The sequence below is a fragment of the Anas platyrhynchos genome, chromosome 1 (assembly GCF_047663525.1).
Source record: "Anas platyrhynchos isolate ZD024472 breed Pekin duck chromosome 1, IASCAAS_PekinDuck_T2T, whole genome shotgun sequence".
Classification (NCBI taxonomy): Eukaryota; Metazoa; Chordata; class Aves; order Anseriformes; family Anatidae; genus Anas; species Anas platyrhynchos.
The window spans coordinates 143,835,429-143,951,842 of record NC_092587.1 but is presented as its reverse complement, the minus strand read 5'-3'; the positions used below and the strand labels follow the sequence as shown (position 1 = coordinate 143,951,842).

Here is a 116,414-nt window from a genome sequence, read left to right as displayed (position 1 = left end):
AAATATTAAGTAACAAAATACTCTGATTGTTAAGAATTTTGGAAACAGAAAAAAAGATGAAACTCTCAGAAGCCTGGGATAAAACACATAAAAAGGAATGGAAAGAGATACAGAAGATGCAACCAGTTTTGGTTTACTTTAAAGAAATGTAGGTTTTATTAATTTCCTGTCTCAGCTGCCAAAACATCTAGCTTCAGATTATAACTGTAAAGTGATTATTTGTGAACTCATTAAGTAATGTGATTAGCACGGTTCTTAAGCAGAGGTGCTGCTTTACACACAGTGATAGAGCAGCCCATTTTGCCATGCATTCCTTGGTTTGGGTATTTGAGGAGACACATAGAAAACAATTCCTGTTTCAAGCTGCGGAAGAGACCTCATTCCCATGGTGGATGAAAAAAAAAAAATCCTGCTTGATGCATTAACTTTGAAGAGTAGCTGCAGACAAGAAGAGACTCAAAGAGGAGGCAAAATGCTCTTACAGGAGAGCAAAGGCTAACAAAGCATTCCAAAGTATTGATTTGTTGTCCTTAATTATAATAATTTCACAATTGACTGAGAGATTTCGCTGTCTGTGGCTGTATCTAAGTTGATTTTGAAGGCATTTTCTGGTGACAGTGTGTGGATGTTACACCTTCAGCTTTGCCTTCATGTGTTTGCATGCTACACTTGAAAATGGCTAACTTTTTACCAGTCTTCCACTAAATGTGATTTGATTATACAGAAATTATTCTCAATTCTCGTTTGTATTCTTGATCTGTTCGTAAGGGTCTACAGCACAAAAACTATTCAGTTTACACAGCTTGGGAACATTTGCCTACTAAATAACAAGCAATGGGTAGCTCTTGTTTGTATGATTCTTCAAAAACCTGTGAGGCATTATAGGAATGCTAGGCACCGTTATTATTTCAGAATGAGTCGATGTAATTAAACTTGTGGCAGAAGGCACAGCAGTCCACTTTTACTATTACATTTTCTCCCAATGTCTAAATGATCATTCAGTTATGCTTTCATTATTTGAGCTATTTACATTTAGAGTCAAAAAACAAAGGTGTTCTTGGATATTTGAACTGAATAATATTAACACTCAATGGAGGGAAGGCTGGGAGCTGTCAATTCTGTCCTTTTTTTTTTTTCCCGGTTTTGGATTTAAATAATGTGGTGGATTGGATTTGGATTTAAATATTGTGGTTACCAAACTGACTTTAGGCCATGGGAAAATTTCTGCAGAATGGACAAGTTTGAAGATGGGATCTTCTGTCTGTTCCTTTGGCTGGAGATAAGATTTTTGATTTAGTTCCGTCTATATGTACATTCCCTTCCATCGTATAAGCCTTGCAATAGCTCTGTACATGGGAAGAGTAAGTTCTCTGTTGTCTGTCAAAAGAGAGATTATACAGAATCAGTGGCTGAAAATCCTTATTGAAACCAGGGCAGGACCACTGCCTGCAAAGTACATAGGCTGTGATTATACCCGTCTTGGCAATACATGGGTATAGTCCTGACAGCCTACCCAGCATCATTCTGGAGCATGTATTTGAGATCCTCCTTATGAAACAGTCATAGAAAATCCATCTAGGCGTACTCTGGATTTTTTTTCAGTGCCAACTTAAATGACCACTGGAGGAGGACATGTTCTTTACATTTTTCTTTACATTTTTCTTGACATGATCTTAACACTGAAAACAAATCTGTGCTTGCTTTGTGTTTAACAACAACACTGAAGGAAAGAAAGAAGGAAGGAAAAAGAGGAAGAAAAGAAGGACATCCATATACCTCCGTAGTGTCCTAACAGGTATGTTTACCATGTCATGTTGGCCTCAGGTCAGAAAACTGTGTGCCTAACGGCACAGCTGAATAGTAGCAGATGTTTAGGCAACCCTACATCAGCCCTGCCTTATCTTCCCCAACAGTCCTGGCTGGATGTCCTGCCCCTTCCGTTGCACCTTGCCAATGCATTCAACATGTCTTCATGAAAAAACAACCCTGAAATGAAAAAAAATCCAAAGAATTTTGACCATAAAAATGACAGATCAATCTTTAAACTCCACACATTCTGCACGATATTGTGGTTTTGATTCAATAAACTTGTGAATTAGCATGGTACTTCCTCCAAGAATATACTGTGCCCTCTGCCAGCTTTGGTACACCAGCCTATCAAACCACCATGGTTTTGATGCAATTTTTATCACATTCTGTGTAGACTGGGTATTTTAAAGATGTGGATGTTGGCAAGCCAGATATTGTCTTCTGTGCAGTTTTCCCTGCACGTCCAGCCCTCCTGATAAAGCACCACATCTCCAATGTGGTTATATGACACCCATTCATTTTACATGGGTTTCAAGATGCATTTTGGACTTTTATAAAATTAAAACTTCAGCTTCTAACTACACCTTTTTATTATTTTTTAAGCTGAAAAAAAAAAAAAGCTTCAAACATTTATGAGATTAACTTCAGTGCAGTAAATTATGCATAAATTATGCAAGCAGTTTTTAATCTTGGTAGAAATCAGCTTGATGGTATCAAAAGCTGAAGAGGAATATTATTCTAGACCCTAATAACTTTTTCAGGTCACAAGGACAGTGACACCTGTTAGGCCTTTGCCCTGTCTAGGAATCAGTTACAGTTCTGTAAACTGATAAAAAAAAAAAAAAAAAAAAAAAAAAAAATTCTATTTCTTCTCTTTTCTTCATGGATCATAAATTTCATTAAATTGCCTTCACTTTAGACACTTGTATTTTTCTTAAAAATGGAAAGATACTTCTGTCAGTGATGAATTCATTTAGCCCATTCATCAAGATATTTTTCCAGCTCATTGGCTTCTTTGTGTTATTCCTTTACACTAATACTTCCCACTAACTCGCATGTAAAATTAACAGGATGTTGGAGGATATCTGGCAAAGTGCCTTCTTGGGATACTTAGCAAGACTACCAATATACTGCAGCAGCAGGGTGAAGGCGCTTCAGTCGGCAAAGCTGGATGTCGTGCCGTCACAGCAAGACCACTTCAACAGCAGTGGCCAGGTATGGCATCAAAGTTATTCCTCCATTATGATTTTTCTTGTCACAACTGGGAGAAGGTAGATTACTCCATCGCTGTCCTACCAGTAACGAAGTGCCAGTCCAGATGCTCTACAGAATTCCACAGCAGGGAATAGGAAGAGATTGCCATGGTTAATCTACATATTTCCAGTTATTTTTTTAGAGTTTAGAATTAGTTGTTTAATCTTCTTGTGCTGCAGTTGTTTTTAAAGGCCCAGAATAAAGTTGCCAGTAACTTGAAGTTGATATCCTGATTTCTCGGATTTGCAGGCCCTCACATTTCAGTTGGGGATGCTTAATATTTCCAGTTTTCATCAGGGTTTCTCCGCTAGTCAGTGTGCAGCAGCCAGCCAAGGAAGCTGGCTTGCCCAGAGCCCTGCTTTTCCTGGAGGCCCATCCTGTGTGTACCTGGCCAAGGCTGCAGAGCACAGCAGCTCTGCTCGTGTTCACGAAGCAGTGGAGGTGCCCTGGTGGTAAGTTCCCATGTGTGGCAAGAAAAAACTTCACCAGAAGGGCTGGGTGCTGCTGTTCTGAATGGTTAAATTATTAGAGCTTTCCTCAAACTTCAGCCAGCACGAGCAGCCCACAGAAACTGCTACTGCACTGAAAATTAATCGATGCATCATCAAATTAACAAGCCATCTGCAGCTAAATTATGAATTGGAAGAATACTATGGACTACAAAATCTTTCATTTCTGTATCATGCTTTTGACCTAACAAATGTGGTTTTTTTTTTGAAAGGAGAATTAACTTTTATTTTCTTTCATGTGGTTCAGGAATAACTTTGACTTCTATTTGTAAAAGTTGGGAAGAATAATGATTAATTACCATGCACAAGAGAAAACACGTGCTCTTTCAATCAGCATTGACTTATTTAAATCAAAGAGGGAAAACAGCAACCAACAATGCTGCCAAAATAAATGTTTAATGGAGCACAAGGCTGTAATTTTCTCTATAATGAGGCGTACCATCTCTAGGAACAAAACGGGTACCATCTCTGCAGATAGGCATGTACTTAGAAACATAAAGACGCAATACACAGAGAAGTCTTCGCTCTTTCGAGCTACAGACAATACAGGCAGGGAATAACTCAATAGACTGTATTAATATTCAAACAAGCAGCTGTCAACACTTCAGCCCAGAACAAGCTGAAGCTCCTTACATAGCTTTTACTACCGTAATAGTTGGGTTCACTGGCAGTAGATTGGAAAACACGCAATACTAATGAACCCTCCTGCTTCTCCTGGCCCACCATTTAATCCTTCCTAAAGTGAAAAACATTTACTACGTATGCAATACCACGCTCCCAAGAGGCTTCAGGTTCAAAAGAGATATTTCAATTTTGTTTCTTAGCAACATCCATCCAATAAAAGTGAGACGCTATACAAACTGTAATGTTTGTGTTGTTTTAATCTATAATGCAGTGCTTTGCCATTGCTAAGGAGGTGTGCCACTACAGCAGCTTTACAATGTCTCCTATAATTAGACATATGCATTTTTGCATTCCTATGCTAGATTACCTGCTGCAGAATATTGTTTTGAAGACACTGTAATATTTTCGTGAATAAAGGACCAGTTCTGTTCTGATAAGGGCACACTTGCCAGGATTACAATGTGGCCCGTTACATAGGAAGAGATCTTTTGATGTTCAATTCATGGGCAGCTTTTGGGCATCTTGCAAGGACTTAATTCCTAGGATGAGTATCTGCCAGCCTCCAATCCAGGGCTAAAAGGATTTGTACAGTACTTACTTCTTGGAGGGATAGCAGGCAGCATTTTCTGAGCCCCTCATTGACTGACTTGATGTGACCAAAAACAGTTTTGTGTTTTCTTGACTTTAATGTCAAGCTGAGGAAGAGGAGGAGCCAGACAGGTCCCCAAAAGCACCTAGAGAAACATGCCCTACAGAGTAACTTGCAAAATTTCACTCACCACAGCTATGGCTCTTTCCCTCGGTCATTTGGCATAATTACTTTCGCAATACCTACAAAGAGGAGTAGGAGAGATGTGGTATTTATCTTCTTCCTCTCTTTTTATCCTTCTCCTATGTATGTTTGTCTTTAAAATTCAGAAATTGCTCATCTCTAGAAAAACTCTGCAGTACTTGTGTTCTCTAAGTGCCTGGTAATAACAGCTCCAGAGCACGAATGCTGCATTTTCAATAGACAAGTGTTAGAAAGGTGGAAATGACAACATCTACTATATAAAGATGTGCTGCCTTGTTATTTAATGCAGCACCAGAGAGAGAAGGAAATGGGATATATGGTGCCACATCTTCCAGCAGGTTGGGTACCTGAGACTGCAGGATCTCCAGTTCACACTACAACTTACCTTACCAAGGAACCTTCTGATCCCAGTCCTCTCTGTGTTGATTTTATACTTCATTTTTCCTGTGTTAGGCACTTCGACAGATGAACTGGTATTTTCCAGCAACGTGGGCTGAAAAAGCAGTCTGAAACATTCAAGGAAAACTGATTTGAGGGGAGGCACATAAGTCTCTAGCACCACAGATGTAATTTCTGAGTTATTTAACATTGAAGAAAGCTGAAGAAAACACTACCACACAGCAACACCAGGTGGAACTAGGAGAAGAGGGAAGAAGGCAAGAAAAGGAAGATCCTCCTTAGTTTGCCAAGTTTTCTGAAGAAATACCTTTTCCAAGCGCAGTCTTGGCAGAAAATGACTTATTTACTTATATTTCACTAATTATCAGCTTCTCTGGATTCATACAAAATTAACGGGCTGATTGGCTCTTTAAAGCAAAGAAGCAAACAATCTATTCAGAAATAATCACTATGATAACTCAACCTAATATGATAACCCAGCTCGACACCTCCCTTTTCAGGCAAAAAGCTAGTGGCAAGGCGTAAACGTTCCTCATGCTGTGCTCTAATTACCTTATATTTTAGAAAAGCTGAACACTTTGTAGCTTTTGCTGAGGTCAACTGAAACTGGTGGCTGCTGCCTGCCTTTGTGAAGGAGGTTATACATGTCAACAAGCCCTGTCAAAATAGCAGAGGAAATGAATCACATGGTGAAAGGCCACAGTTTCTCTCTCGGAAATAGTTAATTCAGCTGCCTAACATGAAAGAAGAAGGTTTTTCACCTAGTAGATACCATTGCAATGCAAGTCCCCGTGGATCAATAGTTACCCCCTAATTTGCACTTAAGCCCGGAATAGGAAATCACCCTCAGCCATAGCGAGATGCTGCCTACGCATTTTGCAGAGGGCAAGAAGCCAAAGACAATGCTGAAGGGAAGTTTCAGAGCAGCCCCCGCTTCTTGCCTCATAGAGAGACATCAGAGGAGGAGGTGCTTGGTGGTGGCAGCTCCAAACCTTCTCCCTCCTCAGTAAATAGGAGTGCTGTGCATCCACCTGTATGGAGAGAAATCCTATGAGGAAGTACTTCAGATCTGGTAGCGTTAGCTTTGGCTTCTATGGGAAACACACCTGCCAGATCCTGAGAGCTGTGGGATTCAGCAGAGGGCGACGAAATCTGCCACTGCTGTTCAAGTCTCCTTGTGCTTATTTTCATAAACTTATATGAGTTTTAATAACCATTTAGGTATCACTGTTAACCTTCAAGCGACTCCCCATGTTAAAGTACTAAGATTTCTTGCATTATGCTGATGAAAACATTAAGATGCAAAACTTTAAAGTTCTGTTTCTGTTTAATCAGAAATATTGAATGAAAAAATTATGTATAAAATGTATTGTCCGTAACACAGTAATAAGTCAAGTGTTCTGTGCCCACAACTCAAGGTGATTTTCTTACACATCATATTTACATGGAGGCATTCAAAATTTCTGGGTAGAGCAGAGTGATCACTGGCCCTGGAGATTTTGTGTGTGTGTATCCCCTTCACAAATCAGCATTCACTCCTCATACACTTCTCTGGGATTTACCTTCCTCATGAGCATTACAATCAGAGCACTTATTTGCTAGTTCGCTTACAGAAAGAAAACACAAAAAGGTCTTGAATGCAATCAAAGCACATTTTCTTTGATTTGCAGAAATATTCACTATGCACACAGCTATTTACCAAAAAGAAAAAAAAAAAAAAAAAGTGTTTCTTTCAACCATGTTAATTTTTCCTATTTTTATTTCCCACTGAGAAATCAGATTGTAATAGTTTATAACTGGAAGGCCAGTCAACATTGCCTTACCCCTTCCGTAATAATTCACCCTTGTGCAAAAAAACATTAATGGGGAGCAGCAGAGCAGCATTTATACCTCATTTGCAGACCATATATTATACTGACCTGAGTGCTGTGGATTAGGTTTTCCACCCCATAATTTAAAACTGAACATAATCAATAAAATTACGGACTCTGTAACATTGCAGACCACATTTGCATGTTGTTGGTGCTACTGTGTGTTGTAAAAACCTGCACAAGCAGGAAATGGTGGTGTAAGAAGTCAATAGATGTGAGAGAGGATCTTCTTTCCCTCAGCAAAAGCATAACATAAACTGCTTGCTCCAAAATTCAGGCTGGGAACTCACCTCTACTGCATGAATGTAGAATGTGATAGGAGTGTTTATAGCCTAACAGTGATTTACAATAAGCACGCAAGTAGCAGCAATTAATAAATATGACTAGAAAATGATATGTTCTGGTCAGAAGTCAGGTTGCTGTTCAGGAGCAACACCATCCCGTGATTTTTTTACCAAGGCACACAACCAAAATGTGCAAAGGCAATGTAACGTGGACCTCTGTGGCAGTGGGGCTGTACTGGCTTAATTGATTTATAATGAGTCAAGCTGCCTGTTTATGCAAATGGAACAGCCAAGTCCTGTGATATTAACATCGTGTGCCAAACTGCTAAAAATATTTCTGACAAAATGAGCTGGGAAAAGTGATAAAGCTTTACTGCTTCCTGCTTTTACTTTCAGTGTGTTCACAAATATTAATAATATGCTAAAATGCAGCACTTGGGGTATAAAGGTGTCCCCCCAGCTTCGTAACAGACAGGAGAAGGACAGTTTCCCATCAAAGACTGTGACTCTTCAAGATGTGCTGCCCAGATACATGTATCTGAAGATGCAGATGATCTCCAGGTGTATGAGGGAAGATGCAGAAGGGGCAACCACATCCTTCACCACTGCAGAGGCAGGATGCTGGAGGCAGTGGGCAAAACAGATCCCAGGAGCTGCTGGCTTTTGAAGAACTGACAAAAAGGAGACGTTTCAAGCAAATTTGATGTTTCAGCTATTCCAGCCTTGTTTGTGCTCACACAGAGATCAGTAGACATCTCTAAAGTGTTGGCTGGGCACACCAGCAAGGCATTTTCCCAGCTGTGGAGAAGCACTGAATAGCAGCATGTACTGATGCATCAGTATCTTGAAAATACCTGAGACACAAACCTGTGCTGTCAGCTGCTGTCTGTGGGGTCAGGTCCCTTTTGGTGGACTCAGGCAAAGCAGCCTCCACATATCTTGGGGTAAAAAAAAAAGGTACGAACAGTTGAACTCTTTCCTGGCAAAAGAAAAATGAGGCCTAGTACCTCCAGGCGGATTATATGAGAAGTGAGGCTCAGTTTGGCTTTTTCTATTTTTTTTTACAGATTGATGAAGGAAGCATCTCCGCTTCCACAGGAACATAAAGTAGTGCTTTTGCTTTTAAACCACCTTGTGTGGTAAAAATGCAACAGAGAAAAGTTTCTGAGAAGAATGGATGCCAAGAAAAAGCAAAGAGAGCTGAGGCCAGTGGTGATTCAATCTGCTTTGGCTAAATGAACAGCTTAAGCATCACTGCCTAACGCTCTTTCCGAGGCATATCCCTGCCAAAGATGCCGTGGACACCTATGGTAGTGCAACCAGTTCCCATAATAAGGGGAGAGAGGGATATTTTGCAACATGTACTCAGCAACTTGAATAAATGCCTAGCTATGGAGGAGAAGGTCCAAAGCTCGGTGTGCGTGCCCGGTGCTGGCAGAAGCAGCTGCCTGGCTCCCGGACAGGCCTCCCTCACAACACGTTTGTGCCTGCTGACAGCTCATTCTCCATCACCCTCCTAAGCATCCAACCCTTCAGACTAGCTGTGTGCCCTCCTCTGCCACCACCCTACAGGGTGAGACCCCAAAGGCATGCTCCAACTGCCATGGCTGCCCTATGGCTTCATCTTCTCCATGCACACCAACCCACAGGTTGTCTGGAGAAACCATCTGCAAGGAGAAACTGATAGAACAGAGGTCCCTCCACCCAGGTATATCTACAGAGCCTCGTGAAGAGATTTGAGTACCAGTGGCTGGCAGAAAAGCGCTTTATCAGTGCTTATCTCTGTGTTTTCATAATATCTAATGAAGCGGCACATGAAGATAACAATGTAATAGACCTCCTGAAAAAGACATTATATATTCACCCTGTGTTTTTTTTTTCTTTTAACAGAATGAGTTGCATTGTGCCTCAGAAAACAAGTAGGAGGCTTTTGCAGGCTTGCAAGAGCCGTCTGTGGCTTGCTGAAAGGAGCTCTCAGAGATCAACCAGGCTTTAGGGTAAACCACACTGTAGAAAAAGAGAAGTGAACCTTTTGAAAACTTTGCATAAAAAGGAACTGCTGTCACAGGGAGAGACCGAAGGAGCTTTATTGTCTGACTCCTCAAAGAAACACTTGCCAAGATTTTTAAAAGGCAAACAGGAGAGCAGCATCTGGCGGGGTGGAGATGAGCCCAACCCAGCCCAGGTGGGATCTCTTTCCACAGCCCAAATGAAAAAGGCAGGGACATGGTTAGAGACAACACTTTGTCAAAAGCAGTTTTTCATTTGTAAGCCTCGATACAAAGAGTGGGGTGGATGGGGATGCATAAGTCCAGCGGCACCACATCCCAGTACAATGCCCAGGGTGAAAAACTAGTGCAAAAACAGCAGGAGACTCAGCTATTCCATGTCTTAGGTGCACCTGGGCTGCAGGGGCTGGTGGCCCAGAGGAAGGGGAAATGAGTGCATTCGTCAGCACACCACAAGACTCTAAGCAGACAGCCCCAACCCTTCCCTGCTGGCACTCCCCATGTGGTGAGGACTCAAGGGCTCAAAGTCTGCTTTCAGGCTAAGTTAGGTTAATACCTCCCAGGCATGAAATAAGTACAGGTCATCCCACCTCAAAATGCACTAGGTTACCTCCCAGGGCCTACTTTGGTCTTGTTTTCTGTGGCTTCTGGGTTAATACACAGCTAAATAATGGAATAGTAGAATTTGGCTAACGTAGTTTTTAGCATCCACAGTTCTGTGGAGACCACAAGGGAAATAGATGGACGTTTTACAAAGGAGTATTTTCTAGAGAAATACTAAGGAAACACTAAGGAAACTGAAGAACAGGCAGTGCAACAAGCAACTATTGGATGAAAAACAAGAGCACACCTGAATTTGACAAAGTCATCTCCAAGACCCACATCTTAGGGCTAGACCAATGGATGCACACTGAAAAGGCTGTGGGAGGAGCTGATCACCTGTAAGAATATCCCCAGACTGTCAAAACTACTGTCAGGAAGCCTGATGGCTGGACATGTTCCTCTCAATTTTCTGAGCTGCAAGGTGGGTTTGTGAAGAGGGACTGAGCCTGGCTTGAGGAACATCTCTAATTCATTGAGGAGGCTCAAAGGGATAGAAAAAAATATGGTTTTGTGAGTTTAAGTGTGTTTTCTCCAAAGTCCAGTAACATCTTAGACAATTTCTATCTGTGTAATGTTGTCACTTAAGGTTCACCAATGTCTCTTGTCCTGTTGCATAAAAGCACAACTGTATTTTGACAGGGAATTATGGCTTTTGTGGAAACAAGATAAATAAATGCCAGTTGTCAGAGAGAAGATTGTCTTTTCCACATTTGAAAATTGTGGGGACAAAAAGAGTTCACAGCACCAGCAAATGCTACTTGCTTAGAGCATCGTTTTGAGTCAGAGGAGTTACATTCCAGAGGTACCCTTTCTGGGAAAAGAGCCTGTCTCTAATAGACGGTATGGTGCTGGTGAAAACAGTGAGGCTGAGCACAGGCCTTTTCCCTTGGGTAGCAACCTGGCAGCACTGAGTCAGAGTGACATTTTTTACAGGCTCTCAGACAAAATTTATGGAAATTGCTCTGGAAATTACAAATCCCCAAACTGACAGTGCCCAAAGCACCTGGGATATGGACACAGCCTATTCCTGAAGACCAGTTGAGGCTTTCTTACAATGCCAGCAAATCAGTATTTCGTGTCAGCAGTGTGTGCTTTCTGAAGTAGCTGAACACCACCACACGAACAAGCAGATGGAAAAGGGAACCAAATTAATTGGGAGCCCAGCACCCTGTGCTAATATTAGTTCTTGATCTACACCCCTGACTCCAAGAATGTATTCATCCACTGGTCCCTCACATTTATGCAGGTGAAGGCAGTAGAGCATAGGGCTGGAAGGGAATTTCTGGGTTACGTACATTGATACAGGATTTGTTCAAAGGGGCCTTTCCCATGCCCTCCACACACAAATGTCCCTCTATAAACATGAGACCTGTAGGAAAAGACCAATCACAATGCCTCTAATGCTGCATAAGAAAAAAAAGGGGGGGAGGGGGGGAGGAGAAACTGTCATCAATACAGCACAAGTTGTTGATTACTGCTAGTCTGGACCCCAAACCTACATGGGGGCAGGTTAGGTGTGCACACCTGGGGCACATCTTCATGCTTGGCCTTCTCCAAGGAATCCCATTCACACAGTCCATGGGGTGTACAATGATCAGTGACTATCAGGACGATGACTTCAAACCAGTGTTCCTGATCTGGGTTAAAATGCTGATGTAGATGTACCTACAAACAACCTTCTTGGGGGCATCATGCAGTCAAGAGCACCAGACTTGGCCCTCTTTCCCACCTTCAAAAATAAAAATTCATGCCAAATTATACATTAAAGTGTTAAAAAGGACTTCCTCTTTGTCCCTTACTTGTGATCAGTGGACACCCACAACGGAATAATATTAGATAAAAGCATGGTGCAAAGAAGCAGCAGAATAGCATCAGCTCCTCTTTCAGGTGTCAGCACATCAGAGACCTCTTCTGCCTCCAGTAAACCTCACTTTCTTTTTGCACTTCTTGCTGTGAAAAGTGGCTAGGAGGGATGCGGAGTTCTTTGATGAAGAACAAACCTGAGAGCTCAGAGTAGTTCAAAAAAGCTCTCGCTGCTCGTGAGAGCCAAGCCTTGACAAGCCCCTTTCCTTCCAGACTCAGAGGATTCCTTCAGACGTTGAATTTCAGGAAAACGAGCTTGTGCAGGTCTCCTTCACTTTATTTTTAGAGAAGAGAAATAGGCCAAGCATCTTTCAGATGTGCTCAGAGAGCCTGTCACTTACGGAGACATCAGCCTCACGAAGGGGACGTGCTTTAGGCTGAGGGAACTCACACCCAGCCATAACAGATTGGAACATGGAAATGGGAATGCCCTCTCCTCTCCAAGCCTTTATGAAAAACATAAAATGCTGTCACACTTTGTGTGATACATACAATAGAAAATAATGAACCTTACTGACTCCTTTTAAGTAGGAGTCAGTGCTCAGATTATTCCTGATATATATATACATACACTTTTATATATATATATATACACATCTCCCACAACATCTACAGATAGATGTGTGTGTATATATATATATGTGTGTGTGCTGCAATGGAATTACATGACATCTAGAAGTGCAGACAGAAAAGTTTGCTGCTGATGAAGGGTTGTTGAGTTTGCATGAGACCTGTGTTTCTCAGGAGACTCCAGATTGACAAGTGTTGAAGGAACTAACATTTAAGAAAGAAAAAGGACATTTTCCCCCAAAATTCAAAATGAACACATATGCACAGTTTTTAGTGCTGTTCTTACCTCCAGTATGAGAAAACTTACTTTATCCATTCATTAAATCAGAATCCATTTATCACTACAACTGACTGAAGTGATCCTAATGATAAATGGCTTGTTACACAAAAACTGACGGAGGGAGAATTAGTGACATTAAGAATATTTCACAATTTAAATTAGAATGTCTTCTTTCTTGTAAAGTTATTTCTTTCAGTAATTCATTCTGACTTTAGTATCTCCTGAACTAGAGTTAATAATATTAATACAATTTTAACTATTCAAATTATGGTCTGTCTTTTTTCTATAGCTGGGTATTTCATTTAGTAAATTAACATCCACACAAAAAGATTATTTAATTTAACAAGAAATCTTTCCATGGTTGGATGAGGTAATAAAAAAGCCTAATTCTTGAAAGTTACTGATAAGCATAAAATCTTGATGAAAGGTATGCCATTTATAAGAATCTGGAAATCTCTGAACTTTCTTGTTCAAACACCTGCCACTTTCCTTTTCATACCTACTTGTTACTCTAAATCCCTAGAATTCATAAAGAACAGAAGAACCGTAGCATCACCTGAAGAATGTAGAATTTGTACATCTGGTTTTCTATTTTATCATTCACATGCTCACTTAGACCAAATTAATAAACATATTGACCTCTTTGGGGGAAAAAAAAATAAAATGGCTACAAAGGGCTTGGATTTATGGGTGACAATGGGAGATGATGCAGATTTATTTAAGAGAACTAATTGTACCTCATTATGTGTAATGAATGCCTTTCCAATTAATATTGTAAGAACAGAAATTGGCAGCTAAAAAAATCCAATCACACAAGGAGCTTGCTTCTGAATGGAAAGGTCCCTCGTGTCTGGCTACTGCCATGCAGGCAAAGCACCTTCCCAAGGCCAGACCTAACAAATCCTTACTGAGGTTACCCTTAGCAAATTATATTGCTATCTATCTCTCTGTATCTGATATATAATGCTAGCTTTACAGGAAATGTAATGAGACTTGTAATGGACTTTATCTGCCTTTTAATAACACTGTACTAGGGAGAAAATCATTATGAAAGGCAAAATCGTTATTATAACTGGTTTAACACAGGCAGGAGCTGAACGGCAGTTATGTAGGTAATGCAGCTATTTATTAAAGGAAAAAAAAAAAAAAAAAAAAAAAAAGTTAACCTGGAGAAAAAGATTTACTTTCAGGGCATACTCCTACAGATTTTTTTTTTCATCCTGTACTGAATCTACTAAAGTCAAGCTCTAAATGATTTACAGACATACATGTAGGTTTTTAGCTAGTATTTTAGTCAACCATCACAAAACCAAGCTAAATGCTACTAAGGAACATGACTTGTGTGTTTCCACAGCCACCTCTCATACTAAAATAAAAAAAAATAATGGTGATGAGCCCATTTCCCTTTCAAAGGAGTCACTGGGAAGGAATCAGAAGCAAGTGCCAAGCCTGTGGTTGAGGCCCAAATCTTGCCTTTCAGCAAGGCCAGACTTGTGATGTGTCCCAGGTGGTCCATGGATGCATCCAGTCCTGCTGCCACTGGTGAACTTTGCAATGGCAGCTGAGTATTCCCTCCTTGGGGCCATGAAAGATGTTTGGAAGAGCTACAAACCTACTTTGCACCTTATTACTGAAGGAAGTAGCATGGTAACGCTGCTTTCTCCTGCCTTCAGTTAATAAGGGTCATGGCCTGAAGGATGAATTTCGGAGCTCTAGACCAAGGTTTGGCTTTCTTACAGCTCAGAGCATTGGAATTGGCATAGCAGTTTCAGCTTATCTCTGAGCTGATGGAACCAGTTTTCACAAAAATGCAATCCAGAAAACTTGAGAAATGCAACATTACATAGGCTGTGGTATTTTGTTTCTTATGCTGTCCGGTTGAATAAAACAGCTGGAGGGACATTAAAAATGTCCTAAACAGTAGGGAAAGAAGCTGTATCTGAACACCAGCCACAATTCATATCCATGTATTACCTTTTGTGCATGGAAGCGTCTAGGCAACAGTCTGGGACATAGAGCTGTAGTGGGTTTATGTGGCAAGGTTTTGGTAGCAGGGGGCCATAGGGGTGGCTTCTGCGAGCAGAATATAGAAGCTGCCCCATGTTAGGTAAGGACCCCACTACCCCACTGCTGGCCAGAGCCAAGCCAAGAAGTGATGTTTGCGCCTCTGTGAGAGCAGATTTAAGAAAGGGGAAAAAAAAAAAAAAAAAAAAAAAAAAAAAAAAGTGCTACTACACAGCATCTGGGAGAGAGAGAAAAGCAGCCCTGCAGCCCCCCAGGGTCAGTGCAGCAGGAGGGCAGGAGGTGCTCCAGGCAAGCAGCAGCAGTTCCCCTGCAGCCTGTGGGGAGGCCCCCGGTGGAGCAGGCTGTCCCCCTGCAGCCCATGGGTCCCACATGGAGCAGATCTCCACGCTGCAGCCCCTCCATGGGTGGAGGAGCCCCCGGTGGAGCAGGTGGATGTGGCCTGGAGGAGGCTGCGGCCCATGGAGAGCCCCTGCAGGAGCAGGCCCCGGACCGCAGCTGCAGCCCATGGAGAGGAGCCCACGCAGGAGCAGGGGGTCTGGGGGGAGCTGCCGCCCACCAGTGGGGGACTCATGCTGGAGCAGTTTGCTCCCGGGGGATGGATGGACCCCGTGGTATGGAGCTGTGTGGGAGCAGTGAGTGACCATGAAGGAGTGGCAGAGACGAAGCGCTATAGACTGACCACAACCCCCATTCCTCGTTCCTCTGCACCGCTCAGGGGGAGGAGGTGGAAGAGGGTGGATGGGGGGGAAGGCGTTTTTTGTTTCTTTCCTTTGTTCCTCACTTCTCTAGCTTGTTAGGAATAGGCAATAAATCTTACAATCTCCCTATGCTGAGTCTGTTTTGCCTGTCATGATAATTGTTGAGTGCTCTCCCCACCCTTATCTCAACCCTTGAGCCCTTTTCATCATATTTTCTCCCCATTCCTCTTTGAGGAAGGGGAGTGAGAGAGCGGTTGTGGTGGAGCCCAGCCGCCTACCTGAGTAAAACCACCACAACAGCTCATTTCATGTGAGAGAGGGCAGCTCTTGATCCCACATCTCGGCCCATTTTGCACACGCTTTGCATGGCGTGAAAGAGCACCAAACTTCCAGAAGTCATCCAGTGCAGGTGTCACAGAATTGTCACTGTTCAACATAATGCAACACATTACCCTGCACTGCAATCCTATTTAACCATATTAATACTCTTTATGCCACATGAATGCATTATTCTTTATCTTTTTTCATTCCTAAATCCACTACATTTTCAGGTCTACATCTTAACAAAACTCAGACTCAAAGTGCACAAAATGCATATTTTATACCACCAGAATCTATAGCCTGTATAAAATATTAACCAGACAATTAAAAAAAAAAAAAAAAGCCATGCTACTCAACACTGGTATCCAAAATGTCAAATTCTCTTGATTTGTATTTGTTAAAGGGCCCAGCAAATTAAAATAAGCTACAGAGTTATAATTACCGCTCTACTGATATGACAGTAGAGAGAACTGGTTTACAAATAATTATTTCACTTGAGTTTGAAGATTGATTGTGCAACATTCATCAATGATTTATTTATTTGAAGGTCTTTATCAGTCATTTTAGCACTAGAGGCAAAGCCAGTTATCCTGTGGGCAAACTTCAGTCTGAGACTCACTGAAGTATTTATGGAATGAGATATTTGCTTCATCTCTAAAGCAGGCAAAAATGTGAGCTCCACAGTGTGGAAAACCAGCAGATCCACTAAGTACCTGATTTCATCAAGTGCACTGAACATCCATTTAAGCCATATGTATAGGCATAGTGTTTAAGGTTGTACTTACAGTTGCTACATTCACAGCATTCTTATGTATATCGCAAACTGTTCAGGGTGAGAATGAATGGATGATACGGTTTCTTATAAAAATATTTACCATTATAACGACATACCATGTGCATTTGGGACCTGTATTTACTGCATTTGCTATAAACCTGCCATGCGTTTTCTGATTTTATTTGCTAGTTACTGCTTTCTGCTCTGGCCTAGGCATACCCGTGCTTTGCTCAGAGCACCACAAAAACAGTCTGTGTTCTCAGGAGGCTTATAGGGAAATTTTGTCTCAAACACAAAGGTGACAAATGCATCCATGCTTTGCATTTTAACAGCAAAAAAAGGGGAGGGAAAGGCTAAAGAGGAGAAGACCAGAAGTGCCCTAAAGTGCAAAGACAGGATTCTTTTATTGTGATTTTTTTTTTTTTTTTCCAATTTCATAATTGTAGTTCTATATCAAGTAGAAAATTTGCATAAGGTGGCAGAATTTAGTATTATTATTTGTCTTGACAGTTCCAGAAAAAATGAAAAAACTCTGAAAGGCAGCAAGAGGAGAACTCTCTTGGTTCACCTAAGCATGGCTGTAAATGATTTTAAGCAGATCCAGTCTTAAAGGTTTCATTAAACAGTTCTGTTACTGTTTTCGAGAGAGGAGAGATAAGGGAGCAAACTCACTTGCAACCAGTTAGCTCCTGAGCACTTACGGGATTTCATGAGGCTGTCAGACATTGATTTGACACAGGCAGGTACAAAATAAACTCTGTGGAATGACTGCACCAGGATACAACAGTGTAAATCGAGGCCTAGTACTCTACTGTATTAAGGGACTCTGTTCCTTGTACTTTACTCTCTACAGGTCTGTCGTGTTAGATACCAAAAGTAAATTGATTTTTGCAGAGATACCTGCAAGTAAATAGCATGCGCTCTGCTAGGAAATTCCACATCCCTGGAGGTGGCAATATCCCTTAAGGAAAATTTCACACAGAGGAAAATAGGGGGAGGTTGTGCCTTTGAAAAATTCCACCACACAGGTGACTGATAATGAGTAACATACATTTTCTTCTCACCCTACTGAGACAATTTCTTCCTATCAAGAAAAGACATTTTATAAATACACTGAGACTCTTTATTTTAAATACAGCTGTAAGGAAAAATCCAGCATAGCTGGAGACAGAAGGAAAGATGGGATCTGCCACAGCTTCCCACAGAAAGCTATCTAAGCTGATGTCCCAGCAGGGGAAACATTGTGTACTTAATGCACATTCTCTCACTGTCTATTATTGAAAGCCATTATTAGCCCCAAGAGAGAAAGTGGTTTGGCTGCATCTTTCACAGTGGAGTAACTCCAGCCTAGTGGATTCTTGAAGCAGGCTCTCTAAAAAGTGTATCATAACTTCCCCTTGATTTCTTTGTGTCTCTACTCATTAACAAAATACATGACTAAATATCCTAGGATGAAGGACGAGAGAGCTGAAACAACAACCACTCGCAGAACAACACCAAATTCAAACACCATTTTTTGGAGTTGGCACAGATGTGTCTTTAGGTAGTGGCCAAAACTGAAGGTATATTACAGACTGTCCTCAGACCTTTGAGTTGTCCAAGTGTTGTAGATACCTCAAAAGTTAATACATGGAGATGGACCTCCTTGGGTAAGCCATGCCAGGAGAGCGTTGTCCTCACTGTGGAAATCAGATTCATCTTCCCATCAACCTACCCCACCCAGCTGGGCATTGCACAGCGAAGATGACCATCAACATCCCCCTGCTGGAATATTACAGACAGAACAGAGGCATGGAGAGTGGAGTCCAGCTGGGGACAGGTGATAGGATACTGTAGGGCAGTGAGCAGTAGAGCCTGAATGCTGAAATGAAGGGTGTGGTGGTGCAAGGCTCTTGCATACAACATGTAAGATAGTAGAAGACTTCCCAAGCCCATCCTGCACAAAACATAGCCACTATCTGGTCTCTGATGGATGCTGGGAAAATGTTAGCATAAGCAAAGGGCTCTAAGCCAAGGAAGACTGATAACGCTTCTCTCTAGTCTCCCCACCTTCATAATTAAAAGGAGAAATGAAAAAAGGATTTAGATTGTATTGAAAGAAAAAGGCACCAGAGAGCAGATTCAATTTTTGAGCCATCACTGAAATTCTCTAAAATTCAATTACAGTGATGTAGATCTGACATAGGATGTATTATTATAGTACCCCAGAGAAGGTCAATAAAGTGTATTGTAAGGTCTCCACTAGATTTCATCAGGACTATAATATAGATAAGTCTCATTATTTCACATGTTTTGCAGCTGCTCTAACTTAATTTTCAGGGGTGCCATCATACAATTATCAAAGATGATTAAATTTTATGCCCCCAGATCTTGCAGGTTATGTCTACAGGGAAAGAGTTCAAACCTATTATATAATAGCAAAGATATAATTAGACTCTGGGGAGTGAATAAATAAATCATGCTAAGCTAAAAAGGGCAACATATCTACCAACAGACCAGCATATTTATGGCTGAAGTTAATGTCGTATGATGAAAAGACCAATTTAAAGAACTGCGGATTTGCGGGTATTCTACAGAACTTTGACTTTTAACCACTTGCCAATAAAATATCTCTGTTCCTGTAGGTACAAAATCTATCCACACTGACTGATGTTTTCGTCTTCTCTACAAATACTGATGGGTCATAGTGGCTTAATATTGCATGTGTGGGCCAGATTTTGCCTCCAGCACTCATTGCGGAATTGCAAGTGTACAAGATTTATGTCTATTTAACTTCACATTATATTCACAAGAAAAAAAAAAGAAAAAGAAAAAAAAAAAGATGAAAAAAAAAAAGACATGGCTAGTGGGGCTATATTATCTAACCACAGGTGAAGACTGCCATCTGACACGGCCCAGGTATCTGGGGCGTACGAATGAGACTTGTGAGAGATCTGTTCCCTTGTGTAATAGCAGCTGAAGGGGGTTAGGACAGGGGAATGATGGTATCTAAAGTGGCTGTAGATGTCATTATATTTTAGCACATTAATTTTTCCTGAGGGCATATTGGCTGTAGAGTTTGATCTACTGCCTGTCAAAAGACCCAGGTGTTTTAGTCACTGGGGTAGGTCCTGAGACAATGTTAATTATCAGCCTGTGTGGGGCAGGGGTTTAAGCTAGGACCGTCCATTTATCAGTCTGTAGCTTTTGTGTGGTAAGTGAATATATTTAATATTGCTGACCGTGTTAACCTCGCCTTGAATAAATGTGACAGGAGTAGCAGCCAAGAGGTGATGAGGACATCGAGGAACATGCAAGACCAACCCATCAACGGGTGAAGGGAAATGTGGATGATGTCTTACCACCCAGGAGCACATTTACTGCTGGGCTGTAGGGTCTGTGGCCCAGCCCCAGGTTGTGGGAGCCCATGCATGACTATGCAGCCAGACCCAGGTCCATTGCAGCCCTGATCAGACTTGTTTTCACCAAACAGACAGTCCCTGGACAACCCTCTGCCAGTTCATGATTTGCACGGAGTAGCTGTGTGTGCTACATTTGTGGCCTTAGGTGATAGGACAGTGTTTAGAGCACTGGGGAGATTTCAAGAAGCCTTTCAGAAAATGCAGCTTTTGTGATGAAGTGTACATTTATTTGTGGACTTAACGGGAGTACAGCTGGTGCTGTTAGGATGGGGTGTTTCTGAGAAAACAACTAATTAATCATTGCTAGTTATACCCAGCCTGGGCCTGCACTGAGGCCTGCACTGGGCCTGCACTGGGCCTGCACTGGGATTCCCAGGGTGACCTCAGTTCTCCCTCCCCAATACTGTCTGCAGTCATTGCCCTAATGACACCTCACCTCTGCAGAGCCTTTGCACTGCTCCCTGAATCTCCCCAGTCCCTTATCACCTCCCATGTCAGTGAGAACCTCCAGCCCTCCAAATCCCATCTCACCCAGTCTCCATCTCATCTTAACTCCCATTCCCAGTTCCCAGTACAAGTTTCCCATTCCCCTCCTCCTCCGTCTCCAACATCCCTTTACTAGTGTTTTCTTCTAATCTACTTTTGTACGCCCACCACTTACTCCTTGCTCACTCTGGATTCAAATAATCCTTTTTCTTGGCTTCCTCAGCACCAGCAAGACTGTTGAAATTGCCAGGTGTGGTCCTTCAGAGCTGGAGCACTCTTATTTTGTACCTGGAGAAGAGAATTTGAAGTGTGGTGCCCTAGAGGGGTTGGAAATGCCTACTTTAGTCTAAAGCAAGAAGTAGGAAAATGTGCAGGGAGACTCAAAAGCCCAAGATCAATGAAGGTTTCTAAGATTTTTTAGTAAATGAAGAGCCTGGGAGAGATTTCTAAATGTATTGAAAAGAACAGTAATATTAGACGTATTCCTAGAATGGCTTTCCATCAAGAACCTCAAAATATGCCAGTCCTTAACTAAATTGCTACAGCACAGAAAGCAGAGGCTCCGTCAGACCAACAGAAGAGAAGCTACAGAGCTAGGTACTGAACGCAGAGGTCTGATTTCAGGGGATACTCTGAAGGACTAGCTCAGAAGAATTATGGTACAACATTTAATGTTCTTACTAATGTGAAAGAAGCATAGAAAATTGCCTGCAGTGCTTACCTGGGTATCTATTTCATGCTCTCTCAGTGTGAAAATAGTTTGTGGATATGTTTAAACTACATGTTGTATTTGTGCATGCAAATCACTTTTTGTAGACGTAGGCAGAAGCCTGCTCAGATGTTGTATGTGCAGTTTAAGAAGCAGCTTTGAGCAGTTGGCCCTGTATTTGCCCGAAGGAAAGAAATCTAGTACATTAAGACTGCATTCTTCTGTGCCCAGCCTTAGCAGTTCATAAAGCATGTTAGGTCACTGACTTTGCTAAGCATTCAAATTAACTTTTCTTAACAATTACAGTAATTAAGTCTCTGCTAAATTACAAATTAAGATCATCTGGATGTATTTTGAAGCAAAGGTGGGATTAGCAAGGGGGAAGGAACAAAAAGGTTACCGAGTCTTCAATTACTCATAGTTTTGCAGACGAGACTGTGTGTTTTTTTTTTGCAGACCTGGCTGTACCGTTGCTGTGGGTGTGTAGCATGAGGCATCTCTGCAGTATGTCTTGGCCACCACCCCTGTTCCTGCTGCTCTCCCTCTTCTGTGCGTAGCCTCTTCAGCTCGGTTAGGTGCACTGAAGTGCTGGGGTGAATTTACCAGGGCTTAAGTCTCTTGTATCTCTGTTATTTGATGACTGAGATAGCCCTTTGCCCCTCTGTCTTTCTGAGCACCCGGCTGCCTGGTGAGCATCTCTTGCTCCAGATGTCAGAGCCAGGCTACAGACCAGTATATAAAATGTTACGATAAAGGGGAAGTTTAGGCTTAAATACAAGCTTGATCCTCAAGTAAATATGGCAGTATAGGTACAGCCATTTGGAAAACACTTTTATTCATCCAGCAACTACCATAACAGAATCCAGATACTCTGAACCTCTAGACTACACCTCCATCATATATGGCCAGCAAACAATTAATTTGTACTGGTGGTTTTTTTTGGTTAATAGAATAAACCAGCTGGATGGTATTGCAACAAGAAGTTGATGAATGCAGGGGCATTCCAAAAAGAGTGGGTGGAAAGAGAGAAACGAGTGTATTGTAGCCAAGGGATTTCATTTCTGAGCAAGATTAACAGAACAGCTTTCTACCTTTGGAGGATTTGAAAACAACAAGTGGGATAGAATTCCAAGAGAAGCCGTGGGTGCCCCATCCCTGGAGGTGCTCAAGGCCAGGCTGGATGGGGCTTTGGGCAACCTGGTCTGGTGGGAGGTGTCCCTGCCCATGGCAGGGGGTTGGAACTGGGTGGGCTTTAAGGTCTCTTCCAACCAAACCTTTCTGTGATTCTAGGATTCTGTGATTCTGTGAAAGTAAATCAGCCAGCATGAATACAGTGACTGGCACAAGTGAGATCTATAGGTCCAGCATATGTTACCATGCACCAGATATGACCTTGTGACCTCCCCATTCTCTTTTCCCACATTTAACAAGTATATGAATGTGTTTTCCAAGTCAGATCAAGACAGAAATGAAGGTCCAGAGTAGCTCACATGTCTTTCTCTTTAGGCACAAGGTATTAAGAAATCTGTGCAGGCTGCCTACACAGAGATGTTCTCCACTGTCCTTTAACAATAGCTACTTCAGCAGTAGTATGTTGAGTTCATTTACATTCTCACTAATGTTAAGGAGCAGACTTGCCCAGAACAATCAAGACCTTGGGCCAGAGAAAGAATAGAAAAATACATGAGTTTAAAACAAAATCTTTCACTGCTGCCAACACCTCAATCCAGTTTTCTCTGTCTCCACCCTTTTGTGGAGAAGAAGAAAAAAAAAAAAAAAAAAAAAAAAAAGATTAAAGCCTTTAACCAGCAAGCAGTAAAAATGCTTGGAAGAGCTCTTGGTGTAAGCCCCCAGTTTAATACATACCATATTTTGAACACTGTTGTTAGATGTGCTGCAAAGGGAAACAAACACACATGACTCTCACACACCTACATACACCTTGTATGTATCCTGAGGATATTTTCTCAGGAATTAGCATTGTAAAAATCTTGGAAAAAGCTTTGGATTCCTATTGCAAGAGAATCCCAAGCAGTTTGTGTGCTATGTTGTGAGACCTAAGAGCAACCTGGAGAGGTAATGAACTGTTTCAGGACAAACAGAACTGAGATCTGCCTCCGAGCTGGTACACGGCCTTACAGCTCACCATAAAAATGGAAACAAGAAGAGTATTTAGAGACAAGACTGCCAGAGAGTAGCATTGCTCACATGCAGATGATGGAACCACCTGGGCCTCCTGACTGCATGGTAGCCTTAAATCATCTGAACTCATACAAAAGTATTATTACAAGGCTGGAATTGTTCTTTTTAACCAGCTGACAGTTTGAATTTATTATGTATTTGAAGGGTTAGTAATATAGCACAGTCATACATTACAGGTGATATAACACCGTATTCAAATATTAATCAAATCTGCAATCCGTCTACATTCATGAAGCCAAATAATCTGCCAAGGAAGAAATTATAAACAAAATGGAAATTCATTGCAATATCTTTGAAAAATGTGCTACAAGCCAAAATATACTGATATTTGGAAAAGCGTCCTGAATACTTCCTCTTAATACAACCTTCCTAGATTAAAGATGTATTACATGTATGAAGAGTAATGAAGGTGTAATTGATTTTCAGGGATGTGAATTTTAACTCCATCATTCTGAAGAAAGGGCATGAACACTAGCTGGGAAGTGAATGCAATGTGATTTTCTATCAGACCTAGACATTTGTTTTGCCAGGCTTATGACCTAAGCCTCTTTGTGTTGTGTTGTGTTGTTGTGTTTTTTTTTTCCTACCATTTAAGTGACAAATTGCCATATCATTGTGGTCAGTTTTACCCATAATTTTATGATCTAAATTTCAATTAGACTTTGGGTTTGAACCAATAGCTCAAATCACCACCAATTTAGAAACCTCAGTTTAAAAGACATGTAATAGGCCAAAGCTCTTCATTGCCTTGTTTTTACTATTTTATTAAGTAAAACTCAAGTACTGATTGAAAACTCAATACTTGAAAACTCAAGTATATATTTATCATATATTCAAAAATGCTGAGCATCCAAATTATAGAAAATGGTTTTAGAATGGTTCCAGTTACCCCTTTGAGCAATTCCTCAAAGGCAGATTGCTCCAGTGTTTATTCAATGCTTACTCCAAGCTGAGAGGCTCCAGGTTGATTCTAATTGCAAGCTGCTTACAGGCTCAGTGCATGCTTGAAATATCTACAAGTAAATCTCACAGGTTAATTCACTTTTTAAGTGGCTAAATGACCTTAGTATGCTATACCTATTTGAAGTGATAAATGTTTACTAATGACTTCCCTTCACATAATTCCCCTTAAGTATAACAGTGAAAGGCACACTTCATTACACTGGTGAGTACTGTTCTTGGCTGGTGGCAGGATTTGCTGTGGTCAGTTCAAGTTTCAGATAACTTCTGAGGGTTGCAGTCTGATCCATCAAAAGTGGAGGCTACCAGACAGGTCAGTTCATCATTTAGGCATCTCCAATGCTTACTACTTCTTGGCTTTGTGTCTTGATGTTGTAAATAATTGTGATAAAAAAAAAATGTTTTATTTGTGCTACTTGAAAACAACAGATAATCATAGAATCATAGAATGGATTGGGTTGGAAGGGACCTTAGCAATCATCTAATTCTAACCCCCCTGCCATGGGCAGGGACAATTTCCACTACACCAGGTTGACCAAAGACCCATCCAGCCTGGCCTTGAACACCTCCAGGGATGGGGCATCCACAGCTTCTCTGGGCAACCTGTGCCAGTGCCTCACCACCCTCACAGTAAAGAATTTCTTCTTCATATCTAATCTAAATCTACCTTCTTCCAGTTTAAAACCACTCCCCCTTGTCCTATCATTACAAAATTACTTATAAAAAAAAAAAAATTATAAAAAGTCCCTCCTCATTTTTCCTGTAGGCCCTCTGTAGGCACTGTAAGGCTGCTATAAGGTCTCCCCAGAGCCTTCTCTTCTCCAAGCTGTACAAGCCCCACTCTCTCAGCCCTTCATCGTAGGAGAGGTGCTCTAGCCCTCTGATCACCCTCATGTAGTCCTTCTTGTTTCGGGTGTACCAGAGCTGAATGCAGCACTCCAAGTGGGGTCTCACGAGAGTAAAGTAGAGGGGAAGAATCACCTCTCGCAACCTGCTGGCCATGCTTCTTTTGATGCAGCCCAGGACATGTTTGGCATTCTGGGCTGCAATCGGACATTGCTGGCTCACGTTGAGAGCTCAGTATAAGTACTCCTCTAGCAATCAAGTGTGAAGCTACTGGATTCCCAGATGTCCTCCAGGGTCTTGGTTACCTGTTTGTACAGGAAAACCTGTGGTTCTTGCTGAGATAATCAGAAAAAGTGAAGCATTTCTGAATAACTTGGGTCTTATACTCTTATTGATTTATTTGTATGTGTGACTTGAGTGTAGGAAGTCAGCAGAGGAGTGTGTCAGTCCTGGAGACTTAAGTCTGCCTGACTGGCAGGGTTTACACAAGGTAAAGCGGAATTAGGTGTCCAGGACTGAATTTAAAGAGTTACTCAAATTATTTTTTTCAAGCACCAACTACATTATTCTGCTTAATTATTTGGCAATGTACCGTGTTTTCTACTAGACTTTGTTTTATCTGCCAAAATGTATGAAGGAGTGGAACTCCTAGTCACAGGAACTGTCAATGGCAGAGGCAAAGGGATCCAGTGGGATAAGCAGCATTTTTATCTTTCGGGCAGCTGGACTCTGTCCTGGACCCTCTGACTCTGGTTCAACCTTGTTCAGGGACTCGCAGCCTTGCTATCCCATGACATATGCAATATAGGCCTTACAGAGCACTTCGTGCTTGTGCTGGCTGCTACTGAAGTCACTGCAAGCTATTCTGGAATATATCAAGTTCTGTATACTGTGATGTGGCCCAAAAAAAATCAGTCCTGAGACATTTGAAATCAGACATCTGAAGTTATTGGGGATATTTGATAATCATTTCTCCTCTGTTTCCCTCCCTTTTCTATTAAATCAGGCTAACACCACCCTTTTCAGACAACAGCTGAAGATAAAATCAATATTCCTTGTAAAGCTGTAGCATACTGAGTGTTTTACAAGAGACATCCATAATATCTTGGCAACATCCATAAGAAAGTTAATACATGTGTAGCAGGGCTTGCTGTTGTGTCATTAATAATGTTTGTGCTTGCACATTGCATATGGAAGAAAAAAAGGACTGCTGAAAGAGCTACCTATTCAGTGCGCGCTGCTTGAGGCAGGTGTACATCCAGTGTCTGGGGATTAAGGTTGCACAGGCAACCTACATTGTAGGCATTCCTAAATTTCCGTCTTTGGAAATTTAATTCTGGCCTCTTAGCATGCATGTCCCTTCTTTCCTTCACAAGCCTGTATGTGGGTACCTGTGTGTCCATCCATGGATATATACAGACCCAAGAAACTTTCAAGTTTCAATTTCAGATATCCAAAAAAGAAAAAAAAAAAAGGTAAACATCCATTACCTGAAATTCCATTAACCTTTGGCCACTCCCAGTTTTCTCTCCCTCTGCAATATTTACCTCACTTTATTCTTCTTGCTAATTCATATCACCTTCTCCCCTTTTTATGCTAATGCTCCCATTCTTTTAGCATGTCATTGTTCCCTTCTGTTCTTTGTTCCCTCCAACATAATTATTGCTTTTTTTTTTTCCTTCTTTCCTCTTCTTCCTCCACTCCTATTCAAGTTTCTTCCTAGCCCTTGTATCCTTCTATGTACCAGAGACAGGCCATTAAAAGCATAATAAGAAGATTTATCTTCCTTTCAGATTGCTACTACAGTGCCAATAGAATTTAAAAGAAATAATTATAGGCAAAAAAGTTTGTCCCATTTCCAGTGCTGGAGCGCATTCACTGTTTGGAGTATTGAATAATTCCCTTTTCATTGTGTAAATGCAAACAGTAATTTTCAGAGACTCAGCTCTCTGATTGGTGTGGACTGTAGCAAAAAGCAAACTAAAAATTTTCTTTCCTCCAAAATTTAAGTACTAAAGTCAAAATTTGGGTTATGCTAAGGTTTCCTTTTGAAAGATTTAGCTAAATACTAGCTCAGGCAAAATTATTCCCTGTCTTCTCATGTAGATAAGGAAAGTACAGTTTGACTTTTCAGGACTGTTATTGTCTCTGACAATTTGATATTGAAGATAGACGTACTGATAAAATTGGACGGTTTTGAAAAGGTAAAGTACAAGGTCAGGTCACAATGGCTTATTGATTTTGGACAGAGTGTCAGCATGTTTGTAAGGGTGCATAACTTATACTGAATATATACATATCCTAAGGGCTCCCATAAAGGATAGGGTGATAAGGGAACTGACTGACATTGGCATCTTCCGTGTTTGACAATTTCAGCAGAGAAAATCTGAAATTTAATAAGATAGGCAAGAATGTCAAAGATAAAAATGGAAGAAATATCTCATAGGACTCTGAAAATTTGGAACAACAAATAACAAATTCGAAAGCATCAGAGATTTATGTTATTTAATACACATAGTTCTCTTTTCTCCCAAAATGATAAAAACTCACAAAACAAAATGAAGTTTTAGAAATATAAATGTGAAAAGAAAAAGAAACCAATGGTTTGTCACATGTATAGAACATGTATCGTGCAACAAAATTAAATGAAACAATATGAAAAGGCTTTGGTAAAGCAAATAATTTTACGTCAGTAAGTACATAGTCAATGTCAGTACACAGAAAGAGAGGATACATAGGCAGAGGTGAAAAACATCAAGACGAAATAATGCGTGTGAACAAAGATACCATAGACAATGAATCTACAAATCCAGTAAATATTCACTGATCCCTACCTTTAAATTTTATAGCCAAAGTCTAGCTTAAAAGAGCTATAACTTCTGACTGTGCTAGTGTCCAATTTTTTATTTAAATCAATAACAAAACTCTAACAGACATCTGTCATGCAGTAAGAGGCCTCCTAAATGTATTTTTAATTAATACAAACTCTTAAAGCATCATATTTCAACTGTCCTGTACTCCATTTGAAGCTAAAGACAAAAAAGACAGGGATCTCCTGAAAAGAGTCCAGCATAGGGCCACAAAGACGATATGGGGCCTAGAGCATCTTCCCTATGAGGACAGGCTGAGAGACCTGGGTCTGTTCAGCCTTGAGAAAAGACTGAAAGGAGATCTTATTAACGTTTACAAATATCTTAAGTGTGGGAGACAGAGGGATTTGGCCAACCTCTTTTCAGTGGTTTGTGGGGACAGGACAAGGGTCAATGGCCACAAAATGGAACACAGGAAGTTCCAGAATCACAGAACAGAATCACAGAATCATATAGGTTGCAAGAGACTCCAAGATCAACCTCTGACCTAAACCTAACAAGTCCTCTGCTAAACCACATCTCTAAGCTCTACATCTAAATGTCTTTAAAAGACACCCAGGGATGGAGACTCAAACACTTCCCTGGGCATCCCATTCCAATGTCTAACAACCCTTTTGGTAAAGAAGTTCTTCCTAACATCCAACCTAAACCTCCCCTGGCGCAACTTTAGCCCATTCCCCTCATCCTATCACCAGGCACATGGGAGAATAGACCAACCCCCACCTCACTACAGCCTCCTTTAAGGTATCTGTAGAGAGCAATAAGGTCGCCCCTGAGCCTCCTCTTCTCCAGGCTGAACAACCCCAACTCCTTCAGCTGCTGCTCATAAGATTTGTTCTCCAGACCCCTCACCAGCTTCGTTGCCCTTCTCTGGACTCGCTCAAGCACCTCGATGTCCTTCTTGTAGCGAGGGGGCCCAAAACTGAACACAGTACTCGAGGTGAGGCCTCACCAGAGCCGAGTACAGGGGGACGATCACCTCCCTAGCCCTGCTGGCCACACTGCTTCTTATACAAGCCAGGATGCCTTTGGCCTTCTTGGCCACCTGAGCACACTGCTGGCTCATATTCAGCCGACTGTCCACCATCACTCCCAGGTCCTTCTCTGCCAGGCAGCTCTCCAACCACTCATCTCCCAGCCTGTAGCTCTGCTTGGGGTTATTGTGGCCCAGGTGCAGGACTCGGCACTTGGCCTTGTTGAACTTCACACGGTTGGCCTCAGCCCATCGGTGCAGCCTATCCATATCCTCCTGCAGAGCCTTCCTACCCTCGAGCAGCTCTAGGGAACCTGCTTTGGCAGGTGGGTTGGACCCGATGATCTCTTGAGGTCCCTTCCAACCCCTACAGTTCTGTGATTCTAACTTCTCAACTCAACTCTTCTCTATCTTCCTCCCTCTCTTCTCTTGTCTTTTTTTTTACATTTGAAAAAGGGTTGTCCTTGGATAATTCTTCTGTTTTCCCCAAAGCCATCTGAGTTTTTGAAAGGAGGTGCAGAAAATCTCCTGTGACACATGAAGTGTTCTCTCTCAGCAACAGTGCAAAGTGCAGTTTGTACTTGGTTTCTGTTTAACTACTTCTACAGTTGTTGCCACAAGGTCTTCATTCTAGGAAAGTAGTCTCACGAATAATACAATTGTAAATTACATACATTCTAGAAGGCACAGAAATATGGTGTTAATTATTTCAAATATGTATTACAAACAACAGCGTGGTTACTGTTGGTGTTGGAGCTAAGCTAATTGCTTCATAATTTTCAGATGCTTGTTGCCTTCCTTGTAGAAAGATGCAATTCTGAAAGTTAGAAAAGTGTTAAGTTTGTTTAAGACTGGAAGAGTCTGCCTAATGACTTCAAAGAAGGTCTCCAAATGTTTCGTAGAATTTTGTGACTATTAGTCATCAGCTTCAGTTCCCAGATACCTTTAAGGCTGAGATCTTGTAATAAGTCAACTGAGAAAAGGAGTCCATAAAATTTGAAGAGTGTCTGAGAGACGTTGTTTGGGATAAACCAAGCCCTGTCTGGCTGTAAGAAGCCTTTTCCAAGACAGCCTCTACACAGACTGAAACCCACATGTATTTTCTCAGACCTAATAAAAAAAAAATGGAGCAGCTGAAAGGGAATACTGTGGTTTGTGGGAAGAAGAGAGAACAGGTTAAGGGCAGAACCTATTTGCCAACTACACAGAGTTAAGAAATGTGGGGGAGAAGGGCTGACTGAGGTGACCAGGTGGGTTTTGAATGAAAAAAAAAAAAAAAAAAGAGGGTTAGAAGTTTTGCTTGAGCAGATTCACATGTAGTCATCAGTTTAACAGCAGCAGGATCGGCTTTTGCAGCAGGTGGGCTATTAATGGAAGATGGAAGCCCTTTGTGGATGTGTGTAAGCAACTCTATATTTTGAGGAAATAACTGTAAGTTCTGGGAAGGGGGCCTGTTATCGAGTACATTCCTAGAAGTGTTGCATTTTCATTCCTAGGATGTTCTCTTCAATTATGTTACTTTTCCTTCTCACAGTATTTTGCCTCAAGGTGAACAACAACTTCTGTGTCTTTAGATATCATTTTTAGACTGCTCATCTTTAGTTATGAAGCAGATGTTTTTCTACTACAAAAGGAGAAAGGAACTTCCAGGACCATGATGCTGGAGGATTCTAGCCCCTGAAGAAAAAGGGGAGGGAGCAACAAAAAGGGAGAATCTCGTCAGCCTTACTTAGTTGGTGACAGCAGGAAGAACACAGAATCACAGAATGGTTGAGGTTGGAAGGGACCTCCAGAGATCATCTGGTCTAACCCCTCTCCTCAAGCCGGGTCACCTAGAGCATTTTACACAGGATGGCATTCAGGAGGGTTTTGAATATCTCCAAAGAAGGAGACTCCACAGCCATTCTGGGCAGCCTGTTCCAGTGCTCTGTCACTCGAACTGTAAAGTTCTTCCTCATACGGCAATGAAACCTCCTGTGGTTCAATTTATACCCGTTACACCTTGTCCCATTACTGGCCACCACTGAGAAGAATTTGGCCCCATCCTCTTTACATTGTCCCATTGTCCCGTTTACATTTTTTTTTGTAGAGGTTGATAAAATCCCCTCTCAGTCTCCTCTTCTCTAGGCTAAATAGACTCAGCTCACTTTCTCTTTCCTCATAAGACAGATACTCCAATCCCTTAATCATCTTCATGGCTCAGTGCTGGACCTTCTCTAGGAGTTCTACGTTGCTCTTGTACTGGGGAGCACAAAACACAAGGCAATAATATTGTCTGTTTTATACATGTAGTGCAGGCATTTTCCATGCCTCCTTTCCTCTCCTATGACTTGTTGGAAGATGTGGGCCCTTTGAATGAACCTTCAGGAATATTATACTGACATGCTCTTCCCTTGTGCTGCCTCTGACAGAACTGAGGGTAGGGTGGAAGGCCACTAATGTGACAACAGATACCCATGTGCCACAGGGCCCTTCAGCCCGATAGAAAATGTAAGCAGTAAGAAGTTTCAACAGTCCAGATGGCTGAGCCCTTAGGTTATCACAGACAGCCCTCCCTTCCTTCACTCCTTGTGCCCTCATACACTTATTTGGCATTTATGCTTGCAAGTCCCCCCATTCCAGCTGGGTGCTCCAGAGAGTAAGAGGACACATGTGGATGTCACAGGGGCTGAAAGGGGGATTTAATCCTCTCAGCCTGATACCCAGTGCCTGATGCCAGCCATTGGTGTGACAGCTTTAAAAAATGCTATCATTTTGGAGACCTTTTGTCAAAGGCAGCTTTTCTTTTTCTTTCATACATACTTTCCTATTGTGAGTGAGTCAGCAGAAGATGAGCTTTTTTCACACACAGCTCTTCATCACTGCAAAAGGTACACACTCAGCACCCTTGCTGAGCATACCCACTGGGCTGGCTTTGGGTCCCAGTGGGATGTGGACTTCCAGACCAAACCAAAGGGAGTCTGCTCAGAGGCAGGACCCTGGGAATGTGCATTACACTGGGATTTTACCCTTCTTGCCCTGAGATCAGCAGGGCTGTTAAGCAGCCGAGAGCGCATTGTGGTTGTGGGTTTTGATTTCCTTCTGCTTAGAAGCCTGAGAGAAACAGAAAAATGAAAATTAACATAATTTAGGCTAAATGTATAAAACATAAAATCCTCTGGTGCCTCTCAGACTCCAGTGTGATAAACCATCCACAGAAAAACATATTGTTACAGAAGTACTGTAACTAATGAATCCTGATTTCCTACAGATTTGTGTCCTGTGGGTTGACTGACTTGTGTGGTCTAAGTTGTATGCTTTTTGGGTGGCTGGGGAATATGTGAGGTCTTGCTCCACGTGGATTTGCTGCCTTTTTATAAGGTGTGCTCACATGGTTGCCCAGTCTGGGCAACAAACTGGGGACAACTGTCTTTAACCAGCTGCTTGTTGTTACAGACTTCTGAGGACATGTTTTTGTTGGTCAGTAGTTTCAAAAGTTTTTAGGAGGACACAAATGCTGAGAACATGAACCTTATTTCCAGAGGAAACAGGGCTAAAAACCTATTATGCTCCTTCTGTCTTCTGCTCCACATCTTCTTCTGGTTTTCATGGTCCTGCTATTTTTGTTTCTTCTCCAGAAAGGATGTATCCTGTGGGCTGTAGGGAGGCAACCTTTTTCCTAATTTTGCATCATTTCCAGTTAACCTGCCCTGCTCAGATATTCCTGCATTCATCTTTGCCTCTCATCTAAGCTCATCTTAACAAGGAACTAAATCCAGGAACAATTCACCTGCTGCTCAGAGAAACAACCCCCTTGGATGGTCAGCCAGGCTTAGCCATGTTCTGTCTGTGTCATCATGATATCATCCATAAGATTTTATTCCCTGCAGGTAAGTAGGTAGCCACCTACAATTCAGCTCTTGGGTCAGTCTGTGACAACTGGAACCATTAAATTGAATGAAATAATTAATAAAGTTAGTTGATAAAATGAAAAGATGCCCAATTATAATTGAATGCTTATTGATTCATAACATAGGGTTTGGTATGTGTTAGACAAGAACAAGTGCACCCATTTTCGATGCCCACCAGAATGGTGACAGTCAGGTCAGCTGTGTGGTTATAAGAACTGCATGTACTGCAATCCAAATTTTATGAATCTCATATCCCCGCGTTGGTGAAAGGTTTCCTTTGAGAAATATTTTCCACTGGTCTACCAAACACCCTCAGCTTTCCACAGTAGGTATTGGGTGCTCACAAAAATAGTTGCAATGTTGATGTGTTTCTCCTTTACAACCTCTGAGTTAACTGCAGTGGTCGCACTCAAGTCATTTGCAGGTGTTTTTTGGTTGGTTGGTTCTTGTTTTTTTAAGCTTATTTTCACTTCAGTGTTAAATAATGTTATCTATCTAGGCTATTTCCCATTTTCTGATTGTAGGGAACACCATCTCTGCAGAAATAACAGGCATTCCCTTAAACAAAGCTGGTTAACAGCCTGAATTTGCAACCCACAGAAAATTTCAACATTGTAAGAATATTTCTGTTTTTCTTTGGAAGAAATGAATCAGTAGTTCAGAAAGGTAGCTGTGACATTTTTAATCAATGTCATTATTTTAGAATTGTATAAAAGCTCTGAACTGCCCACAGCTCGGGGGGACACAGTGATTCTTGGGGTCTCCCAGGCTGTCCTGTGATGGAGTCCTGTGGAAAGTCTGGGGGTCCCAAACCTGTTGCTGCAGGGCAGGAAAGTGAGGAAGGGAAACCTCTGGGAGTCACTCTAAATTCCCTCAAAATCAAGCTTTTTGTGCAGAATAGTTTGATTTTGCTGTGCTGGTATTTGCAGATGGAAGCCAGTTTGATCAGCACATTTCCCCCTCGTTCCTTCCATTCCCAGAAATGTTCCTCTGCTCCACGTCCCGGGCTCTGCGCTCATTCCAAGTCCTGGCTGGCAGAAGTTTCTTTTTTTTTTTTTTTTTTTGTCTACTCACAAGTAAAATCTAAATCCAGCCAGAGAGGGAAGGCAGGCGGGCAGGCGATGCTCGGCGCCTCCTCGTCCTGCACCTCTAGGTGGGGTAGGCGAGTTTCCTCAGAGAGCGGAGCCCTCTCCTGCTCGTTGCAGTTTGCAAAACTTCCCCAGAAGAGAGCAAGCAGGAAAGGAGAAGTTCTTGGGAAGCCCTCCGAGCCTGCGAAGGCAGCGCCGGGCCGACAGAGCTGAGGGCTTCGGTGGTTTGGAGATCCCTGGGATCGAGCTGGGGACATTCATGACAAGCTCTGCGAGGAGAGGACGAGCCCGCTGGCTGTGCCCGAGCCTTGGCACCTGTGAGAGCCCATCCAAGTGGTCACCTCAAGCCCTGTGCCCGCAGGAGGACCTCTCTGGGATTCGGCGGTGGTGACCCCATCTGCGCGAGGTAGGCTGGCGTCGAGCGCGTTTGCCCCCATTCCCCGGAGCTGGGGCAGCTCTGGGGTGGGAGCTGCTCTGTCACTGGGGGCTGTTGCTGGAAATCAGGTCGGGTTTAGGTTTTGTTTGAACACGATCTACTGTTCTGTGAGTTTTTTCTGCTCCCGGCATTAAAATGAAGAGCTGCGTTTTTCTGTGAGTGCCGGAAAGTAGCTGGAGGTCTTGGTAGCATCTTCGGTTAATAGCTGGAGATCGTGGTAGTGCCTTTCGTTAAAAGTTTCCTCACTCTGAGTGTGCTTTAGATCTATCTAATATGAGAAGTTTTGACATTCTGGCCAGTTCACAAACACCAGTGGGTCCAGCAGATCGTTTTACTGGAGTGGCAGTACGTGTTTCTCCAGAGGATAGGGGGGCTGCTGTTTGGGGTTTCCTGTTAACACTGTGAACTAATTTGCCTGTGCACTTCAGACTGTTACTGCACATTGGAAATTACGACCAGCTACCACAGCGTTGGCAGCGCTGAGGCTGACTGCATGTACATGTGAATACATGTTTGTAGCATGCTGATTTTTATTTTCCCTGCTTCCTCGGCCTTGCTGTAAGAGTGCTGTGGAGCTGAGGTCTGGAGAGGAAAGCGGGTTCCCAGGAGCTCCTGGGTGGCAGTGCCATTGCCATGCACTCCCAGCACTGTGCACTGTACTCGTGGTACCCGAGCAGCTTTGAAATGCCCATTTCAGCTACCTCTGTGAGAGCAGAGAGCTCGGCCTGGGCTGTAAAACCTACCCCAGCAGCAGAGCCAAGCAGCCTGCCTGAGCCTTGTGTGACTTACGACCAGTACTGATACCGAGCCGGTTGTTTTAGCTGCTACTGCCATGACTACAGCACTGATGCTGTGGATTAGCAAAAAGGCAGCCTGTATGCCCAAGAGAAAGTGTGTTTTCATTTTTACAACCTGCGGTGCTTTAGACAATACACAGAGGGGCATTAGGTTGCTCTTCAGATATGTTCCCCGTGGGATGAAGGCTGAGCTCAGCATCTAGCGCAATGGTACCAAGGAGCTTAGTGATCAGTGCCTGCTTGGGGTGCCACCCAAAACCACTTTATACGCCTCCAGCTATGAGGAAAGCTTTCACACCTACGGCTGCTGTTTGTTGGGATAGGTGAGGCCTATGGCTGCTGCTGCCGCTCCTCTACAGAAGAGGAGAGAGACAATGTTGTGTGCTGCAATTGTGTGTGGTGGATCTTGAAACATTTTGGGCAAATGTTTGAACTCTAGGGCATCTCTATGAGAAAAATCATGGGAGATCATGAATTTTAAAAGGAAATCGATGTCATTTTGCAAAATGGTCTCAAACCCTATGACTATGTTCAGGATTACTCAGTCCTTCCTTCTTTTCTGTCATAAATGCCTAAGTGGAAACTGAAAAGAATATAAAGTGTCAGTATCCTCTATTGAAGAGCAACACCAATAAGAAACTAATTTTGAAATGAAATGAAATGAGACAAAACCAAACAGGAGATATATTATTTTCAGCAGCAGCCAGGTTGGCTCCACACCACCTGGTGGGAACAGTTTCTCCTTCAGGTAAGCTCCCATGAACCAAATTCCACTGGAGATAACTGACAAGAAAAACTGTTACCAAAACTTGGCCCAGCTCTTTTGGTTTGCATGGTGTGACATGATTGTGTTGGTGTTCATAAAAATGTAGTCTGAGTTCATCAAAGAGCTCAGATGAGAATGAGAATGTGCACAGAAAAAGAGCACATGCTTTTTTTCCTTTTCCTTTTCCTTTTCCTTTTCCTTTTCCTTTTCCTTTTCCTTTTCCTTTTCCTTTTCCTTTTCCTTTTGTCTTTTCCTTTTCCTTTTCCTTTTGTCTTTTCCTTTTTTTTCCTTTTTCTTCTCTTTCTCTTATAGGTGGTTTTTATAGAAAACTGCTGCCACAAATAGGTATTTTTTTCTCTATTACACCTAGATGGAAAACATGTGATGTTTAATTTTTCATGTCAAACTGTGAAATGGTCATTTTCAAGGGATCGTACTGAATCATATGCGGTGGAAATCACCTCACTGAAAGTGTTGAGCTGAATGTGATTGTACCGTAACGGTGTTTAGAATTCCTCTGAAAATGGCTTCACATGAAACATGGCATCTTTACGTGTAAGGATGACAGTTCTTGGAGGACTGGAATATTTTGACATTGACTACAGTTTCTAATTGAACCCATATAGCCACACTAGATAAATGGTCCAAGTCTCAGTTTTCAAAAAATAGCAGCATAAGCTTTTGAAGATAAGATGAATATTAAGATAATGCTTTTCTCATGTTGTCATCAGTAGAGGAATTCCCCTCCAGTATCCTTAACATAGTTGTTTCCTTTAACCATGCTAGGATGGAACTGGGTTTCAGATCATATCTATGCCGCTTCTCTTCTCAGCTAAAAGGTAGATAAATTGCAACATGAGCTTCTGCCTATAGCGGAATAAACCAAGAAGGTCCCAGCACGACCACACCCTGCATGAGTTGTTTGTGAAGAGCTGGGGTATATCAGCCTTTCAATTCGCTCATGTTAAATGTATCCGTTTTCTTCTTCTGTGTTGCTCTCCAAATTAGGTGTTCGTTTTCTTCTGCTATCCTCCTGGCCCTCAAAGACCGGTATTCTTTATTTTTTTTTATGATGCTTTCAAAAGATGACGGGTGTCCCTTTTCACCTTCTGGAGCAGCAGCTGTCGGTGAGGAAAACGATTCCTTCCTAATACACAAATTGTTCTGGCCAGTAAGTTGTTAGGGCAGGGAGACATTTGCAAAAACAGAGACACTTTCCTGTCATGTGCATTCCAATGGGATACGTCCCTTTAAAGGATTAGACAGATAAAAAATAATGGAATTGCAACATTTATGACTGTCCACCTCTACAAGTGTTACTGGCCTGACCATGTGGTCACCATATGGACATAGTACATGGCCATACTTTTTCTGGAAAGCCAAGAACCTGTGTTCACACAGCAGAAAACTAGGATGTCCAAGTACTACTTGGAGGCCAAGGAACTTGTTGTTCTTTTGTTTGATTTATCACTTACCCTATTCTATAAAAAAAAAAAAAAAAAAGAGGTTCTGGGCCCACACAGTCAATGGCAGAGCTCCCACAAGGCTGGTGTGCCCAGCTCTTGCTGGCTCCATGGCAGCATTTAGTGATCAAACACTGCTTCTTGAGCCATGCTAACATTGCACACATTTGTTTTGACTTGATGTAGCTCAGATCTTTCTGTTTCCTCCCACCATGGAAATCAGAACAAAAGTAGAGAGGATGTTATTCTCAAATTCAGAAGGAGTCCATTAGAAACAAAAGAATAAAAGATAAACAAAGACTATTTTAAAGCATTATCTGCTATTGTCTTTTAAAGAAGTTAAAGCTTTGCCAGTGGATTTTCAAATCTCTGTGGAGACAGAGTCAGGGCCACATCCTCCTGATCTGACGTCCGTAAATGCCGGTTTTGAGCTGTCAAAAGTGGTCTTCTATGAAGTTAATCCACAATGCTTGAGCTGAATCATCCACCATGAATCTAGCAACAGGTTTTACATTACCACATTACCCTAACGTCTGACCATCTGCACTGCAAAACCAATAGCCAAGTCCCTGGTGGATTTCATAGAGTTTCTGGCATTTATTCTTTTTCAGTCTCAGTTCTGCAGAGCTGAGCTTTTTTTTTTTTTTTTTTTTGGATTTGCTGCCTTAAATTCTGCTCATTTCCTTTTTGGGAGGGAAGGCCTAGTAAGATTTTGCACAGCAGAAGAGACTGTCAGAGCAGTGTCAGTTCTGTAGTGAAAAGGCTTTTTCAGAAGGTTGATGTTGCCCTGTTCCCTGCACCACAAAAAGCTTCTCCAGCAGTTGGTGATGTCTGTGCTTAGCCTTGCCTGACTTGCTGTGCACGCAAGGTTAGGAGGTTTCTTGATGAAACAACTATCCAGGGTCCTCGAGAGCTGCTCTGATAATAAACATGTGTGGTATAAACCGTTGTTTGGGAATGTTAGTTGGATATGGTTTGTGGCCACTGGAGAGACAGGGAGGAAAAATAAAAGAGTTTATAATGCTTAGCTTGACTACACTTGTGGCATCCTGAAATGCGGGTAGACCTGAGATCCTTTTGATCTTGAAGGCCAAAATCAGCCTAGCTGCAAATCTACAGCATCCAGCCCTTCCCCACCAATCTTCAATGAGAGGTTTGCTTCCCTGCTGGAACCTGGCATATGAAGATATACGAGCTCCAGTTCCTCACTGCCTTTGTCTCTGCTGTGCAAATGCTGATGGATGTACATCCCCTGCAGATTGTGTTAATGAGCCTCTGGTTCTTTAGGCTTTATGGCCAGGACATGGTGTTGCAAAGCTTGCCTGAATCCAGGTCCAAGGCAGCTCTAGGGTAAGAAGCAGCCCTGGAAAGATTCACTTTTTTTTCCCACCTCCCCTAGAGGTTGTGTTGAATATGAAGCTCTGTTAGACCAGCCTCTATCCTCTGTTCAGCTATATAACAGGCTGGGGACCAAAGCAGAAACATATGGCCAAGTACTGAAAGAGCTTTTAATTCTGACAGTGCATCCATCTCCTCCTTCAGATATATCACAAAGAAAAACTACTGAAGTGCCAGTTAGGCAGCATACAATTATCTGCAGATTGACTACCAGGATTTTTCTTTTAATCTTAAGCAAGAGCAGTTTTAATAGTTCAGGATTCAATATTTAGAATTATCCAGACAAGAATGCATATCTGCGAGATATTCCTTCTTTCTTTCACAACTGTATACACACTCCACTGCTTGACAGAAGGACCTGTAAGGGAAGGATGCCTGCATATTAATAGCCGGTAAATTGAGGTTTCACGGAGTTGGCTTCCATCACTGAAAAGAAAGAGACAAAAAGACCTTGTGCATCCAGATCACACATCTTGGAAGACAAAAACTGGGACTGCAAAAACATGAGGAACAGACTAGATGAAAGGCTAAAAACGTCAGACTGTGTTAAACTATCTGATGCTGGTTTATAGGCTGCTACAGTTAGGAATTGTGAAACAGGCAGCATCCTCAAACCCGGGACTGAAACCTACCATCTATAACCAACAGGATTTTGAAATTATCATGCTAAAGTAAAGTTTCTCTTCTTAGAGTTAACAAAAATATGCAATAGACCTCAGAGGAAGAGAGTTTAGTCAGTGCTGAGCGCATTTTAATACTGTCCCTGAAATGCAGTTGCAAAAGAGCGAAAAAACCAACCAACCGAAAAACCAAAAACCCCGAGAAAAGGCTGGGGACGCGTTCTCGTCTTTGTCACTTGACATTTTGCCATTTCTTTGCTTAGGGGGTGGCATGTGACAATGGGTCCCCTGAGCTCGGCACATTTGTGTTTCCAAAAATAGGAGGGAATGCGCCGTGGGCTGCTGCCCGCTGGCTGGCCCAGGCACCCCTTTTTCCTTTTCTTGGTCTTTCACTTGCGTGGCCGGCATGGCTCGGCGCTTCGCAGGAGTTTACGGGCTGGCGAACTGGCGTGAGCCGAGGTTCACGTGAAGTCTGGCAGTCTGAAATCGGGCTCACGAAGCGTTCAGTTGTGCCGGCGGCAGGAGGGCAGTAATTTCCAAGCGAGGGGGCAGAGCGCGCAGCTGAGGGCAGCAACCATCTCAGCTGTCACTGCTTAATCCATCAGCCAGTCTGAGCGTCAGCACCCTCCAAGAGAGACAAAAGCAGAACTGAGTATCCAAGCATTGTGGGGCGCACATTTATTTCATTACGCTCAAATATTTCCCCTTGATGGGCCTTGTCTCTTTAAATTTTCCATACAGAAAAAGCATATGCTAGCATATTGCCAATTGGAGGGGTATATTTTTGTGTGCATGTGTAGATCCAGTTCATTTCTTTGGGACATAAAATACAAAGGAAAAAGCCATTGTTCTTGCCTTGCTCTCAATTTTCAGAAATTACCAGTTCTCATAAGCAGACCAAAACAGATAACAGATGGCATTGGCTAGCAACAAGGAAACCTAGATGCAAATACCGTACGGTATATGAAGAACGTCTCTGATGTGGCAGGGTTGTGTTTTCTATCATGGTTTCTAGCTGGTTTTGAGAAAAGTCCTGCACTAGCATTTTGTGGTATTTAATTGAATGTGAAAGGTGAAAATAATTCAGCTGGTGACCAAATGGCAAAATTGGTGATAAATAAAGAAATAAGCAAACACGCAGGGGCTTGATCCTCTTTCCAGTGAAGCCAACAGGAGACTCTCCAACAACATCAGTAGCCCTTCAACTAGGACCTACGTGCCCGTATCCAACCATCATCAAAGGCCCAGATGTACACAGGCTACACTACGAAAGAAAAAGAGCAGGCTCTTGCCCACGAATGTTTTCTTGGCCCAAGGAAACAGCCATCAGAGACGGCTCCATCCCTCAGGGAAGGTCCAGCACGTTGGCCACGCAGGTCCAGGCAGCTCCTGAACCCTGGCAGCCCCCAGCTCACCAGTCCTCTCGGTGATCACAGTGGGGCTGAGCTACAGGGGTTTGTCCATAGCTGTGGGGTGCAGGTTGCTTGGAGCTTGTATAAAGTTGCTTTTAATTGAGCGTAAGTGGAAGTCAAACTAAACAGCCAGGCAGATAACTCTGGTGCCAGTACCTCGGTGTGGGGAAATGCCCGGGGCACTTTGAAGAGGTGCCCTTGGGGATAAAGCACGTGGGTGAGGCATGTCCATGTGGAGGTGAGACAGTTTGCTGCAGCTTGAGGACAGCACACACTTTCCACTCTCTCCTGCACACAGTGTCACCTCTGTCTCAGCTTTTCAATTCCAGCCTGCAGAGCAGGGAAAGTCAACACAGGTTAAAAGAAACGACGGTTCCCCCAGCTTCCCTTTCCACCGTGAGCGAAACTATTCTTGTGGTGAACAGGTACCAGATCCCTCCCCAGGAAGGAACAGGAGAGGGCTGAGCAGCTGTGAAGCTCAAGCCCGATGTCTTGGTCAGGTGAGACTACAGTTGCATGCTTTCTTCCTGCAGAAATGGGTGCCTGCCAAGTCTCCAATACAGAGCACTTGTTTCTTGTGCTGCAGAGCCCTAAGATATCAGGCACAGCAACAGACAGACAAATGCACTCAAAATGACAGCGGTTTCTTTTATTTACTCTTTTTGCCTCTGCCCTCAGTGCTTGTACAGACAGATCCATGGCAATGAAGACAGCCTTGCCTTGTTGGTAGAAGGATGTGGTTAAATGCTTGCAGGTTTTGGCTTTTTTTTTTTTTTTTTTTTCTCGAATATGAGAGTGTTGATGGGGTGCCAGTCAAATATTGGCAGATATTTGAGAGCAGCCATGTAGCTCACCCATTTGTTGGTGATGTTCCACTTGTGCAAGCAATGTGCCTGTCCTACGCCTTTGCTGATAAAAGATTTTGCTCTAGTCCTTTTCCCATACAACACTGAATCTATGCCTATAAAGAGCATTAACAGTTTTCCCTATAGAATAAGAAATATATAAAATTCAATTTTTCTTTGAAGTGCTTCTTACTACTCCTTTTGCATTCAAGCAAAGCTGTCACCGAGTTCACTGAGATTTGCCCACGCAAGGAGCAAAGGCTCTGTTCTCTTGGGAGTATGTAAGCCATTTTCTAGTAATTTGTCTGCTAAGATGATAGATCTCCTTATTATAGCACTGTAAACAGGAACTTTGCTGTCTTCTAACAGAAATGACTTTACATATTTTATGACGCAGAGCCAAAGGCATTGCTCTTGTTAGCTGGTGTTGGTGGCTGTTTGGTTGGTCTGGACATGAGAATTATCTACTTCCCCTTCCTCTTTTTTGTTTTTGTTAATGAAGGCTTTCTACCTGACTAAAATACATAGCTATATTTTTCCCTTCAGGTCATGTTATCGGAAGCTTTGAGTTGGGGGTGGGGGTAAAAAAGTTCACTTACCAAGTAAGATTAAAGCAATTAAAGGCTAGGGCTCATATTTAATTTTCCCTCGTAGATGCAATTTTTCATGCAGTGACAGCATCAAAACCTTTTCAAGTTTTATAGCTATTTCACATTTGGCAGAAACAACAGGAAACCATCTGTAGCAAAGCAGGATTGTTGTAAGCATAATATTCAGTAATGAAAAAAAGATTAAAAGAAAACACTGTTATCTTTACGTGATAGCTTTGAAGGCATAAAGAGCAGGATGCCTGCATTCACCCATCTACTAGCATCGTAAAATGTTCTAGATGAGGCAACAGTCTCAAAAGTTGATTATTTCAGCAGAAAGAATGAGTCCAACAGGACACAAGAAATACATTTTGACTTCTGGTTTCTGGTTGAGAGCTCTGTGATGGATGTAAAGATGCATGTGCAGAGGCTTTACATGGCTGTTTTCTATGTATCATGACTTACATGGCAGAGCTTACAAGCACACGTGTAACTTCAGATAGACGAGTGGTGCCAAATAAGCAAGTACTCATCTTCTTAAGCTTTAGCTCAATGGTTGAAAGTCTATTCTGGACCATAGAAATAAAAATAAGACTGTGGAAATTCACACAGTTCATATTGCCCTGTGTTCCATCATGGCACAGTGCATTTGTTCTTGCTTCGTTGTGTATGCTTTATATGCTGGAAAGGAGGCGCCAAGCCTGAAGGTGAAAAATACTTCTTGCTGTAACTTTGTTGGCTAATCAGGGTGTCAGGTCCCGAGGGTGCAGTTTTAGATGTGCTCATAGTGGTAACTGAACACTTCTGACGCCCATGGTCAGTCTAAAGTCATCACAGTACTGTACTGTAAGTACTCTCCAATTTCTGGTCATGCCAAAATACTTGTCGGTACGTCTGTTCAACAAAGAAAAAGAACAACTTTTTTTTTCAATTGCACCATAAAATTTAACCCACTGCTCTTTTCTTAAAATTTTGAATGTGAATGAAAACATCAAAATTTGAAGTGAATGAGAAACAAATCAAACTTTCTGTAATTGCTCTGTCACCGACAGTGTTTCACATAATAATAACCAGACCTAGTTTTAAGATAGTATTTTCTTGCTGTGCTGAAGTCAAAATATGTCAGGGAACTGCAATATCGTCTTGTTATTAATGTCTTAAATTATAGCCAGACACCCTGTTTTTCCAGTTTTCCAGGCAAGTTATGAAGGCTTTTTTTTTTTTTTCAAGTGCTGAGCTGATGAGACATTAAAGGTTTCTTTTTCAAATAGTTTGGCTGTTGGGTTGCTCCCTTCACTCACACCTGCCCCTTGACTTAGAAATCGTCTCCGCCTCTGCAGCATCAAACGGTGAATTTACATAGACACAAAGAAAGCGTGGAAGGCCAACAGCTCGTGCAGTCATTAAGATGGGAATGCAGGAAGAACAAAGCGGCACAATGGTAAGAGAAATATCACAATACCCTACCTTTCTGTGAGGCTGACTAACCAGGGCATTCCCATAGGAGGGAACTGTGCTGAGGATGCCACGGGATTAGCAGTTTCATGTAGGGCTGCTGGCAGTGACTAAGCTGGTAACGGCAAGCCAGTCGAAGTTCTAGACATGAGTCAGGTTTTGAACTTGTTGTGGTTTGTAGTGGCTAAAAGGGCTTTGTACAGCATCATTGTATGAGGCTGGGACTGAAAAGTGACGGGCTTACACCTGGTAAAAACTACTGTCTGCTCTGGAAGCCAATGCTTACTCTCAGCAAAATGTTACAGCCTCGCTCAATTCCACACATTGTTCACAGCGTAGCCTGGGTGTGCCTCTCAAATTATTTTAATGCTTTTACAAAGTACTCTGCCTTATTAATTCGGTAAATTCTTCCTAATTATACAAGCATCCCTGAAGAATTTCAGAGATGCATATAAGTAATGGCAAAGTTTTTTCTTAAAAAAAAAAATAAAATAAAATAAAATAAGAAAAAAGTGGTAGAATAATATCTGTGCTTACCACATCAAGTAAGTAGTTTCTTGTAAGCGTGTATGGCTTTTTCTTCTGGAATTCTAAAACAGAAGCAAAGAAAATGAGTGGGAAGTGTGGTGTTTGGAGTTGTTTTATTCCTTCAGAACTTTCTCCTCATCCCTTTTGAAACAAGCTTGGTGGAAAGACTTAAGTGCAAAGACTTGGGATGCTTCCTGAGTCCTGATGTCATGGATGTTTTTGCCATTTCTTTTAGCAGACTGCTGATGTTGTGCTTTCCTTTGCTGTTGCCTGAGTCCATGTCTGAGTTGGACATTTTTTTTTTTTTAAAAAGGTAAAATTGTAGCACAGGCTGCAAAAAAACATATTAGTTAAATCAAAATGAGTGAAAGGGAAGGACATCTGCTTTTCCCCTTGCACAGACAAGTGCAAAAGCAGTACTAACAGCTCAAGTCCAAGTTCTCCAGAAATACATACAGGAGCAAAGCTGCTATCTGTGGTATTTTCCCTATCGTTACTGATGCTAGCTGCATTAATTTAACAAGTGTTATGCTTAGACCTTTGCTTAGCTGCATAGACATGTCCGCTTTTGCCGAACAGATGAAAGTTCATAAACAGTTGTCTTGAACTTCGCTATGTTTTTCATCTGGAGTTTTCACCCTTTTTCATATATACAGATGAAACACTTTTCCTTAATCACAGAAGAGCAATTAGAGATGGGTGTGTGAAAAGCGCGTAGAATAACAGGCACTCTCTGAAACTTTGATTCAGGAACATGTTGGGGTGGGAAGCAGATACTTTCTTTTAGATCATCTTTATAGACTTAATCCCACTGAGGAACTTGGGTGCCTCGCAGACCCATCACTTCACATGCTGAGCTCTAAATTTTAGATCCTCAGACACCTCGCTCACCTGCCCCTTCACCCCAGAGGTGCCTACATTCCTTAACACCCACGCTCGCATCCACTGAGTTCCTTGCATGCCTGAACCTGTGCTTCTGGACATGCTTTATACCTGGCCTAGGCTGTGCTAGAGGAGCAGATCCTCACATCACATGTGAGTCCTGCTGCTGACAGTGGATGCACTTTTACATTTAGCCCATGCTCTCAGAGTTCAGGTGGGGTATGGGAGGGAGATTTGGCCTCGGTGTCCTCCTCTGCCTGGGAGACTTCAGCTGTTTCTCTCACCATAGTGCCCCCCTCACAGCTCTTGTGTTTTCTGGAGCAGGTGTCTTTCCATCCCTCTAGGCATAAGTAACTCTTTGGAGTCACTAAAAAAAAAAAAAAAAGTAGTAATGCTGTTGGCTAGCGTACTTGCCAGGGTATATGGGGATATGGGCTCTGGGGAACACTCAATCTAAAATATTTAAATTTTTATTAGAGTAAGAACTGGACCCCAGTTTCCAAAACACTATCCCAGGTGGTGCCCCAGTTGCTGGGTTTGGGAGTCACCTGTGTGAGAAAGAGAAGAAAAAAAACTGTCTGATGCAAAGCAGAAAGGCTTCAAGAGGGAAGAGCAGGACAGCCCTTGTGGCCATGCTGGCTGCTGCCTGGTGGGGACTCAGGGCAGCCCTGTCTGCATGATGCTTTCCCAGTTTGCCCACAGTTGTCAAAGAAGAGTTTCAAACTGATGTTCAAACAAAGGAGGATGCTTTCTGCAGGCAGGCAGGGGTATCTGGCCTTGTGTCATGCCAAGGGGGGTCTTAAGTACAAAGAGATGGTGCAGCACTAGTGATGTGTGGGAGAAATGTGGCCTGTAGGAGGGAATCCACAGCGTGTGCTTGGTGGGGAGCCTGGAGAACTGGTCTGCAATGCTGAGTCCCCAGCCAGTTCATGGAACCACAGCACCACGGGATGGCTGAGGCTGTCAGGGCCCTGTGGAGGCCACCAGGCCCCAGCCCTGCTCCAACAGGGCCACCCAGTGCAGGCTGCCCAGGCCCATCTCCAGGCGGCTTTGGAAGGCCTCCAAGGAGGAGACCCCACAGCCTCTCTGGGCAGCCTGTGCCAGGGCTCCTCACCCGCACAGCACAGAGCTCCTGGGGCTCAGGGGGAGCCTCCTGTTCCCAAGAGCCTTGCTGAAGTCATGGCCAAAGCACATGTGCTGGTTTCTGAGGGCCTCCATTTTGAGGCGTTTTGCTCTCCCCAGGCTCTGGCAGTAGCAAGGACGCTGCCACCACATGCGGCTTCCACAGGTAGTGCTCAAGTCTGTCATGGCACTGCTCCTGTCACAAATCTGGTCCCCAGATCTGCTCCCTGCCAAAGCAGGGAGCTTTCTTGGTGAAAATGTGCTACAGATTAGCCCAGGATAGTTTGAATTAGGGAGAGCTACAAGGCAAGCAGCTCCAGGGGCACCAGCGTGGATGGGGGTCGATTTCTGGTGGATCAGTGTCTTGCGGCTGACTGCCAGCTGTGGCTGAAGCTCTCTCCCCTGGGACACTTGCTAAGATTTTCCTGCCATGTGAAGCTGTCAGTGGCTCACAGGGCAGCCTCGTCCCGAGCTGGGGCATGCCACCTGCACCATGAAGCATTTCTCCCTGCATCCGCCGGCTGGGCAGGACTGCGGGGGAGGCGGGCTGGGGGCACGCAAGTGAGCAGGGGGAAAGAAAAATGACTACATAAACCCCGTTTGCTTTGGGATCCGGTTAGAGCTGGGGAAATACACCCAGATGAAAAAAAAAAAAAAATCCCTCCTGCAAATATCCAATAACCCCGTGGTTTTGGCACTCGCTTGAGAGACGGGAGCTCCCTGTTCCAAATTAAACAGAGGGAGTATTTGATGTTGTCCCGTTTCACTCAAAGTATGTCTTACTACTCCACTAATAAATTGATATGTGGAAACCATATACTCCTCTGAAATGTGCTAACCATATCCCGTATGCAAGCCTTTAGTTCTTACCAAGTCACAGTACTTTTTAATCTGTTCAAGAACAGTTCCTTAGAGTGCAAGTGGAGAGCACAGCTGAGATTTAGGAGCAAGATGTTACAGGGGCAAACTTCAGTGAAGGAGTAATAGGTGGCATGAATGTGGTAGTCTTAGGGTTTCATTTCCAGGCTTTTGTATGGCTTTGAAGTAAAAATAGTCTACATGAATCATAATATTTTCTGAACACTGAAGGTAGACTTCAAAAAAACACTTTCATTGCAGACTGTTTGGTTTTTATTTGGGAGACTTTGCGAACTGTGCTTATACATTTACCTCGTAGCAGGCCCACTGATTTCAGCTGTCGATGCAGCTCTCTGAGTGGGGGCAGCAAAATCTGGTCTTAATGTTTTGAAGACTGATGTTAGTCCCTTTAGGAGAAGTTTGTTTTATTAGGCACATAAATTAGGGAGAGCCATTTTGTAGCTCTGTATCCAGCTTTTGCTTTTTCCTACAAGAAGAATAAATGAGCAAGAGATAAACAGGACCTCAGGGATTCAGGTGAAAAGCTTTATATTTGTAATAGGCTGAGCAAGGAAAACAGACAGAACTGGTGAACGGGGAGACTTGGTCTTTGTTGCTTTACAGCCTTAAACTCGCATCTCCATGAGGCACCAAGAGAAAGGGTGATTTTAAGGCTGTTTTTTTAAAGATTTGTATACACAGTTTGTCATGACATGGCAACAAAAATGAGATGCTTTTAACTGGCATGTAACTTATGTGGTTTTGGTCACTTTCCATTACATGTCAATAGAGTAGAAAAAAAGTAACCAACAGAGCATATTAGTAATAAACAAAAACGCTACCCTCTCCTTTGCACGCTGGTGGGTCTAGCTTTGACGTAATTAAGCATAACATAAAAATGATGCATCTGTCAATGCCATCATTTATCATGAAAGGATAAGCCCTCTGTGGTGCATGGTTTTAATTAACTGTCACTTGCTCTTGAGGCTGAGATGCAGTATACACATTTGGCACTTAGGAGCTTACATGAGTTTGTGTAGATGTCCTAGAAGGCAGAGCCAAGATGGCCAGAAACTGATTCTGAAAGAGACCTGAGCACACAAGCGCTTGCTATCCATGCAAGGCTTTGTCTTTTAAACAACTTTCCTACTCACATCCTTTTTCGTGAAGAATTAGTTTTTCCTTTCCACCATTTAAAGCGCATCACTAAAACATGCCCCCAGGTCCCTGCACAGCGTGACATTTCAGACAAGCTGTAAAAGAAATGTAGTTCCTTGGTTGCTGCTGTGCACTTGCGAGGTGTATCTTCCACAAATGCTGCTTCTATAACCCTTTATTTACTTCAAGAAAATAGTCACGGTGCTAAATCACTTTTTATTATAGGGTTTTGCTAGAGTTATACATGTGATTTTTCTCATGCTTACAGGGGGCACAGCACTGAGTCAGGCTGAGCCCTCTGCTACGAGCTGTCCCCGACTGGAGCCTGGATGACTCCAGGGGACCGCCTGGGCTGAGCAGCCCGTCCTCGGCTCTGGGAGAGGAGCCCATGTGGCACAGTGTGGGACGTGGCTATTCACAAGTTAGAAACATGAATGTTTACATTTCACTTTGCACAACAGTCTTGGCGTTATCCACCCCTTTGTGGGCAGAGGCTGATGCTGCGTTGCCCTGGTGGCAATGGGCTCCAGGCAGGTGAGGCTGAGTTTTATGAAACTGCGCTCCTGGTAGGATTATTTTGATGCAGAGGCAGCACGTGCCCAGCATGTCTTTGCCACCTTGAATTTATGACGGAGCTGAAAGGCTGCAGAGAAGGGCTCTGCACCAAGGGAGCAGGCAGAGCAGAGGGTGAGGACTGCAGCACACAGGAGGGAGAGGGGAAAGGATGCTCAGATCCTGCTCTGGGGCTAATGAAGAGCAGCAGGCACAAGAGTGGTGGTGTCTCTCCAGTGGCTGGAGCTGGGGAATCCAGGGTGTTTGCTGCCTAATTGGTTTGGTGGTGCCCTCATTAGGCTAGGAGGCCCTTGATAGGGTTTCTTGAAATTTGCAAGTAAGCTATTTTTAACAGGCGTAGCAAGAGAGTGACTGCCTAGAGCCACGTATTTCTGTTTCCCTCTCTTGTGGCACAAGCCGAACCTGCTTTGCTTACACAATATTACTTTTTTTTTTTTGTAAAGCTGTGCTCCTTTTATTGTGTTTGACTTTGGGTTCAAGCAGCACTCTCTAGCTTGCTGTCACGAGCTGAAATGTCAGAATGAAATACTGAATGCTATTTCCTCAGCTACTCTGTGTCGGAAATTATGGAGGCTCCAGGCTAAGTGTCCGCAGCGGATTGCCACGATTGCTGCCACGGAGCCATGCTCCATTTTTCAATACATTGGTCACAGGCTGATGAAACTGATTTCTTTGAGAACCTCCTGCTGCTAGCACCAGATAGAAAACATTATCCCTCAAGGAAAAAAAAAAAAAAAAACAGAAAGAAAAAAAATGTATAGATGGTAAATCTTTCAACTGTGAAAATAGAAGGGCATACCTGTGGCCAAGGTGAGATTGATGCTGTAACTTCACAAGCAGTTGTGTCAGTTCAGCTCAGGAGATGTTTCTCCTCCCATCCTAGTGGCTAGATGTTGAACGTGTTGTACAGTCTCTCTTCCCGCCCTCCCTTTTGCCCCATTTTAAATCTGCTGCAAATTTAACCTGCTTTATTCAGATTTCTAATAGCATGATGGTTATGTGCTAGCTGGGGCATGCAAGTACCTGGAGTCCCAGGAATGCTCATAATTTGCATCCTTAATAAACCATAATTTAAAATCCTAAATATAGAAAGTGCCCTATAACTGAAATGGAATAAAACAGCTCCTTCTTCCCAGATCTCCATATCCCAAACATCCCTGTGAGCCCGGAAATGTTGGAAGAAGCCTCTTACAGGCCTGGCTCTGAACTACTTGAAAAGGAGAATCAGAAAACCAAACCTAAAGCAGTTAAATCTGGAGGACACTAATGGGTCCAACTCAAAGGCAGGGTCACTCTGTGGTGTTATAACAGCCCTTAAGGGTCATTGGTTTTGCTGTTCATCCCGTATTACGTTCTGGTCCCAGGATCAAAGATAGGCATTGGGAAATGCTAGAGAAAGATGAGATTTTCTGATTTTGCTTTAATATAAACCAAGATGTTTCCTGTAGTGTATTTTTTCTGTCTTCTTGTCTCTATCAGTGCTATTTCAGAATATCTCCTCCTAAACGTTTTTGAGTGCCATGAATTAAAACAGCCTTATTCCAAATGACGTGGTAATTCTTCACCCTGGGAAATGCACCACAACCGGTTCTGCACCGCGAACGGCACCCTAATGCCCCAACTTTTATCTGGCCTTTGAGAGATACTGCAAAATGGACAATAAATATATTTATTTGCTGTTCTGCCTCGGCAGCTGGCTCGCCATCGCTTCCCAGGCAGTGATGGCAGCTCGGGCATCCCAGCCCAGCCCTTCGGGTGGCCGCTGCCGCCCATGCCTGTCTGCTTCTCCCTCCACCCACTACCTGCATTAGGAGTTTGACTCTTTTCTTATATATATATATATATTTTTTTTTTTTTCTACCTCAAAGTGAGAGCAATTCCCGGTGCATTTATCTCAGATTATGCGGTCGTTGTAAGATGAAGTACCTGCAGCAGCCAGTCTGCGGTTGATTTGAACGCAGGCGAGTCTCGACAATGAGCTTCAAGGAGGGTGTCAGGTATAAATCTCCTCTTCAAACAGCCAGGGTGCATTCCAGACTTCAGAGACACCTCTTTGTGTGGAAGGGTGGTTGTGTTTTTCATTTTTTTTTTTTTTTTATGCCTCCTTTTTCTTGGGCCTGGAAAAGGATGAAAGTGTCGGGGTGTGTGCGTTCGTTTAGGCTGATAATGAGAGTGAGGCTCACGGGCATGGTAATTTGGCAGCCTCTTCACTTCCTGTAACAGTTTTTAAAAAAATCATCCAAGGGCTGCTTAAAGACAAACATTTTTTGTTTAACTACTGGTGGTTCATTTTCTGAACAACCGTGCAATTAATCTTATTTGTATTAAAGAGGCAGGCTGCTTTTTGTACGTTTTCTGAGCTATAATTAATGAAGATCAAAAATGTTACAGAGACACAATATTTAACTTTTCGTAGGTGCGACTACACAACATCTGCAGCGATTAGAGAAGTCAAAGAAAAAAGCAATGTGTCTTTTTTTTTTTTTTTCCCCCTTCAAAGTGTGTTTGCTAAGCCTCTTTCGTGAGCAGAACTCTTTACTGCTCTAGCCTTGAAAATAATTTTTGGTGAGGAGACTGATCAATACTCAAAACATAGGGTTTTTTATTGCAATGGGACATAAATACGTTGTTCAAAAACCTATTATCAGATAGGTCAAACTTGCAGGGACCGAACCTGTGAAGCTGAATGCAAAACTACCCATGTTGCACCTTGAAGGACTGGACCCAAACAAGAGTTTTTATTGCTTGCACAGAAGTTTTTAGGCAAGTGTGTGTGTGTGTGTGTGTATGTGTGTGTGTTAAAACTTCAAAAGCATCACAGCAGTTTCATGATTTTACATGTAAAAAATCCTGGATGTCTTTGGCACTAAGAACTCTATAGCATAGATTATCTTTGAGCTGTGCTGCTTAAAAACAATTAGTTTGTAATAAGTAGTAGCTTATTTATCTCTGCATGATTAAATAAAGAACACCTCTGGAATGTATCACTCGAAGACATGACGAGAACCGTGCATAGCTCTACCTTGGCATTAGCTGCCTCCCGCTCCACCAACCCTTCAGCTCCTCCAGCAAAAGGAAAATCTGGTTTTCACTGGCCTGAAATCAAAACACGCTTGGCTCCGAGTGTGTCACTCAGATGCACAAAGTAACTGCACACTTTGCATTTACATACAAGCAACAGGAACATGACTTCATCACACTGGGGATCACTCGTTTCATATGCATTTGGTGTTTTGATAGTGTGTCACAAAGGAAAGGTGCAGCTATGTTATTCCTCTTAGTATGACGACTGTTCTGGTGTTGGTAAGGTAAAATTGACCGCATCATCTGTGAGATCTAGGATAAACCTGACCTCAAGCACTGTTTGATGAACAAGCTCTCCTGGTGGGATCTGAAAACCAACAGGACCCCCTCTGATATGGCCTAGACCATGCTAAGAAGGAAAGAGGAATTAATCTTCATCCTTTCTTTGTGGGATGCAAGTGTCACCATCTGGGAGGTGATGTACAAAGAAGGCATTACAACCTGGGGATGTCAGTGTCGAGTCCCTGTGCCTCCAGTAACGATACTCTGCTTCCAGAAATTTGGAGACAAAACTGGGCAAGGGATATAGGGCAGGTCTAAGCAACAGGCTGCTGTGCCCTGGCAGTGCCTGCCCAGGGAGAGAGAAGCCTGGCACCAACGTGAATGAGGTCCTCGCACGTAACCCATGCTTGGGGGCTGAAGAGAGACGCATTTGTTTTGGAGAAATGTTTGCAAAACTGCATCACGGAAAGCTGCACATGCTGATTACATCATATTTATTTCTGTTTAATTCGTGACTCATAACTTTCCTAAGTATAAGCAAGAAAGAAAAAAAAAAGTCTAACAATTTCATGTATTTAAATTAAAAGTCTTCTGTCACATATGAGCGACGTTGGCTTTCTACATCTCTCCCTTGAATCCCTCTCGAGGTCAGAAACCACCGAGGTGTTTGTGGGAAGAAAAGCACATCCCTCAGAGCAGGACCAGCAGTTTGAGAGTTTTTGGCTTTGAGCAGAAACTCTCTGTAGCAGGCTTGGGGGTGTCAGGGGATTAGCCCCTACGCCTTCCTTAAGTCTTAACAAAACTAGGCACAAACAAATGTCAACAGCTTCACTGTTTTTTTCATAATTGCAAAACTGTTAAATGCCAAAAACACACACCCAGCAAAAATGTACAGGTTCTTTAAGTGGCTCCGGGAGATGAGAAGTTTTCATGTCGTAACTTAGGTGAGCCCCTCCTGCAGTCCCCAGGTTACTCATCTTCCTAAGCACCCTTTCATGTTATCTCCCAGACTCCGAGGTCTTTGAGGAAGAGACAGCCTTTATTTGTGTACTGTACAACGCTGAGCATATTTAACAGCAAGCTGAAACATTTGTCTGCACTGTAAATAGTTGCCAAACACGGTGCTCTAAGATGGTGTCAAGGACATTAATTCCTAATTATTAAAAAGGGAGGGAAAAAACATGCATTATTAAGAAGGGAGGGAGTAGAACATACTATACTTCAAAACAAGATGGTGCAACATGTAGCCACATGAAGATTTCAGTCTGTACCCCACTATTCAGGGCACAGTTTAGGTTGCCTTTACAGTGGCGGTTTTTCACTTGATAAGGAACTTTTAAGAAAGATTGGAAGAGGTTGGAGAAGCTCTGGTCACAGTGCTGGCATGTAACAGGCTCCATTTGCTGAGGGAAGAGAGGCATTTTCAGGCTTGTCTTTGCATCTCCAGCCTGTCCCCATATACCCCACAGAACCACTGTGTGAGGCCCCAGATTTTTCACCCTCCTCTTAAAATGCAGGTCTGCTTCTAAGTGAGAGTGACTTCCCTCACTTTATTTATTACAACACATCTTCCCTACACATTCATTCAACATATAGGTAAAAATTCTCTCTTCTTATATTACCTATTACCTATATTACCTATGTTATACATTACCTATTCTTATAAGAATCACTTATTGTTATATATTTTCCACTCTTTATGCTTCTTACCCTTGCATTTCTAAAGAAGCCTGGAGAAAGATCAGGCCTGTGACAACACCGAACAAGTAATATGAGATCTACTTCATAAAGAAATTGCACCTAACTGGGAATACAAAATGCTTTCCTCAGACCTGACCAATTGTAATGATTAGAGGGTCTAAACTAAAATTTTGCCCAAACCTTCAGCTCAGTGTTATCATGGAGAAGATCAGTGGGAATTTTAGAATTTCTTGGCATCCTCCTTGAGTCAAAACTTTCTTTTCTCTGTAGCCATTCTTTCAACAAAGATGCATGACAGAAGTTAAAGTATGTTTGTATCTGAGGCAGGTCGGAGACGTGTCTTTTCCAGCTGGAGTAGACTGGCTAGGATCAAGCTACAGTATTGCTTTTGAGAAATAATGACATTTAAAAGACTAGCAGTAAATGACACCTCCTGCATGCTTTCATGCCCTTGACCCCAACTTTCCCGTGCTTTATACAAATGTTCTTTGTCCCCATTACGCGGAACCTGGGAAAAGCAAATCTGAGTGTGTGGTAGCACTGATCTCTAGTAATGAAGTGTTTGCTAAAAATGTTGCTTACTTACAGTGCCTTGCACTTGAAGCTAGAGGGTCTAACACAAGAGCTATCTTGAAATCAGATCCCTGATGTCGCTGAGCCTCGGAGAGCAGGCGTTCTTGACAACTGCCATCAGAAGTTGGAGCTGAGCTGCAACACCAAGGTTTCAGTGCCTTGTTTAAACATAAGTTTAGGTTGACTGGTCGTTCAGAAGAGGTTGTAAAAGGCCTGGGGTCTGGCACATTTGAGGAAAACCTATACATCAGTCTCAGTGCCTAAGTGTGTCAAGATGAGGACTGGTCTCATCAGCTTCGTGTTTGCCTCCATGCCACTTTCCCAAGGGAGTTTGTACTGGTGATAATAAGGTTGCACATGGAAAGGAGCAATCTTTTCAGTGGTAATTTGTTCACACACACAGACAGACCCTGCCAATGCTGTTTCCAAGCAACTGAAACCATCTGTAAATTCAGTTCTAATTCAGAAAATAGTTTTAAGAAAATAAAATGGGAAGAGGCTTTGGAAAATAGGACCTCATTCAAGTGTAGCATCTTCTTAGTGGGGGATATGTTTATGTTATTTTATGTGAGAAAATTGTTGTTTTTTGTTAGAAAGGAAGTTAAAATCGTTCCCCAAACTATGAGAAACCCTTTTATTCGGGTATTCTTCGTATGTGCAGTTTCCCTCCATCTGAACTAAGCCTTTGGTTGGACCAGAAAACCAGCTAGCTGGAAGTGTTCCCTCCACTCGTGTCAGGAAAACATTAGCTGTCCCAGGGGTGACTGCAAGACCTGGAGCAGCTCCAGTGAGCCATCCCCGTCCCCATGGCAGCCGTGCTCTATCCAAAGGCTGGGGAAGTTTTTCCTCTTCCTGAGGAAAGGAGTGCTTGGCTTAGCAGCTTTCCATCCTTCCTAAACGGAAAGTTACTTTCTTTTCTCAACAGAAAAAACAAAAAGGTTTTGGGAGCTGTGCCCACCTGCAGGGTGGGTGGGAAGAAGAAGCCAGCAGAGCCACGAATGGCAGCTATAATCCCTTACAAGAACAAGGGAAAACACCCCAGATCACACCACTGCAGCCTTAGGACGTATGGTGCAGCAATCCCGAAGCTCACAATGTGAGACACCTGAGAAAAGCAAGGTGTTATATGGGGTATCTCTGCAAGAAGCCCTGGGGAGAAATTCAGACCTCCTGTGCTGCTTGGATCTAGCAGGAGGGGGGACCTCAGCACATCCCTTACGTGCTCACTGGCACATTTGGGATACAGTGCTCCAGGGGGAATATGGGCTTCCTCAATATTACTGCTCAATGCCATAATGGATGGCTAATTATAGGTCTTGTAGTGAAAGCAGCAGCCCTACAGAGATCTTAAGCTACTAGAATTTAAGTGGAGATGTTATTTCTGGGATGTTATTCCCACAGGCCAAAGTAAATTACAGTGGTATTTTATGTTGGCTCACCAAAAAAAAAAAAAAAAAAAAAAAAGTTAAATGAGCAAAGTGTACAGTTTTAAATTAATCTTCTTATCAAGAAGTCACTTAGACTCTGTACTGCATCTTCCGCTTCCTCCTTGTAAAGCCATTGATATCTGGGAATGCCTCTACCTTGAATCTTTGCACCACGCACAACAGAGGACCTGAGCAGGTACAGCTTGGCAAGCTTCATTGTGCAAGCTTGGATAGCATCTTTAAAATCAGCAGAAAGCCTGAGCCTATATACAAACAAACAAACAAACAAGCCCTTTGCTATCCAGTACTCCTCCAAACCAGCCAAGGGAAAATAATGCCACATAGGAGAAGAAGTTCTTGAAACACTTCAGAGGTCTCCTTTGTGCCTAAACATGGCCTAGATATACAAAGCTAGCTGCACCTAGCCACTTTAAGGTCAGATATTTCAGTACAGCTCTTTGTACGCTTCCTAATAATGGTCAAGACAAAGCTTTCCAAAAGTTCTCCACAACTTATCTCTCCCCCTAAAAAAATAAAATAAATAAATAAATAAATAAATAAATCATATGAGGAAAGGATTAGAAAAAAAAATGAGCCCTCAGATTTCCAAGTAGATGGAAAGCCATTTTGCCTTCTCTAAAGTATCACTTCCTGGGGCAAAGTGACAAAAAGATGGATGATGTTTGAAAATTTAAAGATGGCACGTAAATATTCTACCCTGGGGAGCGCACACTCCTGTGACCTGAAAATAAAATTGGGCAGAGTATGATAGGGTTAGGAGCATTTGCAAGCTGTGCCTTGGGAATATACTTTGGAAGAGATGAAAAATTAACCCATCAGACCTATCAGGCCTGAGGACCATGCCTTTACTTGTTTGCTGAAGCATCTGGATGGCGTTTTGTGGAGGTGAGGGTACTGCTTAGAGAATCCCTTGAATTTACTTGGGATGTCACTGAAATGCAGAGTGCCAAAATTTGTACGTGTCCAACGCATTGTGCTGTACTACTGAGAAACTGCATGTGGTCGAATGGTGGAAGGTCATTAAAATGGAGGGGAGACAATAGATAGGATCATATTTTCATTCTTGTTTGTGTGAAAACTTCAATACAAAAAAAAAAAAAAAAGAAAAGAAAAAAAAAGCCACTTGGAAGGTTTTTACAAAAGGATATACAAACTGTATATAAGAACAGGCTTGTTCATGCCACTCTCTTCGTGGCACAAGGTAAAAGTTAGAGCACTACCCGCTGCAATAGTTTTCATTCCTGTTTGGAGTGCGTGAACAGATGGGGAATGTTTCAGGTGTTACAGGAAAATACGGGCTGGAGACATGCAGTGAGAAAAATGGGCTCTGGGTTGTGCAACACAGAGGCAGTTCAGGCACTTCATCCCGAAAGATCAGTAGGACTTCACATGGCTGCTCTGCAGGGGCTCCTTCACAGTCTCCCCGGACTCCGGTCTGATAACACCCCATTTCTGGGCACCGAGGATCCTTCCACAGCCGTGCGGCTGCACTAGGATGGCTGTTTACCGACCTCAAACAGCACTGTCAGCAGCTTGCTACTTCAAAGACCTCACTAATTCGCTGGTTGGGTGCCAGCACCCCGAAGGCAGGGTGCCCACATCACTTGGCACGGCAGCCGGCCTTTCTCTTCGCCTCGCCTCCAGACACCAGCGCCGGGCCTGCCTACCCCCTCGGTGCAGCTCGGCACCTCTCCCAGCGCCGTGCCCGCTGACCGCACACCACACACACAATAGCCTTGGAAAGCGGCAACAATCGCCTCCGAGATGTGTGGCAGCTTGGGGAGCCACTCCATCTTCAGCAGAGAAAACCCGTTCCCTGAGAGGCAGGTCTATGGGAACAAACGCGAGTGAATGTCTTTAATTAACAAGCCAGGTAAGGCTGTTGCAGAATCATCCCAGCCCCCGGTTCTCCGAGCACATTTAAAGGATGAAAGTGAGTGATTCATGAGCAAAAGAGGGATCTAGTCATAACCTAATACCCCCGGCCTGGAGTAGCTGGAGTATTGTTCTCAAAGCCTGTTGGCTTTCCAAAGATTTCAACGTGTGTGACAGGATGCTAGATGTATTGCCCAAAAGGTCTGTCAAATCTATCACAGTGACAAGGAAATATTGTGCTCTCCTCCTTCCCTCTGAAATTCCTTGAATACCTGGTGCCAGCGGTTCAGCTGATAATGCAAGGAGGGATGAAAGCAGACAGGCTCGTCTAGAAGAAGTGATGTTTCGAATGGGCTGTGACAGGCTCCCTTCATCTTTCTCTGACGTGTCATTCAGATGCAAGCAACGGACTACAAATAAGCTCTTTGGTGCTGTGAGGCTTGCTACAGGAGTTTTCATCTTTCAACTAATTGTGGACTATTACTTACTTGCTAACGTGCTAGTGACTGTTCCGCTGCTTGGAATACATTGAGGGCTGCATCTGGGGCTGTGAGCTTGGATTTGGCTATTTCAAAGAGAACTTGAAGGTTTCTGATTGGGCTGCTAAGCACGGGTTTACATTAGGGTAGGTCTGTGGTGCTTGCAGCGGTATTGTTTTGATAGGCAAATTATACGACTGCTCCCTTTAAGCAGAGCGAACACACGCCGTTTTTATGTGCTTGATCCTCTTTCATTAATTCTGTCAGCTACCACACTGAGCGCTCTCTTTCCATGTCGTGGCTCGTATCCAGATGCCGCCAGGATCGCCGGGAACTTCATCGCTGACTTTGGTGGGGTTTCACCTGCGCAGCTGTGCCTGACAGCACACCTCGGGGAGGGAGCCGCCTCGCTCCTACCCATCTCATCTCCTTCCTTTGAAGCACCCGAGACCCTCAGCCCCTCGTGGCTTAGGGTCTGAGGCTTTGAGGGGCACAGGGCTGCAGTCCAGAGGCAGAGACCACAGGTGACTGCTACCCATGGGCCTGGGGGCTGTATGTGGAGACACGGCCACACCACTCCTTCCAGCAAACACTTGTGGAGGTAACTGCGGTTTAGATCTCCAACACAACACAAAATCTCTGAATCACAGGGGAGAAGATCTGCATAGGAAACAAGAAAGAGCTGACAGTGACTGTTTTCCTGTTTTACTTACACCATGCAAGGTGTGATAGCAGCTACTGCCTGCACATGGTGGCGTACGCACAGCAGAAGTGTATTTGTGTGTAAACACTGGCCCCAGCACAGAGACTGAACTACGCCTTGTGCTTTGCCTGCCCTGGCATAGCCCCAACACATATTCAAGCAGCCTGAGGGCTGCTTTAGCTTGTATCCAGCTATAATGGCTCTGGCAGACCACTGAGGAGCATGGGCAGGGTATAGGGATGGCTACAGGTTTTGTAAGTTATTCGAAGCATCTATGGCAACTTGTCAGGGTGATCCGTGGTAAGATAACTGAAGGCTGCTCAGCTGCACATGAGCTCACCCTTCTGAGGCTTGTCCAAGGCTTTACAAAAATAAGCGTGTTTACATAAGGGAGCAAATGTTTCCCATATTTGCTGCTTCCAAACTTCTCTACAGCCATCAGTCTACCATGGGAACTGTTCTTACACATTTCAGCCACTTGCTTTAAATCTTTCTTCTACAACACGACACAACAAACATAATCTGCTGGAATACTCCTCTCTGCAGGCCTTGCTTCAGCTCCTGTTTCGGCAGGAGGCTTCATACAGAGGACATCAGCACAAGATGTTAGTGGCAGATAAGCGAAGCAGGAGAGAACAGTTGCATTTCCTCCCTCAGACCGTGTTCGTAACCACACGGTTCGTAGGCCTTTTCAGGTGTTTTAGTGCTGGACGTTTAAGTCAGCTGGCTGAGAGTGCTCTAACAGACGTGTTCAGGAGAAGCCTTACAGGTTCACTGTGCCTTAGCTTCGTGCATTTAGTTCATTGCCCCACTCCGACTCCTCTTCCAGGCTACCCCTGTGTTTACAAGCCTTCAGTGTTATTTCAGCTTCTCGCTCTTGCCTTCATCATAATCTGTGAAAATCAGAGCTGACATGATGACAAAAGTTGTCACATTGAATACATTGTTTACTTGGCTCAACCAGTTATTTTTATAGTCTCTAGAGAAAGTTTCTTATTCAAATTTGCCAGAGAATACTCAACAAGTTTAACTAGAAACTTGGCATTTCCTCTTCCAAGAATTCTTCGAATGATATTCTCCAGCAACAGCCTAATTGACAACATCTTCCTTCGCGGAGGCACAAACATCCTCCTGCATGACATTTTCTCCATGCAGTCCCACCTGGGTTTGGGGACTAAACAACTTCTTGTGAGACACAGAAGCATACAGCCAGCTAAAGGCTCACCTAGGAATCACGGACACGCTAATCAGTTTCCAGAATCTGTCTCAGTGTAAATGGGAGATAAACATTCTGCCAACTCGTGACGAGAGCGATTCTTCAGGCCCAAACTGAGATTTCTTCTGCATTCAGTGCTGTACATTTAACATGCTGCGTCCCTCCCCAGATTAATTTTCCCCAAGGCCTTCATATTGTTCTAAGAGAAACAACAGCTAAGATCTTTTCCAAACCAGTGGAACGAGACATCATGTTTGACAGGAAAGACCTAAAATTTATGTTTTGCTCGTTTCATGCTTAGACTTGAATTTACCAAAACAGCTTCTCCACGAGGGGATAGTCCCTTGTAATTTATATGCCCTTAACACCGCAGTCACCTGTGTGATCCAATACCATCTGTGTCTGGGTTATTTCCGTGTCGGGATATTGATACCTGCAGACATTTTAAGCTGGAGGATGGGTAGACTACTTTAAACTCTGTTTGTGACCAAACAAAAATAACCAACCCCCTGAAGTTTTTAGCTTATAAATGCCTCTCACAAAAGTTTGGTTAGGAAGATTCACTAGCACCGTAAAATATTTTATGCTGTGTGCCTCTGGCCTTCAGATAACCATGAGCTAGTTTGCAAGGTCTCATAGCTCTTGCTGTTAGATGTCTATGGAGCTGCAAAACAATATTTCCAGTTGGTAAAAATCTGTGTGATTTGTAGTCTGCAGGGTAGATAAGGTATGAGGAAGTGAGAAGACATGGTAATCCAGCAGCAGCAACAAAGATTTCAGGGTGGTCAAGGGATCTCTTCATAAAAGGGGAGCTGAGTCCTGCATCCTAGAGACATGTTTATTTAGGTAAAGAAGAATTTAAAGCAAGGTCACCACTGACATCCCACCCAGCTTTACAGCAAGCAAAATAAATAGCTAGAGAAGGCTGTTTTGAAAAGAAAAGGAAGGAAAAAAAAAAAAGAGAGTGAAAAAAAGTGTAATTCTGCAAAATCTTTTCTATCCTGTTTCCAATTTGTGCAACATTTTAGGCTTTAAGGAATAAACAATGTGGTTTGTTATTTTTTATTTGTTTATTTTGTTTTGTCTTCCCTTGGTGCTTCAAAAAGCCATTTGATTTACCTTTCTTGGCTCTAGGGCTGTGGGCTTACTGCATGCCCTAGTGCCTTGCCTCTGGCCTCCTCCTGGTGCCTGGATGCTGAGCTGTGTGCCCGCAGCAACGCCAGCTCCTCATGAGCCTCACAGGGCCTGGGAGCACCAGAGCTGGTAGCATTAGTGTCACGTCCCATTTGGGCTGCTGGTCTTTTTGTACCCTATCTGTGCTCCCTTTCTGCCTCCCCACACTCTCCACACCAGTGCTATAAATGTTTGTCCCTTTGTAGGTTATACACCAGGTGTGGAGGCATTATTTTGCTGGACATAAATTTTTTCCAGCTTGCACAGCAAAAGCAGCACACATACGCTTTCAACCTAGAATGTAGCTAAGTAAAATATATCAGGCTGATTTGTGAGACAGGTCTCCCAATCTGTCTTGTCCAGAAAAGGAGATCACCCTAATAATTAACTTTAAGCAGTACCTCAAGGTCCTCCAGAAAGTATTGGAGGTGTTACAAGTTTAAGGTAGTTTCATATGAGCTGATCCAGACGAAGTGTATGCACAGCCTCCATTTCAGATGAATTCAACGCAGTAAAGCTGGCTTTGCAGTATGTGCTAGCTTTCTATTTAGGATGAACTCAAAAAAACAATGTCATCCCATGCCAACAGCTATGACTGTGAATAGCTGACAGATTGGGCAGGCAGTCTTTTTTTCCTCTGTATTTCTCCAAAAGCATCCAGTTAGCTCTGGCTTGTTCATGTGATGGCATAAGCAAAGCTTTGACCTGCTTGTAAAGACTCCTTTCAAAGCAGATGCTTGACTCCAGCAATTGTTTTCTCTGGGAGTGAACTCAAGCAATAATGCACCTGAAAGACACTCCAATCCATTTTTAATGCACTGCACATAAAAAGCTAAAACCAAGTATTTTCAACATCAACCTCTTTTCTCTTCAGGGCTTGATATCCCTGGAACCTGTAAAATGAGGTCCTTTAAAGCTTCACCATCTGCAGCAAGTCAGGGATTTCTTTCTCTGAATGCCCTACCTTTCCATTGAGTAGGGGTCACATCGTTTTGATGACAGGAAAATTTTAGGATTTGTATCAAATTAAAGCTGTGCATATGTTTCTTCTATGTTATTGGTCTTCATAGTACAGAGGAGCCATACCTGCAGGAGCAATCCCTGGCAACTTGTAACTGGATGCATGGGAACAGCACAAAGCTGCACCAAGGGAGACAGTGCCCTCAAATAACTTTTGGGTGGTCCTGAAGTGGTTGGGCAGTTGGACTAGAAGATCTTTGAAGGTGCCTTCCAACTGCTCTGTTCTACTCTACTCTACTCTACTCTACTCTACTCTACTCTACTCTACTCTACTCTACTCTACTCTACTCTTTTCTAAAATAGAAGTTGTATATGAAGGCCTTCCACAGTACCATGAGCTTAGGGTTGGCCATCAAGTGGCATACAGAGTACTTACAGAGGCCGATGGATAAAGGAAAGTGGTTTCTTCGCTCTTTTTAAAGCAGAACTGTTTTTGCCAGCCCTCACAACTGGATTCTCTCTTGGCCAGGCAAGTGTATTTGCCCGTAATACATTCAGTCCTCAAAACGAGACATTAGAATTTGAGGATGAAAGCAGGTTTTTGTAGTGGAAATATTGCAAAGATGTTCTGCCAGAAAAAAATCTTTTTTAGCAACTTGAGCATCCAACTCGAAATAGCAGCTCATGATGTTGGAGTCACTGCTTTCATCCAGCACCACAGTGAAAAGCTTTGAGCTGGCATGGCTCAGCAGTCTGCAGGAGGTATGATGACAGCTTCCTGAGGGTGCAGATTGCTTTTGTTCTCCAGATGAAAACACTCTTATCATGTCAGTCTCAACATCCCCTTCACCAACCTGGCAAAGCAAGGAGTATGCGGAAAATGGGAACATGTTGCTATGGCATCACTGGCAAACAAGAAATTTGGTAGAGTTTACTCCAGGAAGATAAAAAAACCATAGCAGTTGTTAGGCACAAAAGGAAAGTATTTGCTGGTGTGTGAATAACAGCACTGCAAAACTGATGTATTTCTTACAAGTGCAAGTTATTTTCTCGCATCTCGGTAGAAATGCCAACAGATTTCAGGGAAAGAGGGAGAAGAACAAGTCAAAGAGCTCACCAGTCTCATACATTTAGTAGCTTAACAGATGAGAATTTAGTTTCTAGTTGATCCCTACCTGACTGCAGGCTCTTTATTCTCATTACAACCTTGTCCTGGGATGTGTAAATAAAACCTTATAAACCCTTCTATGAAATGCTTCATCCAGGATGGCCAAGGCCTTCAATAAACGAAGTTTTAGACATTCATCTCAAGAAAAATGGCGACAAGATGGATAAAATCTAGGTAGAAGCAATAACAACCGGTACTCTAGAAATCTTGGCTTACTAATGCCAAGATTATCCAGTCTTAGGACTGTTTTCCATAAAATGTTATATCAGACTCAAATACCTCGGGGACTACTGCGGAGCAGAAGGAAATAATGTGTTCTTTGTATCTGTGGTGGATAAGACAAACAGCAGCAGTTTCAAGTGAAGGAAGAGAGATGTGGATTAGAGATGAAAAGAAGCTGTCTCAGACTGAGAATGGCAAACTAGTGGAATAAATGGCTGAGGGCAAACTGAAATTTCTATCACTGGATTTCCTGAGACCTGGTTAGATACACCTTTGTTGGTGTGGCAGAGAATGATTTTGTCTTAGCATGAAACAGAAGGGTAGATTAGATAACTTTTCAGAGGTTCCATCTGGTCCTTTTTTTTTTTTTTCTTTTGATAGTTGGATTATTTGATAACTGTCAAGTCTGTAATAAGCACAGATCTCAGAATCACCATTTTGTTTGTTTGTTTGTTTGTTTTCTGACAGGATGCATTTTACTGTACTGATATATAGAATCATCAATTTAATTCTTTGTAAAATCTAATGGCTTTATACTGCAGTGCTTTTGATACTAGGTGTGTCTTAGAGGTACATAGTGTTTTAAAGAAATTACAGTCAAGAAGATGAAAGAAAATCATTTTAACTAGGCTATTTTAACATAACTCATCATCATAATGTTACCTCACCATCACAGTCACTCCTTCAAAAATAAGGGGATGAAGCAGAGGAAAAGCATCCATGCTGGCTTTGAAAAGGAATTTCCATGTTAAAATACTTGGCCACAAATACCATGCACATAAACACAAACTAGGCAGCTGTCAGATGTGATAGAAATGAAATATAGTGAGAATTATGCTTTTTCCATGTTTAGTAATAAAATGTATGAAGGCATAAGATGTGGATGCAACATCCAAAACAGTAAGCATCTGTGATCCAAGTTTTCCAATAAAGGTCCATATGAAATGAAGGAGTGTTTGCAGTATCATCTGAATCCAGGCAAGTTTAATCCAAGGAGAGCATTCAGCCTCTCATTGCTGCAATTATGGTAAGTTCTTAAACGCCGAAATAGTAAATACTTGAATTTACAGCTGTAAGCTATTCTTCTTCTTTCTTATAATCCTGATAGCCATGAATTATCCATTAATTACAAGAAAATATTTTTAATCTTCTTAGAGTTATCTTAGTTTTAGCTAGCTCTGTTTTCTGCCTTGCACTTCTCTTCTGCCTGCAAGGGGAGTGGAGTGACGTACCTCCAACCAGGCACTGTTTCTCCTCTCTGTGACCAGCTGCACTGCTTCCCAGCACCCTTTCACCTCTGCCCAGAGCCTGCCATGGTCATAGAGTTTATCTGCAGTGTGGCATCTATTTAGGCCATCTCTTTGAGGGTCATCTCAGCTTCCTCCTCTTGCTTCGGAAGTCTCTTTCTTATAAAGCCCAGACATGCTCGTCCAACCCGTGGTGAGGTAAATCTCCATTCTTGGCTGCAAGGCTCTCAGAGAAAGCCATCCACTGCATGTCCAGCCATGAAAAACAAAACAAAACAAAACAAAAACCCACAAAGCACAATGAGAACCTCCTCTTCTACAAGCTCCGCAGTCCAAGGACTGATGAGTCAGCACAACCTTCCAGCAAGTTCTGCCTCTTCCTAGCCTAGAGGGTTCCTAAATAGCTCTGCTATTCCTGCTCAGCTCTTCTCCAAAACCTGTTTGAATGTACCCAGGCAGGGACAAGACATTGCTCAGGCCAACAAGTAACCAAAAGCACCTGTCTCTTCTCAGAAAGTACAACCATGCCACTGCAAAGATGCGTTGAAGGCCCCAGTGAGATCCATGGGCAGCCCCAGCCAATATGGCAGAGCAGGTCCCTCTCTGCCAAACATTTCTTCCTGCGTACAGCTCAGGGCTTTGCTCAGATGATCTTGAGGTCTCTTCCAACCTAGAAATTCTGTGATTCTGTGATTCTGTGAAACCTGCCCAAGGCCCTCCTCTGCTCTGCTGTAATTCCCGTGTTTCACCTATGGTGCCTGCTCTGCGTGCTGGTATCCCTCAGCTACACAGCTTCTCACTTCAGGCCAGAGTATCTGTATTTCTCCCTTCGAGATGGCATGTAACCAGGTAAATTCAGGTAAATTCTTTGCTTTCATTCTTGTCACCATCCCAAGGAGGTTGGCACGGTGCTGCAGAGCTTTGCCGGGGGAAGTGTGAGCAGTTCTCTGTGTGCTGCCACAGGGCAGACATCACTGCATGAAGCAATCTTCTCCCGTGCCTTCAAGTAGGAACTTGAACATCATCACAAGGATGGTTTAAGACTCATCCTTTTCCCCATCCTGCCTCTCTGCACAGGATGGCTCCAGTTCTGCTTCCTGAAGCCTTGGCGACCTGCGTGCTTCGCTCAGAGGAGACTGAGGTTGCCTCCAACCCCTGTGCCATTCTGTGGGGTCACATAACCCATGTTCTACCAGGCAGCAATCTCCACAGCAGGCTGTGGGGTAGCCAGCAGGTGGGACTCCACCAAAGGGCAACCACAGCCTGTGCTTGGCTCCACTGCTTTCCATTTTCCCCTCTCCTGTCCCCAGCCTTGGTGTCCTGCTCTGGTCTAAGCCTCCCAGCCTGGATGCCTGCCCTCCATGCCTCGTCCAGCCTTGGGCCTCAACTTTTGCCCCGATTCCTGCTTCCACACAGCTTCATCTCACCCTCCAGCCTTCATTTCTGCTCTATTCATGAGGTAAGAGCCCAGTCCCACCCAAGCCCTGGTATATGGGTGTGGTAGCACCATGTGGGGTTTAACACCAAGGCGGTGCTCAGAATGATTCGAGGCCAAATGGATTCCTCCCACACCTTGGCTGCCCTGGGAGAGCGGGGATACGCACACGTTACCCCCGCGAAGCTGCGTGCGGGGTCCTGACACCGCACAGCTCCTGTTTTCATGTCATTCCAAGCAGCCTGTGAGTGATGCAGGTCTGCAGCGCGCAGACAGGACCCTTGCCATGTTGAAATGCCTTCCAGCAGCAACCACCCATGTTGGCAGGCTATTAAGTTTCTGCAGAATTTTGACAAGTCTCCAGAGGAACATCAAACCATCCCAAATCTCCCGAGGGGCTAAGAATTAAAAAAAAAAAAAATGAAGAAGAAAAGAAAAAAAAAATTAAAAGAAAAAGAAAAATCTGACTTCACATGTCATTATTCCCTGCAGCTTTGTAGCTAATTTAGAATCTGTTGATCTTGGTGCCAATAAATAGTTTATCTTTAAACTACCTCTATACTTTCAGGCTTGGTTTCATTCTCAGGTTAGTGTTGATCATTTAGCTAACAATTCAGTGATCTAACAGAGCCTCTAAGAAGAGATATTCACTGTATATATCTGTCTGTGCGTATTTGTTCCATTAAGCAGAACCTCACATGATAGCTGAATATTTCTTTAAAAAAATCTGCCTTCTCGGAAGCAAGTAGTGAGCGCGGCGTTAATATAAGTGCTAATGTGCTGCCCTCCAGTGGAGTCAGGATCTTGTTTAGGAGATTGAATTCTGCAAACCTTCACTTGCAGCATGTTTAAAGAAAACACTCATATGGCAAATATGAAGTCATGACATTAAATTAACCACCGGAGGGACAGTGTTAAATCTGTTCAAGCGTGTTTTATGGAGAGGATAGTTTGCATCTGGCTTTAATTTTGCAGTGCAAAACAATGCTGTCCCAGAGCACCTCCTTTCTCTGCAAGTACTGCAGTCAGAGGGAGCAGAAGGTCCTCAGCTGCTTGTGGATGACACTTCACATTTCAGAGCTTCTGAGGGTAACTATAGGAAGTTCTCGTTTTTAAAGAATAGCCAAATCCAAAATGTTTCAAAACCGACCAGATGTTACATGTAACTATTCAGGCAGCTGGAAGGAGCTGTATTTATTCACTACAACATCCCTCATCATCTGGTAGGAAAATGTGGCACCTTCTGGTTTGTACCAGAAATGATTATGTTTATTTGAGCATATTCAATATTTCTGGGAAAAACTGTAAAACACTTTTTTTTTTTTTCCTTCTCTCACTGGCTCTTTTTCTTCCAGACATTTTAGGACAGTCATTTCTTCCCAGAGGTCCCCTTCTTGTCCTCATTTCATTTTTCCTACATATTATAAAGTCTACAATTGGTTCAAAGTTACATTCACAATCTTAGCTTGCCTAAAGACTCTTTTATCAAAGAGTAGCTTCAGATGAATATAAATTTTAAAAATGGGCACTACTAAAAGTTGACATTGTAGAACTCAAGACCACAAAACTATGATGTTCACCATTGCTTCAGTTTTCTTTGGGTATTACCCTCTTCATTTTCTCTGTAATGCTTTGCCATGTTTCCATCACATTGCCTCTGCATCAGGACAATGCAATGCTTTTTAAACCACATCTTCATGTTTTCTTGTGCTCATATCACTGGAATGGGATGAGGAAATAAATGTGCATATGGATGATAAAAAACTCTTTTTCTGTTCTCAGCATAGTGGAGTTGTAGCACCACAAATCTTCCAACTCAGTCTCTACCAGCACACATTTTCCCTTCTCAGCCCTTCTCCTCCAGCCAGACACCTCTGCCAGCCAGTGCAGATGTGGGCTGGTGGGAGACACAGTCATTCACCCTCCCATGCTCTGCCTTGCTCATTGTCTTTCATGGTTTCAGCAGTCTGATGTGGGGCTTTCAGAGAGAGGTTGTTCTTATAAAATTTTTGGATGGTGATACCCCAATTCTGAGGGCATTCTCCCCTCCCTATCTATGCTGGGAGTTAATAACTCCTGTTGTTTTATTTACAGTTGGGGTTTTTTTGGTTGTTGTTGATTTATTTTTTTTCAAAAGAAATGCACCTATGTCTTCTGTAAAGTCATAAAAGAAATAAAGGTTTCCTTTAGATGTGCAATACAATATGACCTAATAGGTAAAACTAGTCTCCTAAGCAGTCCTTAACATGATGGCCTTAATTTCTAAGTGGAGACAGGTACCATGGGCAGTCTGGACTTCAATAAAGCATTTGACACTGTTATACATAAGGAATATGGAGTAGGTCCACTAAGTAAAAAATGAGCAAGCTACAGATGAGTCATGTCAGGAGAGGAATTACTGAACCGAAGGCTCCTGCCTACTCTCCAAAATATATAAGGGTATAAGAAGCTGCAAACTGCAATAAAAAAATTGCTAGTGTGCCAAGTTGTAAGGCAATATTCCTGCTGAAACAGCCAGGGTACAGATGCAAGGTTGTTCCTCCATGGGAAGGAGGTCACGTGTTTACTCAAATAAGCTTGCATTTTGCATAGCACTGCTGCTGGTGTTGTCACAAAGTTCTCAGGATGTGCGTGGGATGGGGGCAATTGGGTAGGGGGAATAGGTTTGTAGAGGAAGCGATCCCTTTTGTGCGACCAGTTGATATACCTAAACCAGGTAAACGGCTCTCCGGTCTAGCTCCTTCAGCAGGTCCAAAAACCAGCAATGTAAGCCAAGCTAGCTGCAAGTTAGAAGCAATCACTCTCAGATCAATCTTATTATGCTAATCAATCCCACCACATGAGAGAGAATGATGGTTAACACCTGTGGAGTTGGGGGGTTGCTAACTGGGAGGGCAGTGACAGCCTGTCAGCTCCTGCAGAGGGGGGGGAAGAACAGGGAGGTGGGGTGGGGGGAGAGAAAAAAAAGGTCATTAGCACCTGTGATATATTTTTAAATATGTTATTACATTTCTGGTATTTTGTAATTAACCCAAGTTAATTGCAAGCTCTTGGATGCGCATTTCCAGCCCAGAGGATAACCGGTTTATAAAACCAGCTTGCTCCCTTGGAAGGTTCAGCTTGACATAGCCTAGTAACAGGTTTATCAGATAAGGTACCACTAGGCTTAATGTGCTCCTTAATTAGGAATGTAAACACCTTCATTAGAGAAAAAAAAAAAAAAGAAAAAGAGAAAAAAAAAAAAAAAAAGGGCCTCAGAGAAATTATGAAGAGATTTTATGATTATCAACTCGAAAGAGAAAGTATCACAGCAGAGAAAGCCAATTCTTCGCTTTCTAACTGTGCCCCTGTGAAGCAGAGGGATTTGCCTCCACCAGGACATCTGAGATCTGAGGGTTCCAGCCTGAAGCAGAGATTTGAGGGGCAGCCAGCACCTTTTGGGGGCATGCGGGTATAAATAGAAGCATTTGCGTACACGTGTGTGCCTGTGAACATGCAGTTTATGTAGGCATGTGTGTAGAGTGGGCTGTGACTTGGGCTGCTGTTAGACACGGCCATGCTCTCTCCTCCTGTATGCCTCAGCAGGTTGTAGCTCATAACTGCCCCCAGACACTGGGGATTTGGCTGCTCCAGCACGTTCCCCCTCCTCATCTTGCACTGGGAGCTGCATTTTGGCCTTCAGGCCCCATCCCCTCACTGTCTCCGCAGGTGGGACCCACACCCATGGGCTGTGTGGATGGAGGAGGTTCATGAGGTTTGTTCCACCAGGTCATCCCAGGGCAGTAACCCCCTGCCACCTCGCCCTTGGGCACCTTGTGGCCCCAGCTGCCTGTGTGGCCAATTTTCCTGGCCGAGGGCTCCCCCACCCCTCTCCCTGCTCTCCCCAGTGACAATGGTGGCATGGGCAGCTCGGGATATAGCTCTGAATTTAAATGCAGCCAGCCTTTGGTTTGCAAAAGCAATAAATCCCCTTCAAACATGGTTATGTAAAAAGTAGAATAATAAAAAAACTAATGCTTGTTGGCAGTGTATGTATCCCTTTGTCTGCAAGACAGAGGCCTGTTGACAAACAAGAGGCTTTTCTGGGACTCAGAAATCAAGTACCAAAGTATAAAAGGCCACCACCTAATACTGAGTTTGTCATGTTTGCCTAACACAGTGAATTGGCTCCAGTGTTGCTTAATGCACTTTTACTTGAATTTCATGGCTGGGACCATCCCAGTGACATTCTCCTTCATGTGGTGACCTGCTCCTGAGAGGTTCACCCTATGAAAAGCCCACCGCTGCTACTCATTGTCCGCCTGAGATGCAGCATGTAAACCATGGAAAATAAAAACAGAACTGTGTTTTGACCATTCTAACAAATATTCTGGTTTTTAGCTAAGAATGCAAATGTGCTGCAGAGCTAAGAACAGACGTTATTTATTGATAGCCACCATAGGGTTTCTATTCTATTTACAATTTCTGTAAATTCTGTTGATGGTCACCGTAGGATTTCAGCTTGATTTCTTCCAATAAAGTATTTCTAAATTTCTTCTCTTCTGTCCTGTCTATCAACAATTGTAGTATAGAAAGGTTGTCAGTCTCTGCAGGGTACTAAAAATCCCCTTCTTCCCAAATATCATCATGTTTTGAGGTGCTCAGCAGCTCACAGGATGGGACCCTAAGGAACGGAAGCAGTGTGAGCTCAAATCCTTATCGATCTTTGTAATGCAAGCCAAGGCTCAGGCTGTTCTCATTATGTTATCTGTCATCTAGAAAGCATAAAGCCCTGTAAAAAGGAAAAGATGTTAGGAAAACATCATCACTGCATCAGTGGTTTGTATTTTCCTAATAGGCTTTTAATTTTTTGCTCCGAAGGGGAAGTAATACATGTCTTAGGAATTAGGGAGAGCTTCTGAATCTAAAGCGAGTTGTTTTCATCCCAGCAATTTCAGCTCACCCCTGGAAGCACAGTGCCAAAAGTGAGAGTCCTGTCCCTCAGGCAGGGGCAGGCGGTGAGGCGTCAGGCCCGGCGAGAAGCACAGTGCTGAGGCGGCCCTGGGGTTACCCAGCAGATAGTGTACAACCACAGTTCTTCATTACTTCTTGCACTGGAGTTATTCAATCCTGAAGCATACGTGCTCATTTACAGCCTGTCCCGGTGGTGTCAGATCTGGCCTGCATCCTTCTTCATGGAAAACTCCAGAAGCCCCTGGGGGAGCATGGCACAGCCTCTCCCACCTGCCCGCCGCCAGCCTTTCCTACAAGAGCAGCCCGGGCCCTCTGACAAGAAGCGAGCAAGCCAGGAGGAATATGTCGTAGCACTTCCCAGCAGGAGGGGCTCAAAATAAAAGGGATGTCTTCATGTAAATCATCTTCAAAAAATTATGCTTTCAGAGAGGTTGAAAGAGAGCCTCTCCCACTGAGGAAAATCCTCATGGGGGCTGGCCAAAACAACTCAAGATTTTTTTTTTTTCCTCATTACAGACATGAGGTTTCTGATTTTATTTTTTTAATTGTGTGTCAGAACAAATCCCAGATTATTATTGTTATTTTTCTTAATTATAGAAAACAAAAGAGATCACGTTACTTAGCCTAGGGGTCAGAGCAGCCTTTTGACTTGAGGAAGGTGCAGGCCCCTGCTCACATTTTTTGCCCTCGTGAGCATTTGCTTGCATAAAATAACACTGACAGGAGAGCCACAGCAGCAGCCTGAACATCCAGAGGTCATGAGGGCCTTCTCGCTGCTCCATCACTTCCCCACAAAACAGCCTCCTTCCAAGCAGGAACACCACTAAGGTGAACTGTGGGTACTCACACCTAATTTCTGCCCTCATTTCTACAGGCAGGTGAGCTGGATGCACAAAGCAAGCTTAAAAGGGCCTTTCTTTCCTTCTCTCTTTTGCTTTTTTTCCTGCATCACATCATTTCTTTCTTTTTTTTTTTTTCCTGAAAACATTTTTCAGAAAGCTGATGGCCTGTCTACACGAGAACCAACATGTGTCTTTGTGTAAGATGAGAAAACAACTTTGGATACAGACTTCCAGATGTAGTTTCCAGATAAGCCAGTCTGTGAGGAAACACACAGCTCTTTATTAGTCTTCATTGCCCCCACGTCTTCAGCATGTGGTGCCCCCATTAACAAATCAAGCAATCTTCTATGTCTCCTCTAGTCAATACAACTACCACTGGAAAAAAAATCTCATTCCTACGCCTGAGCAATGAATTATTTTTCTGGTGGAGGTGCCAGATCACAGAGGCAATTAAAGAGGTATGTGTAGCTTGAGCTCTTGTAGCTTCCTTTTGATGTTTCAGGTAAAAGGAAGAATAGAGTTGTAGCATTGTAACGCTTCTTACATCTTTCTCTGGGGTTGTTTTTAACATGTATTTGCAAGGTCAAAGTGATATAAAGCAGATACGAGAAACTGTGTAGTTCATCTTGTCCTGCAAATGCTATATTGTTCTGTGCAATATTCTGGAGCTCACAACAATACAAACTGTAACCAGGACTACACAATAGTTTTCTTCATAATCTCCATGTTTTTTATTTGCTTATAGTTGTCTAAGTTTATTCTCCTGCCAGCCTTGTGCTGCCATCATTGTCATTCAATGACGGGCTCAGAGATGCCTCTCTCCTCTTGAAAGGAAAATTCAAACCACATCTTTTTTTGCGAGGCTGGAGCCAAACTAAACTCTGCTGCTGAACTCTGAAACTTATGAGGCCCTGCAGTGAGGATTATATGCTTATCTCGGTTAAGAAGGATTTAGCAGCATCGGGAGCATACAAAGATTATCTACCAAGTGCATGTGAGAAACTGTGATAATCTGTGGAAAAGGCAGTTCACGAGGTTCCTCTCATAAAACCTTGGGAACACAGGGTAGGCACTGGATTTGTTGGTGGCACCTGTGAAGTTCGTATGGTCTACCCACATTTATTTATACAAGTCCTTTTGTCTAGCATTCTGTTTCCCAGACAGATATGTCTGTGTGTGTACAGAAATATCAAAATAGCAAAGCTCTCAGAGACAGCTGTTGTGCCTTTCCTCTCGTGAAGTCAAGATTTGCATCCCTGAAGTGTATCTACATCAGTGATGAAACTAAAGAAATGCAGAGACACTAAAAAAAAATCCCCTCTGCAGCATTAAGGAGCACAGATTTCTTTGATCCTTGTGTTCCTCCTCATTTTTTTTACAGACCTTTTTTTAAAGACAAAAAATATCTGATAGGAAATTAGCTTTTACACTGTGTTAATAATGAAGACTCGGAACTAAAATAACCGTTAAGGCTGTCTATCAGAAGTTATGAGTTTTAGCTTAGACCACCAACTACGGTAACCTCATTGTTTGTGTATTCTGTATATTTACTCCATTTACTCATGGATACTGTAAACCTAGTGGCAACGCTACCTAATTATCTAAGTAAATTAAATTCAAAGGCTGACTACAGCAAATGCTGCTCTTTATCCTTCAGACAGCACGAACGAAGCATTTTCTGCCTGGGGATGTATATATCTATTTATTTATTTATTTGTGTGTACCTGCCAGGCCATGGTAACATGCCGCAAAGGCTGCACTGAAGGACCTTTCATCTGGGAAGAGAAATATTTGAGTAACAGGGTCTCAGGCGTCTCTTTTCCTATTGCCCCGGGCCAAATCTGTGCCTCGCAGTCTCCTGGAGAGAAGCTGAGACAGCGAGTCTCTAGCACTGCTTGCTGTGGTTGCCACCGGGAAAATAGTCTTCCTTTTCCTGTCAGCTTCTGTGTGTATTCCTAAGTTATTAACGAATATGCCCTGAAAGGCAAATATGGCTGTAATTAGCAACCCCCTCTAGTCATGCTGGGACTTGCTGCGTGTCGCACACCTGATCCACAAAGACCCAAGCTTTGTTTTACACCTCCTCTCCTGACACCCACTTGTCCTCAGCTGAAGCGTTGAGTAAGGATGTGCGGAGGGCTCAGCAGATGAGCTGCTGGAAATCCCATACTTCATGGGAGCCATTGTGTGGTCCCTCCAAAAATATACTTCCAGCTTCTTCCTGCTGACCTCTGCCTGCCGTCCTATGGGACAGGGTCATTTGTTTCACTTGAAACATGCAGACTGACATTACTCCTCTCTGGTCAAATCTTCTGTGCCATAAGCTCAACGCCAATCAGCTGATGTATTCTGCAGCTGATATTTACATGCACATGAAGAAGGACTAAGTTTGTAGGACAAAACCTGCACAAAGTGAGGCTTTCCCAAAAATCACGTATGGTGGAGGCGCAAAGAAGGATTTGCAAAATTGTTTCTGTGCACTGGTACACATTTTAATCTGGATTTCCTACACATGCTTTAGTACCAGTAATCAAAAAGATCAGCAGTAGACCAAGACTTCAGTTTTGCCTGCCAAACATTCATAAATAAAGGGTTTTACTGGAGCAGCGAAGCTCTACACAGATGCATGATCTGCTCCTCATCTCCTGAATTAAGAAGTGTCTTAGTATGCCCTGTGTCCACAGGGGACAGCCCACGGATTGCTTCAAATCTGGAGCTCGATTTCTGCCCTTTGAGATTACCGAGGCAGCATCCTATGCCAGCATCATGGCAGTCAGTGTGAGACAGCAGACATGTCCTGAGTGGATGCATGGATGCCAAATTTGTGTAAACCAGGGTTTCCCTCTACTTCTTACCAGGGCCCAGGGCTCCTCGTTTTACTCCTGGAGGCCCCCAGCAGTCCTGTGTACCTGGGAATAGGAAGGGAAGGGGAACTGCCTATAAATTCACTCAAGAATTCCCCAGAGCTAATTACTTTTAATGGTTAGGGGCCATAATAACTGGAGGTTTTTTGTTTGGTTGGTTTGTTGGTTGTGCTTTTGTTTTGTTTTTGTTTTTCCTGCTTCTTGGCAGATGGAGGCAGATTGTCCAAGCTTTGCGTGTTTCTACATATGTCAGCTAGGCACAAAAGTGATCTTAGCACTAGAAAATCCCTTGTTGTGCACATGGGATTAATGTGTGATAGATGATATGGTGTGGGTGTAAATTAAAATGCTTGAAAATTGACATCAAGCCCAAGAGCAGCCTAGCATATCTTGGTAGATACCAGCAGGTATCATCCCAGCTGAGGGGCTACCTATGGCCCTACTGCCAGAAACCTCCTGCACCAGACTTTCCCCAGTCCTTCATTATAAAAATTAAGTAAACATTTTGGGTTTTGACTTTAAAGGAAACAAAAATAAAAACAGGAAAAAAAATAAACAGATAAAACACACAAACAGAAAATAACATTGTCAGTTTATAGCAACATACTTGAATGGGTGAGGCAGGGGGGAGGGAGGGAGAATAATTAATTTTAACATTTCGGTTTTCCAATCTGGGGAAAAAAAATCTCCCCTAGTGTTCTAATCCGGTCATATTCAGCACTTTGAACTGGCTTTTTCCAGTTAATATTTGCCATATGCTTGACATATTGCCATGTGTAATGACAGAATGCAGGGGGAAAAAATGTATGTTTACACACAAAACATACCCCCACATGTATATTTATGTTGAGATAGAAAAATATTTTATGTATGTATGTATAACTTGACACTTTCAACATTTTATGTAAATAAATACCAAATGGATAGAGAAGATTGTATTATGCATTAATAGGCTTATACTTCTCCGTTTCCATTTTTCAAATCTGGCTATGATTGCATGTAAGTACCTCAAACAGTAAACATCTGGGTGGCTTGAAAGCAACTGAAGCATGTTGTTACTGTAAGACATGCTTTTACTGTAAAGTTACAGATTCAAACTTCACCAGTGCAATTCTGTGTCCAGACCCAATTTATAATAAATGTGATGACTTTGCAATACCAGTGTGGAAACAGCCTTGATAATATTCATTTATGAAGTCTAACAAGCTCTCTTATAATTAGGATTCAGTTTAACAGACATGTGTGTGAAGATTATATTCCTGGAACTTTTCCAAGTAACTATACTGTCATAGCCAAAGCCTTTGTCCAACTTAAATGTTTGACAGTTTATGCAATTGCATGACTATTTTCCATCTCTCACCTCCAGCTTTAGGACAATTTATCTCTGATTCTCTTTTGTTTCTAGGTTTCAAAGTGCAATTTCCTGCAGAACAGAATATACTTATAATTCAGCTTGTCCACCCACCCACCCACCCCGTTACCTGTCTCAGCTAGCCCCGTTGCTAGAAGGAACATATAAAGCAAGTTCCTAGCTTGATGCCGGCGTGATATAATCTTTGCTTAATCCATTTAGTGTTTAAAAATGTAAATGTTAGTGGCTATCTCAAATTCTACAGCGCTGCTCTAGTGGAGATTGTATGCTTGAAAGTGGCACAAAGCAGCAATTGTACTCTTCCGGGAGCCAAAAAACCTTGCAGTATCTGAGATGTGGAAAATTTAAAAAGCAGTTTACATCTACTAGGACCAAAGTGTTGCAAATGTATCTCAAACATTTGCAATTTGAAGCTGTAAAATCCCTAGGGCATATTATGTGCTGTAACAATACCATTAAATATATTGTATCATGCTAGACAAACAATTTGTGTTGCTTTTTCCTGTCTCTTTTTATCCCTTAGAAAGAAATCCAGTACATGAATATGCAACATTAGCTCTTATTCAAAGTTATTCATAGAACTGAATTTGAAAAAAAAAATGAAATAAATTAGCACGTGTGTTTACAACAGAGATCACAGCCTTTATTTCCCCCCAGCCATTGTAATAACACTTAAAATACAAAGTTCAGCTTCCTCCTTGAGTTTAAGCTCTTAAATCTACAGCTTGCCTATTAGGAATGAAAAGAAGCCAAGGCTTGTTACCGAAGGCAGCTCTGGGCTTTCCCAGCAGGTCTGTGGGAGCCAGCGAGGAAGGTGTCTGCCTGTGCCACTCTCTATCAGGTTGCTCCCTGGCTCAGCTTTTGGATGCTTCTTCCAGATCTTTGCTTGACAAATCTGATCTGGCAGGGTCGAGGACACAAGCCAGGCTGGGCTACTGACCCCCAGCCCTCTTTTATTTAGTGATCATGATGTAGCTCTCGGTTCCCCTATAGGAGGACTTCTCCAAAAGCCAGCAAATACCAGGGTTCGTAGCCTCGTCTCTGACAATTTTGTATGAAGATTGCAAGGCCAGGCTGCCTCATGCAATGAGCTTTCTCAGAGAGGCAGGAGATGTGCCGCAGTGTGTGTGTGTGTGTGAGTGCACGTGCACACCTCCCCTCTCTTTATTTAGACCTCTGGATAACTCCAGGCATCGCTCCCGTTTACCTTTGTTCTGCTGATGAGCCCTTCTGTTCTTGTTTTGGCAACACACACAAATATTTACTGATGTTCATAAACAACCATCAATTCTATCGTTTCAGGTAAAATATCAAGAGAACATGGCTCACCTGGGTGAATGTAAATGGACTCACGTGTTCCCTTTTCTGGTGGTAGGTATCCACATGCATGCAGGCATTTCCAGCGCACAAAGATCACTGGGTTCTGCTCAAGTCTTTGCAAACATCTATGAATTGCTAAGACACACCTACGGACAGCTGAGCACTGGACACTGGGATCAGTTTCCATTCAATAAAACACTTAAGCTTTTTCTTTGGTGCCACTTAGACAGGAACATCTGTTTAAAGCTGTACTTCCCAGTGTGTGGGAGAAGTTAACAGGGAGGAGGAGGGAGGAGAAGGACCCCAAATGGAGCAGAAGCAGAAAAGACATCTGCTCCAGCCCACCAGGCTCTGGAGGAGCTGATTAGCCTGGATGTCGCATGAAACTCAGCCATATCACGGTTGAGGCCCGAGGCAACTCGTTATCTCAGGTTGTTGTAATTGTCCCTTACAGCCACATTTGTGAAGGCTCATTAGAGTTGGGAGCGGGGAGGGAGTAAACTCGGGCATTTACCGCACCAGAGAGAAGGAGAAATAACAGGTCAGGAACCACGGCCTTCAATATTTGAGGAGCAGCTGTGACAACAGGCACAAAGATCGGTGCTCTGAGAAACTATTAACAGGACCAAATTGCTGAAACCCGTGACCACCTCCATCCCATGGAGCGGCACTTCTTCAGCACCTGAGTGGGAGCTTTGGGGATGCCTCATGGCACAAGGTCAGACCCACTGCAGTGGCTGGGCAAGGGGAGGGGACGAGGTGTGTTGGATGGAGGCGGTGGCAGTGATGCTCTGGTGTCTGTGGTGCAGGTTTCCCTGGTGTACTCCGCCAGCGCTGAATACTCCAACTGCGGCGAGAACGAATACTACAACCAAACCACCGGCATGTGCCACGACTGCCCCAAGTGCGAGCCGGGTGAAGAGCCGTACATGGTAATTTCAGCATCCTCCTCTGGCTGGGGGAACATGTGTCGAAGTCCCAACACGACATCTGAGAGGTGGCTGAAGGGGCCGAGGCCTGTCACTTGGGGGCACCGCGCTCGGCCTGCATCATGAGGCTTTCCTACACTTAGCTAGCCTGTGGGCAATTCTAGGATGGAAAATGCCCTGCCTAAAAATAAATGCTTTGTTACAAGGTGGTAATGCATTGATATGAGAGAAAACACGGAAAGAAAGGGATGCATGAGCAATTTTAGGCCACGCATCCCTCGGATGGGAGCGCACGCATGCACGAGGGTGCTGTGGGGGCAGGCACCATGCACCCACACACCCATATGCTGCGTGCCAGGAGCAGCCTGCTAAAAGTAGCATGGCAAAAGTTGTAAGGTGAAAGCTTCACACACGTTCTCTGCCAGTGCGTTCTCATCTCAACGGCTATTTAAAACCTGACAGTGCCATTCCAGCATTGTGTGATAAATAGGTTAGTCTGGCATGCTCGCTGGCCCCCCACACAGAGAATTTAATTTCTCTCTCCTGCTAAGATATTTTGGCACTAGAGGAACTTGGAAGCTTCTGCCACGTTTTAAATTACAGTTCCTAAGTAACCATTTGATTTACAGCAGATAATTGTTGCATATTAAAAAATAAATTACTGAAATCCTGTTTGGTTTTAATGGGATAAACATCCCATTGCAAGAATTTCACACAGTTGGTAGTCCTGAACGAGGATGTTTGAATAATAACCACTTCATATTAGTTTTATTTAATCTAAATGTAACATTTATCTGGGACACATGGACACATGAGTTCAGGGGTTACCAAACCTCATGCAAACCTTGCTTTTTCTAATGGTCCTTGTGGCCTCTCCTGTCGTGAAAACGAGATCACTGATATCCCTGCTGGAACGCTGTTTCCACTGCAATTTTCTTCTCAATTCTCCAATTTGCAGTTCATTTTTTATCTGAGCAGCAGCTGAAATTCACTTCCAAGGCTGCAACATGATTTGAATAGCCCTTGAAGGGTCACTGTCAAGGAGTATGACACCCCAGCTCCCCTTTTCCTCTCCAGGACAGAGAGTGTTTTGTTCTTATGTCCTTCCCTGGCCTTTTTAGGACAGATGTTAAGGGACTTGGTACTACACTGTGCCAGGTACTGCATTCCCTTTTCCTAGCAGCCAGTGTGTGACACGAGCCAATGACTTTGTGTTGTTGCAGACCTGCGGATATGGCACCAAAGACGAGGACTATGGCTGCATTCCCTGCCCGTCAGAGAAGTTTTCCAGAGGAGGCTACCAGATATGCAGACGGCACAAAGACTGTGAGGGATTCTTTCGAGCCACAGTCCTGACACCAGGCGATCAGGAGAATGATGCAGAGTGTGGACCTTGTCTCCCAGGGTAAGGATTCAACAACAGAACAATCAACAACAACTATGAATACGCTCCATGAAGATGTCCTGGATTCTCTGTACGGTTCATGCTGGCACTGGAAGTCTGTGCCCATGAGCACATAATCTCTCTTCTCCAAATGTGACCAGCTGGCAAGTTTGTCAGTAGCTGACAGTATTAGCTAACAGAGCTGTTAGGAGATGGTTTGTGTTTAGTCAACAGAGAGAAAGGGGTCTAACGGGCTGCTAATGTAGTGTGTGTGCTCTTACTCAGAGTAAAAACAAGTTCCAGAGCTTGTTGAAGGGTCTAAATTATAAGCTGTTTTATTGTCCATCTTTTTAATGCCTGTTAAGCGCAGTGTAATTCTGATAGTAATGGTGAGAAAGCAGTTGCTGCTACACTGCATATATTAGTAATATATTCTTCACTAAGTCACCTTTGGAAGCCTGAAAACACAAGCATGCATTTGCTTTCATTTTTTTATTATTATTATTACTTATGCGTGTGTGTGTGTGTGTAGCATAAGCAAATACTCTATAACACAACCTCACTTTACCTACATTTTCAATTTCTGCCACTGTGGCTTGTTGGTTTAGATGTGTACCTCCTCCCAACATTTGGCTTTTGTGCAATTTGCAGACGCAGCATAGCCCACACAGCTTATAACGCAGGAAACTGCTTATAACTGCTAAAGAGACGCTGCAAGGCTCCAGGTTTATTATATCAGCAAGTCTGTGTGAAATTTTCACAGTTTACAAATAAAAAGAAGGACTTGTCTAACTGCCAGCCAAGCAAACTGATGATGTGATTTGAAAAGAACTCCCTCTTGACTTCCCCTCATACATCATAAAGAGCAAGAGAGTTAAATAGTGGCCACAGTCTCCGTTTTGCAATTTTGTCAGGACTAATGAGGTCACCCAGGTGGGAGTGGGGTGCTGGCTGAAAATAATCAGCTTGCACAGCTGGTGCTTGGGGAGTAATCTGAAAACATCCTGTTTGCACAGGTGTAACCTGCAGCAGAAATTGGCCTGCTGTAGGCTGGCTGTGTGCAGCTCCTGGGTCGCTTTGGCAAGGCCAGCAGCTAAGGAGAAACACGCACTTACTCTGAGCTTGAAGAGATTAAAGTCTCGGGATAAATTACATCTGGGCTGAAACAAGCTCTGAAGCCTTCTTGATGCAACTTGAAGAGCCCAGAGGTTTCTTCTTTGTGGTGGGGGGTGAATGCAGAAGCCCTGCATCAGAGCAAAAGAACTGGTGGGCAATGCTGCCTGGATACCCTTTGCCATTGCCCCAGTGGCACAGGGACATCCAGGTGCCTGTATGAGTGGCATCGTTTTCCTTCCATTTTTTTTTACAATATTATTGATGATCTGTTGTAAGGAAGAAGGAGCCCTTTAGTACAAGAGCATCCTCTGTGGTCAGGTTCCCTTTTGTGTAAAATAGGAATGACACTATTGGTCAAGCTTACAAGGATGTTTCAAGACTGAGACCTGGGAAGAATTGAAAGGCTTATCTCCCAAGCTGTGGTCTTCAAAATCAAAGGTTAGCTTCCAGTGATCTCTGAAGGTACCTAGACCTAATATCCTGGGGCACTCCTATCCAGAAGCACTTCCATCATGATAAATACTCTAGGTCAATAATAGGGAAACCAGGTACAACTCAGGGTCCCCACCCTCAATGGGATGACCTGTTAGGTGTTCTTGGAGTGTGTCAGAGATCATAACCCATGAGGAACAGCCACAGTAGGTCAAAGCGAGGGTCTTTTTAGGCCAGCAGCAGCCATAAGTGGACACCCACAGCTGAATAATAACAGGGCAGGCATATATGATATATTCCCCTAATGCTGTCCCAGCAGCTACTTTCAGCTCAAAGCAATTCACTGGCCTTCTCACAAGACAGAATGCAAAGGAATAATATTCCTGTAAAATGCAGTCAGAAATGCCTCATCTACTGACTCTTCCCCTTTTAATGTGTTTGTCCATGGGTACACCAAGCCCAAGTCCAATTTTCCTTTCTGAGGTGTTTCAAAACAAGGAACAAGCTCTTCTCTCTGCTTTCAGAATGACAAGGTTTAGCCAGTGTGTTTCTTATGAAATAAAGTCCCCCCCCTGCAGTTCTGGGTAAGGCAGCAGATGCTTTCACTACTGTACTCACCACCTCCTTGTTACCTCTCTGCAGACTGTCACCTGCTGAAAACAGACCCCCCTGTTCCCAGGTGTCCTGGTCCCTGCAGGAGGCAGACCTAACTGGGACCAAGTCCCTGAGTGTGACATGGCACCACCAAGATTAGCCCCAGATAAGCTATCATGGTGTTAAGGAGGAATCATGGAACCATTCAGGTTGGAAGAGACCTTCAGGATCATCAGGTCCAACTATCACCCTACCAGCAATGTCACCCACTAAATCATGTCCCTAAGCACCATGTCCAACCTTCTGGAAAACACATCCATGTTTCAGTCTAGGCTCCACTCTTGTGTTTTTACACTTCAAAATCCAAGCCTGGGAGTGCTAAGGAAACAGAAATAATGAGTTTCAAAGTGGAAGAGTAGAACCATGAAAATTCGTGATTTTTTTAATGGGCCACTTCTTCTCTGTAGTTAGTGATATAAAGAGATCAGATACTTCCAACATTTACTTTAATATTTGGTGCATTGCAAAATAGCCAGAAACATCATTCTGTTGCCAGTACTTCATAGGGGTGAACCATTAATGTTTGCAACTGCAGAACTTCCTTCCTACTCACCTGGGTGACTGTTTGCCTGCCAGTGAACATCCTCTTCAGTCTTCTTTACCCATCCTCCAGCATTCTGCATTGTGGTGAAAACCAAGAAATATTCCACCAGTGTGAATTAATTACATGTTGGTAATTCCAACAGCCTGTTGGAAGGGCTGTTTATCTTCCCTAAACCACTGTGGCTATTATGTTGTGAATCCTAGTTGTCCTGTATTTTTCTTTATAGTTTTATGTGTATCTTTGGCCTGCCACTCTTTCTCTCTCTCTTCTCTCTCTCTCTCTCTTTTTTTTTTTTTTTTTTTTTTTTGTGGTTTGGCAGTCATTTACTGCTTTTTTATTAACTGCTTTGCAACCTGGTATTCTGCAGGCCCCCACAAGAGACAAAAGATGAAGGTTTGCTCTTGAGAGAAGGCCAGAGTTTCAGAAGGGGCATGGGGCACAGGAACCAAAGGGAAGAGTGAGGGTGAATCTTTTAATACCAGTAAGAACAAAAGGGGAATTATGTTCAGTTTGCATGCTCTCTGAGGTACCTCCAAGCACCACCTTCCACCTTGCATCTCAGTGTCCATTTCCTGGACATTCATAGTTTGTTTGAAGGCTGGGCTATTCATTAGTGAGCAACTGATTTTGATGGACAGTTTCAGTAGTAGTTTTCTAATGTATACATTTTCCAGAAAAAACATTCTGCACATACATAGACAGGTATGTAAGAGCAGAGAATGGATTAATTGTTGCTTAAGGTGTTTATTATGCTGAGTACTCATCTGCATAGAATAGATTATGACTGTTCATTTCTTCATTAAAATTTAGCAAGTGATTTGTAAAGGCATATCCATAACATCAACTGTGTATGATTTGGATGTAATTTACTCATTATATTGTCTGTGGATCCTATTCTTGCATAACCAATTACCTTATTTCAAGACTAACTTTATTGGCAGCCCAGAAGTTCAAACTATGGAAAATTTTTCCTTCATGCTGTAACTCCATGATCAAGGGCTTTCTTATAAACAGCAATGAACTTAAAGAAAAAAAACTGTGAAGCCTAATCCGGCTTCCCTTGTAAGGGTGGTGTTTTCCTGCATTTGTTATTCAGATTTGGCTCAGATTTGGCTCTGTTGTTACTAAGATTGTTCTTATGGTGCTTGTGAAGAAAATTAGCCAACCATATCCAGCTGGTGGTCTTGCCTGAAAGACTGCTGTTTCAGAAAATAATGCTCTCTTATTTTGAAAGGTCTTATTTCAGGGCATGCCGTAAACTGCAGCTTGAACTCAATAGGGAGAGTAATGTTGTTTTAGGCAATGATACTACTTCTTGTCATGTAGACTTGATGGTTGATTAATTGTCTTTTAGGGGTAAAAGGAAGAAGAGAAACACTGTCTCTATTCAGGCAGTTAAAAAAAAAAAAAGAAAAAAAAAAGAATAATCTTTGCATCAAATTGCTTATAAAAGTTGGTGTATTTTTTTTTAAATGATTTTATCTCAGTATAATTGGTTGCTGCTGAACCATGCTCAGTTGCAGTATATTAATTTACACTGTTTTGCCTCATCTTGCCCTTTGTTTCAGTTACTACATGCTGGAAAACAGACCTCGAAACATATACGGGATGGTTTGCTACTCATGCTTGTTGGCGCCTCCTAACACCAAAGAATGTAAGTGCTTGACAATTTCTGTGCATTTCATCTGGTTTTGACTCAGATCATCTGGAAGCTCAATATGAAGTTTTTTAGCAATGATTATGATGTTCAAACAATAAGTCAGTCTCCAGTAGAACAATTTCTGCTTCCAAATAGCAATAGCTTTGCCAACAAAGGAAGCAAATGCTGAACATTTGGGGAGAGATCAGAACCTTTGATTTTAGGACCTGCTATTGTTCAGTTATACTCCAGTTTTCATTTGTTAGGACGTCCCATGCAGTAGTTATCTTTATTTAACCAAGTAGGTGCAAGATACCACAAATCTCTATAATTTTTATTCAGTTCAGCTATGAGGAAAACATGGAACACTTTATAGCACCTCATAAAAATACATCTCACCTTTTTACATCCTTTGGTTTCAAAGTGATACAGCTGTTAGTGCTGGAGTGTGATAGCCAGCACTGATAATAGGGATAACTGTATATTTCATCGACAAAAGGGAAATGCCTATAGTTTGCTGATTGGAAAAAAAAATGTATGCAAGTGTGTGCAACATGTTGGCAGTACACATTCTTGTGTGCAATAGTCACTCAGGCTGTGGAGAGCAGGGACAGCCCTGCAGTAGCACTCTAAAGCAGAAGTAATTCCCCCAACAAGACCACATTCTCCTTTAAAGCATAAAGAAAGTGAGAAAGTGAAAAGCAAAACTGAGGCTCCCTCTGAATGAGCAAATGACTTGGATGCTCACTCAGAATCTGGAGCAGACCAGGAGGAAAAAAAAAAAAAAAAAAAAAAGATGAAAACAGCCAGTCCCCCCAGAGAAACCTGATGCATGTAAAAACAAAATCCCCTCCATGTTCTGGTCTTTTAAAAGTCCTTACCATGAAAAAGACTTGCAATACTTTGCTTGCTTGATTTGAAAGCAGCGGTTGATACAAAGCTCCCTGAGCATTTATTTATGTATACAAATAGCAATTACCTAATTCAGATGCTGCTGAACTGTGTGTGGTTGGTACCCTGCAAGCCACTTCAAAGGAGGAGGATCGGCTATTAACAGCTACTACTTTTCCTAAAGCAGAGGAGCTCCGGTTAGCCAGGGATAAATCCCAACCTGCAGAGCTCCTGGTGAGCAGTGATAGCCCATATGGAGGTACTCCCCTGACCCATATGTGTGCAGCCTGGTGGTCAGCTCACCCTGCCTGGTTGCAGGACCCCAACCAGTCCCAAAATGTGCACTTCTATCCCAGAAAGCAGGAGTGGGTGAGGACAGGGTGAGTATAATTCTGGTGAGGTTGGGTCCTGGAGGCAAGGGTGTGAGGGAGAGCCCTGATGTGAGATGTGGGAAGGAGGTGGAGAGGTAGGTGAAAACACGAGGTTAGGAGGCTCGGTGGGAGATGAGGGCATGTAGTGTGGGACACACCTTCTGCATGCATGTGCAGGCTGGCCGCCCTGTTGATGGGTATATAGCCATGCCTGCTGCTAGCCAGTAGCCCACCGCTGCTGAGGGCACCCAAGCCGGCTAGGCCCTAGAGCCTGACTCGATCAGAGGCTGATCGGTCGTACCTGGCAAACAGACAAGCAAACAACCCTGTTAGCATGCCACGTCTTGCTTCAAGGTGCGGGGTATTCATCTCACCAGTTCCTCAGGATGCCACCAGCCAGTATATAGCTACAAACATCCCCAATATGCCTCATTTCCAAAATAAAAGATGGCATGAGATAGCAGGATTAATCGGAGATGAATCGTTTCTTCAGCTCCAATGGTCTGCCTTAAACACATGCTGAAATGGATTTTCAGTAGTATCAAACATATTGTAGCTTACTCATCTGGCAAGGAACTACTGCAAGATGTTACAGCTACTTCTCAATTCCGAAAACAAATCTTTGTCTTTTGCAGGATATCTGGCAGATACCACATATAATGTGCTTACTTTTGCGAGGAAAGTGTCAATTGCACAAGGGATTAAACACATGCATTTTTAACTTCATAAACACAAGAACAAATATACTATCTTTGGGAGGAATTTAGGCAACCTACAAACTGACTGAATATTAATGTTGAAAATGTTAGCCGTACAAAGAGTAAACATAACCATTTTAATCAGGTCCATGAAACCAAACATTTGATTACAATTGTTCAATGGGTCAGAAAGGTTCTGAAAATCCAAATCCCTCAAATCACTAAGCTCAGGTAATTTGGTTTATGATGTCTGAAACCTTGCCAGGGTGCTGCTCCCCAGAGCTGCCTTTTATCCAAATACTCCTCTGCATGGCACACAACTGGAGAGAGATGACCCAAAAGATGGCAGGGAAAAAAGGGTGGCAAATTACTTCAGAGTAGGAAGCTGGGTGCAACAAGTTATGGCTTTAATACTTTTCTTCTAGATTAAGGAAAAAAAAATAGGGCAGACAAATCCCATTTTAGGCCTTCATTAGGTTTGAGCCAGGACTGAAGGACAGTGGTGCGAAAATACCTCGCTAGAGTATATCTACCTCATCTGGCCTCCATGGTAAACAGGGCCACAGAACACAAACTAAGCTGGGTATGTGTGCTGCTGCAGGGAAACCTACTCAAAGACTTTGCCTGACTGTACATTTTGTCTGGCAGAAAAGTATTTGGTTTTGATCAAAGGGTAAACAAATAACTTTCAACTCCAAGAGCCTGCTGTGCAACTTTCATCTCCTAAACAGTCAATAAACCTTGAAATGGCTGAGGAAACAAGATGAACGCCCTGTGTCCCAGCATCTGGAAACATTAGTGTAAAGAGTATGGAAAGTGAGAAAGAGATTCCCCGATGAGCCTGTGTCACCTTTATTTTTTTCTTCTGAACGGACTTGTGATATAAATAGCACAAGTACAATGGATCAGAGGGGGAGGAGAGGGAGATTTTGTGTATAGGTCAGATATTTAATTGAGATAAACATATCACCAGATTACAGTGTTGAAAATCTCTCTCTGGACTGAAGGATAAAAGCAATAATTTTCTGTGGTCTTTGAGAGATGTCAGTATTCAGTGGTGGCTTGTGGGAAAAGTGCTTGTAGAGGGCAAGGAGTGTGCTTACGTGGGCATGAGGATGTGTGCTATAGAACCACACAATCTTTAAGGTTAGAAAAGCCCTCCAAAATCACCCGGTCCAACCATCTCCCTGCCACCAATGTCACCCACTAATCCATGTCCCTAAGCACCAGGCCCAACTTCTCCTTGAACACCGCCGGGGTGGTGTCTCCACCACCTCCCTGGGCAACCCATCCCAGTGCCTGACTGCTCTTTCTGAGCAGAAATGGCTCCTCATTGCCAACCTGAACCTCCCCTGGTGCAACCTGAGGCCATTCCCTCTAGTCCTCTCACTAGTTATTTGAGAGGAAAGCATTTTCTTACTTGGAAAAGAGTTTGTCTCTTGAAAGGAGTCAACATCACCATGAAGATTGCAATTATTCATCTCCTGGGCACTGTGAAATGCCTATGTGTAAGACTTTGAGATCTTCAGTTCTAATGTGTAGAAGCCTCAGGCCTGGCTTGCTAAGGCCAGAGGGGCACAATGCCAAAACATCAAAGATGTGAGACCTTCAGCTGCCTGTGAAGGAGATCATGAGCCATCAGTGACCCTTGCCAACACTTGACCAGGATATGATACCTCTGTGATAACTGGCAGCATTGCAGAGAGTAAGGGATGCAGAGCTACTGGATGCAGGCTTCCTATGCAAATTGGGGGATGATGCACTGCAGGTAGTGAGCACCAAACCACTTTCAGATGTGGCTTCCCACAGTTAATGGTGCTGGCTTTGCTGTCAACAGCTCTGGCATTGGAGTCAGTTGAGGCCTCTGAATATGTAGGGTTGTTTTTTTGTTTTGTTTTGTTTTCTTTTATCCAATGTAAAAATATATGCAAAGGACAGAAGATTTAAGCTACGAAGAGTTTATCTGGCACAGAGGTACAGACACTGCTGGAAGAGATTTTATCTTTGCACAGCTGCAGTTCTCAACCATTTTATAGCTTTGCTCCTCTGCTCAAACTTTGATATTTGCCATTTCAGTTCGAAAGTGATGGAGGAAAACAAAATCTAACCCTGTTACAAAAACTCAAAGAACATTATATTTTGAAGTTGTATTTACACAATTACATCAAATATGCAAATGCTTCTCCACTCACAAATTATTGATTTTGGGAATTTCAGCAATGGATCGAGGGTTTTCTTCCTCTATGCATTCTTATGTGTGCATGGATGCAAAACATTTTTAATTCCTCTGTTTTTTTTTGCCTGGCCATAAACATGAAAATGGTTGCAATGATCAACCTGTGTAAGTTTTTAAGTCTAACATATGCCAGTGATGGCTTAGCAAAATTAAAAAAAAAAAAAAAAAGAACAACAACAAAGAAAAACAATTGTAGTGAAGTTATTTTTGAATTACCAAAGAGTAAATGGCATCTGGAAACATAAAAGATTATTTTTATTGTTGTCTCGTTAGAACTTCAAAAACAGCCGAACAGATGAGAAAGAACAATTTACTAATGGGCTGACATCTCAGACAAGCTCTAATCAGTGGTCACTGCTATACCCATGTGCTCAGGACTGAGACATCAGACTCCTTAACTGAAATGTTTAACACAAACAAGCCTAATGCCAAAAGCACTTGCATTAGTGAAAAATAATTATTCCATAGGTTTTTATTTTAACTCCCCATTCTTTGTAATATCGCTAATTTTCTTTCCTTGCCAGTTTTGTCCTTTTGTAATATGATCAACATCAGGACATTTTCCTTCTGTTTCAAATTATGCTTACAAATGAATAAGCTTGTTAGCTGGAGCTAACAAACTTTTTTTTTTTTTTGAGTTGTTTGATCTCTGAACACCCCATTCCTCTTCACATGTGGAATGGGAGAAATGTTGAAGGCAGTGCTTTATTGTTCACTGGTGGTATGGCCTTATTCTCATCCCTTCAGGGCTTGCCTATATTAGGAGAGGAACCTAATATTAGGACAAAATTGGCCAGCCTCAGCCATAAACCTTAAAGGGGAGGGATCTGAGGATCAAGCACGGGGTTTGCTCTCTTGAACTGCTGGGAAAGGTGGGCCCACGTATCACGCAGGAGGTAATCTGGTCACACTGCAGCCCACTTGAAAACTCTGAGGACTTTGGAGGACCACAAACCCCAGGAGAGGTTGCAGGTGCCTGTAGCATTGCTCTGTCCTGTCTCACAAGCCTGCTGCAAACCTGCAGGGCCACAGCATTTCACCACCTGCACAAACTGGCTACCAATGTACAGGGGCATATGAGAGACAAACTCCTCAGGGTCCCTGCTCAGGGACATTGCAGCAGGGTCTATACTGCTATTATTCCCTTCGTGTTGCACAGAGAAGGAGATGGCAACACTTAATTCCCAGAGCTGAGTTTAATTTATGCTGCATGTATTTATGACATACCCATACAATTAAAGCTCTCAGTGAATCCTAAACAAAACTACAGTAGATGTAAATAAATTGTCAGTCTAAGGCCACACATCCTATAATCACACCACTTCCCAGAAAAATAAGAGAGAAATGAAACAGTTAAAGACATTACAGAGAGCATGACAGCATAAAGTATTTATTTTTAGGTGTCTGAGCAGCAGTGGTTACTTGCAGTGAGAATGACCAGATCTAAAATTTAAGACTGCAGGAATTTTGCTATCAAAATCTGTAGAGGGTTCACACTAGAGAAATGGTTTGCTTCTCATTCTTCCTGTGATAAAAAATACCTAAACTTGCTGAAATATGTACCTGCAGCTACAGTAAATATTAGAGTGACCTGCCTTATAGTATTCTGTATGTCTCCTGAAAATAACAGCCAGTAAAATCAGAAGCAGTCAGGCAGTCTTCCAGTGTCTGGGATATTCTCTGTTATTAGTGATTTGCAATGTTTTTAGAGTTGGCTGATGCTAAATTCATACGTAGATGCCTTAAAAAGTAGCTTGATTTTGACAGCTGCTTCAGCTTCCATGACTTTCCAAGTGTATAGGGCTTCAATATGAAGTGTTGTAAGCTTAGGTTTGAAAGTAAACCTTTCATGTACGTATCTGAATAGACATTTACATTAATTTGAACATTCTGACCTGCACTTTCAAAATATCTAGGTCTTTATTTATGACTAGATTCCGTTATAATCTAGTTTCCGATTACTTTGTCAGGCATCAACCTTCTACCTTTATCGAATTTCGACTAAATACAATATATTTTTCGACTCATATTTCAGGCTGCTAGTTATTTATTTCAGCGTGTGCTTTATCTTACTTCACTCCTTCAAAATAGTCACAGCGGCTGCAGGCACAGCTCGGCTGGCAGTAACGAGTATGGATTGCCATTCATAAATGGACCGTGGCTGTGAGGAGAGGGATTCATCAGGAGAAAGCGAGCTGCTCTCAGTAGCAAGAAGCAAACGCATACACGCATAAAGACATTTTTAAAACGCTTCTTATTTCAGGATCACTCTGATAGTCTGTTGCCTACACACTTTGTGTATTTTTATAATCTGTCATTAAGTATTAAATAAACTTCACCAAAAAAAGCTGTTGCTGGCTGTGAGCAGCACTCCTTTGCTGGGACCAGTAAGCTGACACCTACAGCAGTGTAAGTCAGAAACACATATGGTCTCCTACTGCACCAGATTTCATTCAGGCGCAAACACTTGTGAGAGGGCATGTTGGCAAAACCTCCCCTCCCTGCGCCCTCCTCCTCCCACAGATCTGGCGGTTTCGTTCATCACTTCTTACTGTAAATCTGCCTTGAGATACACAAACAGCTGCAATGGTCCTGTCACACACAGCAGAACGGGCCTTTAAAATGAAAATATTATTTTACTGCCCTGCATTTCTTCACTATGGGGACGAAAGGCTGGCTGCCTGGCAAATTAAATTAGAACTATCTTTTGAAATAAAAAACAAACAAAACAAAACAAACAAACAAACAAAAAAGACTGCCATTTTTTATTTATATTTTTTTAATAAAAATGTTTCTAATGCAAAAACTGACAAAGCTTCGGTGATAACCATCTTTCTTAATGTCTTTATCACATTCCTACAATATTACTTACAGGTGTCTAGGAATATAAACCACTCTTTTGCACAGCTATATTACAGCCATCAGTCTTTTTTTTTTTTTTTGTGCTTAAAACAGAGTTGTTTCCATATGTTGCACTCTAGCACTTTAGGATGTCTCTTTCTGAGCTGTATCTAAGTCTTTGTAGATTATGTAAGTGTCATCTGTATTGGAACCAGAATTAATAATGTGATCTAGATGCAAAACTGGATACGTGTAGGAACAACTGACATTGGAGTCATGGTATGCTGCCGGACCAGGAAAAAGCAGCAACTACAAGCTTTGCTTCTTTTTGCCTGTGCAAAAATGCCATGAACTGAAATTCTGCAGAAGCTGGCATATTTGGTTCCCCTTGTAGTGCAGGTGCATTAATTGGCGCTTGCTTCTAAGCCACATCTAAAGAACTATCTTGGCTCATAATGAATAAGCCAAATTATTAAATTTGATAATAGGCTTAAAATATGCATAATGACTAACTCCCACATAGGCGTATGTAAGAGGCCATCGCGTTGTAGCATCAACCCAGATCTTGATATGTAGCACAGAACAAACGATGTAGTCCCATTCCCATGTAAGAGAAGGAAAATTCTGCACGTAGGCTCTTCCAAAGCTGAAGGTGCTCACCCTTGTGCACTGGAGAGGCTCCAGCTTGTGTTTGGGGTGGGAAAGAGGCTGTATCTTGATGTTGGGTAGAGCTGGGTGAAGTGTGGTAATGATGCTGAATTAGGACCAGATGACCTTCCCCATTACCTCTCCTGTTATGTGCTGCTGCATGACTTCTCACCTTGGCTCTCCTTCCTTTCACAGATGAAAAACATTGCTAACAATACCTAATATGCTAAAAATACCAAGTGACTAAAGGATTGATTAGGCAGAAATACAATTAATACATGTTTGGAGTGAAGGAAAAGGGAGTATGATATAACTTGCTTATAAGGGAGACGAGCTCAAGCTTGTTAGATAAACTGCTAGCAGACAAAGCAGAGCAGTTTGCCTGTGTTAATTGAAAGGCAGTGGGAGAAAAGCTATTGTTGACTTGTTGCAGCTTGCAAGAATTGCACAGAATTGCAATTGCCTGTAATTAGGTTTGCCGGGGGAGGTGGCAAGAAGAGGCAAAAGCCTGGTAGCCGTGGACATGAAAGAACAGACACGTCTCTGGCTACAACATTGGCCATTTTCTAGATTTCTTCCACTGTCCAGCTGGGATGAGTAAATAGATGGGTTGAGACCAAGGGTGATTCATTTCAGTTTTATGAAGAATTGCTGAAAATTTCTCTCTCGTTAACTCCATTATACACAGATGACCTCTTCACCCACTGATACGTAGATGCTCCACTGCTCCACTGCAGGTTCTGGAGCTTGTGAGTAATTCTTCCTAGAACCAACTCTGTCACAGAGAAGAACCCAGAGTCATAATTTACATAATCTGCCTGTCATTTGCATAATACTAAAAGCATCTGAATTAACAAATTAGTGTATTTAAAATTTCATGAAAACACTTCTTCAGTTTCAAAAAAGCAATTATAATAAATGAGTCCGTTTCCTTCCAAGAAATTAAGTTTGAAAGAAATTTTACCATTGTTAAAGAAAATCTCTTTTGAAAACATCTGCAACTCATACTTTGTGGCCACTTAAGGAGCGTACATTTCTCATTCACTACATGCAGCCATGTTTTATGTTAGGTAATACTTTTTTTTTTTTTTTTTAGAAAACATTTGTCTTAATTTGAAGAGCATGTCTATTTCTTTGTTCTTAACCACGGAACATTTCTCAGACCATTCCAGGCCACTTAATTTCCTGTCAACTTTACCTAGTGGGTTGAATTTCTTTACTAGGTCAAAATAATGGCTTGGTGAGTTCCCAGCTACTCTAGTTGCCACACCAGCTTGTTGAGCCATGTGCTCTGTGTATCTCACCAGGTGATTGGGACAGTCTTCTGGCTTTAGGTCTGCTGAATTTAATTATCATCACTGGATCTTTTCCATGCACAGCTAATATAAAGCAGGAGGGATTTCTTACCCCCCTCCCAGCTAGAAGATGGTTTTCAGTTGCTGTCAATGGTAGCTGTTTGCACAATCTGCTTACCAATTATGTGAAAAATGACTCGAGACTCAAGAGAAGGTTTTCTTCCAACCCCAATGTTTTTACGCCTCTTTTGGAACTCTATTTCAGCACCATCTGTATTTTAATACAGTCCTCAGATCAACAACGTTATTTCCAATAACATTCAGTATTGTCTAGTACTGTGAAAAGATGTTAGTTTATGACTTGGTTTACTGCTTTGAAAAATTGATGTAAGACACCACCTGAAAGATTAATATAAACATAAACTAACGTTTAAACTTAGCTGTAGAATTTAGACATGGAAAAGCCCTACTGGACAATCTCACTCTGTTGGTATGAAGCCCTTTACATTCTTCATTTAACTGGTTTTGTGGATTTCCCCCACCGCCCAGGACATAGATTTGACTGGACTGACAGAAGGAATCATAAGAAACATGTTATCCAGCTAGATTGCAGAAACAATCATATTTCCTTCCATGGTACAGCTCCATGGAACAGAAAGGCATTCAACATTCTTGTTTGTCACCTTTCCTAGGTTTTCCTATGGGATTGTGAAGGTTAGTTTAACATCAGATTTTCATGGTGGTCTTGCTATAGTGAAGGATACCTGTCAGAAGCACTAATTTGATGAGTTTCTTCTCAGTTCCTGACAGTTCACAAGCTTTTATTTCTTCCCCTCCCTGTAGATGCTATGCAAAAATGTATTTTAAACACAATTTTCAACATGCCTGCCACGCACGCTGGGATTAGTGACATTTCAAAAAGCCACAATGAATTCATGGGTTCTTTGCTAATGAACAGGAAATGCAATCAAGATAAGGCAAGGCTGTTTACCTGGGCCAAGATACCGCTGTGAAGAGATGAAATGACTGTGGAAGTTTATGGCATTTCTGTTTATATTGCAGGTGCAGGGGCTACCTCTGGCATTTCGGCCATTTTCCCAAGCACATCTGGCACAAGTACTTTTTCACCTTACCAGCATGCTCACAAAGGTAAGAAGGCATCCATAAATTTAATGTAGCTGCTCACGGTCTTGAAAATAACATCAACAAAGTGCAACTGAACTGATAATATCTACTGTGAATTTCATTGCCACTCTTTCCAGATTTCTAAAACTGCTATTAAAAACATTTCAGAATGATTTTTTAGTCCTTGGTTAATCAACACTCCTGCTTCAGAAGGATGGACTTAAAATAGTCTTGGACTGTGCGGGGTAATGCCAGCAATGAATTAGCTCATTATGTGCAGCCATACAGATACCACCTTATGCCTCAGCAAAGCCTAGCTTAGACTGGTGAAAACAATTTAATACACAAATATAGTCAGTCTCTCATTGAGCCAACATAAACCGTTCTTCAGTATGATTATTAGGTTTTTAAAATATTTGAACATCAGAACAGAACACACAAGAGGAAGAGCACAGTTGCTGAGATACAGACCTGATTTTGTCTGTAAACAAGTTCTTGAGGATTGTGTTTTCAGAAAAGCTAGTTTTCATGCATTTTAACATATCTGTCATTTTCTGCATCCTTTCATGACTTTTCAATTCTAATAGCTGTTCACCGTAATTCTGCTTCTACCTTTTCACATACCTTATTTTAAATTCACCCTGCATCTATGCTGTGTTTTAAGTCCTTTAGAAAAAAAAACACAACACTTATTCCACATGTGCATTGTGTTCTCCTTCTTACTGCAAAGCTTTTGAGGCAGCTATAGTTATCAAGTACTTTTAGTTCTTGTCCCATTTATTTTTTGTTTGTTTGTTTTTCTTTCTTTTTGATGCTGTTTCTGAGAATTCACTTTTTTGAAGGCTGCCATTCCTGCTTACATATAGCTTCCTATATTATTAGCAGATAATACAATTTCATATATCTTTGGATGGTCATGAAATCAGGTATTTTTTATGAATACTGATAACTAGTTCTTGCAGCACAAATGTCACCGTTTCAAAAGCCTATTCATTAGTTTGCATTTGAGAAGTAGCACTTGGTTTTGCAATGATTAACAAGTAACCAGGACTCAGATCAAATAAATGAGTATGTAAAATATAAGTGTAGAGCAGACTAAACTGCTAACTATTCTCTGATCTGAAGAGTTGCTTCTTTACAAAGTATTTCTTTGCTTTTCCAGCAGACCTTTCAGGACAAGGACATCTGGCTACAGCTCTTATAATTGCAATGTCTACTATATTCATAATGGCTATTGCCATTGTCCTCATCATCATGTTTTACATTGTGAAAACAAAACCTTCTGCTCAAGGTAATTTTCAGCATAACAAATTTTAGCAGCAAATGCTATTTTTAGGTAGCTTCTGAGAATAATTACTGTTGTATCTTTACATTCTAGCCTGTTGCAAGAGCCACTCGGTAAAAAATGTTGAAGCTCAGGCTAATACACAAGAAGAGAAGAAAGAAGTGCAAGGTATAAGTTGCTTTAATTTTGCTTTTTCTATCCTTTTTCTAACATTGAGCTTAAGTGCAATTAGTGCATTCCTCTTAATTACAATTCCCCCATTCCTTCTCCATTTACGAAATGATTGTGTATAATAGCTTCTGTACTTCCAGAATGCCACTTCATCCTATGATAGCAGTAGCTAAAGCAGAGACAAAACACCAATTTGGATACTCATTGCCAATTTAAATTTCTGTTGATCTGCAGATAATGTTGTGATATTCTCTGAGAAAGAAGAGTTTGAAAAGCTTACAGCAACTCCAGCTAAGGCTGCTAAAAGGTAAGCAAAAAATAAACATACTTCCATACCTTTGACTGAAGTGGGGAAGGGACATAGTCACCACTCATCCTGGTACAGAGGAATCCATGTAGAACAAAGTAGAAATAATCTGCACCAAAATTTCAAGTCTAATAGACCAAGGAATAATGTGTCAATGGGACAGCCACAGGTAATAGAGTTTCTGGAAAAGGTGATCACAGCCACCATGTGTTAAAACGTTACCTTGAGCCGTTCATTAGTACCTGTGACCAGTTTATCAGTTCTCAGGGCTGTCTCCTCTTTTGTGAGGCCCATTAAGGGGATGTGAGTATCACTTACCCACATAATGCCTCGGTAAGGTCCCCACTCACTTTCAGCCAGGAGAAGCAGAAATAACTGCTCCAGGCCGTTAAGGGAACCTCTCATCTATAGCATCATCTGGGTGGCACTGCGTGATAGTTTTCCTCTCCTTGGATCTGCCTGGCAGCCAAACCTGGCTGGATAACACAACTCCAGTTAGGTTAAGACCGTCCCCAGTGGAAAATCCTTCTGTGAAGGGATTCTTGTAAGATGAGCATAATTGTGCAGCTTGGTGAGCATTGAACATACATCTTCTGTAGGTGGATGTAGTTACATTTACAGGATTTCAGGGGAAAGGCATTTTTTAAAACTGAAAACATTTTTATTCCATTACTCTTGGATAGCAAAAAGGAAATAATTGGAGTCAAACCACAAGAGGCATCACTAAGATAACCTTATCCTTCATTTTACAGTGAAAACGATGCATCTTCTGAGAATGAACGACTTCTAAGTCGTAGCATGGATAGCGATGAAGAAGCTGCAGTTGACAAGCAAGGGACTCCAGAGAGATGCTTGTTATCTTTAGTGCATTTGGCCAGAGATAAATCTTCTACAAACAATAAATCGACTGGGGTAAGGCTACTTTGAGATTTAAAAATTGACAGTTGTTTTCTGTGTTGTTTTTATTGTTGTTATGTTTGATTTTTTTAAGAAAACAATTTACAAACTATCACCACAAAAATGCATTGTAATGAAGACAAGTCTAATTTACAAGTTACAAGAGAGTTTCTACAGATAATTTTATTACAGTCTCATTTGCATAATGGCATATAATATTCCTTCAATATTTGTGTCAGCGCATATGTATATATACTGCCCAGTGTTGAAAAGCAGATTGCTACAAGAGTAGTAGCTTTGCTTTTTTAGAGAATTATGTTTTATAGTCTGAAGAAACAAAAAACAAACTGCAACTCACCCATGTAGCTAATGCTAATATAATTAACCCCAAAGCTACATTAACTGCAGAAAAATAAAATAATGTAGCAGCAATGTTGGATTCTAACTGTAGCACAACATCTGCCTGTCTTAACTCATTGGTATTTCTATGCCGTTGAATTTTCAACAACATCCAGTGTTGTGCTTGTTGTCGTGTTTTATTTTTTTTTACATTTCAAAAATACATACATGTTTTGAAGGTCATTCCTGTGCTCTGAAGGGCAACATAAATGCACTGTTTTGCTGTAGAAGGCCTTCATTTCTTCCTGCTGAATCTGTATCGCTGAAGGCATTTTATCTTAGACTGTTTCAAGGCATCGCTAAGGCACTCCCTCACCCACACAACTATTCAGTTTATATTAAAATGAATGTTTCCTTGAAAATAAAGTGTCTGCTCAGATATTTGTTATGTTTTAGAACTTCAAAAATAATTAAAATTGGCAATAGCTAGGAGAACAATGCATCATTAATATCATCCGTGTTTCTTTTTAAGAATTAAAAAGTTTTGAAAATACATCTTTTCATGTTTGCATGTTTTACTTTGCTGGGATGCTTCAGCTTAAACTTTCTAAAATAGCTTGTTTTTCAGCTGAGACCAGACACTCAAAGTCTTAATCCAAGAAAGATGTTTTTCTATTTGCAATCAGTTATGGCTAGCTGAAAATTACTTACTACTCCAAAGCTCATATTTTAAAATTCAGTTGTCTGAGGGCTCTGTATATATCCAACTTTATCACACTTCTGCATACACTTGCTTGAAATTGGGTAACAGAAGTTGGGTAAGCATGAAATTAGAACTTTTAATAAGAAAATTATCGTCTCTAAAGACAATATATAGTAGATACCTTCTCCTGAGTAGTTTAGACAGCGCATAAGGTCATCTGAAGCATGAGCTATTTCTCCCAGACCTACTGTCCTAACATGCTGTTAATGGACTGAAGCCTACTGACAAGGCTGAAGACAAAGTTTCCGATGAAAGTGCAGATTGCATCAAGATCCCCCACTCCGTACCTGAGATTTTACAACTAAGCCAGTTGCCAGAAGCTAGAAAAGCAGTAATTTGCTTGAGGGTAGAGATTAAATAACATTTCTAGTACTGGAAAGAGTATTAAGCAGCTACTGGAGAGAGGTGGAGAAAGTTAAAGGCCAGTGCTTTTCCAAGGCTGCTCTTCCCTGGTTAAAACAATAAAAACATAATGGAATGAGCTACAACACAGAGGACCATCAGACCCAAATTTACCTGCTTGCTCCCAGCGTAAGCTTTACAAATTTCCGTCTTCTGGCTCGGGCAAAAAGATCACCCTGTGTAATTCTTTTTGGGCTTGGAATTCTTTAACCTCCCTCTTTGCCCTAAAAATGAGGGGAGAATGAAAATAGGTACCTAATCATTATCTTAAGAGGAATTTTAATAAATCCCATGGTGAAAAAAATAAAATAAAATCTGTAAAATTCTGAAACAGCTAATCCAAGTGTTCAGTAGCATCCCGATGATTAACATAAATTATACGGAGAATATGTGAACAACAGCCAGTGTCTGCATTGCATTTCCCTGCAATACAGCATGCTGTGAGACAGGCGTCGGGTGGAGCAGCCAGTTTGCTGTCTCCAGCTGCAAGTCTATTAATCCAAGTAAATGATGTGCCCTGTCCTTTAGAGCCCAAATAAAATGAGGAAAATCTTTCAAAAATAAATAAATTAATAAATAAATAAATAAACAAGAGAGAGCTTTCTTCATTCTGTTTTGCAGTGAAAATCGGTGAATTTGTGGAGATAGTACTAGAGTCCTACCGAAATGACAGCTTTTCAGAAAGCTCAGTCCTAATGAGAGCTGGCAGAGAGATAACAATTCCAGTCCTTGAGAACTCATGACATTTTGACATTTGTTTTCAATCCGCATTGAATCCAAGGCCAAACCTTGAGAATATATTTGCTAAGCGAAACCACATCAAAATGTCCTTTTTCAGCTTGGAAAATGTCAGGGTTTTCAGTCTGAGTCTCTTTCTTGTCAAAAATGATGGTCAGAAATGACGGCAGCGCCCTGGACCTCAGATTTTCCCTGTCTAAAGTGTCACTGATTTTTTTATCTATCTGTAAAATCCTTCGGATTCACCCAGGCATTACATCATGGAAGAAAATATATAATTAATCAGTAATGCAACAAGCAGCTCTATGTCAGGTGACAGAAAAGAAGATCCCCTCCTCTACAGCCCTCTGACATTATTGGAAGAAGGCAATACCAGTCTGAATTTAATTCCCCGTGGCCAGTTTCAGGCCAAATTCCTGGTTTACCTGGGAATCCCTGCATTAATTGCTTGCATGTGTGGTATTGAATTTGTCCTCATTGTCAGGAGTTGCTTCAGTCTGAAAAAGAAATAAAACACAAAAACATTTAGAGCAGAAAAGTCAATGATCTAAAACAACATAAAAAGACGGAAAGAAAGATCTCTAGCAGCAGAAAGCAAAAGCAGAAATATGTTTACTTTTCACTGAATTGCTGTGTCCTGCTCTATAAGGCTTCAAAAGAGACCCTTCAGGATGTTATGTGATAACCCCTTGAGCCATGAAATTAGGATCTCCCAGCGGTTTTGTACTGCTCTCTGCCAATTGTTTACTCACGTGACTGAAAAAAATAATGCAATAATGCTCTTCTCTTTCAGATTCAAAGTAGAAGGAAAAAGATACTGGATGTGTACGCTAATGTATGCGACGTCGCAGAAGGTGAGTGCACAAAACTTGCACCTATGCTGGCAGCACAGAACTGGATCAGAGCAGTTTGCTATAAAATAGAAATCCCTCTGTGTTCCTGTGGAAAGGAGAGCTTCATGGAAAGGAAGTGCAAATCTGGAAAAAGACCCTGTGAGCAGATTCGTACTCACCTGCTAGGAAGCATCATGATGTCCCGGTTTCAGAGCTGTCCAGGCTGGGTTTGCACACCACAGCTTCCCTCCAGATGTGTGCATGGTCTTCCTTCCTCTGGAGAGCAGCAAGGGTAGTGCTGGGTCATGCTTGGACATTGACGCTGTGGAGAAGCACTCTCACATTCTTCATCTAGAGGAAACCTGCTTTATGGGTCCCTTTAGTGAGGTGGATAACAGGTATAAATTAGTTCCAGAGGAAAGTGTGATTTGTGGAGGATCAGAACTGCATTTCAGACAAAAGTCTCGATCTACTCTGCTTCTTTAAATGCTGTCCCACTTCTCACAAGTGGAGTTTCCAAGTAGGTCAGTGTTTTAAGTGTCTTCAGCACTTGACTAGCTGTAGTGTTTCGGCAGAAGGGACATGAATTAATTTTCCTGCAGAACAAAGGACAAGACTGCATTTACCTTTTTTTTTTTTTTTTTTTTTTTTTTCCCACACACTTGATGTGCACATACCTTTGTGAGTTTTCTATGGTTCGGGGAGCTCCATTTCCCACCAAATTGCTGCTGTGGGGTATGAAGCAGGAAAACTACAGAAGCAAAAGACTGTTTTCAGAAAAAAAAAAAAGGAAAAAAAAAAAAGACAAAGAAAAAGAAAAAGAAAAAAAAAACACAGTAGCTGATTCGCTCCTCTATTCTGTGACCAGTAGTACATAGAAAAAAAAAAAGTCCAGGAAAAAATAGTTTTTTCCTCACAGGATGAACGTTAAATCCTCTCTAGAGACTCAGTGATAGCAATGACAATTGAACATTTGCAGGGTCCTTTATGCTTGCGAGCATCTGGCATCATTGCTTCACCTCGCTCCTCACATTCCTACAAGGGCAACTTTCAATTACAGCAATGTTACAGCAGCTTCTGCTGACAGACTCAGGGAAGGGTCAGAGCTGTCTCTCGAGCTCAAACACTATGCTGGACGTGCAGAGGTGTGTTTAATGGAGCTGCTCACTAGGGATATGTTTCCAATACACTTCTAATAGCAAGTAAATCGTTGCAGGAAGGGGTAGTACCATAGGAACACATAAAACCCATCCAGTATTTCTTTTCCATCCTACTTTTTACCTCAGTTATTCCATGAATATTGTACCCTACTGTGGCCAGGTAAGATATGGCAATAACTTTGAAGCTAGACATATCTATCAGGGACTCTCACTTAAAGATTTTAGCCGTGCTTATTGCTATCAGCATACACTGCAGCATTTTAATAAATGCCTTGAATAGCCAAGACTTGCTCACAGAGCCATCTGACCATAAACACCTCCCTTTGCAGGTCTGAGCCCTACGGAGCTGCCATTTGACTGCCTGGAGAAGACGAGCCGCATGCTCAGCTCAACCTACAACACAGAGAAAGCCATAGTGAAAACGTGGCGCCACCTCGCCGAGAGCTTTGGACTGAAGCGAGATGAAATAGGTGGCATGACAGACGGCATGCAGCTTTTCGATCGCATCAGCACAGCGGGCTACAGCATCCCAGAACTGCTAACCAAACTGGTGCAAATCGAGCGGCTGGACGCTGTCGAGTCCTTGTGTGCAGATATCCTGGAGTGGGCGCAAGCGATGCCTGCTCCTGAACCAGCAGTGACGTCCTGACGTGCCTGTGCTCCCACATGGCCTGCGAGAGCAATGATTCCAGCCAGCAGCACGCCAAAGACTTTGGACAAGAGACTCATGGCGTTTCTTCTGTGTAATCACTCCCCATACTGATGGGAAGCTTTTCTCTTGTACTTCTAAAAAAAGTGAAGTTACACGTCTACCAAAATGAGAGCAGAAATCTCCTGAGAAGCTTGGTATGAAGCATGTCATTAAACAAAATGATTAAGTTAAACAGTTACTTGCAATAAGTGGACAGAAAAGGATCCACTTTTCAGTCTATGTTTGAGTGTATGTGCAGATAACCCTGTCACTACCCTTCCCACCTGGCTTTCAAGCCACTGAATTGCTATCTGAAGATACTCCTATCTCTTAGGGCTTTGTTCAACCATTTAATTGTTGCAGTCAACAGCACCACTGCTACAGTATCAATTAATACACATTAGGCACCTACATTTCTATCAGCTCTAATGCATTTAATATGTAACCAGTTTCATTTTCTGTATTTCCTATGGATTTGTTGAATCTAGAAGCACGTGCATAGGCATATATACACAATCTCCAGATAAAATAATTATACTATATGAAAAAAGCCCCAACATAATTTATAGATGGAAGTGCTTCAAAACGCTGTATATAATGCATGTAAATGCACTCTTGGTCCATACTGACATTTCAAAAATGGTAAATTCAAACTGCAAGTTCACTTAGGGCCAGATGGTTAGCAAGAAGGGAGTAAAGTTGGCAGCCACTAAGGAGTGGAAAGGAGAGCAACAAGATTTTCTTTTCCTTGCTGTTACCAAAAAAAACAGCTTGTCCACTACTACGACAACAATTTTTTTCCAGTAGTGACATCTATATATCAAATGATGTTTCAAGCAGAGGAATTTCAGACAACAGCAAACAGACAACACTTGACACTGAGAGCAAATAGAGTAGATTTCTTTGGACAGCTGAAATGTACAGGAACACGTGTTTTGAAATGCTGAACTGTAGTCCCCGCAAATGAAAACTCACTCCTCTGGAAGGTAAGGCACTATCGTGAGGTTGTGTGCAACAAAATCTTCTCTTAGTTTTGTCCCATTAGCTACTTCAATTTTGCTGGTTACAAGTTCTGTAAAACTTGTACAGACCACACGGCAGGAGCTGTTACCAAATGTATATGCTTAATTTATAGCTAAAAGGAGCGTTGACAGGTTTCAACAAGTGTCGCCACTGAATTAAAAGAACTGGCACTTGCAAAGCTATACTATTTAAATTCCAAGCTGCTTGGCTGAACAAAATGTTATAAAAAACTATTAACTATAACCCTGAAGTTAACAACCAGTATTCCATCACTTAATAACTAGATATTATCTATGATAGTGTGGTAATTGTGCTGAACATTTAGTATCCCACTTTGACATCTGTATTTGCCGGTCTTTTCAGCACTTGATCTGTATCGTAGAGGAAGTACGTACTGCAACACAAAACCTATCCTTCTTGCTGTTCTTTCACCACCTCTTTGGTATCATAACTTACTCTTCATTAATTTGCATATGCCAAATTTGATGAGAATTTTGATTTTAAAGGAAGAAGAAAGCTGCATTTATTTGAATATTTAACTAGCTAACTGATGTTTAATTTATGGGTCTAATTCTTGCTATCTTGAAATCAATGACAAATTCGTACAGACATCAACAGGCTTCAGAAAGATTTCTAGATTTGCTGACAACTCTGCAAACTTCAAGATTTTCAAGACCTTGAGTTTGCAGATTAGGTCTGTTACTACTAAAATAAGGGAAAAAAAAAAAGGAAAAAAGAAAATGGGAAGATTCAATTTCTCTTGTGCCAGTGTGTAACAACAGTGTTAGTCAAGGGACTGTCTCCTATACTTCACGTTTCATTTAATAGTACACACCATTTGTATGCTTAAAAGATGACACAGGAATCCGTGTTTCTATGCTTATTGGGCCTTGAAAAATCTAGGGTCTTGAAATCATTGGTGCCAATGTGAACACAGACTATTTAACATTATTTTATTTAGTATACAGTATTTTTATTGTTACACAAAAGATGTACAGGAATGAAAAAATCTTGTAGATCTTGCCAAAGCTTACTTTCTAATAATTTTGTTTAATGCTGTATATATAACTTATTATATTGTAAAATATGAACATAAAATATGCTAATAAAAGAAAGAGGTCAAACGCAGTTGTACTATCTTTTTTACTATTATTATTTCATGTATTGTCTTATAAACGTGTAATTAAAAAGTTAGCCAGGGGCGAGCAGGCACATTCCTGTGGTATGGGAGCGGCTAGGTAACATACATGAAGGAATCTTTGTGCTCCCATAGTATATTGCCTGTCTGCCTCACGCTTTGGAAACTTTCAAAGCAGAAACCATTCTTCCTTTCACAATTGGGTTTTGGTTCGATATTTCACCTCCCAGCTACTATAAAAATGCCCAACTCCTTAGAGAAACTGTTTGAAAGTTATTATTTATGTCCTGAGAGGTGGTACAGACTGTGAGACCAGCGAGTAATCTCACAACAGCAACACTCTCTCACCAGCATTTTCATTTTGTGTTCCTAATCCAGCAGTACTACACGGCATTATCAAAGACGTTATTTGGAAGCTTTTGCTGTGTGATAGAAGAATTATATTCATCCGAGCCTATGCTGCACTGTGCAGACCGCAACATCTACAAAAGACAGCACCAAGCTGCATTTCCCCCAGGAGCTGGGGACTCAGCTAAGGCTTTCGAAGTATTTCATACAGATTAAACATTTGCTAAAAGGAATAAACGCTGCCCTGCTTAAAAAACAATTTGGGATATTGTTTGTTCAGATTCGTTTCTGTTTTCAGCATGATGAACACATTCTTGTTCTGTCAACAATTAAAGGAGAGAAAGGCTCCAGAAAGTGCAACAAAGGCTTTGAGCTTGCCAGCTGGTTGGGAAGATAGGATGTTTGGAGTTTCACTTTACTGTCTTTTCACTCCCTGCACTATGTAAGCAGGAGTTAACGTAGCGTGAAGGCACACTGCAACAGGTGCTGCTCTATCAAAACACGTCGATGTCTGAAGGGCTCCACTGTTCTTTGCTTTAACATGCTTATGGACAATGATCCAAAGGAAAAGCTTCGGCTTCTTACGTTTAACTTGACAAAGCACAAGATCAAATCTGAGTAAAATATCCACGTCCTTCCATTGTGCAAAATAATGAAACAAAAGAAGAAAACCAAATCCAAACCACAAGAGCTCTAGCGGGATGTCATCTTTGTTTCAATTTTTCCATTTTGCTTCATTTTTTCCTTCCTGTGTGGCACTTCCATCTCACTGGGATATACCTGTGCAAATGCAGGTGTCTGCACTGAGATTAATCTTGTACTAAAGCAGACATCTAAGATAATCAAGACGAATTGCATCTTCTAACTATAGTCTACAGTGTCTCTCAACGATAAAGAGAATCTGGCGTGGCAAGCCAGACAATGTAAACATTTATTCTATGGATGTCAAAGGTTAGATGAGTTGAATCTTACCGAGTAAGTAACGTATTTCAGGTTTGTGACTGTTTTGGCTCAGTAATGTCTCTGAAATACCTGCAGCCAGCAAACACAGAATGAAGAGGAACCTCAACCTATTATTAGTGATGTTAATTAGTGTTCTGTTTTTGAATTATTGAATCAGATGAATGCTTCTCTGGCATTGCGTAATAATGTTCTTGGTATTTACAATTTGGCTGATACAAGGTTAGAGCAGAGCTATTATTGACTCTGCTATCCTAAATATGATAAAAAATTAACAAGACTTAACAAGCAAGAAGAAGTTAGAGGTTTCTGAATTTATACATGAGAACATTACAGATTTCAATCTATTATGGTAGACTTTACCTCAAATGTAAATACAGTTCTTATGACAGAATCTGAAACCAAATTTATTTCAATGATCCAAAACCTAAAGAAAGCATGACCACTTTTGCTTAGAAGTGGCACTTTACCAGTATTTGATCAAGTACAGACCATCTTCAATACCAAACATCAATCCTGATTTTGGTGTAGAGAAGCTAATTGCCAATTTTTTATTTTTTTTGAGCGGGAATATTTTTTTGTCCCCAGCTCCTGGCACCACTTCTTTATGAAACACTCATTATCTTAGGCTGAGCTTTTTAACCTAATGCTCAAAGAACAGACTGAAGGAAAAAAAAGTTGGTTTATTAAATTATAGCATTTGAAGTCATTCTTACCAGAATCCTGATGATCAGGAAACCTGAGCACAGTCTTGTCTTTATAAAAAATACTTCATAAGGAATGCCCTTAAATAAGTCTAAGTTAACTCTAGAACAATATTTAATTCACAGTTACTGTATGATCTTATGTTCCTTTAAAATGATGCATTTTCACTACACAGTGGAAAATCTGCTGTTTTACCATGTCCTGATTGCCACCTACTGTCTCAAGCTGTTTCTCTGGACAGAGGGAAAAAAACATCTTTCAGAGCAAAGGAGCATACCAGCAGCAAGAGAGGATTCAGGAGTGCAAGGGGGGAAAGGCTGGGAAGAAAAGTGAGAAAGCAGAGACTCTACTGCACAGCAGGGAATGGGAGAGGACTGATAAGGGCAGGGGCAGATAGACAATAAGGCCTCCGATGGTTATATATAGGTGAATTTTTCTGGGAGTCAGCAGAGATGCACAGAGTTTGCTGCAATCAAAGTTGTTAGAGTTGGAATACAATTTAAGACCCACCCTCTCAAGGAAATGAGAGGCCAGGAGAAGGTTATCAAGGAGTACTTTTATTTCTGTTTTCATATGCATTTTTCATAAAAGGTAATTGTTCTTTATTCTGTGGTAAAACCCAGCTTTGAGGTTGAAAAGACCCTTTAAGTCCTTGGAAATGTTTATTTAAAGCACACAAAAGATTCATATGAAGCCCTAGTCAACTCAAGGTTTTGCCACAAATACTTTCTACAGCCCATGTCATAAACACTAAAAATATTGCTTTTTTTTTTTTTTAAAATATCAGCAGTGCCCACTAGAAAAGGCACTTAACTGCATATCTACAGACTGACCTTCTATTTCGAAATCCATCACCAGCCTTTTGGATGACTTTGTGGAAAGTTCCTCCCAGAAAAGAAAAACGATTATCACCTAGCAAGACCTTTCCCACCTATTTTCTTAGCCTGCCTGGTATCATCTCATTCCTTAGAGAAACTCACTTGGCTTTGCAGACTCTCTCTTATCTTAGGTTGCAGTGGGGAACTGGCTTCCGTATAGCATCTACTATCTGGTGATCCTGCTGTGAACAGAAGCAAGGTGAGCAAAAAAGGATAGGTCTGCTTTGGAGCACAAAGCAACAACAGTGGGCTGCCTCCATATTCCGTAATTTGGGGTCTTTAATCTCTTCTTCACAAAAAAAAAAAAAAAAAAAAAAAAGGTGAAGTGGTTACATGCCCAGTGAGAGGGGTTGGAGGATGACCTGAAAAAGGGATGCTGATTTAAACAGGAGAAGCCCACCATCCGTATGCTAAGCTCTCTGTTGTGAACTCAAGACCTCATATGGTTTAGAAGTCCTGCTTTGCTATTAGGACGGTATATTTAAGAGGTGGGGAAAAAAAAAATTAGTGTTCCAAGTGAAAATCATGACCAGGAGGTAAAAGAAGAACTTCCTGCATGTAGAAGTCATTCCACTGCAAGCAACGTCTGTACTCCTCTGTGATAATGAAAAGCAAAGAGAACATGTGCCCTGTTATGTACTGGATAGGCTTCCTAGTGGATATTCCAGTAAGTATATTCATATAAACGAGGTAAGAATGCACTGGATCTATCAGCCTATATCTAGTTCTAGACACGTAATATTGCATATATATTCTATTTCCCCCGCATCCAAATAAGTTCTTCTGATTATTTATTGTGATATGATTTATAAGGCATAGCACCTGTTACCTCAGGCACTAATTTATCATTAGCAACCACTCTTCAAGGACAGAAAAATGTTGATTCCTTTTTGGTAGTGTTCTGCGAAACTAGACTGTCGTCTGAATACTTATATCATGGAATAATGATAAGGAGCCTTTGCATGCTCTGCAGCCGAAGACATCAGTGATTAGTTGTTACACAGGTCATACCCAGGCATCTCATTTGTCTATCACATCTAAAAGAAGAAAAAAAAAAAAAAAAAAAAAAAAAAGAGAGTCCATTTTTCTTGTTGGTTAAAGAAGCTGCTCTTAACACAAGTCTATAATAGCATTCAGGTTAGTATTGCAAGAAACAGCCCAGGAATGCACAATGACTTTCCAACTTAATCCACCACATAGAAGTAAATCAGGAACAAATAACACTAAGGACATGTAAGTAGAAAGGCTGAAACTGAAAACGGGAAGGAAGTGGAGTTAGGCTGTGTTTCTGAAATTTGGCCTTGGTGTGCAAGTTGTGCTTCAGTGGAAACTAGGAGGACATCAAGATGTTACATTTCAGGAAGGACCAGGGAATGATGGAGATCTGTTTATTTGCATTTCTTATATAAATAGCTCTTGAATCCACATACTAGAATAATATTTCTTCCGAAGGACAAAACCAGTCTGGCAGCATTAATTATCTCTGACCTTCTTCAAAGGCATATTACTTTTCCAAGAAGCTGATGTGTGGGTGGAATATTATGCTCCTTTCTGAAACTTTTACCACATGATACCTTTTTTTTTCCTGTAAGCTGGATCACATATTTTTATTTATTTTCTCCATAATTAACCACATTGAGGATGCCATTTTATGGAGCAGAAGATGACCTTAAAGATATCTAATTAGGAGGGATGTTGTCTTGTGCTGAGCTTTCACAGCTATTCTTAGCAGTATCCCAGCCACCAAGCCTACAGCCCTAGCTTGTGCACGTCTACCAGAGCAGTTACTTTCCATTAAGTTGCACTGATCAAGGATGTCATTTATTAGAGATACATGGCTTCCTGGATCCCTTTTTCTCAGGTAATTGACTGTGACTTTGATCAGAATGTCTTGTTATGTTACGTCTTATTCATTTTTTATTCAGGACCATCCAGTCAAAACCAAAAGAAACAAAACAAAAAGAAAGTAGCCACAAGCAAGCAAGCAGTAAGTGCTTATGTTCAAAATTATCTCTTGTAGTAGTGATTAGGTAGTCATAAACATCTACGATGCTTTCAAAATTACGAAAAAAAAAGTCTAATTAAGGAGAGCCATGGTCAGAAGTCTGCATTACAGACTTTCATCAACCCCAAATGCTTCTGGTTTTGACAATGGGTAGCGGTGGTTTGGACACAGCACATTACAAGAGTCAGCGTAACACAAGGATGCCTTTGCCCATCACAGCATTTCTCCAGGAGATGCTGAAGGATGGTAGGAACACACCATAGCACAGCACCATTCCCTTCACAGTAACTTCCGTGAGTTTTAAAAATGTGAGTGCTACATTACTACTAGGAGAACAGAGGGGCACTACTTTATCACAGTAATTCCTCTAGCCATTTACAAAGTGAAGGTTTACCAAATTTCATAGACCAAATTTTCACACTTTCTAGACTAAATTTAAATATGTTATCATGAAGATAAATGCTTTCTGCAAGGACATCAATCCCTGAAGTCATTTAACTTTTGGGTGAAAAATTCAGTACATAATTAAAGGATCCATTGTCATACCTCTGAATTATGAGCTCTGCTTACAGTCTCTTTTAAATCTGGTCTGGTAAGTAAAATGATATATTAAAGACATTTATGCTGATCATGAATAAAGTTCGTCAAAAAAAATGTTGCCTTCAGCATACTTTCACCTTTCTGGTTAATTTATCTGCTAGAATATACTTTTTGCCAAGATAGATTAAGTTCAGTTACGCAAAAAGCATTACAAGCCAGTCATGTTCAGGGGAACAAGGAAGGGAACTACAAAATATTGCTTTAAAGGACAGACCTTTCATCAGGTGGGAGGTTACAAATATGAAGGAAGGAAGCACAACTACAAGAGCCCAGGCTGGGCACTGTTAGCCTAGTTCATTTAGATCTGCCATGCTTCTGTAAGTACCACTGTCTGCTGTCCAGGGAGCTGTCTTTCTTACAGATTTGCCCAATTTAGACTTTGTAAATCTTGCCTGAAACACTGTCTTGACTGTTTTGATAGGAAACCTTCAATAAACAGCAAAGGGGATTACAACACAAATTATGCAATATATAGGTTTGGGGGGAAAAAAAAAAAAAAAAAAAAAAAAAAAAAAAAAAAAAGGTATTTTTCTTCCTGTTTGGAAGACTTTTCTGGGATGAGAACTATCATAATACGAGCAGAAGCAATACTCACTTCAACTTTCCTAATGAAGGCTCTCACAGCTGTTCCGAAAAGTAGCAACATAAAATTTGGGGGCAGTTCTTTATCACCCTTTAAAGTGACAAGGTGTGACTACCAGAAACCTTCCACCATCAGCAGCATGAAGTGGAGGTAATTGCTTCTGGAGACCTACATGCAAGCAAGGCAGAGCAGACTGCAGCTGGCTCGAAGCTACATGTTCTGACTGATCAGCTGTCTGCTGCCAGCAAGTGTAGGAGTCCCCGTCTCTCTTTTAAGTGAGGGGATTCATAAGGTTTCTCTCTTCGCAAACGCATTTTCTCAAAATTAGTTGAAAACTAGTATTCTCTTGCCTGCTACCAAATCTGGCTGGAAGCAGTTCACATATTCAAAATAGCGCGTCACTTTTTGGGGGTGCAGATGGGCAATAATCCCATAAACTGTGTTTCTTTAGGAAATCAGGAACCAGGGGAAACAGCTAGTTAGTTACCTCTGTCCAATGGCTCTTGTTGCAGATAGTCCTCCAACAGAAGGATAAAGTAGTAGAAACTCACACTCACATTACAGTACCCAAATTTTTTGCTGCAAAAGCAGCAAAAAGCAGACAGGTCTAGGTTCCACCTGGAAAGGAAAGACTACAAAGAGATCCCCCAAGTGTGACCAATCTGACAGAAATTTATTCTTCATCTGACTTCAGCATTTATCCAGTAGAAGTGTATCAGACAGGATAAAAGATCCACAGAGGGACACATCAGAAAACTGGAAACAGGGCCACATTTAATTTTTAGTTAGGCAAACAGGCAAAGCAATGGTGCAATAGTGCTCGATATTGCCACTGAGGGCTATCTCCCATCTTGAGGTTTCTTCCTGCCCCTGCTCCTAACCTGACCTGCAACAAGCAGGTGTGTACAAAACTCAATGTAGCAAATATTTAGAAATGCAAATATAGCAATATGGTGATTTTGGTATGATAGTTTACTGATACCTACTTTTGCCTCCTGATGACAAAGGTAAGAGAGGTTATCTATGCTTCTAAGTTACACACCATTATTAGCTAGCTTAGTTACTATAGATTATCAATGAAAAATTGAACCAGAATAGCTCAAAAATTTCCATTTATTTCTGATCATGCTAGTTCCATTTCTTCCTAGACTATTTTATTTTCCTTGAAGTCTCTGATCCTGAAATCACATTGTTCTGTCTCCTCATTTGCTTTTATAGTCAGCATGTCCCATAAGAGCATATTTACCAGTGCAATCCAACACAAACTATAAAACAGATAGCAAATAAAAACAATTCAAAGTTAATCTTTTTTTTTTTTTCCCTACTCTTATCTACTAGTATTCACAAATATTTCTGCATTAACAGAATTGATTAGTGATAAATTCAGGAAAAAATATGACAGTTTACATTTCTAAAAGATTTTCACAGAATATTATTATGACACTTAATAAGAAATTAGTATAAATTATCTCTCACAACTGGTTTAAAAAAATATTTCTGAAATTACAAATCTAGCTTCCATATAACTCTACTGAAGTCTGACTTTCATTTTTTTTACATAAAAGAATCAAATGGCCACTAACTGCACACCCAAGGATTGTTACACTGAGTCAAAAATCACATGTGCATTCTGGAACTTAACAATAGCTGCAATATTTATAGAACTATCTGTTCTTCATAAGACACTCCAAATTCATTTGTATAATTCATTTCTCACTTTCTGGTACTTTTAAGGTTTACTTTAATATGAATGGAAATTGAGCACTGCTATTTTTCTTTGCAGCTCTGTTAAAATTTACTTAGGATCAAAATTGTTAATCTCATCCGTAGAAAAATCCTTCATTAATTTAATCACATTAATATTTAACAGGTTCACTTTTTAAATTTAATTTTAACATAAACACTCAATATAACAAAAATTGAAAATTAACAGTGGTTCACTTCTTCTAACAGTGAACACTTACCAGATGGTTACAGGCTCTTCAGGAGGGACAGGCAGGGTAGGCGAGGTGCACCTGATGATAACTTCTTGGTGCAGGTGCTAAGGGAGCCAGCTAGGAAAGGTGCCCTCCTAGATCTGTTGCTGGAGAACAGAGAGGGTCTTGTGGGGGATGTGGCTATTGGCGGCCGTCTCAGCCATAGTGACCATGAAGTGGTTGAGTTTAAAATCTTTGGTGACAGAAGGAAAACTGCCACCAAAACTTCAGCCCTGGATATGGGGAAAGCAGACTTCAGGCTGCTCAGGGAACTAGTCAGCAAGGTCCCCTGGGAAGCTGCTTTTGAAGGCATTGGCATCCATCAGTGCTGGTCAGTCTTTAAGCACTGCCTCCTATTAGCACAAGATCAGGCAATTCCAAAATACTGAACGTCAAGCAGGTGGGGCAGAAGCGCATCCTGGCTGACCAGGGATCTTCTTCTGGAACTTAGGCAAAAAAAAAGAAAATGTACGGCTGCTGGAGAGAGGGTCAGACAACGTGGAAGGAATACAGGGATGCTGTTTGCATTTGCAGGGAGAAAATTTGTGTGGCCAAAGCCCAGCTAGAGCTGAATCTGGACAAGTCTGTGAGAAACAATAAAAAGGTGGTTTATTTAGGTATGCAAACAGAAAAAGGAACAGCAAATCCTGCACATGTTCAGGATCAGTTGGGAGTTTGTCATTCCCACCATCATGGTCCTCCCACTCAGGGGACCCGGGGTCCCAAAGCCCATCCTCAGCTTTGAAGACGGAGGCAAAGAAGGCATTAAACATCTCTGCTTTGCCTGTGTCATTGTCTGTAAGGAGACCTTCCCCATTAAGTAGCAGACCTATGTTTTCTTTTGTCCTCCTTTTTCTGTTTGCTTCTGGGTTGTGGTAAATAGGGCCACATCAGGCTGGTGACCAGTCCCTAGTGGGGCCCCCCAGAGCTCCATTTTAGGGCCAGTCCTCTTCAATGTCTTTATAAATGATTTGGATGTAGGACCAGAAGGTGTTTTGAGCAAATTTGCCGTCGACACCAAACTTGGGTGAGTTGTGGACTCGGACAAAGGTGGAAAGGCCTTGCAGAGACACCTGGACAGGTTGGAGAGCTGGGCAATTACCAACCACATGAAGTTTAGCAAAGCAAGTGCCGGGTCCTGCACCTGGGACAGGACAACCCCAGCTTTACTTACAGACTGGGCGATGAGACGCTGGAGAGCAGCCCCACAGAGAGGGATCTGGGGCTTGTGGTTGACAGCAAGCTGAACATGAGCCAGCAGTGTGCCCTGGTGGCCAGGAGGGCCAACCATATCCTGGGGTGTATCAAGCACAGCATTGCTTGTTTGTCAAGGGAGGTGATTGTCCCGCTCTACTCTGTGCTAGGGCGGCCTCACCTCGAGTACTGTGTGCAGTTCTGGGCACCACAGTACACAAAGGACATTAAACTGTTGGAGAGTGTCCAGAGGAGGGTGACGAAGATGGTGAAGGGGCAAGAGGGGAAGATGTATGAGGAGCAGCTGAGGGCACTGGGCCTGTTCAGCCTGGAGAAGAGAAGGCTGAGAGGGGACCTCGTCGCAGTGTACAGCTTCCTCGTGAGGGGGAGTGGAGAGGCAGGTGCCAACCTGTGATAGGACCCGCAGGAATGGTGTTAAGCTGAGGCAGGGGAAGTTTAGGCTGGACATCAGGAAGAGGTTCTTCACCAAGAGGGTGATCGCACACTGGGACAGGCTCCCCAAGGAAGTAGTCACTGCACCAAGCCTGTCAGAGTTCACAAAGCATTTGGACTGTGCACTTAGTCACATGGTGACTGTGCGGTGCCAGGAGTTGGACTCGATGATCCTTATGGGTCCCTTCCAACTCAGGATGTTCTATGATTCTACCTGTGGTTCAACCCAGCAGGCAGCTGAGCACCACACAGCTGTTTGCGCACTCCCCACTGTGGGATGGGGGAAAGAGTCAGAAAAAAAGTCAAACTCATGGGTTGAGATTAAGACAGTTTAATAGGACTATAAAATAAATAAATAAATTATTAATTGGGCGGAAAATAAAGGGGAAATAATAATAATTATATACATATATACATACATATACACAAGAAAGTGATGTGTAACACAACTGCTCGCCACCTGCTGACTGATGCCCAGCCAGTCCCCGAGCAGCAGCACCTGCCTCCCCCCCTCCAAGCCAGCCCCCCGTTTATTGCTCAGCATGACACCACATGGTGTGAGACATCCCTTTGGCCATCTTGGGTCACCTGTCCTGGCTGTGTCCCCTCCCAGCTGGGCAGCACAGGGAGCTGAACCACCCTTGGCTCTGTGTGAGCACTGCTCCGCAACTAAAACATCGGTTTGTTATCAGCATTAATAACAGCCACTATGAAGAAAATTAACCGTACCCTAGCCAAAACCAGGACACTACTATATATAAACCACAAGAGACATTGGTCTTTGGCACATAGTCTGTGCGCCTCTTTAACACATTATCTTTGCCATTATTAAAAAACACATTTTGTTTCTTAAGTTGGCACCATAAGGAAGAGTAGTAGGTTACCAAACAACAGTAATGAAGACTGAAAGCCAAGAACAGAACATTCCTGTGAATATAGAAAAGCCAACAATTTTCTCTCTCTCTCTCTCTCTCTCTCTCTCTCTATATATATATTTTTGCTTATTTATTTTCTAGCATTATAATGACTAAGAAGGCAGAACAGCACATGAGGACTAGAAATACACTTCCTGAATAAGAAGGTTTTGTCTCCAGATGAAAGTATATGGATGCTTTTGCAATGCTGGTAAATCTGACAAATGTGGAATTACTGAAAAAGAAATACCTATTCCAAAACATAATCCATTGTTAGCAAAAGCTTTTATCTACTATTAGTATTATTTAAATTTACCTAAATTATTTTCCCACCAACAGAGCTCACGCTGCTCATTCTCTCTTCCAGACAGAAGAGACAGTACCACGTCTTGGTGCCAAATCTGGTGTAGAATCTTTTCAAGAAAAGTTTGTCATAAATGAAAGTCAGATTGCTTGAAAAAAAAAAATATATTGCTTTCAATTTCAATCCACCTTCAAAGACTTAAAGACTTCTGGTAAAAAAGACACAGGAAAAACAAGAAAAATGTAAGAAAATGAGAAGTAAACCTATTTGAAATTTTATACTGGCTGCCAGTGTTAGTCAGAGACTAACATACAAAAGATCTTCACATTTTAATTGTAGTTTCAATTTTACAATTAAAGTTTCTGTAGTTACAGTACAAAAGATGAATCAGAAATTAGAAAAGGAAGACTAAGTTGAATTTTTAGAAAGTATTCCATTTCCTACACATACAAAATTCTGTACACTGAATTGTGACAGACTGAGAATACATTCAGCACATTCAGAAAGAAAATGTGGGTACTAAGAGACCAAGTAAAAACTGAATTGGAAATTAATATAAAATACATTAGTAACATTAAAGTATAACATTATTAACAGGGATTGCTATGGCCAGGCATTTTAAGAAATGTTTTCAGTTTACATTTTCAGGGGCATTAGAATGCAAAGTTACATGAGAAGTTCACATAAAGCAGGACAAAATACTAGATATTACAAAAACACAGATAAAGAGCAAATGCCAAGAAATTACAAAATTAAAGTAACTAAAAAACTCTCATTTCATACCTCAAGTTTACTGCAATCAAAATTTGGTTTTAATCACTAAAATTCTAATTATCTGAAAGTATTTGATAAAATACTTGCCTGTTACTTATCAACCATAAGAATTAATCAATGAATTCATAAAACTCTCTGAAGAGTAGAAAGGAAGTAAAATTTCTGCCTGTATAGAAAGGTTGGTATTAGTGATCTGCTTACTCAGAACATGCAACTTTAACTGAACGGATCCAATTTCATAGACTGTACAAGTCACTCTGGACAGCAGCAGTATGTCACGTAGAGTATGAAAGAAAGA

The 116,414-nt window shown here is 42.1% G+C and overlaps 1 protein-coding gene across 3 annotated transcripts; it reads left to right on the top strand.

Moving 5' to 3' along the window:
- The first annotated feature begins 34,129 nt into the window (after positions 1-34,129).
- On the top strand, positions 34,130-104,406 carry EDAR (ectodysplasin A receptor). 3 transcript variants are annotated; one of them, XM_021277640.4, is made up of 13 exons: positions 34,130-34,518; positions 43,711-43,880; positions 77,855-77,923; positions 78,682-78,804; positions 80,025-80,206; positions 84,500-84,585; positions 94,613-94,699; positions 95,841-95,966; positions 96,054-96,128; positions 96,366-96,438; positions 97,191-97,350; positions 100,371-100,431; positions 101,900-104,406. In XM_021277640.4, exons 2-13 carry the CDS (start codon positions 43,848-43,850, stop codon positions 102,217-102,219), a joined length of 1,395 nt encoding a protein of 464 aa, XP_021133315.1. In that variant the 5' UTR covers positions 34,130-34,518; positions 43,711-43,847; the 3' UTR covers positions 102,220-104,406. The 3 variants fall into 3 exon arrangements, with proteins under 3 accessions (XP_021133315.1, XP_071887637.1, XP_005027799.1); XM_072031536.1 differs by having other exon boundaries at positions 34,131-34,518; positions 95,838-95,966; XM_005027742.6 differs by lacking the exon at positions 43,711-43,880 and having other exon boundaries at positions 34,132-34,518; positions 95,838-95,966.
- The last annotated feature ends 12,008 nt before the right edge of the window (positions 104,407-116,414 follow it).

Coding starts and splice junctions, on each gene's coding strand:
- EDAR (XM_072031536.1), top strand. CDS start 43,848: ATGGGAATGCAGGAAGAACAAAGCGGCACAATG. Junction 78,805..80,024: donor CGGGTGAAGAGCCGTACATG/GTAATTTCAGCA, acceptor GTGTTGTTGCAG/ACCTGCGGATATGGCACCAA. Junction 100,432..101,899: donor TGTATGCGACGTCGCAGAAG/GTGAGTGCACAA, acceptor CTCCCTTTGCAG/GTCTGAGCCCTACGGAGCTG.